This window comes from Tiliqua scincoides, chromosome 1 (assembly GCF_035046505.1).
Source record: "Tiliqua scincoides isolate rTilSci1 chromosome 1, rTilSci1.hap2, whole genome shotgun sequence".
Taxonomy (NCBI): domain Eukaryota; kingdom Metazoa; phylum Chordata; class Lepidosauria; order Squamata; family Scincidae; genus Tiliqua; species Tiliqua scincoides.
In genome coordinates, this window is record NC_089821.1 from 181499930 (window position 1) to 181644108 (window position 144179).

A 144179-nucleotide genomic window follows, 5' to 3' on the forward strand; every position below is an offset into this window, starting at 1 on the left:
TGCCTCTACCAGGATAATTTTCAACAGACCATCTTAGGCGTGTCTCCTCAGAAGTAAGTCCCATTGTGTTCAATGGGGCTTACTCCCAGGAAAGTGTGCGTAGGATTGCAACCTGAAACTAACGGAACAGCCACATTTCCCACACCCAAAGAACTCACCTTCTAAATTAAATATAACTCTTCTAGAATCTCATGTTAATGGATTGTCTTCAGTGTTGGAAGAGGATAAATGAAGTTACAATAATAGCACAAAAATCCAAAGCAAACCATATATGAATCTTAATGAATAATATACTCTGGTGTTTCTTACAGTAACCCGGACCATAGCCCTACTTTTGAGACTATTAATCTTTATTGCTTAATATTACTAGACATCATCTAAGCCTGTTTATTTAAATAGGCAACAAAAACTTAAAATGAACATCCTGTATTTTATTGGAAGAGTTTCATGGAATGTTGGAACAGACATTCTTCATAAATCTGTTAAATGCAAAGAAAATCCATGCAGAATCTTTTTATCTCCATCTCCCAAATTCAACATCTAGCCCATAGCTGCAACTTAGTCTCAAAAAACATAATTAAAAGGGAGGAATGTGAAAATTCTTGCCAATATACGAGACTGTTGAAGATGAGAATGTAATATTCCAATTCTCTGCTGAGATATTTGATAGCATTTAATGCCTCCACATGCCTCGTCCTATGTAAACTGTCTTTTATAATACAGAACATACAAAATATTTTTTTTCAGTTTGATCTTACGCACATTTATTCAGAAGTCAGCATTCAGTGGGACTAAGTGCCACTCTTGCCTGATAACAGATTGACTCATCTCTTCTATTCCCAACCTCTTCCCATCACACGCATGTACCCTAAGAGGCTCATGCTGCAATCCTATACAAACTTACCTGTGAGTAAGGGCCCAATCCTATCCAACTTTCCAGTGCTGACAGAGCCATGCCAATTGGGTGAGCACTGCACCCTGCGGTGTTGGGGCAGTCACGGAGGCCTCCTCAAGGTAAGGGAATGTTTGTTCCTTTTCCTTGGGGCTGCATCAGTGTGGGAAAGTTAGATAAGATTGGGCCCTGAGTCCCTTTGTACTTAACAGGACTTGCTTTTGAGTTGAGATGCTTAGGGTTGCATGGTCAGACACACAAGAGAGTCTTACAGTCCAGAGAAATAATGAAAACAAAATAAACACAGGGGAAGGAGAGAAAGAATGTGGGGGTAATTTCTCTGTAAAAAAACTCATAAACCTGTGTAATATTTTCACATCCAGAACCTGCTTATTTTTTTGGTTGAAGAGAGTCCCTCTGAGGAAGTTACTCAACCTCCTTCCAACAAGAGCTGGCTCAGTGGAGAACTGGCAAGTGTCCGGTGGCGTACTCTCTCTCTCCTGGTTACCAAAAGATGAAACCCTCTCCAAATCAAGGTCTTTTACAAGTTAGAATGTGCCCAGGCTGTTGGTAAGAAGCCAAGCACAACATCTACAAGTGAGAACTCGTAGGCCACCCTGGTGACGAAGCTGATATTTTTGGAAATGCACCTTTCCAAAAAGGAGCTCCTACTTGACAGCTCCATGATCAGTTTTGGCCTGTATTTCTGGGATACTTCACATCCCTACTGCGAACTCCCTACTGATGGTATGTGAGACATCTAATACACCCTTGCTCTGTTTTTTTCTTCTGATCAGTTACTTGCAATGTAAAGTCTATGATTTGAAGGGCAAATCTCTGTCATAATTCTTACATTTTCTCCTTCAGGATCAGACGTACTTACCGCGTGCCCCAGATCTTGTTAACAAACAGCTGCATGCATTTCCACTAAGATCAGCCTTGGAATATGTCCAAGTACATAATGCTGAGGTGAGCATTAGAAGATCCCTTTTCATCCTGTCTTTTGTCCCTGTAATCATCCCAGCATAGCATGATTCCTAGCGGCCAGGGCTGACCCAAGATCTCCTGACTCCAGAGGCTGCAAGCCAAATGCTGCCCACCTTAGCTCTTTACCAGAGCCAGCCTCTGCTCCTTCCATTCTCCAACATTCTAGCTTCACACTCCTCCCTTTCACAATCCCTCTCTCTCTCTGTCCTCCTCTTCCTTTGTCAATCCAGGAAGTGGAAGGAGAAGCAGTGGAGACACGTACTGTACTCCATTGGGCACCACCCACACCAATCTGCTGCCTGAGACAACAGCTTCAGTTGGGTTGATGGTGTAATGTAACCTAGATTTCTAAAGTTCAGTCACCTTTACCTGACTGGACCCTGACTGCTGAGGTCAAAAACCCCATTATCAAATAGCCTGTCAACTAGAATGTATGTTTAATTTGGAGGTAAAAATTTCGTTTCACAGAACAGAGCCCGCTTGTGGATCTGTTGTCATATAGACAAGCAGACTTACTTCTCATTCATCTACATGAGTTTTGATAGCCTGACGCTGCCTAATCATCTATAACTGGTTAGTTTTTAATCCGTGGTCCCATTGGCCAAGACAAGCTAGCCAATCACGATAGGATACATCTTTAACAAGGAGGACAGTGCCCTGCAATATTCAGATAGGAATCATATTGAAGAGGCAAAAAAAATGGGGTGTGTAGTACATGCATATGCCTGCCTATCTCCAAATTAGCTTTCCCAGCATCAAGTACGGGAGGAAGGGGAAACAGTGGAGGACTAGCAAGGTTTCTACTGCTGCCACCAACCTGTCAGCCTCTCCATTGGGCTGTGCCCTCTGGCAAGCCTACTAGGTGATAGTAGGCAGAAGCAGCAGTAGCAGGCCTCCTTCAATGTGTAGCACCGTTTTGGCTTAGAGTGGGATACCTATCAAACAAAATGGTGCCACACACTGAAGAACAACATTTGCTGCTATCCATCACGAAGCACCAGGACAGTACCTGGTGCTATCATCCAGGAAGTTTATCCAAGGCAGGGTCCAGAAGGAAGACTTCCTGGGCAACACATGGTGGCAAGAGACACCCTTCCCCTTGTTTAGGGGTCAACTGGGATGGGTACTTCGACAGTGTCTAGCCCCAGTAACAACCCTGTATAGATGCACATCCACTACAAGAAAACAACTGGCTGGTAGTCTTTAATTTTTCTTATATGTTCCTAATGTGTTCCCATTCAGAAATCATTCGCAGTGGCAAGAGAAGAACTACACACTAGTTCAGTCCATGCAAGCTAAGGATTCAGCTTTGTTGGTCCTATATTGAGTTTTGCCTTAGATTTCAAAACTCCCTTGAGAAAGATTTCTCAGTCCAAACAGACTGGGAACAGCTATAACAAATAAGGAATGCCAATACTGCTAGTTGCATTTAATCCACTTCCTAACCTGTTCAGATGTTTCAGTGCTGCTCTATAAGTCTTTTTAATTTTACAAAGCCCTGTTTTATTGCTGAGCTTTGAAAAAACATGCATAACCTGGATTATTATTATTGCTTAATCTCCTTGTATTTCTTAGGGCCCAATCCTGTCTAACTTTTCAGTGCTGATGTGGCTGTGCCAGGGTGTGCATTGCATTCTGGAGGGGGGGGAGGTGGAATGCAGCCACTGTAAGGAAAAGTTTGTTCTCTTACCTAGGGGCTCCATCAGCACTGGAAATTTGGATGGTATTGGGCCCTAAAAGGTATACATCTCCTCCAGTGATCTCATTTCAGCAACAATAGCTTGCCAGTAATGGTTTGTTTCTCATGACAGAGAGAGAGAGAGAGAGATCGATCACTTGTAGAAAATGTATGCAGAGGACACACTATGAAAATCAACTTTCCACCATTTCTAAAGTGAATTTGCCTTTACTTTGAAACCACTTTCTCTATAGAACTGCATATTTTGATGATGGCATTGCTGGCGGTTTCCTTGGGGCAACTACCAGCACAAAACTCTGAGCCAGATTAGATCTCAGGTGCCAAGCACCTGTAAGGCTAGAGGGAGCTTGGATCAAGACTCCATGACTATTTAAAAGTAAATGCTGGATTGTGATAAAGCAAACAAACCACCTGGCTTAAGTTATGATAAAGTAAAGAAACTTAAGTACTATTGTAAGCAAGAATACCTGCCAAGTCTGGGAAGCTGACAAAGGAAAGGTTTACAACCCTTGGCAATCGAGACATTTCTTGCAGAAAGTTCATACCCTTTGGAAAGGGGTGGGCAATGCCATTGACATCATCCTTCTTTGCAAAGAGTCACCCCATCCAGAGGCCTGTCACTTTAATCATCTCCTATGGAAACAGGCTTTCCTTTTGACCTCTGCATTTGCACTGATTTGCATGTGTATTCAATGCAGCATTCTAAGAGTATCAGTGGTGGACCTCCCCAGCCCCATGCACCGGGGCAAAGGTACCACGATGGCGCCTCCTCCACGGGATGCTGCCATGCTGCCATCCCCAGGCGCAAATCCCCCCCCCCCACTTACCTGGAGTGTACAGAGCCTCACACAACTCCAGGACGTGCTTCCTGCAAACAGGAAGCACAGATTCAGATCGTATCAGGAGCTTCTGCGCAGTCCTAGAGGTGTGCGAGACTCCATGACTGGAACATTTGCCCCTTTCATTTAATGGCAGGTTCACCACTAAATAGTATCTGCACAAATTAGGTGTATTCAGTACTGTATTAGGTGTATTCACCACTGCTTGTGGTGGATAGCCTACAAGAATTTGATGAGTGACTAAACAGGCCCTCACCTCTGAACCCCTTTTCACATCTTTATTACCACTTTGCATTTCAGGACAAAGCTCTAGTATTGAAGACATGAGAGCCAGTGCAGTGTAGGAAATACTGAGCTTGGACCTGGGAAATTTGGTGTCAGAGTCATCCTTACACTCAAAACCTACATGAAGCTTAGGCGGTGGCTTTGGACTGGTCACTGTTTCTTGGCCTGACCAACCTCCAAGGGTGGTTGTGAGACTAAATGAGACAAATCAATGTATGTCATCCTACGGTCCATAGAAGGGGGGCAGGATTCAAGAGCAATACCTGCAGATTAAACCTTGTTGGGTTTAAGCTCCAGTGATTCTGTGCAAGAAAAAGTCTGCAAATGTATCAACAATATGGATTCAGTTACCTGCAGATGCTGAAGAGAAGGAATTCTAGGAGGAGTACTACCTTCTTTCCTGGGGAAGAGGGAACAATTGCTGCTTAAATTTAAACACTACACCCACATGCCTCATATGGTCTTTTGAACCCTAATTAAAACGCCCTGAAAAGATTTCCTCCCTCTCCGCAAGTGAAAGGAACTTCAGTCCACTCATCACCTGCTCTTTCCTCTCCCCAGAATGGACAGCAGTCCTGCTCTGCTCCCATTTCCTTCCCCCCTTGGGGGGGGGGTTTCTTTTTCAACATGGGAGAGCATCAGGCCATCAGACTACACTCACCCTTGATCTCTTCTTTCACTCAGATCTATCAATCCCTCCCCCCAACCAATGCTGTTCCCTGCCTCTTCTGCTCTCTGCTAACCCACTCTTTGGACATTCCTGAAGTTGATAGATATGGAAGTGGGGAAAGAGAAGAGTTCCTAGGCTCTCCCCATTTCCCACCCAAATAGGAACCACAGCCTAAAGGCCTTGTCTTTCTGGGCCTAAATAGTGAGATTTCTGGGCCTAAATAGACAATGGATTCATCAAGAGATGTGGCAGAAGAGACAGGGAGAACCCACCACAGTCAAAGCAGCTGAAGAAAAACAAGGCCCCCTCTTCCTCCAACCTAACCTAAAAGACCAGTCTTTTGGATCACCTTAAGGGTCTCACAAAATTTTGGAGCCTGACAGGTGGCAGCAGCAATATCAAAAATTGGGGGGGGGGGGGAGAGTGTGGAAACTTAGATCAAAAGCCTCCTAGTGGTTTCTGATTTGTGCAAAAACTGAACAATGACATCATACTCCGGTCATCCAATGAGAGACCCAGGACTGAACCTTTTTTTTTTTTTTCGACAAATGATGCTTGTATGAAAGCTATAACAGCTACAGCAAAAGAAATATTTGTTAGAAGTATTGACTGAGCAAAAGTTCACAGCACGAGAATTCTGAAGTTTACGGGAAATCCCCACTGTTCTTCCCAGTATTGCCTTTTCATGCAAGAAAATAGAAAAGTCCCAACATGTGTTTGGACTAAAAATTATTAAATCTGAATGACTGTAATGAGAACAAAAGAAGAGCCTTAAGAACAAAAGAAGACCAAGGGTTCATTGATTCCAGTATCCCATTTCCAACAGCGACCACCAAGATGAACTGCAGAGTTCACAATCAGGGCAAGAGGGGCAACATTTGTCATCTGCATCTGGCATTCAGATGTATTCTATCTCTAAATATGGAGGTTTTATTATTCCCTCATAGCTAATTGCTGCTTGTAAGCCTATCATCTATCAATTTGTCTAATCCTTTCTTTAAGCCATCTAGGGTAGTGGCCATCACCATAGGTGATAAGATGACTAGAAGTACATCATTCAGTAACAGTGCAATTTTTAAAACAAGCCTAAATTTGAACAAATTTGAACAACTTGCAGGGTTGTTGTGAAGATACTTTAGGAGGGAGGAGAACCATGGTATTGTTGTCGGAAGAAGGGCAGGATAACAAAAAACAAGACGAATAAGAAACGTAAAGTACTTCCCTTTCCCTGTGATGAAACCAACATTTCCCCCAAAACATTTAGGTCACAGGAAGAGGAAAAGATTGAGATCTTTCATTCATGAGTCATGGACCACAGTGATACAGACACTATGGCATTCTTTGCTATGTCACTTCTGCTTTGAACAGGGACAAACGAGAAGACAGACGGCTAGTCAGCAAAGATCTTATTCTACGGAGAACTGTTCCCATGGAAACCTACCTAAAGAAACTAGAGATTGTGAGACAGTAATGCTTGGTGGATCACATCCCAAGTATGCTGGAGAGATGTTAACAATTAATCATGAATCATTCCAGAGTGCAAGCATTCTGAACCAACACAGACAGGAAAAGATACAGCAGCTGGAAGACAGATGAGATGAGGCAGACCAAAGCAAGGATGAGATTTTCTTAGTTGATGACCTTAATTCACAATGGAACCAAGTGTAGTATATAGTCATTTTAAGCAAACTAGTGCTTGCATAATTTCATCAAACAGCAAGGAAGATTTACGTGTGCTATACATTGCCTCAGGTATTAAATTACTAAGAGTTCTCTAATTACTTTTGCAAGTGACTCATTAATGAAGTGGAATGAATTCTGGGTCAGTTCTTTTGAGGAGGCTTGCTTCTCTTGAGTAGCTCACTGCAACATATCTAACTGGAAGAACACTTAGGCTGCAATCCTATACACACTTCCCTGGGAGTAAGCCCCATTAAATAAAACAGGATTTACTTCTGAGTAGATAGTAAGCCCCCACCAGTCCTTAGCATGCAGCACTGCTATGGAGCATGTGCTGCATACTATGCAAAAGGTAAATAAGGATCTTCCTTACTTAGCTCCCCTGGCCATCAGAGAGTCTCCTTGGACCTACTCCAGCAATTTAGCTATTTTATTTAGATTGTGTAAGTCCAAGGAGACCTGAGGAGCATTTCAGGGCAAGGAAAGCAGGATAGGATCTTGGCGTGTGCAGCTGCCATCACAACCCTCCCCCTCCCAACCCCCACCCTGCCCACTCTCTGCCCCTCCCATGATTCTCCCCTGAACCTACCATTGCCAACCTACCTGCTCTGACAGGGTGTCTGGAAGACAGTCCAAGACAAGTTCAACCACTGTAAACCCAGTATAGGACTGGGGTGTTATTCCATTTGAAGCCAGTGTAAAGCTGACCCAAACCATCTGAAAGCTTATAGGTTGCATCCTTGAGCATTGTTTCTGTTCAACTTCAGAGTAAATCACAGCTGTGTTTTGACACAGCATTGTTTGCATTAAAATGTGCTACAGTAGTGTGAGAGAAGCTTCCTTTTGATCCAGTCCTACACTATTCCAGTAACAATGCTAAGGAGCAATCATACAGACCAACTGACCCAGTTCCTTCCCATACTTACATCACTCTTCTTGAATGGCCAAGTGACATTTACATTCAAATAAAAATTCCATTATTGGGCCAACCTGCAGAGTTCTTACAACTTGGGGAAGTGCCTCTTGCACTCCCTGATAGCTTATGAATTGGATCCAAATCTCAGCTTCATAAATGTAATTCAAAAATCTCTAATTTTTATGTGCATATGTATTTATGTTCTCGTTTTTTGAATAAGACTTACTTGTATTTAACAGTATACAAAAAAAAAAACACTTGGTGAAAGGAAGCAGGCCAGCGGAAGAAAGTGTTTAGCAAAATTCAAATGCATGTCCCTTTTGTTGTTAGAGAGAGAGAGAGAGAGAGAGAGTCTGATTCTGTCTGTCTCTCATACTCACTCTCACACTCAGAGAGAGAGAGAGAGAGATGTATTTAGTGTGGTCCTGATCATAGGAAGTAATTGATGGGAGCTACTCTATTATCCAGACATAAGCTCTATTGGACCCCCTCACAGGCAGTCAGGCTGTATTTCCTAGTATTAAGAGACACCAGTCCATATACTTTCATATACCAGATCATATACACTCAGATGGCGATTAATCATTGCTTCATTGCCTTACAGTCCAATCCTAATAAAACTCACTCCTGCTGATGCCGCCGCACAATGGCCTCACTAGGGTTTGCACCACCCAGTGTGGGAGCACTGCATCACCCCCATGATGGACTTCCTCCCATGCAGTGGGTGGGGCAATGACCCAGATGGTGGGTATGGTGATGTACTGTTACCCAGCCCCTGCTGGTTTTTTGGCTATACCTTTTGATGTCAATGCAGTTTGTTTCAATGCATTCTGATGTGCATGAAATTACACATCAATTGATATCTAACATGATGGTATTGTTCCCACAAACCGTGATTTTTAGCAATTTTGGTCACTAGTGGTGTCACCCCCCCCCAGAGTGTCACCTTACTAACACCTTATTGTTTCATGCTGTGTCATAATAACAGCTGATTGTTTGAACAATCAATCTCACTGGTCCGTTTTGAATTAAGAAAATGTACTTTTTTGTTACATAAGACAGTTGCATTTTTGTTTTCTAGTTTTTTGGCCATAACTTTTGACAGAATTGGGGTATTTCACTCCAGTTTTTTTTTTCATTGCATTCTGCTGTAAATAATGCATTGGATGGTACATAACATGATGGTATTATTCCAACGAACCACAATTTTAGTGATTTTGGTCAGTAGCAGTGTCAATCCCCCCTTTGGGCATCACCCAGTGCAGTCTATCCCCTGTACTCCCCTAGCGACACCACTGCAGCCTCACCTACAGAGCATGTGTTGCATCCTATGGTGGACAATCACAGAGGTCTCTTCACCATAAGGGGAGTTCCATTCCTTCACCCTGGGGCAAGCCTCAGCTGCCTGAATGGGTCTCCTTGGATTTTCTCTAGCCATTTTGCACAGAACCAAGAAGAGTAAGGAGTAAGGAAGGGGAGAGGGAATGGGGATAAGACCTTAGCACATGCCAGGGCTGCCAAGACCCAACCCCCCTTCCCCCATTGTGTCTTTGGCCTGCCCCCTACCCGCCCAGACACTTCTCCATTCCTCCTCCTCCCCACCCCTCTGCCCTAGCTTACCTGTGCTCCTACAGGTAGCCGGCTGTGGTAGTTCCAAAATGGCTGCCGGCAACCTAAGCCTTTTATGACATATGGCTATTTACAACAGTGGAACTATGTTCGACTATCGTAAATCCTTAGTTAAGTTTTGGACATTACAAGCTAAACCATAAGTAATTTTTTAAAAAACCATACGTTACTAAAAACCTTGGTACAGCCACCTAAAATTGCTCCAACATTCATCCCTTCTATAAATTCCAGTGTTTCAGTAGAGGAATTTCTTCCAGCAAGACTCCAAGTTATTTTACTGCCCAATCTTATGCCACCACATACCTTTAAAACTCAGTGCTTTGTGAATAGGCCACATTGTTTTACTCCTTAGAAGGCCAACTTTAACCTGGTCTATCACTGATATGGTTGTTTCATTTTCTCATTTACTTTCTTTTCAATCCTAAATGTCAACATTTTCTTCTCTCTTTTTTCTTTCGGAATCCGTTCTTGTTCCCTGCATTTGGTTCTACGTGATGGTATGAGGCAGAAAACTCCTTCTTGCTGTTGTTGTTGAAAGTCTACAAAAACACAGTGGAGGCGTCCAAGAGCAAATGTTAATTGCTTCAAGACTCAGACTAAAGCAACTTTTTCAAAACTGCTTAGGACTATCAGATAAAATGTACCCTCAGCTTTCAAATATCCAGGCTTTGGTTACCAAATTTTCCATTTACCCTAATTAGCATCCATTGAAATCTTGAATTTGTCATCTCAAAGCAATGTTTATATGGGAATTTTTTTCTGAGGAGAAAGGCATCATTCAGACAGTGCTATCCTATCCCCCACCATTTCACACAACGTAGCCATGCTGATGGGGAGTGTGCTGCGTGCCTAGGGTGGGGGTGCAGCCAGACGGGCTGCCTGGCCATCCATGGGTCTCCTCAAACCTATGCCAGCTATTTTGCTGGTGTCCATCTGAGGGGAGGCAGGGGCTGGGAAAGCATTGTGTGCTTTGGCTGTTGATAGCCGCCCCTCAAGCCCCTGCCCTTCTAACTGCTCCAATAGTCCCATGAACTACCCATGACTTGCCCCTGTCAACACCTTACTTGCTCTCACGTGCACTGGGTCCATCCCTGGCAGGCAGGCAGAGCCTCTGACTGCACCAGTGTGTCCGACATGCACAACATTTACAGCCCTGAGGCACTTATGGCAGCAGATAATGAGATCTGATGTCATAAGTGCCCACAACTACCAGAAGGCACTCCCAAAAGCACGGACCCTAAAGCATGGTATGCAAAAAAGAGAGGGGAGAAGCATTCTAAGAGGAAGATTATGAATGCCAAGCTAGTCATCGATAGCAGGGCACCAGCCACTGTGCACTTTGGCACTTCTCATTCATTTCAATGAGACATGCACATGAGAATGAACCCATATTTCATGCTCTTTAGCTATGTACATACAATCAGAGTGATCAGTGCTCTGGGTCTTAACCTTGTATTTAATGATGTCATATATTGCTAGCTTCAACCACAAGGAAAAATAATAAGTTAGAAACAGGCTAGAAAGGGTGTGTATATTTATTTTAATCCTACTCACGCATGCACGGACCCCTAGATGAATAACAATCTCATTATTGTCACAGGCCAGGTTGTTGTTGTTGTTGTTGTTGTTGTTGAGTCAAGCATCCAATTAACAAACAAAAGACTAATCAACAAAACGAGACTTCTACATAGCCTTGATAACTATGGTAACATATCAACAGAAAATATTCTATAATATTTGAAAACAAAGTTGCAGATGTCAATATATGAACTGCAGGCCAATCTTCACTAGGACTGTGAAGCCCTTTAAGTCAATGGAACATAGGTCCACTATTGTAAATGGCTACGCAACTGTGAGCTGCAAGCACCGCCAGCAACCATTTTAGGTCCACTGCCACTAATGGTAGCAGTGCCAGCGGCCTGCTGCTGCAGCTGGCTAACTCCAGCTGCGAAGATAAATCAGCAGTGGGAGCAGGGGTGGCAAGGGGTGGGCAGAATCCGGGAGGGAACAATAGAGTTTCTGGTTGGGGAGGGGGGCTGGTGGGAGGTGAAATAGAAGGAGGGGTTGAAAACAGAAGCACCAGGATGTGCGAGATCCTACCCCTGTTCCCTACCCCCAGCTGGTGCAGATCAATTAGGGGAGCAGAGACATGCCCCAGGGTAAGGGAGGCCTCTGGACTGCCTCCTCCCCATAGGATACAGCACACACTCCATTTGAATGGCTGCAAGAGTTGGAATTGGTTTGTTATTCACTCTATAAAAACTAATAGTTACTAATAAAGTTTTGTTACGAACAGAATGTTTTCTATCCAATATTTTATGGCCACATCCCACTGGTCTCCAAAACAATGATAATGAACAGGCATAAATTTGAGCTAGATTCTATTGTTTGTTTTTGGAAGCCTGTGTTAAGTTTACCAAAAAATAACTTGGTTATTATAATAAACATTTGCTCATCAACATCTGTAATGCAACAATGCCAAGATTAACAGACCAATCCAAACATAGCACGTGGCTGGCATAGGTCCAAGGAGACCCATAGGCAAATGGGCCGCTACCAGAAGGAGGGGTTTCTTACCTCCTGCTGCCTGCCTGATCGCCCTCCCACAACCATTGGAGGCAGTGTGTGCTCCATCAGCATCGGTTCCAAGAGTGAGGGACAGGATTGGGCAGTAAGGCTATTCACAAGGTCCTCCATGCATATATTCCAAATGCACTGAGAGAAAAGTGACACCTTTACTTGCCACCAGAAGCTAAACGTCCCAGGGGAAGGGAATACAGCTAAAGGGAGGGTAGTCCTTATGGGGGAATGTGCTATCTACAATAACCATGATGTGGAGTTGTAGGTGAACCACCAGAAATGCAATTGCTCCCATGAAAATGTTCAATCACCTTTTGCATTTGCCTTTGGACCAGGTCAAGCAATACTTCTGACCTGGCCCATGTGAGATGTCTCCCCTGGAACCAAACAACCAGACAATCTGGACACAAGTAGGCTCATTAGAGTTTTATATGCAGGTATGTTGAAATCTGACAGTGTGCCAGGGGAGTAAGTCTGCTTTCCCCTCCATGCATATGGACCAGATGGGAATCATGGAGAAACCATGATTTTTGCTCTCCTACAGCATTATGTAGAGCATCTTGTTGCTCACATAGAAGAATATGCCATTTGGAAGGCTGCAAAGACTATATACTGAGATCTGAAGGCTGTATACTGAGATCTGAGAAACTCAAAAATGTCACCCTGAACCTTCCACATGTTTCCCTCATCCTTGCAACTAAAAGGAGTTGCTTCCTTTTTTCTGCCCTTGCCGTGATCATTTGACCCATATGTTTGAACACCGTTCCACCTGACGGTCATCTTCATGACAAACATGAGACAATTTAATTTCTCATTCCTTGGACCCTGCCTAGTCTAGTCTGTAACCAGAATAAAAAGGCACTGGAGGAGTGGGAGAACGTATGTCTTTTCTCTGGCAAACACATTTAGAGTTATGACTCAGAGCACTGAGGGATCCATAAAAGTAAACTTATCTTGCCAATTATATGAAAATGGACACTAATCTTCATTTTTGAAACTTCCTGCTGGAAGGAGCAGGAAGAGATTCCCCAGCAGCAACAGAAAAGCCCACTGGAATTGGAAGGTGGGAAGTTAATTCCAAAGAGAAGACTTAACAAAGCTGTGCTGTTCTAAAACTTTGCAGTGATCATGTCAGGTCATTCTCAGAAGACCATTTCCAAATAGAATACATAATGAATAAAATACTGAGCTTATTGCACTATCAATTCAAAAGTCACCTGTTTATACTTAAAGACCCCTGAATTCTCACTGGGTTGCCCACTCCCCCTTGTTAAGTTAATGTGAGGAAATAAGAACATAATGATACCTTGTATCCAGCTCAGGGTTGTTTCTGGTGTTTCTACATGCGCGCACACACCACTTTCCAGAAATGCTTAGACATACCAGTTATGTTTGATGTGACATGGTTATGCATTTCCCTATCCAGCCAAGGGGGCTGAGAGGGGTCATAGCTCACTTATAGAACACACGCTTCACATTCAAAAGACCTCAGGTTCCCCCTGCTCACATCTCCAGTTTAAAAAAGCTTCAGATTTCAGGGATGGAAAAGACTTTTGCTGAAGACTTTTGTTGGAGTGTTCTGCCAGATTCCCACTCCAAGCCTCATTTAGGGATCTTATGCCCACTCTAAGCTAATTAGCTCCCCTTTCGTTCCCCAACAATGGCCCCAGTTCTCTACAGCAGCACTGCTAGACTCCACCACCAGGGTAGCTTGCCTGTTTAAACTGCAGGGACCCAGTTCCTAAGGCAGCAGTCCTTCCCAGTATAGCAGCAGACCTCAGCTCTCTGCAGCCTGTTCGATCAATGAGAGTAGCCAAATCAGAGTCCAGAGCCAATAAGCCAAGTCACAGTCCAAGGTCAGATTCCAGGTAGTTAGTCAAATCAGTCAGAGTATCCAAGTCAAAGTCCAAAGTCAATAAGCCAAATCACAGTCCAAGGTTGGATTCCAAAGTCAGTCAGTCTCCTCTCCTACCTGCACTCCTTCTACAAACCACCAACCCTTCCTGCCTCAGGTACTCCTTATATCCCTGAGGGCCCTATTGCCTTCAAGTGGCTGCAGCTGTGCAGCACACTCTGCTGGATGCCAAGGCCTTACCCTTAAAGGGGCCACTGCTGACACCACATCTACCCCCTTGCCAGATCTTCCGCGATTCCAATACATGGAGTAAGAAAACGCTTGCTGGAGTAAGAAAAAACTTTTGTTGGAGTACCACTTACAAAGCACAAAATACTGTGCTAGATATAACACTGACTTAGGACCAAGCTGCATATTGCTTTTAGGGTCCAATCTTACTGGAGCCTTGCGCTGCTGGAATTAAGAGTCTCAGCAGAGCAAAATCTGTTACAGTGACATGAAAGCTGAGCCACTGTTGCAAGCTGCTCGGCTACTATGGTAAACAGCAAGATGTGTAGTACATGCGGCAGTGGCTCCATAAGATGGTGGCTGAGTAACAGAATATGACCCTGCCGACAGAAACACTCAAGCTTGGAATCTCAATTTACACAAGCTCTGTTCAAACATAAAGACAGAAGACAAGAGGCTGGAAGTGAGACCTTTAATTGTGTTCCAGATCATTTCCTGCAGGTCTGGACTCCTCCAGCTGCAGTGAGGAACTGGGACTGCTGAGACTTCCTGCCTCAAAGTTCCCTGTTGCCTTTCTCAATGGCTCTCCCCTCGATTATCATCAAGAATATTTATAATACCACTTTTCAACAAGCGTAGTTCACAAAGTGGTTTACATAGTGAAATATTCCATCAATAAATGGTTCCCTGATCGCAAAAGGCTCACAATCTAAAGAAACAAAAATACAGAAGAGACACCAGCAACAGCCACTGAAAAAGATGCCATGCTTTGGTGAAGAAGGACAGTTGCTCTCCCCCTTCTAAACATAAGTGGGCACCACTTTAAAAGGTGCCTCTTTGCCCATTTAGCAGGGTTAAATCCTGATTGTTCCACATGAGTTCTCCTACTCATGATATAGGCAAAAACTGTAAGCCTGATTATTGAAAAAAGAGGCAAAAAATCCTTTCAACACTATCCTTTGAATTTAGACCAAAAAAGAGAAAGTGGATCATAAAGTTTTGGGAGCAGTTGCAGACCTCCCATTATGTCTGATGGGGCAAATACCCAGGGCACGAGCCTCTAGGACCCCGCAGAAGCTTCTCTGAGGCTCCTGATGGGGTCAGAAACTGTGCTTCTGGTTTCCTGGAAGCACAATTTATAGTGTTGGGGAAATCTCAAGGAGTTTCCCTGAAGAAGGCATGGGTTGTGTGAGGCTCTGTGAGCCTCAGTGAGCGGGAGGGGGCTGATTTACACAGGTGACAGCCAATAGGGGAGCACCATTGTGGACCTTTGCCCTGGGGCACAGGGCTGGGGAGGTCCACCACTGTTTGGGAGGATGACCAGCAGAGCTCCACCCTTTCTAGGTAAAGGACAGGTGATCATCAGGAAGTCTGAGATCAAAACAGAATGAACCACTCTTAACCCACATTCTTACATATAACTCAGACCACCAAAGGGAACGGCAGAACAATTAAAAGACTTAAAAAGTTACCATCTGGAGCCTTGACTTTGGTAAATAAGATGCATCATGTTGGGAACAATGTTCCTGTTCTCAAAGAATGGAATATTTCAGCTGTTCTTTATTAACATGCCATGCATATAAAAAGACTCTTCCTGATGCATATAAATAAAAACACTTCTCCATCCCATAATGCTGTACGCATGTAGAACAAAACTTAATATGCAAGAGGTGGATTTTTTCATTTACATACACTCAAGGGATTGAACAATGAATACAATGTGTCATGATTCAGCTTATGGAGAAACAAACTCAGCTATCCTGGGGGAGGGGTGTTGGTGGCCTGGGTCCTTCCCCATGGGACCCAGCAGACCTCCACAAGAAGAGGGATTTATGTATTCTCAAAGCCACACCAGTTAAGAAGTAGAACCCACATATTTTCACATTTGTTCATGGCTATGTGTTCATTTATTCTCATGGCAGCCCCTCTCTAGGGTGCATCTGAATCACTTCAAGGGTGCAACATTTGGTTGCTTAAAAACAAGGTTGATGCACATTCTCACTTAGCCCCTCTGCTGCATAAATTGGCCAACTAGCAGCCCCTGAGTCCAAACAGATGTTTTGTTGTTTAGGCCAATGAGGTTTATTCAGTGCGTGTTTATCTTTTAAAAGGGAATTTTGAGAGTTCATTTTGACTCGGGATCCAGCCTTTTTTTGGATCTAGATCGTCTCACGTAGCTGAAGTAAAACTTGATAGTGATATGAAGAGATTCCTCCTCCCTTTGGAAATGGAAAGCAAGCCTGAAGACATGTGGGAATCACATTCATTCATTGGAAACTGTTCAGCAACTCACATTTTTCCTAAGAAATTATTGATGTGAATCAATAGTTCTGGACATTTTGATTTCCCTTCCAGCAATAATGCGAACATATCACTGGACTATCAACTTCCATTTAATACATAAATATATGTATATTTAAATTATCTAGAAATAATTTCCATTCAAAACAACAGAATCTATTTCCAGGTAAAAGATTGCTTTCAGATACTATCTCTTCTGAGAAAATCACCTGTCCAAGGGAGAGGCACTCTGTTAAATTAGTGCTCAGTATAGTGCTGTGCAGCTCAGTAGCTGAGTCATGTCCCTTTCCTTTACAGGAGGCTCTCCTATTCTAAGTGGTCAAAAGAATCAAGCAGAGGGAGCTAGATGGGGGTATAAATATGGAGCAGGCTTGCAAGAGAGCCCCAAAGATGAAGCATCCTGGTGACAAAGCATCGAAGTAAACAGGAAACAAACATGGAAGTTTAGCATCTGTGTAAGCTGAGCAGCAGAGTGAGGAGGTCAGGGTGCTAACATTCTCCCTTCTCCAAACCAAGCTTTCTACAATAAAATACAGGAATGAAATACAAAATAAAACTTGTCTTTCCAAGTAAACAACACCCCAATCCTAACTCACTTTCCACACTACAATGCAGCAGCGCTGGAACGGCCTCCATTGTATCCAGTGCAGGATAAGAAATCTCATTGGGTTAAGGAGATATTTGTCCACTTCCCCCAGGAAGCTTCTACGGGGCTACTTGGGCCTGTGTCAGCAAAATCGCTGGTGCAAGTCCAAGCATCCTCAGGTCAGGGAAGCAGGTCCAGGAAGACAGGATAGGGTGTGAGATAGCCCTGCTGATCCTACCCCCTTCCTGAGCCTGATCCACTTCCTCTCTGTCCGCTGCCCCATTAACCCCCTCCCTGCCTCCATTCCACCTCCTCTTCCTGCTCCTCTGCCACCCAGCGTGGGTCTTACCCAGCATATGTGGGTCCTGCACTGGCAGCGGTAGGCTGGCACAGGCCTTCCCGCCAGTGCCATGATTGCCAGTGCTGTCACAGCATGCTATACAGCACATTTGTGACAGTGTGTGTGTTCGTTCTGCTGGCGCTACCCCGGTTAAGATTGCAGTGTAAATTTTTAAAGACACAGGATGATTGCTTACAGGAATAATGTCTCCAAACAAATTAGGAAATATAGCAAATAAAGGTCTTAAAGGTGAAGGTTAAATGTACTTCAAAAGAAAAATATAAATGACAACATAAATGTAAGAACTAAAAATGAGGTTAATAGTTAACATTGTAAATTGGCAACCCTGAGATTAACATCTTTTAGGAATGATAAAAACAGTTAACAAATAGAAGTTAGGAAGTTAAGGTAAAATGAGAAAAAAACATTGGCAGTTTAAACTGAGCAATCCAGAAAGTTTCTATTTAGCTTAGTCAAAGTTGTTCGCGTTATCAAATACAGTTTTATTTTCTTCTCAGCGGGGGTAGGAGGGATGTCACCAATGGGGGTTCAAGAAGACTAATTGAACATGGGCCTGAGTGCCTTTCCTACTGGGCAAAACCACAATCTGAGAATACTAAAGCACAATTACTGCCAAAAATAAACTAAATTAGTCTCATTTCGCAGAACCAGTCCAGCTGTGCTAGGGAACATCAAGATAACCAGCCATTTCAAAGGTCAGAAGGCCTAGACATTAGCTTGTTGACGTCAGGTCTTCATCAGTTCATAACCGCATCCTTGGTCATCTCACAACTGGACCCTAAATGCATGCCTTAGGTGAAGTTGTACCTAAACCACATCCTGACCTTAGGTTGGAACAATGTTAATGTCTGAAGTGGATTAAAGTTCCTCTCTAAGTACAAAATGTTTCATATCTGACATAGTTCTTCTAGCTTCCATTTTAAAACCTACCCTCCATTTTGAGAAAAGCGAATAATACAACTGCATAGCATAGTTATGCCAACACCTTACTTCGGCTAAAATGACTTCTCTGAATCATTTCCATGCCCCCTAGCTGTCATCACTGATCTGGCTAGGGTCGGGCAGGCATGTGGTCATAGCTTGCAGGGAGGCAAGGAGCAGGAATATTTCAACATAGTAGAAGGAATATTTCAACTTATAGAATACTGGAATGTCAGCAAAAAGACTAGAAACCTGGCCCCTGACAACAAGTTTTCAATGTGGAGAGTACTCTTTGTATGAATAAACATTCCATCAAGTGAGCACCAGCTACACCCCGAAGTGATCCAGCCCTGGCACAGGTTTACAAATCTCATGAGGACCATGTAGGTCACACAACCAGAATCACACTACATGCATTTCTATGTTCCCCCAAGGTGGCTCTTCTACGTATTCCCAGTTGTGTTTGCCCTCTCCCCAGTGCTTTTCCAAACTCAAGGGACCCCCCTCCTGCAAAAGGGACCTCCCTTTTTCTTTTTAAAGGGATATTGGGGCTACCATTATATCATCTGCATATAGCCCAAAGACTCAGGGTAATCCCCAGCCCAGCCCCACAAGCCATTGCCATATGTCAGGTATCCTTCAATATCAATACTTTTAATAAGCCAAAACTCAGTGGCACATGCTTTGTCATTCAGGAAGCCCCAGCTGAACAGCCATGATTAGACGGGCTTTCCAAAGATGAAGCAATGCAAATAAGATGACTCCCCTTTCTGGTACATTAAAAAGGACACAAACCTGGCACATAACATTAAAATACTGGCTGTATAGGCTTGGCCTGCCCCCCCTCTCTCTGGTGTTTCCTAGGCTCATCAGTATATTAAATTAGATATACAATTAATTAACTTGGATCTTTGTTCAACTTAATTGTTTTGACCAACAAGGATTATACTAACCATCTGCCTCATTTTCCAGCCAGAGCTATCTGTCCTCTGTAATTATCCAAAGACCTTTCCTATGCTGAAAACTGTTAAATCCTATTTATATAACATATATTCCCATTAAAGTAATGCGCTTATTCATAATCAACTCCTAGTACCATGTCACATTATTTGAAAATTCTACCACCATTATGTACTTGAAAGCATTTATAACCTACTTTATCAATATTGAGTTGCATCTGTCTAGTTACTTTACAAAAATACTCCAGAATTCATTGCAGATCAATTTGGAGTTCTTCCAAAACAAAGCAAATGAACATGGGGCCTTTTGGGGGCTAATTTTACACTCTGAGAAATACCCTTCCCCCTCCATTCACACCAGCCTTCCCCATCTTCCAAAGTCCTACCTGACCATCCTCATCCCTGAAACACACACCCCCCTCCCTTTGCTAACCTTTCAAGCAACTGCAATAGCCCAAGGGAGATTACCTCTCTTATATTTCCCCAAATTTTTCATCCTGGTATGCAGATCCCCAGCATATTAGAGCAGTGATTTTCAACCTTTTTCATCTTGTGGCACACTGACAAGGTACTACAATTGTCAAGGCACACTATCAGTCTTTTGACAATTGACAAGGCACACCATGCTGTTGGTGGGGGGCACACAACCCCTAATGGCCCTGTCCCAAACTCCCGCAGCACACCTGCAGACCATTCACAGCACACCAGTGTGTCATAGCACAGTGGTTGAAAATGGCTGCACTAGAGCAACAATCAGAGATGGAGGCAAGGACGTAAGCAGATTGAGGGTACTTTTTATCATATGTAGTGGACTTGTGAAAAAGCCAAGATATACTGGAAAATGATACAAAAAATGTTTCAAGAGATATTTAATGTTGTAATACCATTCAAACCGGAAATATCCCTCTTAAATATAGTATCAGAAATTAAAGACTTACAAAAGAAATATCTGATTGTACAGATTAATACAGTGGCGAGAATATTGTATGCACAATTATGGAAATCTACAGATATTCCTAATAGAGAAAAGTTAATAGATAAGATTTATGAAATGGCGGAAATGGATGTATTAACAGAAAGAATGAAAGATAAAGATTTAGATAAAATAAGAAGATACTGGAAGCCATTGTATGATTGGATAGATGATAGTATTGGATAAACATTATAGATCGAGTAGATTAAGTACTTTAATATTATATGCGGTGACAATTTATATGGATGAGTTTGTGCTTAGTTTTAATCTATTGTATAAATTATGTTTTAAAATGCATTTTGTGACCCAATGGCCAATATCCTGTTGTGTTGTGTAACCTGCGTAACCCTATACCTAAGTTTATCCCATATTCCTGTCCCGTATCTGTAATAAATAAATAAAAATTTATTTTTTTTTAAAAAGAGATGGCGGCAAGGGACAAACCTCCTTCCTGAGTTTTTCTGCTGCTGTTTCCGTCACCACCTGACAAAATTTTTGAAAGAGCGACAGCATGCAAGCTAGAACTATACAGTGACAGAGGGTGTAGATAGATATGTATTCCCACCATTAGGAGGAGCTGTTACCTATTCAACTCCAAATTTAATGGCTTGAGGGCTGCAGTCTCCTACTTTGGTTAGACTTCTCATTACCTTCTTTTCCTTTCTTCTTGTTTTTTGTTTCCCTGCCCAAGTGGCCTTGATCAGTTGCTTCTCATGTTGTGTGTGTGTGTGTGTGTGTGTGTGTGAGAGAGAGAGAGAGAGAGAGAGAGCGGAAGGTCCCCTCAGAAACTGCCATGACAGACTGTCTCATATGGGAGGAGGCAGTCCATCAGATCATAAACTGTAAAGGGTTTTCAAAGTCAAAACCAGCACCTTGAACTACACCAGGACATAAATTAGCAGCCAGTGCAGCCACAGGACCAGCCATTTGACAGCCCTTCGAGTTATTTTCTGAGCCTGACTTGGAAGAACTTTGCTCGCAACCCTAATTTTCATCAACACTGAAACTATCCTTTCCCTGCCATTTGCAGTTGCAGCTCTAAGGCATGGGAAGAGAGCTAGCTGCTCCATAGGAGAGAGAACTTGTTGAAGACACTGTAGGAACATGCAGGATCAAAAAACTGTCATCCCATCAGAAGGTTGGAGAGTAAATAGTGATTTGGCAGTCACTTGTGTATTAAATGGCATGACACCAAGAACTACAGACATTCTTAACATGAGATATGGAGCAGGAGTGAACTTCCCATATCAGGTGATGTGGAAACATTTCTAAGACAGATCCAGCATAATTAGACCTGTTTTATTGCACTGTAATATTTCAAGAACCTGCATCTGACAAATGTTAACACAGTAAATTTTACTGGCAAGCAAGATCACAGAAATTACAAATCTACAGCGAATACTGATAGACAGCAAGTACTAAATTGGCCAACATTTTTTTTTAATCTCTTTGCCATATTTATTCCCTGCCTTTCCCCTCCTAATCAGGAAACACTTAAGGCAGCTAACAATGCCATGAAAATACCACATGGGCTTGTGGGTAATCAGAATCTCTTCAAAGCTGGCACAAAAAAAAATGGCGCTAATCCAGGAGCTTGCTGACAAATTTAATTTCCCATGGAGTACTTCAAAGGTTGTAAGAAAACAATTGCTAACAGGGGAAAAAATGTCAGCAGCCTACCTGGAACTGAGCCCCAGGGTGGCACACCTTCCAGCTACACTGCTGGGTGTGGCCTCTTAGGCATTGGTGTAGTTGTACTGGCATCCAAGACCACATACCACATCCTATTCAACTCAGAACAGCATTTCTGATGTATAGGATTGGGCTGTACAACTCATATGGTTAATGAACTAATCAGGCAACAGCCCAAGAATCTAAAAAACAAGAAAAACAGCAGAATGATCAACATAACAAGGCAGACATATAGAGTCAGTTCTTGCTATATGCTAGGATTAAGTTCCTGGAAAACCTAGTGCATACTGAAATAGCAGATACTGAATCATTGAGCCCTTGGGGAAAATGGGGTTAGGTTCCAAGGGACTCTGTTCACCATACACTTGATGACTTTTATGAACTTGAATCTTAATTTGAAGTCTGTGGGGCTGGGCAATAGAGAGGGCTCATTAACATCTCCAATATGAGATTCTTCCTCTGTGCTGGATATCCCTCGATGTGTTGCAAGTTGTGGTGGTGGTGATTTCTCGGTGCTGGCTATCCCTCAGCTTGTTGAAAGCTGAGGACCCAATAATGAGGTCTCGGAGTTCAGCAATGGGGAGGAGTTTACTTCACCTTTCCTCCTCCACCACCTGTCTATTGGTTCCTTCCCTTGGCTTCCCAGGCCCAGAGCAGTCCTCAGGTAGCCTTTCGGAGACCATCATCAGCCTCTGATCATTTCCAGGGTTGTGAAATTTCAGCTGGAGTCCCTAAGATGGTGCCCAAAATGTGTCTGACAATTCTCCATGGGCGAGTACCAATGCCTGTTTGATGTGGTGTGGTTTTTTTGTTGGCAACCTTCAGTCTCGAAAGACTATGATATCGCGCTCTGAATGGTGGTTCTGGAACAGCGTCTAGTGTGGCTGAAAAGGCCAATTTAGGAGTGACAATCCCTTCCACACCGGGAGCAAGTGCAGTCTGTCCCTGGTCTGTGTCCCTAGCTATGGGCCTTCCTTCTTTGGCTCTTTGCCTCAGACTGTTGGCCAAGTGTCTCTTCAAACTGGGAAAGGCCATGCTGCACAGCCTGCCTCCAAGCGGGCCGCTCAGAGGCCAGGGTTTCCCACTTGTTGAGGTCCACTCCTAAGGCCTTCAGATCCCTCTTGCAGATGTCCTTGTATCGCAGCTGTGGTCTACCTGTAGGGCGCTTTCCTTGCATGAGTTCTCCATAGAGGAGATCCTTTGGGATCCGGCCATCATCCATTCTTACAACATGACTGAGCCAACGCAGGCGTCTCTGTTTCAGCAGTGCATACATGCTAGGGATTTCAGCTCGTTCCAGGACTGTGTTGTTTGGAACTTTGTCCTGCCAGGTGATGCTGAGGATGCATCGGAGGCAGCGCATGTGGAAAGCGTTCAGTTTCCTCTCCTGTTGTGAGCGAAGAGTCCATGACTCGCTGCAGTACAGAAGTGTACTCAGGACGCAAGCTCTGTAGACCTGGATCTTGGTATGTTCCGTCAGCTTCTTGTTGGACCAGACTCTCTTTGTGAGTCTGGAAAACATGGTAGCTGCTTTACCGATGCGCTTGTTTCGCTCAGTATCGACAGAAAGAGTGTCGGAGATCATTGAGCCAAGGTACACAAAGTCATGGACAACCTCCAGTTCATGCGCAGAGATTGTAATGCAGGGAGGTGAGTCCACATCCTGAACCATGACCTGTGTTTTCTTCAGGCTGATTGTTTGATGTGGTACTGGCATAGTATTAGCAGATAACGAGAACAGTCACAGAGAGTGAGAGGTTGGTGGCAGTTCTGCCCCTCGGAGATAAGAGAATTCGCCTATAAAGAGAACTGATTGTCGTTCTCTGCCAGTCATAGTATTTACATTAAAAGTTTAACAACTAGGAAGTTGTCTTAAAGAGACTAACCATTGTATTTTAGCAGGGTTGTTCCATATACCAGACTTGCCTCATGCCGTATATTGCTCCAATTTTTACATCCACCTTGGTTTCAAATTTCAATTCAACACTCTTTTCTTTGTGTAAAAGCATTGCATATATTTTACAGAGAATCTTCCCCCTCCTGCCCCAGTTAATTTGGTTTCAAAACAAGTTCACTTTAACTATTTTGCTTTTTTTTTTAACACCAACTTTTGAAATCCCCTAATGCAAAGATTAAATTTGAAATGTGAGGCTAAAGTGCTCACCATTTGGAAACAATGAAATGTGTAAAACAAAGCCCACATTATGTGTTTTTAATCTCTCATGTTTTTCTGACTCCACTTATCAGATTTTCAAGTGAAGCGCTGAATCAAGTTTTTTTCCATTTGTGGCAAAGTTCCAAATTAAAAACAACAACTCTACAATAAGACAGCACTGCCATGTTTGACATTTGCTAAGAAAGGGATTCCAATTAACATCCCAATCCTAAACTTTCCCAGTGCTGGTGGTACAGCAGTGCTCAAATGGCTGCTGCTATATCCTGTGGAGTCAGAGATGCTGCTAGATGACTCCTTGGGGTAAGAGAACATTGATTCCTTTACCCTGTGTCAAGCTTGGCTGGTCCCAATGGGTCTACTAGGGTCTACTACAATGGGTCTACTAGGTCCCTTGAGCTGGCACAGAACCGAGGAGACCCTTATTAGGGTCTGAGGTCCTGGAAGGGGACAGGCTTCAGCAGCAGTCTCCGCTGCCATCCCTGCCCCCTTCCTGGGCCCAGTCTGCCTGCTGGCCCTCCCAGTTCTACCCCCCTCCCCAACTTGCCTCAACTTCCCCCAAAAGCCTCCCCACCACTCAGCATGGATACTCACTGCCTTGTGGCCCTCTTGGGTGTCCTTCTAGTGCTGAAGCCCAGTGCCGACTGGTGCTGGCCTCTCTGCTGGCACAGAGTCTCTCCTGCCAGTGGGAAAGTGCCTTATAGCACTTTTGCAACACCCAGTGTGGGCACTCAGGATTGGGCTGCCCATATAAGACTATTTTTCAAAGTTGCTGCAGTCCTGCGGTTCAATATATTTTCTCATGTTGGCTATCAATGCAAAACCACATGCTCATCCATATTAGACTCAGGGCATAATCCTATGCATGTCTACTCAGAAGTAAATCCAAATGTGTTCAATGAGGCTTACTCTCAAAAAAGTGTGGACAGATGCACCGAGTGACATCAAAGAGTTTTCATTGTTATTGAAAACAGAAGCGGTGACTGCTAAATACTCTTCAACCCAATTGCAAAAAAAAAGTCTATCAGCACCTGTAGTTCCTCCACACTGGTGGTGAGGGTGTGACTATTTCATTCAATTGGGCAATGCACTTTTATTTAAAACACACAGAAGGAGACTCAAGAAATGTGTCAGCTTCCCATTTGTTTTATATAGCTCCTTCTGGTTATAATTGTGTTAGACTGTCAACCAAATTGGTTCCCAACAGTATTAACAAGTGGATTTCTATCCAGTTGTACTATTTCTGTCAAAAGATGCTCTGCGTCTTTTGGTTCACCCACTCTTTCTATTGGGATTGGATTATTCTCCGAGCCTTCAATTATTTTTTTTTTACTGAGCATTTTTTGTGCAAGATGTATTTATGCCACTGTTATTATCCCTCCCACCATCTCTCTTGCTCACTCCAATCCATGGTAAACGAACCCATCCCAGCTCAAGTGCAGTACGTGCGCCTCTGAGAACACTCCAGCGGCTGAAGTTGGACTGGATATGTTTGAAATGAGGGATGCTTTGGTTCCTGTGGTTGAACTTGAAGACATCTTGGTGAGCCTACAAGACTGCCAGTTCCCCAAGTAGTGCTTGCCATTATGCAGATACTAAGGTTGTTGCTAGGGTCAAAGGAGACAGTACACATCATGTGCATGCAGCAGGCTTCTGGCTTTTAAAAAAAAAATAGCAGTCATACAAGCTCGCACGTGTGAATGGCAGGAGGCGGGTCTGCTTAACCCTTTTTCTTCCTACCATTTTACTGCTCAGAACTTGCTCAGCAATTTTTCTCCCCAAAAAGAAAAAAGATACTGAGGGCTACACTATGATGCAGGGGAGGGCACCAGGATGCAGATTGTGTCTGTTGTCTTGTGTGCTCCCTGCAATCCCATCTGCATTGCTTCTGGCTGTGCTGAAAGCCTCTGTGCATGCCTTGGTCAGCAAGTCATTCCATCCTGTTCTGGGGGAGGGGGAGTATGGCAGAGAGGGGCAAAAAGAAGCAGGGAGGGCAATGGGATTAAAAGCCCTGTTGCTGGCCAAGGATGAGAGTGTTTTTCCAGGAATCTGAGTCCAAGGAAGTCCTGCTCTGAGTGCCAAAAGATGCAGATCACCTGTCCAAGAGGAGGGAGACAGAGTAGCTTCTTAACCCCGTCCCTCATGCTGAGGCACTGCAGCCTAGTTCAGGAGGTAGCTGTGCACTCCTCCCTTGGCACAAAGAACTTAATACCGCTTAATAAAAACATAAGAGCCTTGATGGATCTGGCCGAGGGCCTGTCTAGTCCAGCTGTCTGTATCTCACAGTGGCCCACAAGATACCTCTGGGAGCACAAAGACAAACAAGATACCTGTGTCTTATTGCCACTACCATGCACCTGGCATTCAGCCTATCTTCAGAACCCAGAGGTTGCATACAGTCAATTGTGACTTGTAACCTGTGATGTACTTTTCCTGCATAAATCTGTCCAATCCTGTTTTAAAGGCATCTAGGTCAGATGCCATCACAGCATCCTATGGCAAGGTGTTCCACAGACTAATTACATGCTGGGTAAAGAACCATGTCATTTTGTCTGTTCTAACTCTCTTGCCAGTCAACCTTAGTGGATGTAGACTTAGTAGACTTGGTTCTGGTCTTGTGCTAGACAGACAGAAAAGAACTTCCCTCTATTCATCCTATCCATCCTATGCATACTTTTATATCTCCATCATGTCCCCTCCCCCAGGTGCCCTTCTTTTAAATCTGAAGAGTACCAAACACTGTAGCCTTTCCTCATAAGAGAAATGCCCAACCCACTAATCATTTTGGCTGCTCTCTTATGCACCTTTTCCTGTTCCACTATAACCTTTTTGAGATGTGGCACCCAGAGCTGTACACAATTCCCCAGATGTGGTCTTAGTATTGATTGATTGATTGATTGATTGATTGATTGATTGATTGATTTTATTGAGCATAATAATATTGGCCATCTCCTTAATTCCTTTTATAATGATCTTGAGAATAGAACTATTCTTTTTCACAGCGACTGCACAACCACCACACACTAGGGCAACACCTTCATTGAGCTGTTCATCACCACCCCGAGGTTACAGACAGCTCAGAATGTCCTCTAATTTCCTGACTGTTGAAGTTTCTCAAAAACTTGGCCAAGGGACTGTGGGCCCAATCCTATCCAGCTTTCCACACTTGTGCAGCCTCAATGCAACCCTGAAATAAGGGAACAAATGTGCCCTAACCTTGAGGAGGTCTCTGTGACTGCCCCCTGCCCGTATGATACAGCACACATTCCTTTGGCATTAGTGCAGGAAGGTTGGATAGGATTTAGTCCTGTGTCAATCGTCTTCTGAAACTCCAAATACTGTATATAATATCAACTGCTTCACCCACAACCATATGCCTGTGGACATTTTCAAAGAACTCTGCAAGGTTCATGAGGCAAGACTTACCCTTATGGAAGCCATGCCAATTCTCCCTCAACAAGACTTGTTCATCTATATGCTCCAAGATTTTATCCTTGATTAGTCTTTTTACCATTTTACCTGGATTAGATGTTGGGCTGACTAGCCTGTGTCCCATCTCCCTCCTTTTTTTGGCATGGCAGAGGACTATCCCCTAGTCCTCTGGTACATTGACTGTTTTAAGGGACAAGCTGCATAGTTTAATCAGAAGATCAGTAATTTCATGCTGGATTTCCTTAAGAACACTTGTTTGAATGCCAGTTGGGCCTAGTGACTTGTTAATCTTTGCCCTGGTCTCGGCAATGGTCTCAGAGACTCCCCACCCCAGATACTACAGGGAGGAATTGTGGAAAGTCAATATATAACTTTAGAGAGAAACTGTTTTTCATACACACAGCCTGCCACTCAGAATTTGGACTGAGCTGAGAGAAGGAAATGGTGAAAAAGGAGCAATAATAGGAAACGTATGAGAACTAGGTAAAGTTTAGTGGATGAACAAGAAACGCTTACATGTTTAAAAAAGAAGTATAAGAATGCTGGGCATTGATCGCTGCAATTTCAATTTCAAAGATGTTTAGTGAGACAAAATAAGCCACATTTCTGAGTGTACTAAAAAACACTTATCACAAGATGCTTCCTGTCAAGCCAACCACAAAAGAAGCTTTAAAATACTATTGGCTCTTGGATACCAGACCATAATTGTAACATTGTAAATGCCATGGATGAACAAATATAGACAGCTAGCAAGATCCACTGCATATCTTCAAGCCTGGACAATCAAATTGTGCAGTAAAATGGAACAGAAGTCAGCAACACCTTGGTAAATGCACTCACTGTAAGAAAGGCAAAGGATTCTGCATCAGCTCTCCTACTGTTCTCCCTCTCATGTATGTTGGAAAGATCTCTGCTTAAGACCATGGCATGGAAATTCAGGTTTCATTGTCCATCTGCATGTCGCAACACACAATCCTTATCTTTCTTTCAAGCAGCATATCACAACTGCAGATGAGACTGGATGTGTAGAGATCAGTGGTCATTCCCCCCCCACACACATGCAGAAAAAAAAATAGTTTGGGATAGTGATATGCAACCCTCACACCACATCAACAACCACCTGATTTTGCAAGCATACCTGTCATAGCTGAAAAAACGTCAAGGGGAGTTGCAAGTAAGAGGGTAGAGGCACTTTTTTCAAGTGGGTGCTCCTCTTTTTAGCAGGGGAGAGTAACTGGCCCACCTCACCCCAGCAGTGTCTTTTCTAGTGGCTGTCTGCTGGTGTTCTTTTTGCATCTTTTTAGATTGTGAGCCCTTTTGGGACAGGGGGCCATTAGTCATTTGATTTTTCTCTGTAAACCGCTTTGTGAACTTTAGTTGAAAACGGTATATAAATAATAAGAATAATAATAAGAATAATAATAATAAGAAGAAGAAGAAGAAGAAGAAGAAGAAGAAGAAGAAGAAGAAGAAGAAGAAGAAGAAGAAGAAGAAGAAGAAGAAGAAGAAGAAGAAGAATTTGACAGGAATTACTCATAAAAACTTCAATACTCTTTCACTGGCCTTTCCTTACCCTTTCCATTCCCCATGCCTTGCAGGCAAAAAATCCTTCCCTTACCTTTGTGAAGGGGGAGAAATCAGAGGTAAGGAGTGCTCAAAAAAGGCCTGCCCAATTTCCAGGCTTGAAATGACACTTCTACCCATGCATAGATAGTATTCATAGGTTTTTTTCTGTCCACAAGCTTCATTCTGAGCCTGATCTCATCTTGAAGCGGTCTGAAGCCAACGTGAAATGAGACTCCCTTTTTTCAAGTGGAGCAACTTTAAGAGAGACCCTAAGATAGACATGGCAAGCAATGATCCAAACCACCTTGATAAATGTGCTAGGTGCACTCATCCAACGCATCTCTGAATAAGCAGGCAAGGGAAATGTTCACAGGGTGGAGTTGTGCTTTATCCAAAACCTGTGGCATATTAATCAGCTTTCAGCCTTCCATGGCTGAAAATCTAGAAAGTCACAGGATATTAAAAATGCCTCTGGGGTGCTTATAAAGCATTTCCAGGTCTAACCATACCTAGGCAGGTCCTTAGTTATGTTATTTTAGGAAGTGATCTTACAGTTAGGTGGAAACAGATTATTAACTGTGTAAGATAAAAGTTTTTCTTTGGCTCTGTAGATAAGCGTTTCCGTTTCTTAGAAAACGTACAGCTGGGACCAGCATTCCACAGCTTAAAACCAAGTAAATTGTTTTGCAGCAGACATTTTATCAAAGAATGCAGAGCAGTGAATGAAAAAAAAAAATCCAGTCATTTCTATGGTTTCTTGGACCAGTCTGCTTTTCCTTGCAGCTTCTTGGGTGGAAGAGAGCAGTATTACTCACTGGATAGGAAAAAAAATGGTCTGCTTCTGGACTTATGACACATTTGATATGCAGAAATCAGCAGTAGATGCTTTTCATGGCATGGAACTGAACCTGCTTACCTGCTAATTGCTGCAGATTAAACTGCTGTTAAGGGTCCTTTCTCGGGGTGGATCTCAGAAGTAAGACTACTGCTGTTCCCCATAGTCTTTGTCTTATGGCAGTGTTTCTCAAGCTGTGGGTTGGGACCCACTAGGTGGGTCGTGAGCTAATTTCAGATGGGTCCCCATTCATTTCAATATTTTATTTTTACTATATTAGGCTTGATGCTATCATGGTATGGGACTGCATTTGGGAAAATGTTACAGACATGTACTCTTAACAAGCTACTATGTATATTCTTTCAAAAATAATAGTCAATGGGACTTACCCCTGGGTAAGTGTGGGTAGGATTGCAGCCAGGGATTGTTAAAAATTTTCCTGCTTGGTGATGTCACTTCTGGTCATGACATCACTTCCAGTAGATCCTGACAAACTCTCATTCTAAAAAGTGGGTCCCAGTGCTAAATGTGTGAGAACCGCTGCACAACAGCTTTAGGGCCAAATTCGATCCAATTTTCAAGCACTGACAGAGCTGTGCCAATGGGGCATGTGTTGCATCTTGCAGTGGGGGGACAATCACAGAGACCTCCTCAAGGAAAGGGAACGTTAGTTGCGGGGTGCATCAGTGCTGGAAAGTTGGATAGGATTGAGCCTGTAATCCACTTTAAATGTACTTCTATTCCCACAATGAATTCTGGGAGGACTGTAGTTTGTTAAGGATTCTGAGAACTGTTAGAGCTATCCTTAATAAACTACAGCCTCCAGAATGCAGTGGGGTAATAGAAGTGCACTGAAAATGGATTAAAGCTGCAGTGAAAACACAGCCCTAGATAGACTGAGATTGTTCGGTATGATCTGTTTTGTCATAGCCAGGGATTTCCCCTCCCCCTCAGGCCTGGGCGTGTGATGTGGGAGAGACATAGGAAGGATGAGGGAAGAACAAGAAGCACTTGGTGTATATCACATCCTCAACCCCCCTTCATACGACTACCTTATTCTGACATAATTACTTTCTATCCTTTTTCTCCTCTGCTCAAAAATGCATTCCTTGAATGTGTATGCTTATTTGAGTGGGATGAAGGGGCTTGAACCCAGTTAATCACCTGAGCTATATATAAATACTATGATCTTTAAATGGGCAATCGACAGTCTGACCACTAGTAACTGCAGGTACTGATCATGCATCACAACTAAGGCGATCAGGTGGCATGTTTACATGTTTATCAGGCATGATTTAAAAAAAACAAAACTAACTGGTGTGTTGCAGATCATCTGCAGGTGTGCCACAGGAGTTCGGGCAAATCCGCTGCCCCTCCTGACCAAGGAATTAAGTCAGATAGAGGTTGAAAGAGAAGATGTTTCAGACCTCATTGATAAATTAAAGATCAATAAGTCACCAGGCCTGGATGGCATCCACCCAAGAGTTATTAAGGAATTAAAGAATGAAGTTGCTGATCTCTTGACTAAAATATGCAACTTGTCCCTCAAAACGGCCATGGTGCCAGAAGATTGGAGGATAGCAAATGTCATACCAATCTTTAAAAAGGGAAAGAGGGGGGACCCGGGAAACTATAGGCTGGTCAGCCTAAGATCTATATTGGGTAAGATGGTGGAATGCCTCATCAAAGATAGAATATCAAACCACATAGACGAACAGGCCTTGCTGAGGGAGAGTCAGCATGGCTTCTGTAAGGGTAAGTCTTGCCTCACAAACCTTTAAGAATTCTTTGAAAAGGTCAACAGGCATGTGGATGCGGGAGAACCCGTGGACATTATATATCTGGACTTTCAGAAGGCGTTTGACATGGTCCCTCACCAAAGGCTACTGAAAAAACTCCACAGTCAGGGAATTAGAGGGCAGGTCCTCTCCTGGATTGAGACCTGGTTGAAGACCAGGAAACAGAGAGTGGGTGTCAATGGGCAATTTTCACAATGGAAAGAGGTGAAAAGCGGTGTGCCCAAGGAAAATATTTCTTTACTCAGCATGTGGTCAGTCTGTGGAACTCCTTGCCGCAGGATGTGGTGATGGCATCTGGCCTGGATACCTTTAAAAGGGAATTGGACAGGTTTCTGGAGGAAAAATCCATTATGGGTTACAAGCTATGATGTGTATGTGCAACCTCCTGATTTTAGAAATGGGCTATGTCAGAATGCCAATGCAAGGGAGGGCACCAGGATGCAGGTCTCTTGTTATCTGGCATGCTCCCTGGGGCATTTGGTGAGCCGCTGTGAGATACAGGAAGCTGGACTAGATGGGCCTATGGCCTGACCCAGTGGGGCTGTTCTTATGTTCTTATGAGGGTAATTTATTAGTTGGGCCATTGAGGGATGTGAATCCCAGGCCAGCAGTGTGGTGTGCTTTGTCAGTTGCCAAAAAATTGATGATGTGCCTTGACAATTTTAGCACCTTGTCAGTGTGCCGTGAGGTGAAAAAGGTTTAAAATTACTGATCTAGCATCTGGGTGAGGGATGTCATCAAACATTGGTATTATAGTTTATCTCTGTCGCTCTTTTTAAAAAATGATTATATGCTTTTAAATGACCATGTTATTTACCTCATATTTTTCTCTTCATACTGGTTTTGTATCTTGTAAGCCATCCTGAGTATTCTTTCTACTGGAAAGGTAAAGTAAAAATCTCACGCTATTTATACAGTTGGAATTATACCCTTGAAATGTGTTATACCAGTGAGCCTGTGAACCACTGAGGCAAAAATTGGAATCATTGTGGACCACAGTGTGGCTATGGGTGGTCTAGTATCTGACCTCTTTAGTGGTCTGTCTCTCAATTGCTCCCCCACAAACTATTCAGTAGCTGTGGCAGTCAGTTCTCCTCCCTCTTTGATGGTTTGTGGGAGATTTCATGCTCAGCAAGACACTGGAAGTGATCAAAGGTGATTTTTTTTTTTTGCCTGAGACCTCGCAGACCACTTCTCAGGGTCTTGTGAACCACCTGTAGTCCATGGACCATAGGTTGGGAACCAGTGTGCTATACAAATGCCACACCTTTAGTTTTTCTGAAGGTTGAAAAAATAACAATGTACTTCTGGATGTGGTTCAACTAGAAAGTGAAAGAAATTGTTTAGAGTAACAATACTGATTCAATCTGATGAATACTTTATTGTTGTTTATTACAAAACTCAAACTGGAATTCTGCAGTGCACTTCAGGGTAACCACCAGTCCATGCCAATGCACATTCTCCCAGCTGACCATTCATTACCATCTGAGGACAACACACCAAAAGGAAATGAAAGATGTTGGTCCAAAACATGGACAGCAGTCACAACTTAAAAGGCTTGATAGGTTCCATTTCTCACATTGCAATATGGGGGCAGGAAGGCTCATCACGACAGGAGATGGGAGTTGAGCACCGAGTTTGCGATGCAGGATGCCTGAAGGATGTGTTTCTGAAAGGAGTGGAAAATGTGAAAAATCAAATAGGGGCAGGGGAGATAAATGGGACAAACAGTTAAGACAGCTGGCTGAGTTCCCTTTGAACTTTGGTCATAAACAATGTCTGGGAATGGCCAGAGGCTTCCTCTGGCACAGATTCACTGTTCTGTGGACAGAAGCCTGAAGTTTCCAAGGCATGTTCTGCATGAATTAAAGGAAAGCCGGACAAAACAGACCTACGTATTTCAAAAGGCTAAAAGGGAACAGAATGGAAATGCCTATATTTAACTTTCAAATCGCAGACTGTGAGATCTTCCTGAAGATGCCAAATAGATTTGAAGCAAAATCAGAACTTTTCGGCAGGCAAAGTTTGAAAGGTAAAGCAGAGTTGTCCCAATGGTTTTTCACACATCTCAGTGCCTTTCATATAATTTCATTTTATTGTGACAATCCTGGAGTGGCAGCTAAAAGTTCCTCTTAATATTATTTGAAAATGCTGGCTGGGTAGGGTGGGGATATGAAGCAAGTTTTTCCATCCCCAAATTAGGATATTAGATAAAGTTCATGCCTCTGTTATGTCTAGCTACCAAGCGCAAAAACTAATCAGCAACTGCTGCTCCCACTTTTGCTGGGGGAGATAGAAAGGAATCTGCACAAATAATCTACTCTAAACAAGCCCCACTGACATAAATGGGCTTAATCCAAGAGCAGAGGGCTGGCCATACCTCTGCTATAAATTTCAGTAGGGCTTGCCAAGGAAATTTTTCTAGTCCAGGGAATGTCAGAAACTGAAGTTGAATTAGTGCTAAGTGGGAGCTTTGCTGTAATTCACAATTACAGGCCTAATTCAGATGCAGCCAAAACCCAAAATTTCTGCAGTGGGTTCTGGTGATGTCACAGGATGGCCAACCCTTCAAAACTGGGGTTGGGGAAAAATCCAGTGTCCCAATGGGCACTGGTAAAGAGGTGGTGACTAACAGTGACCTCAAAATGGCCTGAGGTTAATCTTTGCTACCTGTTCACTTGAGGAAAAAGTGAAAAAGTCCAGGGGAAAGATTGTATCCCAGAAGGCGGACTATGGGGAGGGCCCTGTGCAGAGCTGAACTTGAAGAGCATAGCAGATTGGATACAACACACAAATGGAAGACTGGAACTGCTGTTTGCACAAGAAAAGCTTCAGAAAAGAAGCCAAACCTATTATGCTTTCTATTGAACTGGCAGCAGCCAAAACCTGCTTAAAGACTAGGCTTGAGGACATTTGGTATCCACTTGTTAAGTGCCACAGACCTGCTCCTCCCCAGTGAAGTCATTTACTCTGACCTAACAGTTTGTGATCAAAGTCAATGTGTTCCTTAGCTGTGGGACAGAGATTTAAGTTCTCTCTGAGTTCAAAGGTTTGAGGACTTTAATTATTTTGAACAGCTTGGGTCAGAGCAGGGGTCCCCAAACTTTCAGCTGTCAGAGCCACATTGTTCAGTCTTGCTCTTATGAGTCAGTTATAGAAAATAAGATGTCCATTTTCTACATGGCTCTGAGTTACAGTAAGAGCAAAACACCTAAGCATGTGTTAAAGTTGTTTTCATGTACTAATTCCACATGCCTCCCACTTTCCCTTTCCGAGCAGTTTTCATTCATCCACTTCTGTTTCACTCCAGGGCTGCAAAATTTCATTCACACTTATTTGGGGCTGTGCACACTGCCTCACTGAGCCAAGCAGCTGGGGAAGCGGAGAAAGGAAGAACCCTCACTGAACAGGAAAACCAGAGCATGATCTTACAAGTCTTTCAAGTGAGGAAAGGCCACCACAATGTGTTTTAGACACATGCAAACAGAACGAAGATATCTCTCCCTCCACCCCTCGATTCTGAAGCAATGAATGTGGGGGAAAAATGGGGAGATAAAATCACCACAACTTATTTAAAGCACACACAATGAGAAAATGAAACCTGCTCTGCACTTGTTGTGTAGCTAGAAAGAAACAGAAAAGCCAGATGAAACCTGTGCAGGTCAGGAAAAAAAAATGGGGGTAACTTCAAAATAAGAACACACATTCTTAAATATTTAACACTATGATCCAGAAATTCTCATCTCTCCATCTTGCCCATATAACTCCAGCAAGTGTTTGGAAATTTAATTGAAATATGAATTTGCTTAGAATAGGTAGAATAATTAATCCATACTTGTTGGTTGCAGTTCAAGCAATGTCCTGTTAATCGTGCTAATGATTCATCACAGGTGGGGCAAAAAAGGTGCAGGATAAATCGATCACCAGAAAGGTTTTTACCCAGTGGAGCTTACAACTGAGTAGACAAACCAATTATTGCATGGTTCGCTTTCTCCTGGAATATGGAAAACAGACTGGCACTGGCCTTTCGGACAGTGCCAGCCCCACTGAAAACGGAAGAGAAGGCATAGACAGAGGAAGTATTTAGCAACTGTGTATGCCCATTCCACCCACAGATCTCCGCTGCCAAAACGCAAACCTCTTTTTTCTTGTGCTGCCACTGCCACATTCCACTTCCTGACTCCCATTCCAGCGAGGAGATGCAAAGCAAGGTCACCTCTCTATCCTGCAGTTGAGAGATGAGAGCGGACAGTCCTCTTCCTGACTCTAGATGGGTTTTTTTTGCTGTCATTGCTCCTTTGCTGCTTGTGCACTGTGTGCCATGTTGCAATCCATGTAGGCGCACAGGAGCAGGTCCACCATTGCACTTGTTTCCTTCCTGCACTTGGTTATTGCACACTGTTCCTCCTTCTCTCTGTGCACAGGTTGGAAAACAGTTCCAGGACTGGAGCAGGGTGCCAAATAAGCATCCCTTACTCCTAGCGCACTGCATCTCAAGCAGGAAATGGCCCCAGATGGTGATCTGAGTGTAAAAGAAGGCAAAAATAGGTGAAAGCAACCTTTGCTCCAAAACATTGAAGGCTTTAAAGTGCAGGTTGAGTATTCCTTATCCATTATTCTGAAATATGGAATATACCAAAATACTGAACATTTTGAACACCAACATGACTTTTTTTTTACTTTTTTGCCTAAAGAAATAAAACCACAAACTGTGTTTCATGCACAAATCTTATTTCATGCACAAAATTATTTAAAAATATTGTATGAAGTTACCTTCGGGCTATGTGTATAAGGCAGTGGTTCCCAAACTAATGGTTGCGAGCTACCAGCCAGGGAAGCACTCAGCTCTGGCCCCGTAAGGGGCAGGGGCAGGAGGATGGCAGTAATGCAGTCCCCAATATCATCCTGCTGCCTGAGAAAGAGGAAGGTTTCTGACTTACTTGAAGCCAGCACCAGCCTTTGGGGTGGGATGCCTCCACAGGGCTGCCCACACCTGGAGATGAGTAAAAATCATGATCGGAAACCAACTCCAGTTTCTGATCGCAAAACTGGCAATGGTTTCTGATCACAAATTATATTCATTTCCAGGCTTGGGAAGCCTTGCGGAGGAATCCACAGGGCTTCCTGTACCCATCCTGAGGCTGATGCTGGTTTCAGGCAAGTCAGAACCCCCCCCCCCCACACACACACACACACACACACACACTTTCTCCAGCAGCAGTGCAATCCTAGGGATTGTCTTGCTGCCATCCCCCCACCCTTGCAAAGACTTAAGTGCTTCCCTCCTCCTAAGGAGGATTTTTGGAATCATTGGTATAAGGGGTATATGACATATAAATGGATTTTGTATTTAGATTTGGGCCCTATCCCCATTACGTATATGCAAGTACAAGTGAATGTCTTTGAAGAAAGTAATTGGGTAAGAGGCACTTTTTCAAGTGGGTGCTCCTTTTTTTAGCAGGGGGAGAGTGACTGGCCCACCTCACCCCAGCACTGTCTGTTCTAGTGGCTGTCTGCTGGTATTCATTTGCATCTTTTTAGATTGTGAGCCCTTTTGGGACAGGGAGCCATTTAGTTATTTGGTTTTTCTCTGTAAACCGCTTTGTGAACTTTTAGTTGAAAAGCGGTATATAAATACTGTTAATAATAATAATAATAATGTCGCTTAGTGATGTTCCTACCAGCAACGGCCCACAAATGTGATGGCCACAGCTGGTCCCTGTCCCCCTCCCCCCAAGCCTCCAAAGCTGAGGGAAGTTGTGCTCCTGTCAACTCTGGAGGCTTTTCTGAGCCCCAAAGAGGCAGCACACATTGGCACACTGCCTCTGCAAGGCACAGAATGCCCGTTTCAGCCAAAAAGACGTGACTTCTGGTTTCTGTTCACCTAATAAGGCATTTGGAGCCCCGGGAAGCTCCTGAAGAGCATCCACATGCTGCCTCTGTGGATGTGCGCTGCCTCTGCAGGACTCAGAAAAGCCTCCAGCGGTGAGGGATGCACAGCTACCTTCAGCTTTGAATGCTTAGTTTAACGTCAAGCCTCACTTGACGACGAGGGTGACGATCTGCATCCCTGTCATTAAGCAAAGCGTGACAGTATTCCGAAATACAGAAAAATTCAAAACTAAAACACTTCTGGTCCCAAGCACTTCAGATAAGGGATGCCCAACCTGTAATAAACAGCACTTTGAACTGAGTTGAAAACGCAACCAGGAATGATCCACCGAGATATGGATAAGAGATGAAGATCCTTCCCTTTTGGAAACTGGGTGTCCTTATCCCGCCATCTCTGTCATCTAACTCTGCACAAATGTATTCCATCTCAGTAAGTTGAATTTGGCCTTTGCAGATGTTCAGAGTCCTGTGGTTCTTGGAGCACAATATGTTGCAAGTTAAGCAGGCTGCTGGGGTCAGCGGTCATACCTAAGAGGTGCTATCTTATAAGTGTCCTCAAATGTGAGAAATGCTAGTGTGCTATTCAGCTGAACTGCTGACAGAGAAGGACCTGAGGACCGAATGAAGACTCCTCTTCATCTAGCCAAACACAATTCATCTCTCTTCATGAGGTAAAACGGGAACAGAACATTTCACATCAGGAAAATGTGGCCACATTGATGCAGCTCAGATGTTAGGCATGCCCTAGCTTTTAAAAAAAAAAATTACCTGTAATGCTATGAGAGACGGACTATCACTTTTTCGTATTTATTACATGTTTCTTGCAGTAGATAGTTACACTTAAACCCTATTGGATTCTTATAAAATAATCTGGCAGGGATGTCCTCTAGCTGAATCCTGACTCACTTTCATCGTCTATAGCACTTATCAACTTGCTGTGGAGTTTGGGAGTCTTCCAAAAGATCACAGTCAAAACTAGTTTTTATCACCAGACAGAAATGGGCTTCCTACCAGTGCAAACATCCAAAGCTTGCTTGCCAGAGAACAGTCTGGAGGAAACCAACTACAATAAAGGGGCTGCTAATTCTCTACACAATTTCTCTGAAACAAACGATAACAAAAAGTCCTGGATACTGTGCCAGTGGCTAAGAAACTTGATAACAATTTTAACTCTGACAGATCCCATTAATCCCACTGGCTGAGATATGAACTGTCAGAACTTCTCATCTCAAAGGGAAAACAATAGAGGACAGTCAGGTGATTTTTCAGGGACCAGAAATAATGGTGAGAGTGCCCTTCACACATGTATCTATCATCCACTTAATGGGGAAAGACAAGTTATACAGCAGGAGATTTTTGATTCATTTTCAGCTGAAAACGAACTGAAACAGCACAGGCCAAGTTCTACCTGATACTCAGAGTGGTCAAGAAGAAGCATCTTTCTGCTTATCTGGGTGTACATTCTCCTATATACTATCATGTTGTCAAAGGGTAGCTTATCAAAAGGATTGCATGCCTACATAAGAGACAGAATGGTTGAAGATCTCAGCAATAAGTTGCTGAGCTGGAGTCTTGCCCACTTGTTAAAGTAGCATAAACATTGATAGGAAATCAAATCAGAGATAAACATGGAACAACAAGTACAGATGTGCACCACTTAACTATGGGGATACATTCTCTGATCTCCACTGTCATGTGATTAGGTCATTAAGCAAACATTCAACCCAATCTATTGCCTTTATTGTGTAAACCAGTGGTTCTTGAACTTTTCTGGCCTGCAGTTCCCCTGATTCTTGTGGCCATTGGCCACAGCTCCCCATTACAACAACTCACCTCAGTTACTCCCAAAATGGGGATGAAGGTGTTATAATTATACACTAGAAACAAAAAAACAGCTGCCAGCACTCTGAGGCTGCAATCCTTACCACACTTACCTGAGAGTAAGCCCCATCGAACAAAATAGGACTTACTTCTGAGTAGACCTGGTTAGGATTGTGCCCTGAGTTTGTTAGCAGCACACCTGGAGGGTTTTGGAAAGGAGGGGGGAGAAGTGATGAATTTGCTGGGGGAGGGAAAGACTTTTGTGTGTATCTACTAATTGCAAACTTTTCTTTGCATTAAGAGCCTCTTTGTTGTGTAAACAGACACTTTGCTGCAGGCCATGGGAGACCTGGCTACCTCATTAAGAGCTTCTTTGTTGTGCTTTGACTACCTTTGTATATGCAGTCTGTCGTTAAGTGAATGATCGTTAAATGGTGCATACCTGTATGTGGTTAGCTAAGCACCTCTGTTACCAATCTGTCCAGTCTAAACAGTCATTTAAAAAGCGATAAACGGACATGATTCTCCCAGTTGCCATTGATCCATTGTAAGGTACAGGGTGGTGGTAATCTGTACTAATTTTCTCCTTGTTACTTTTTGATTTCAATAGTCTGTGTTCCAGACTGGGCACAGAAACAAGGATCTTTTATTCCATCTGCCTGGAAGATACTGTGGTCCATTGGCCAACACTTCCTGATTGAGTATAAGGACAGTATAAGGTCCTCCCCATAGTGACCTATAGGCTTTGGAAATCCCTCCCTGGAATATTTGTGCTGTCTCATCTCTCCCAACTTTTAAACCTTCTTGTTTCAGTGCACCTGATATCATGCCCTGTTGTTTATTTTGCACATGGTATTTCCAGACGACCAATGATGCAAAAACTGTTCAGCTAAAATAAGCATATGGTGGGTGTTTTCGCTGGATGGGTGCCAGGTAGCCATGGAGAAATTCACCCTCTTCTTGCAGTGAATCTGGTAATACACTGTCTGTCTTCAGGTCTAGGGAGGATACTGTTGGGTTACAAGTGGTGCTTAGATTTACCTGTACCTCTGCTATGGGTGCCTACAACACGGTTTTAAGTGACCAGGACTGAGTGCTGGTAGCATCCAGTCCTCCCAATAGCTGGTAAGGTGGTAAATATCTGGAACAGAGAGAGCAACAGAGAGCTTTCAGTCCACAATAAATTGCTCAGACAGAGTTAATGCAGCAGCAGACCTCGAAGTGTTGTGGCAGGCAATAGTATGGTATTTGCTCACTAGAATCACCTGATTCTCAGAAAGACAAAGATTCTGGTCTGTAACGGTGTCTGCAATGCTCCCCTTTGACCAGTGCCATTGGTGGTCCAGGAAGTTGGGAATGAGTGCAAAATCTAAAGCCTTTGATGCCTGACATATGGTTGTTGGCAGATTGGAGATCAGGGCACAGAAAGAGTTGTGCAGTGCCATAACTATGTTTGGAAAAGTACTCTTGCGGGTTCTTATTGCATGTTGGGAGGACATTATCATTTCTTCCATGGTTTTCCGACCAGGCCCAGCTTAAATAACAGTCTTGACGTGAGCGATACTGATTGTTCAGTGCTACTGAATTGGTTGAAAAGAAACGCCATCTCGGATGAAATGCATGATGCGGATTGAATGGGGTGTGGAAGACAGATGAGTCTGGATAAAAGAGGCAAAAGATTTGCATTGTTGTGTAGGCCCCGTGCCAAGCTATTTCCAGAGACTTGTTTGTGTTTTTTGTGAAGCCCAAGCGGAAGCTGTAGCTCTAGTCAATCACGTTGAGCCTATGGCTTTTCTAAAGAAGTTCCAGACTGTTGTGCATTGTTATTTGCCTCACAAAAGGACCAAAAAAAAATGGCAGTGACTCACCAATGGGGAATGAAAACGTGCACTGACTTTTTAGGAATATACTGACTGACCATTAAATAGAAACAGCTGAAGCTCCAGTGTCTGGAGTCTAGAAACAGCACACTTGTATTACATGCAGAGATATTTTTGAACTTTTCACAGGGAGGAGAGAATTTATTTTTTTTTTTTGGTCATTTCCTTTTTTCCCCTTTCCTCACTCACAGATGCCCATCTGCATACCACCCACAAAGCCACAAAAATGCACAACAAATCCAGCAAGCCGTCTGCCTCTGCCCACAGCAACTTCATCGCAGTCTTCCAAAATAACTTTCTTGGCATGTAAAATCTTAGTTTATAGCAAAATAAAAGCATCGGGGAAGTGAGAACACTGTGCTGGGCCACCTTTCCCCACAAATTGTTGCGAGTGAAGCCAATTTCACATGCATATGTTATGATGAAAACCTCCACCTTTCCCCTATTTAGTGACTATTTTTCACCTGCTGTGGATCTTGCTGTCACCTCAGAGGTTTTTGTGATGCCTCAGCATCCTGACGGGGCTACTGAATCCTGCAGGTGCCATGTTTGTCTTATTGTGCGGGGTGTTTATTGATTATCTTCTTCTTTCCAAATTTATCAGTAAACAAAGAATCTGGTTTTGAGCTAGCAGCCACTTGGACCAAGAAGACTACTTGAATTCCAAGAGTGGAACTCAGGTGCACTGCCCTCCAAGGGATCCAGTCCCATAGGTGAAACCTAGTTAATACCCTGGTTAATACCCTGATTATACACTGAGTAATACTTATAAAAAGTGTATTACTAATAAGTAATTCACTGGCTTAATACTTATACAAAGTAGAGTCATGGACCCCCCCCCCCCACTTTGTGCATTTGCCCAGGTCTGACATAAGGACAATCTTCACGGGGACTTGCCCCCTGTTCACATTGCTAAGTGTGGGTACAAGGACCAGGAACCTGGACAGCATTATGAGGAAAATACACAAAGAAGTTGCATCTGGTTTTATTTGCTGTTGGTATCTTAGCATCCTTATCAACCTTTGCTGCTGCCCCCTTTTTTCTCCCTTTGTTGTATAACCTGTGCCCTTGCATCTTTTCCTCCATTCCTTTGATATTCTACAACCTCCAACCCATCTTTCTTCTCTTCACCACTCATACATTGTAACACTGAGCAACAACTACATACATGTAATGAGCAATCACAGATGAATTACAATCCAGTTATAATCCGTTTCAAACACAGTACTCTTCACATATTTGGCTGTCATCAGGACGTAAAATGCCACCAAGTGCTGAACATATGAGGAAACTCAACCACAAATTCAGTACTGAAGTCAAGCAAGAAATGTATTGATCTTTCAAGACTTAAGAATCGGAACTGCAAACGTCCCAAAACTACATCATCAAGCATAATTGTTTTTATTCAGGCACATTCTGTAAGGGAAGAAGCCGACACCAGGAAAAATAACTTGAGCAAAAACCTTTTTGAAGTCAGAATTCACACAGTCAGACTTCACACATCTAGTCAATTGCATCTGCATATTCCAGAGCTACCCTTGTCGTTAAATAAAATGATTGTATGTGCATATCTTACTGTGTAACTTCATGTACAATTAAAGTTTAAAAGTAACTAGGGAAGCTACGTAGTGCATCAATATTGCAATATTATATTTGTATTATATGATTAAACTATTGCAATGCTGTCAAAATGGTAGATGGTTAGAGTTTTCATGAACAAGTGGATCCACTTTTTGTTTCAAAATAGACGAACTACTAAATTAGATTCTCTTTCCCCACCTCCAGTGTCTGTGTTATCAGTTCTTCTGAAAAAAACTTTTAAAGGGGCCAATGGAGTGGGAGAGGGTGGAACAAAGTGACAACAGGGGAGGGGGTGAGTGGAACGGGGCTGTGACAGGAGTGGGGGAAGGGTGGATTGGGTCCACGAAGAAGGTGAGTTTGGAGGAGGAAGAGGCCACCCAATCCTAGCCTCCTTCCCAGATCTGGTCCCACAGTGAGGGTCCATGCAGACCTGCATCAGTGAATTCGCTAGTGCAAGTCCGAGTAGACCCCTCCACACTGTAGATCAGTGGTTCTCACACATCTAGCACTGGGACTCACTTTTTGGAATGAAAATCTATCAGGACCCACTGGAAATGATGTCATGACCTGAAGTGACATCATCAATCAGGAACTTTTTAAACAATCCTACAGCCCAATCCTGAGCTGCCCGGGGTGCCCAGGCTTGGCAGCACCAAGAAGGGCTTCTGCCAGATCCTGCGTCTCCTGGGCTACCACGGGAGGCACCTCGGGAGAAGGGGACTTTCATCCCCTTCTCCCAGGTAAGATAAGCAGCCCCGCAATGGGTAAAGGTAAAGGCACTCGTGTAGGGCGCGCAACCCTACACAAGTGCCTTGGATCCTGCAGACCAGAGCTCCGTGGACCCACACTCTCCCCCCGGCACAACTCCAGCCCGCCCCCCGCCCCACTTCACACCTCCCCATCATGCGTCCTTCACACCCTCTCCCCTCCCTGCCAGCCTCCCCCCTCCCCGGAATGCCTCCTCCCTTCCCCCGTCCCCACCCCGCCTACCGTGCCACAGCTCAGTGGTCCACCCCACGATAGCCCCGCGCTAGTCCAGCACCAGCCAGAAGTCGTGCTGGTTGGGCTCCTAGGCTGCAATACTACTGCACATACCCAGGAGTAAGTCCCATTTACTATCATTGTTAAAATATACATAGTAGCTTCTTAAAAGTATAGAAGTGTGACATTTCCCCAAATGCAGTCAAATACCAGGATAGCATCAAGTCTAATATATTAAAAATAAAATATTGGAATGAATGGGGACCCTCCTGAAATTGGCTCACAACCCACCTAGTGGGTCCCGACCCACAGTTTGAAAAACACTTCTGTTGAGGCTTACCCAGAGGAGACCTCCAAGACTACTTCCTCCCTGCAGGATGCAGCGGTAGCCTTTTGGGCACATTTTCATTGGTGAGGGTGGGTGGATAGGAATGGGCTCTAAGTCTATTGTATTTGAAAGAGCCAAGAACCATTTCTCTATGTAAATTGCGCACACCTACAAATGGAATGAGTAGATGAGGCCAACATGTACCATACGTCTCATTAGAGAACCAGCTTTGTCTGCATCTCCCTGGAAAGTAAAATGTTGTCACAACCCTGGCTTTCAGTGTGACCAATGGAAGCTTTTCTCCTTTTTAAAGGAGTGCATAAGGAGGTACGGAGTGAAACTGCAGTGGAGGCAAAATCCTAAAGCCCCTTCCCCCACTGTGGGTCCATTCTGTTATGCAGTCTACCCAGGGTACTATTTAAAACAAAAACAGACGCTGCTGCGCTGCATCCTGTGGGGGAGTTTCAGCTGCTGGAGGTCTCCTGGGGGTAAGGGAACATTTTTCCCATTGTCTCAGGATAAGTCCCGCAGCTGCTATATCACTGTCCATAGTGATCCATGTCAGCAAAACAGGTCTGGAAAGGGGGCTAGGAAACAGCACTGACCGGCGCCACCAATCCCACCACCTCCTGTGCCCAATCTGCCCACCAACACTCCTATCAGTGCCCTCCCCTTGCCCCATTACACCCCTCCCTGCCCTTTCCCCACCATCCTCCACACCTGAGCCAGACATACCTGTGCTGGCGGACATGGATTTGCGTGCTGGCACCAGCAGGAAAACGCCGGGCTTCCTGCCAACACAGTCACAAAGCACTTTATGGTGCTTTTGTGACAGTATGTGCCTCATTAGCCTGGGAAGGCAGCTCATCGAAGAGAAGGAAAACTCTGATCCCAAACCTCCACTGCCTTGTGGCTACAGCCAGTTATGGAAAAGGCTTCAGGAGTCAACCTCAAGGCAAAATCCGGAGCTGGAGTCCCTGAGGCAGTTCATGGCTGAACACAGTCAAGTTCTGGCAACTCCTGCGATGCCGCTGGAACCAACCGTATTGGCTTCTGCCTTTCCATTGGACCATTCCAGTGACGTGGAGAGGGGATTTGCTGCATGGGTAACAGTCTATCCTCCATATCTACCTTACCCAGGCTTCGCGCACTGGAGAGGACACTGTTCCGGAACCACTACTCAGTGGTGCACGATACCATAGTCTTCCGAGACTGAAGGATGCCAACTGTGCCAGTGGAGCATGCACTCCACTGGCCCAAGTAAGGGTTAGGACTGGGTCATTAGTGTTCCTTAGAAGGTGTACTTTCACAGGCATTACAGAATCATTCAGTGCTATGGAATCTTGAATGAAATAAGAGCCACAATTATCATGGTGTATTTATTAAACAGCATATGTCTTTCAGTGTAGGGAGAAGCCGGTTTCATGTTGTTATCAACAGATTTTCTTTTGAAAGAGGGTTTTTTCTTCTTTTTTCATTTCTTTTTTTTTTTGCTTGTGAAGCTGCAAACTAATTTGGATCTAATTGACAAGAGTGCCTGATTAAAAGCTGGAAGGAAAGTGAGCTCTCAACAGTAATTAAGCACTGCAGTATATGAAGTACAAAAAACCTTCCCCCAAAATGGGATCAGTTCTTTCATAATACAAGGGTGGCATTCCATAGACATGCAAGTTGCAAATAGTGAGATGCTTTCTGTAAAGAGAAATAGCCAAGTAAGAAAAGCTGAGTTGCTTGTTAGCATAGTTAGTTTTTCATATACCAGAATGCTGTGTGCTCATGGATTTCAGCTGCAGAAATTTCATACTTCAGAGATCCATAATGTTCCTTGAAGGTCAGAGACATTGCTGCTTCAGAATCCATACACACAAATTCATGGGAGCTGTTATTCCACACAGCTGCTATACATGTATGAATAGTGAAACCAAACCAGAATGTTGGAGCTGATCAAATGGCTCTTTCCTTGAAAATAGCACTCTTTCTCCTGGCACGTCATCTAGTCAGTACAGTAGTGGTATTTAAAATGTGTTTCACAGCCCATGATCGGACATCAACGAGGAAATAGCCCAATCCTGAAGCCAATGGCTCTGCCCAGTGCAGTGATGCCAAAACAGCTACCGCTGCATCCGGTGGCAGCGCTGATGCCGGCAAAGGCCTCTTCAGGGGAAGAGGACTGAGTAAGGGTGCAAGGGCTGCAATGGGTTTCCTCTAGTCTGCACCGGCTATTTTGCCAGTACATTTTCAGCCCGACATGCAGCATAGGATCTGGCAGAGAAAGGAGTCACTGGTCCCGCCCCAGTTTGTATCCCCGCCCTGAAACGTCTCCTCTCCCACCCAGAAACCCTGCACCACCACCCAGTAGTGCGCCTTACCACAGGAGCTCTCTGGCATTTGCCTCCCATTGCTCGGCCCAGCGCTGGTGCATCTTGCTGTCCTGGTGCCGTAAACATGTTTTACGGCACATTTACGGCACCTAGCACCAGCACTGGAGTTCAGTGCTGGGAGGGTGTAGGGATCAGCCCAAAGTGGCTCCCTTACAGTTGGATGTGTGTGTGAAGGAGACCCCTCATGCATGAGTAACAACTCAGGGCCCAATCCTATTCAACTTTCCGGCACTGGTGCAGCTGCAATGCAGCCTTGAGGTAAGGGAACAAATGTTCCCATACCTTGAGGAGACCTCTGAGACTGCCTCCCCAACACAGGATGCAGTGCATACCCTGTTGGCACAGCAGCACCGGCACTGGAAAATTGGATAGGATTGGGCCCTCAGCCATTACAACTTCTTGGGTTAAAAAAAAAAAATTTGTGATGACTTCAATATTCTATGGGAAGTAGCTTTTAGGTTAATGAGGTGGCATCTTGACAGCACAACCATGCTGTGTTTTTATTTGACTAGTCAAATAAATGTGACTATTCAAGCTATTTGAGTATAATTTAAAATAGAAACCAGTTAAATACTCTCAAGGTACTAAGGGCCCAATCCTAGTCAATTTTCCAACACTGGTGCAGCTGCAATGCAGCCCCAAGGCAAGGGAACAAATGATCTGTTACCTTATGGAGGCCTCCATAAATGCCCTCCCACCACAGGATGCAGTGCATACTCCACTGGCACAGCTACATCAGTGCTGGGAAGTTGGATAGGATTTGATATAATCTCCACCAAATTTACAGTTACATTCTAAGGGCCAAGTTACACCTTACATAAAATGCATGACATGACCTGGTGGCTCATTGGTTTCTGTCTGTGTGTTCACACGCACACATGTGTAGGCTTTCAGACTTTGTTCCCACTACAGCTGCACTCCCTATCAGCATTCCCAGGCCGTTTAAAGAAAGAAGAACTTCTGCTGAAAGTCAAAAAGCTTTAGGACTTTGCCCCAGTTGCAGTTTCACTCCCAGTCATGCCCCCTGCGCACTCTTTTGACGAGAAAAACTTTTAGGAATCTGCTTCAACGCAGAAATTTGGAGGCAATGGCAACAAGAAAACAGAAGTGACAGCAAGACGTATAAGCAGATTTTAATTGCTTTGTTGAATAAATATTTCAGACTACAGGCATGGCTTAAGCAGAAAGAAAAGGTCACCCATTTATTCCCAGTGACTGGAGGTCGTCTTCTCTTAAACCAAAAGGAAAATAATTGGACTTGATATAATGAGGTGTCTGTTTGTGCACTTCTGTTTACACCCACCAGTACATTGCCAATACCTGAGCATTGTGGGTGGACCTCCACTGGTACCAGAAACTTAGGAATTCCTATACATATTAACAAATAGAAATATAATTTCCACCCAACTGGGAAGTCAATTACAAATGCAATTTTTCAATTGCTCTTACTAGTGCAAATTCTGCTAACTATCTTAACCCAATCCTTTCCGTGGGTGGTAGTGCAAGGATGTCAACAGAAGTGGTGTTCTTCTGACAACTGCTGTGAGGCTGCCAGCACAATGGCTGGTGGCCATACACACAGTTCCGTAGAGTAGCCACTGCCCGCCGGCATTGGCGATTTGGTGGTGGAGCCAGGTGGTGGGAGGAACAGGGGTGTTTATGTGTGGGAATGGGGAGGACCTGGGGAGAGAAAGTAAAAGGGGGTGGATCTGGTGGCAACAGCACCTGCCAGATCTCATCCCCTCTTTTGCAAACCTCCCAGCCCCCTTTTCCCTCTTCGGACATACACCACCAAAATAGGTAGCATATGTTACAGGACACCCATAGGAGACCTCAGAGCTTAAGCAGAAATAAATAATTAATTGTCTCCCTTAAGTAAATTATCTTCCTTTTTTCCTTGTTTCTCCCCCAACACAATGCAATGTGCACCTGTCTTTGGCACTGGTGGTGGGGGATAGGACTGGCTGCAAGACAGTGGCACAGTTAGGCTGAGTGGCCTACACCATACCCAACACAGGTTAAGAGCAGACTGGAGGTCTCCTTGGAGTAAGGGGATATTTTCCCCTTATGCTGTGTCTATACCCAGGTTGTTCAATGGGACTACTTGGATCTGCACCAGCTAATTCACTGGTGCAAATCTGAGAAGTCTCATATAAGGTCTCCAAGTCTGGGAGGGAGCATAGGATATGGTAGAGGCCTCTGCCAGTCCTCCCCCCCTTCTGGACCTGGTCCACCCCTGTTCCACCCTCTCTGCCCAGAAACGCTCCCTCCCCATCTTTATTCCACCCTCTCCCCGCCCTTGCGCCAATTTCTGCAGCAATATGGAAAACTTGCAAGGACTACATAAAGAAAACACAAGTGAAGTACTTGTACATTCAAAAAGGGCTTCACTAATGCAAAGTATGATCGTCTGCCATTTGTGGGGATCCCATTCCACACATACACCAACAGTAAACGTACCCATTCGGCCTCTGGATGTGTTCCATGGGATTTTTTATTCCTGTACTCATGGATGTCCTTTGAAAGGTATTATCCTTTTTGTTTGCCATCTGAAAGCTTATTAGGATCCCTCTGTCATCAAGCTGCAGTGGTCATTTTATTCACCACATTTATACGGCAACAGCAGAAGTGACACCATTCACAGGTATAACAGCTGCTCTGTCCATATTTCACCCCGTTGCTCTGAAACAAGGTCATACAGATACAGCCTTTGTTCGGAGAATGTCAACAGCATAAGGTTTGTGCTTGCTGCAAGTCCACAGAGAAAGGAAACCTTGTCATGCATTCTGTGTGTAGTTCCTGCAGCTGTGTGACACCCGCGTTCCTTCTCTCAACCCCTGAGCTTAGAATAAAAGCCAGTGTTGTGCAGGATGTAGTCATTAAATGGGCTTCAAAGTTGTGGGAGGCTGACAAGCAATCCTGGCATTCTACCTTCCCCCCTTTTTTTCTCTCCAATAAACAGCAGCAGGCAATGCTAGGCAGCATTTCGGTTGCTCTTAAAGACTCACTAATTTGACATGGTCATGGCTGGAAAATCAACCTGGCATTACCACTAGTTCTTGAGGATTTCTTTTTCAGAGGTATATTTGGAATTTAAAACAAAAAAACAAAAAAAAAACCCATATTTTTAAACAGCTATTCTGTAACGGTCCCTGTCTGGATGTACAAAAAGAAACTAGAAATCAACCCCTGAAGAAATATTTGAACAGAGGTAAATATCATGTTTCTCTTCAATGTGTCCAAGAAAAGCAGTGAATACAATCAGAAGAGCTATTCACTGGGGTGAGTTTTAGAAGTGAATAGATAATCAGGGTTACACACCAAAAGTGACAACATGCAGAGCTTAATTACAGCTGAAGCATGCCAAAGCCTATCTGTGGGAATACTGTGGCCAAGCAGGGTGTGACACCTGCTAACCCTGCTGCCTCAGATGATCACCCCAAACAATCACCCCAAACAAGGTCATGATTGCTTATCTTGACTCCATATAAGCATTTTCTAATGCACACTGGTAACCAACTCCCCTAAGACCCATTTAAATAATAAAGACTAATGAACTGAAAGCATAAGAGCACTCTCAGACTTAGGAACATTATCTCAAGATCTTTCACCAAGGTGGGCATGAGTAAACAAGGCCATGGAGTCCAGCTGTTCGGGCATGTAATGTATAATATGACTGAACACTTAGGCTCAGAAAACTCTTAATATTCAGCTCCAACTCAATCTTTATATACACAGGTACAACCCAGTAAGGGGTAACAAAGTCCCCTCTGGACTGGGAGGGGAATGTAATGTGTGTGCATCTTCAAGGGTGCTAATATAAAGGCCCACCCTCTGCACGAGGTCCAACAGAATGACAGACATCTCCTAGCATCCTAAAAATTGAAGTATTTCTCTTTTCTGTCTCTTACAAAGCTATCTAGAGACAGTTTTCTGGGAAAGGGGGAAGAAAAGAATCAAAATCTGTTGGGTTTTTTGTCACAGTGTTTCACTGTTTAAGATAACAGGTCCTGGTGCAGGTTGATAAACAGAAATCTGCACAAACTTTGCCTGGAAAAGCCAGGCACCTTGATAGGAATCACATATGCTGGCATCTACTTCCTTACTTTCGAGGTACAAACAATACACATTTAACAATAAATAACTTCTGTAATATATGCACAACAGCTGACAATTGTATAAAAACATCCTGTTCGGTATTTGTCAAGTTGCCTAAAACAGACTGCAAGCGCATTGCATCCCTCTTAAGCAACACTCACACACACCATCAGATCCTAGGTATGAATTCCATAAAGTCCAATGATATTTAGTCCCAGATGGTTTGGCTTAGCATAAAGGCAGGTACCAACTGCCAAGCCTGGCCTGAGACCAAATCTTAATTCTGTTCATACTCTGATTTTTTATTTTCCCAATGTAAATCTGAAGAAAGGAAAACAACGTTTTAAGTGAGAGTGCATAGCGTTTACAAAATGTCACGTTCATTTTAACAAGTGTTCTGGAGCAAAGTGTAACCATTTCCCAAAGAAATGATGGATTCATGCACTAATGATGGATGTCAGGTTGGAGGATTAATCATTTAGAATCATCTTTTGTGTGGGAGAGAGTTGAAGCAGGCAGCATGAATTAGGCTGACCCACTTTTTCTGAGTTTGTTGGGTTTCTCATGCTGAGGAGTATCCACTCATGAAGGACACAAGACCTCCTTCCGTCATTAAAAAATGTTCAATCAAGGGATGAATTTTCTGATGTTTCTGCTCATGTTCCGTACACACACTTGCCCTTTCCTTATTAATGATGGCAATGCGATTTGACAACCTTAATGGAGTTCTAATTAGGGCTGATTTCACCTGACCCTGCAAAAACACACAGTAGTGGTGTGGATCCAGCTGACATGAATCTCAAGCTGAAGGCATGTGATGTAGCCTTCTTGAGTGGTGGCACTTCACATTACAGGTGGAGCAATCACATCCTTTAATATTTTCCTATGTTCAAAAAAAAACCAAAATGTTCCTGTGCATGGAAAGCTAGTACATCAGAGGGAAGCAATTTAGTCTAGTCTTCTTCCAACCATGTTAATTTACCATCTACTGCAAGCCATGTTTTTTTTTAATCATGGGCAAACATTCAAAAATATGACACCCCCACTTGGAGTCTGAAGTGGAACAGTCTGGAAAGAACGGCACCATAGTCTGTTTTTGCACATGCAAAATGATCCTCTCACACTGGCTGATCTTCTTTCACTGCACAGTATTTGAAAGTGTGCCAAAGTGAAAATTGTTTCCAAACCTGAAGCCCCACCCTATCTCCCCCCCATCACCAAGGCTGATACAAACACACCAAAAGGGCATGCCTGCATCCAAAGGTGGGGTGGGGCAACCTGAGGTCAAATGAGAGGTAAGAAATTTATTTTAACTTCTCCACGTAACCTCTAGCGCCACCTATGAGTTTCCTCAGACAAAGGCCACCTCTTCTGGTTGTGCATGTCCAAGGAGGGAAAGGGGGTTTTGGAAGGAGATCTGATATAGGCCGTAGATGCTGGATCCATCCCCTTTCACCTCTTCCCACCCCCTGGTTCCTCCCACAAAAGGCCCTGATCCTCCCCCTCCCTGCCCATGATCCCCCCACCTCTGACATTTTGGAGCCAAGGGCTCCAGGAATGCCACCACTGTGAGGCCGGCACCACTCATTTTCTAGCAGCATGCAATTTTGTGATGTTGTAAATCAGGCTGCATTGCCGTAATGCAAGTTCTAGCAGTGTAGCCCAGTCATAGGATTAGGCTCTCAAACATACAACAATGTTTTAATCTAACAAAGAAAGAAAGTTTGGTACAGGTGCAGCCTATTTATCCACGGATTTTTTATCTGCGAATTTGTCTCAATGAGAATGGGGTGGGGGAACCGAAAGTCATACACACCTTTGCCTCCTTTGCTCTGCACTGGCATCTTGCTCCATTTCCAGGCAGCCCAAAACACTGCAAAAAGGCTCTGCCTCGCCCAGGCAAGGAAATAGCCCTGGCGCCATGGAAGAGGTTCCCCTTTCAAAGGAACAGTAACACTCCTGGAGCCCCTGAGCTAGCCGAGGCTGAAGAGGGGAAGGGGGGACCATAAACCTCTGTAGCCAGAACACGTTCAGCAAGGTGGAGTGTGCTCGCTCTCTCATGCCTGTGCGCTTGCGCGCGCTCTCTCTCTCTCACACACACACAGGTGCAGTAGCAACAGAGGGGATTCCTTTAAAAAACCCAGTGAGTGTTTGCTGAATTCCCCCCCCCCCCATGGTGCAGGCCGTAATGCAAGTTCTAGCAGTGTAGCCCAATCATAGGATTAGGCTCTCCCCCCCATAGTGCAGGCCATCACCACACAAGCAAGCCTTCCCACCAAGCAAAGCATGAGATTTAGCCTACAATCCTCTCCACACTTTCCTGGGAGTAAGCCCCATTGACTGGAATGGGGCTTACTTCTGAGTAGAAACACATAGGGCTGGACTCTTAAAAGTTCAGTATTCCAACTGTGAAAGAAGCTGGGCAGCTGGCAATGGGGAGGGCTCAGCAGGGGGAGGCAGGAGGGGAGGGGATTGCTTTAAAAAACCCAGGGAATGTTTGCTGAATTCCCCCCCCCCCCAATGATGCAGGTTCTCCTGCTCCAGCAAGCCTTCCCAAGCAAGACTTGGGAAGCCTTGGAGAGACAGGTGAGATTGAGCAGAGAGCCGAACTACAAGTCCCAGAAAGCTCCGGGGCAGAGGAGCTTCCATGATGGTGGTGGCCAGGGAGGGCTGCAGGGGTGGCAGCGGCAAAGAGGAGGAGCAGAACCTCCAGCACTGTTGGGAGGCCGCCAACACAGAGGATGAGGCTTCCCAAACAAGCTCACCATTCCAACTGTGAAAGAAGCAGGACAGCTGGCAACAGGAGGACTGAGTACAGTGCAGAGGGGAGGAGATTGAGAACAGCTGCCTTAGTTTCCTTCCATCCAGAAGTGTCAGGCTGCAGTGTATTTGTGTAACTCTATGGAATTTAGCACAATGTGTTTTTTGTTAATCGCACTGGGTCACAGAACGGAGCTAACGCAGATAAATAGGCTCCACCTGTATTATGTTACCTTTATGTATATTGAATGTCTGACAGCCTTCATGTTTTGTTTTGTTTTTTATTTCATTTGCAATGGAATCAAGTTGCTTTTTTCTGTCTCTGTGTGTGTCAGCCACCAAGAAAAATACAGAGATAGCCGTAATTAGTGTATACATATATCTAATTAAAAAACAATATTACCTCTGAAACACATAAGCATGAATTCTTTCCATTTTTTAATATGATCAAGGAAAAGGTCTTTCTAACTTAATGCCAATGTAATTAACCCACCGTGAGTTTAAATATATCGCATTTCTCTCATAACTATGAACATATTAAATATTATATAGTATGTTTTCTTGGGAATGGAACTACATAATATATGAAACCATATTCTTTTAATTATATATGTGCATATGCGCTTACATGGATAGTTCACATATTATTATATCTTGCATTAAAATTTTGTCCATTTCTATTTTAATCATATACAAGTGTCCCCTGGTACCTGCAGGGTTTATGTGTGTCCCTCCATGGATGCCAGAAACTTTGGATAAGGGGGATCCCTACCTTCGCGGCCCTCCCCTGTGCTCCATTACTTTTGTTCATGTTGATTACATTCCCTCAAAGTGATGAGGGTTCTTGCTTGAACAAACACTATAACCTTATAGCCAAATAAGCAGGCAAGCAGGCCTTTGCTTCCTGCTTCCTCTTTGTTCTTAGTTACCCTTTTAGACTTCAGTCTGCCTGCCAGCTCATCTGGTTACAAGCTTTCTTCTTATAGTGTTTATTCAAGCAGGACACTTTATCACTTCAGGGGAATGTAATCAACATAAACAAAGGTAATGGGGTGTGGGGGCATTGGGAATTGTGGATAACTGGATCCGTGGATACTGGATCTGCAGATACCAGGGGACACCTGGACACATGTTTATGCTCCTTCTCCATCGTTCAAGGTAACCACCCCCTGCTTTATTATTAATCTACCAATTGTGACTAGCTGGCCTGCTTTATGTAGCATAGAATTTCAGGAGGCAGAAGAAGTACTTTAATGTCATAGTTTCATGATTCCCATCAATAAAATTCACAGAACTAAATAGACCTGAATAAATAGGCATGCTTGACCTGTAAGAGGTTGGCAAGAATTCCCTCTAGGCCCAATCCAAGCCCACCAGCTGCCCCCTTGGCACACTTTACACATCATGCAATTTTTTCTCTTCGTTTCCTTTGAATCTCTCCTGTAGCAGCTCTCCTGTGCCACCTCTGCCTTAGCCCTCCTCCTCGTATCTCCTGTACGTCCTCCATCATTACTTTCCAATGCTACCATGCTCCCTCCTCCTAAGCCCTGTGCATGCCACCACCCCTCCACACATCCTCTGCCCAAGCCATCATCCCACTCTTCCCTGCTACCCTTCCAAGCATACCTCCTCACTACTGCTACTATTCTTCTCTTACTCCTCCTCATTCCCTGCCATTTTAGAAGTAGAGAGGTAGAGAAGGGAGAGAGAAAGTAGGAGAGATGAGACTGCAAGGCCGGGGGATGGGGGAGGTGTACACAGGCCTCAGCATAGATTTGTTCAATGTATACTCAATGTTTAGGAGCATTAGGTAAAGTTCTGTTATGTTAAGAATTCTGGCATCAGAGTTCACTGGTAAATGAAGGATTATCACAGTAATGTTCATGTGGTGGGGCCTTTGCCAGTCTTCTGTGGAACTTCAGTCAGTTTGGGACTTGTGTCTCTTTGCTGGACTTTCCAAACCTGGCTCTCAGCCCTCCGGTGACTTTTGCCAGCAGACAGAAGAAAAATACACAAAATACTGATAAACAAACAGTTCCAATTAAGAGGCAGAGCTGTTCTCTATCTAGGAACAGACTTCCACCAGCTAGCTGAGGAAGGAGGTCATTGCTGGACTTTTACATTGCATGCTGGCCAAAGTCTGCAATATTTCTTGGATACTGTAATTTATTATGTTCCATAACTGTATGTCTCACACACACACTGTTAAATTCCCACAGTGGGGTGCAATTTCAGTTACAAATTGATTGGCTCCTGAGATATTAAAGTCGGCTAGGGCCTGTTAGTGCTTATTGTGCAATTGGTTTTTGAAAAAAGTGATAACATCCCACACTTTTCATATACATTTTATGGCTCACACGCAACAGAAAAAATTACATTTTGGTAAAGAATTCCAGAAAAGCAAAATATAATTTATCACATAAATGCAGTAGGAAATTTTGCCCATGGCAATCACACTCTTCAGTGAATGTTGAGAGGTGTTCAGCTCCAACCCCATAAAAATTCCCAGGTAGGGATATAAATGAATCCCAAATATATTATAAAATTTTCAGCACCAATAAAAGAGAGCAGGAATAGCTGAAACTATGACTAAACCCAGTCTCTGTACAAGCCAAAAATGTTCTTTTTAATTTGAAAGAGAATATCCAAAGTCTAAAACCAAGGATATAATCTCACTCATTAAATGATGTCAAAGTGCTATATTTAATTCACAAAAGGAAAAATTCAACATTATTTGGACCTGAAGGCTCGGACATGCAAGGCATCCTACGCTATGAATTCTAGGACTTCAGGAATGGTGGAGTGTATCATTCCACATTACCTGTGCCTTCTGCTGTAGTCCTATAGGCTGCATTCCCATCTCTAGGCCTCATTTCTTAGACTGCTGGAAGTTTCTAGAATCCTTTCTGTTATAACATGTGGCTTATAGGGAAACTGTAACAATCTTCTCAATGACTGGGCAGGAATGGAGAAGCATGTGTCAAACAGCTATAACTGATTAAGTAGAAGGATAACTCCATGGAGTAAACCTCAAGCAAATTGTTGCTTGCTCCACGTTGCTTGCTGACCCTCTTCCCCCACCCCATGACTAGACTGGGGAGGCGATAATGAAATTCCTAAAACAGCACTGTGTGAAATTTAGTGCTCACTAACTTGACCCAAGTCTTTATTAAGATTTCCAGCTTCTTGAACTCAGCAGCTTCTTGAACTCAGCTTCTAAAAGAAGTGACAAGAAGTCATTGACAGTCAAGTTGTCTGTACACAAGCCTTGAGGGAAAAGTCAGGCTTAATAACTACTGAACTATGAAAATAACTTCTAATGTTACCAGTGACAGGTATTACTTAACATTTTTCGGTCTAAATACACTTTTGAGCTCCTATCTATGGAACCCATATAGATCAGAAATAAGGAGGTTATACAAATGTACATCTGATCAAGTGAAAAAAAAAGTTCCCTTCTGGACTCTGCTTTGTACACAGGAGAATGTTACCTGAAGGAAAATGTCCCATACCCAGCCTCAGAGAAACATAGGCAGAGTGTTCCTGCACTTCATTCACTTGTCAAAAAAGTTATGAGTGCTGTCCACACCTGTTTGGAGGTGTGGGGAATGTACTCAAGAGCAGCCTTCCTTGTTCTCATCAACAGGTGATCTGTGTGTCAGAGTTTCAGCACCAATAATCTGTTCAGGCTGGGAGGTTCTCATGCATACCATAGCATGTATGACTTTCTGTTTTGTACTTTTGGAAAGAAGAAGTGGTTAAGTGGGAAAGTTTGATTGTTTTCCAGATGTATGAAAAGAGGTTTCAACCACATGTCAGTGAACCTCAAACTGTTAAGGTACTTCCAGAACAGAGAGAGAGGTTAAATTTTCTACCAACTCTGATCATTGAAAAAGTATGGGACATTTTACATCTCTCCCTGGAGCAGAAAGACAATCGTAAGCAACCTTTCCTGGGTGTAAGCTTCACTGAACACAATGGAGCTTACTTCTGAGTAGACTGGCATAGGATTGCACTGTAATATTCCTACACAGAGCAAGACATGGTGTGCACACATGCACAGAGATACTAAATTCATGCACTGTCTGAGCCACTTAAGAGTGTGATAAATTAAATGATGCATTTTGTTCTTTTTCTTTTAGCTGCTTTGAGAGCATGGAGAATCTCCCCTGAATCTCCCCTTCCCGCCTCCTATACACCCCTGCTGCCAACCCGCTGGAGTTGGTGTAATGAGGGCTCTGCAGCAGAGCAGAGCGGCTGCTCTGAATTACCTGGAAACGGCATGATGTTTGCGCCATCGCTGTGCCTTTTACAACAGTGTATTGGGAAATACATAGGATTGGGCTGTAATAGCTCTTCAGGATGTAGACCAAGGGGCATGAGGTTCATTCAGAAGAAACGTTCCTCTGGGCTAAACAAGAGAATCAACCATCACCACACAACAGGCATATAATGTCAGAAACTATAATGCGACAATTATGAGACAAACACAATGAAATGTGTTTGGGTATGACAACCTATAAATGGTGGCTTCAGAAAATGTTGTTATGAAGTAACCTGGTACTGATACTACTTCAAACTCCATGTCAATTCAAATCTATTTTTTTGGATCCTGACCTTTGGCTGTGCATTAGCCTATACCCAATAGACAAAAAACCACTGGCACAAATGTCTGTGCTAAAGTTTACAAACACAATAAGTAATGTTCAGCCTTACTGCTCAGTCTTAAAGCATGTAAATATGAAGCATATGACTCTGAGGGTGGGATTCATAAATTTAGGAAAAGAACATAAAAGCCAAACTATGCTTGATGGTAAATAAGTCACCATAGAGCAGAGGTAGGGATAGTTAACCCTTTACTTCAATGTTGGTTTCCTGTTAAAAATCTCCCCCAGTTCCTATTTAACCCCAAAGCAAATGGCACTTTTGGTGTTAGATGACCTTTGAGTCATCAAGACTTCTAGCGACTCAGGGATGGGTGTTAAAAGAAATCACAGGTTAGCAGGTGGCTCTAATGGCACTTGGCAGTGATATAACCATCAAGTGCCGCAGACTGGGCAGATGCTGCTGGCTGCTCAACTGGTGCTAATCTCTCTGATTGGGGAGATCTCTGATCTCTCTGATTTGGGGCTGAGCAGCTGGTACTCACCCATTAAAAAGAGCTGGGAATGGAGCAGATGTAAGAAGAGAGGAGGATGTGACAGGTCAAGAGGTGGAAACAGAGACACTGAGGGCCCAATCCTTTATTACTTTCCAGTGCCAATCCAGTCACAAAGTAAGGGAACAAACATGCCCTTACTTTGAGGAGGCCTCCATGAGTGCCCCTCCACTGTAGGATGCAGCAAACACCCAGTTGGCACAGGTGCATCACTGCTGGAAAGTTGGATAGGACTGGGGCCTAAGGAGGCAGACAGAGGAGGAGGGAATTCAGAGGTGGAAAGGGAAGACTGGAATGGAGAGGGAAAGGTTGGAATGGTGGGAAAGACTGGAATGAAACAAGGGAAAGAGGGCAGAGGATAGTGGACAAGGGGAGGAAGAAACAGAAAAGCAGGAAGGCTGGAACCTGTGGAGAAGTTCAGGGGAGAATGAGAGAAAAGAGTAGAACTGCAAGGGAAAAGAGACAGCAAGCCACCCTACCTAGGAGAGTGACTGGCACCGTAGCTGGCCAGTACAGCAGTCCCAGCAAGGACACAGCCAGGCCCTCCTGTGCCACCCTACCATTGGCTGGACTGACCCTGCCATTGCTGGTAGAGGGCTGAGATTACCAGAATTCTCACCTATCAAGAAGAAATTGGAGGCAGAGATCATCAACCAAAAAGAGACGAGCGTTCGAGCTGGAGTGGGGCAACTACCCGATCCCAGGCAAACACAGGCAGACCAGTCTTATTTATGTTCTGTTTGAGCACTTCTTCTCCGTTGCGCCCTCCTTAAGTATACACTACAAGCATCATTACCTGTGTTTTGGTACTTGTTTGAATACTGTAAGGTCCTTCCCTTATCTCCAGAAGTGGAACTCCCACTTTGGAATGAGATGGAAAATGCAGAGAACATCATGTAACCACTTGGGGGGTTGGGTCAATAGGAAAATAGCATATCTTACTAATACCTCCTACCACTGCTGTGACCCAATCTGAGTTGCCATCCTATGTGGCTGCTACTTGTATGCAAATCCAAGCCTGTAAGTACCTCTTGGCACATTTAACATCACATGCAGTTTGGCCTGAGTTCCAAGGAATAATACAGGCCTCCATAGCCTTTGACCTTCCCACATAGGTTGAAGATACAACTCCTGTTTTTGCTGCCTGCCTTGGAGCCGGTTCAAGGTTACTGCTCAGGCAGGCCCCATACAACATGTGTGCTTGCTCACTCTGCATTCACATACTGGCCCTTCATCTTGCTTTTGTGTTTCTTTTTCTAAACTACTTTAAAAATAGGGTTACCAGCATGCATAGACAGGTGGCTCAGAGTAATGATCCCTCTATGCAAAGAAAAAAATTAACTGGGAAGGAAGGGAAGAAGCCCACATCGGTAATCAAGTGGTGCCAGTTCAAACAGCAGTGTATTATCTGAGCTGACCACATACTGCATAGAAGGGAAGGAGAGTTGGCAAATACTTGGCAAGCCACAATATGTGGCTGGTGATCTCCATTTAGTTTGGTGGGTCATGAGTTGTGCATACTCTTTGCATGTATAGGTTGAATTGGCTTTACTTTCAGCCAGTGGCATCGCTAAGAGAGTGCAAGGGGTGCGGGCCGCCCCAGGTGACGCACAAGGGGGGGTGACGTGCACTGGGGGATGACGTGCTAAAATTGTGGTTTTAGGCGCAACCCTGTCATGCCATATACCATTGGATGTGGAATTTCCAGTGGAATGCAATGCAAAAGACCAGAGTGAAATAGCTCCTTTCCTTCAAAAGTTATGGCCAAAATACCGGGAGGAAAAAAATGCATGGAGCCCTATGGAAAGTGAAACCGAGCTGTATTGCGCATTTACTCATGAGTAGGCAAACTTGCCATAGCAAGGGAAAGGGCAGGCTGAGAGGAATCCAATGACACTGGAATGGTCCCTATCCAATGAATGCAGCCCCCCAAAAAACACCCAAGAAGGAGGTCCCACCCTCCCAGCTTCAAGTGTATTGAGCCCAATGGAAAGCAAAATTAAGCCACAGGGTTGCGTTTACTCACGAGTAGGCAGACGTGCCTTGGCTTGTGATCAGGCAGGCCAGGCAAAGGGGAATGTGAGGACACCAGAATGGTCCTGATCCGATGGAATTGGAGCGCAACAAATGCTCCAGAAGGCAGCCTCCCCCCTTCCCCACTAAAAAGGACAAAAAAAGAGGCATGGAATATTTTGCACTTGCAAAGCCAGGTGGGTGTATCTAGATATACTTGACATAGAAGAACTTTAAACTGGGCACTGGGGAGGGCTGAAAATCTCACTGATTCTTTTTTTTGGGGGGGGGGTGTTATTGCAGGCAGACTACAGAGAAAATTGACTTGGTGGAACAGGACTGGCTCCCTGTTATTTAATTATTCCTTTTATTTTAATTTAATTATTTATAATTATTTACTTTAATTTGCTTGATGATGTCACTTCTGGCCATGACATCACTTCCAATGGGTCCTGGACAGATTGTCATTCTAAAAAGTGGGTCCCAGTGCTAAAAGTTTGAGAACTTCTGCAATAAGGTGTTAGTAAGTTGACACGGGGTGTGTGTGTGTGACTCTATAAGTTTTCAAAATCACTAAAATCAGAGTTTAGAGGAATACCATCATGTTATATATCAATCTATGCGTAATTTCATGCAGAGTGCAATGAAACAAACCACATTGACATAACTGTGTTCTATCAAAAGGTACAGCCAAAAAAAACCAGTGGGGTCAGGGCGATGATACATCACCATGCCCACCACCTGGGGTGTTGTCCTGCCCACTGCATGGGCATGGGGTAACGCAACAATTATGTTGTACTGTGTGCATCAAGCAATGAAGTTCAAAACTTCTGCTATATGTCTTTTGGAGTTCAGTTTCAGCCTACACCCCCCCCTCCCCTGGACCATACAATTAATACATACAGTCAGTTCCAGAAATATTACATTGATTGTAATGAATAAAGCTGCTCCACCCCAATATTTCCAAACTCATCTGGAAAAGATGGAGGAAGATTTATTTTGTTGACATAGCCATTTGGCTCATAGACCACTTAAGACCTCCGGAGTCCCATCAGAGCTGAGCTCCTCAGGGATAACAGGTTAAAGCAGCTGTGTCTCAGACGATTGGACTTCCAACATTTAATATTTTATTGGGTTAGACAACTTTTTCAACCCTAACCGAAAGATGCTTCACTATGGACATACATGAACTTTCTTAGAATATTTAATTTATCAAACCAGGACAGCCAAGAATTCACAAGTGAATAACCGAATTCAATGAAATATTTCATTAAATGAATGATGCAAATATTAAAATAAGGCACATTGTTTAATACTTGACTGAATTTGGCCTAAACTGTTATTACAAATGCATGCGATTAAAAACATTTGTGTGTTTTTTATTGTTTCATCTTGTTTTTCAAATGGATTTTTCAGTCCTCGTGCAGTCAGTTAAATGATTAAGCCACTGATTTCTCACTGACCTTAAAAAGGCATAAATCTTTGTTAAGTAGGTTTTCTTTCTTTTAAGACTAAAGAATTACTCATTTCCAGAATATGGGATATTAGTTCAGTACTGACATATTATTGTAAACCCCGCCAATAATTCCTATAATAAAGTAATGAAAAGGCCAGCACTATGACAATCTCAAAGAAATCTACTTAAATCCTGCAACAACAATGTATATTTGCTTAGGTATTCAACTTCAAGCTTATCCTATTGCCAAGTCAGCATAGATAACTATATACGTATATACTGTATATATAGCTGATCACTAGAATAAAAAAAAAATGTTTGAATACAACCACTTGCCATAGTTATGGTGAAAAGGTTCTTTAGGATGGCGCTGGACATAGTTATTATGTGCAGATTGGTGTGGCATAGTTGATAAAAGACTGAGCTGCAAACCAGGCCTTCTTTAGTTCAGATTCCCATCTAAAAGTAAGTTTTCTAAGGTGCAAATGTTTTCATTTGCCTTATTTCATACAATCTCTTGTCACTGTTGCATTCATATTTCTGAGACTGTTCATATCCATTTTCAGAACTGGCACTTTCAGATTTAAGGAAAAAAAAAACATCTTCATGATCCATACCTGCAATTTAAATGTGCTGGCTACTGCAAAGCAGCCCTTAAAGCACAAAATGTGCAGAGAAGATAAGCCTGAGCTGAATGGGCTGAAAGGAGGAGAGAATGAGCAAAACCAGGAGGGGTGGGTGGACCTGGGTGGCAACAGAGGCAAGGAGGAGAGCGAATCAGGCATGGGAGGAGGTGGGATCAGCAGTGGTGGTGCAGGCCAAATCCAGACCCCTTTCCTAGGCATGGTTCACCTTCCCTGATCAATGCAGACTTGTGCCAGCAATTGAGCCGGCACAGGTCTGAGTTGACCCATAGCAGCTGCTGCAGTTTACAAATGCCCCCTTACTCCGAGACCTTCAATAGTCAAAACCCCTGTCTCCAGGATGCAGAAGAAGCCGGGCCAATATGGCTGCATCATCGTGCAGGGAGTTCAATCGGATTGGGCCAGAAGAAAGAAAAGAATCTCTTTCAGAATCTAAATATTCTTAGATTTCCTGAATAATTTGTTTCATTTCTCCCTGCCAAACAATGTAACAACTAAGAATTTCTGGTAAACCTAAAACTAGAGAACTGGAGGGAAAAGTGCAATTATTTGGGACATGCATTGCAGAGGTCAAATCTGCATATTGATCAAACTGAGATGAAATCCCTTAAGAGATTATATAAGACTTTCATCTAAAAACATGGGTCCAAAAATTACCAACATAATTCAAGTATGAATGCTGATATAAAAGTTATGGGCCAACCTGCAATACTAGAAGTAAAATCAAATTATTCTTACACAATAGTCCAATGCTAAATAATGTGTATTAAACTTACTTTGACATGACATAATTCAATGGGAAAGAAGAATGAGTATGTGGCACTAGGGGATGGGTTGGGTGAAGATGGAACAGGAGCAAGGAGGGGGAGAAACGGGGAAGGGAGGAACAGGGCGAGGAGGCTATGAGAATGGGTGGATCTGGCAGCAACAGTGCATTCCAGATCCTATCCTCCTTTTCCTCAGCCTTTGTGCCCTCTTTCTCTCCTCAGGCCTGTGGCAGTGAAATCACTGGGGTAGGTCTGAGGAGGCCCATTGCAGAGCTGGAGGCTTACAGAGGGCTAAAGGGATTTGGCCGGGTTCCTATGTTTCCTGGAACCCTCTGGAGCAGTGGCACCAAAGTGGCTACCACCGTATCCAGCAAACGCCAGGAAATTGCCAGGAGTCTCCTCGGGTGAAGGGAACTTCTGTCCCTTTCCCCTGAGGAAAGTCCTGGCCCTGGCAATGGGTCTTTCCAGATGGCCTGACATGAAGTTCAGAATCCAGCAGAGTAGGGCTCTGCCGGTCCCACTTCCCTCCTGCCCCAGTTCCTCCCCCACCACACCCTTGTTCTGCGCTTCCCCGCCCCCAGAGCCTCCACCACCACCCGGTGGTTTCACTTACCCCCACCGGTGGCAAGTCCTCCTCCTACCAGCACTGGGCCAACGCCTGACTAGCACTGACCCAGCGCTGGCCCTGCTTGGAGGGTGCCATAAAAATGCTTTATGGCACATTTACAGAACCCAGTGCCAGAGCTAGGGCTCAGCACCGGTGCCAGATAAGTATAGGATTGGGGCCTAAATCCTTTCCCTTCCAGATCCTCCTGATTCTCCCGTGGATACAGTGCACACCTTTTCAGCACAGTTGTACTAGTGGGGAGGAAGATAGGCTTGGCCTAAAATTCATACTGTCTCATGTGGTATATCATTGATGGCAGATTTCTTAAGCAAACTTTATCACCTCTAAGTGCTCATGCAATAAGTACCTCAAAAAGCTGAATTGAATATATTGTTTGGGGTTTTTTTGTTTGTTTTTTTCCACCCTGCTATACTATGCAACTATCAGTGTTATTGGGGTGAAAATACTACCCTGGGTATATTTTTTATGTGCAGAAAATAAACTGTATATGATATCTGGCTTAATTTTGTGCTATACCAAAGTGTTGGTAACAACGTCCAATAAAGGCAAAATTGTGTGCCCTTGTGGCAAAAAGGCTGCCTTGTGTGCCCGTTGGGCAAAAAGGTGGGGTATAAATTAATAATAATAATAATAATAATAATAATAATAATAATAATAATTGCAGCACCATTAACTTTCACATTCTAACAAGAGATATAGTAAAAACACTCAAGGACAGGTTGGTACTTAAGCTTCAGAAAGTCAGGAGGAAAATGGATAAGCCAAGAGATCTAAAGATATGGTGCACTACAGAAAATATCCTTTTTTTTTAATAGCTCTCAAGGGCACACAGTACAAGGTATCACATCTGAAAATTCCAATTTAACACAACAGAGGAGTCCTGTCAGATATCTTTAGAATACAACCAGCCTGAGTGTGACTTCAGAAGAAAGGTTCCATCCACCAAGACAAAAGGTTGGTCTAAAACTTTGAAAAATAAAAAGGTGATAAGCTCCTCCTTATTCCTAAAGTAGTTTTATTATTCCTAACTTCATTTTAATCTCAGTGATAGCAACATGCCCCTTGATTAACTTCCATTGGTGTAATTTTCAGACAACATGAACATTATGACAGCTTCTGGATATAGGAAAAACTGTTTTTAGAAAACAACATGCCCACTTGCCTTGGTCCTGATCTGGATCTCCCACCCCATATAGCGCTTCAGGGTTGGGGGAAAAAAGGGGAAGGGCCTTAGGAGGCATGTTTGAAATCACATCTAGTTTCATGAAGGAGACTGTATTTTTGGAGATCAAATTTATTGAAACAAATGATAATTTTCAAAAATGAAGCCATGTCTAGTTTATCCATTATCCAGTTAAGGTAAACAACTTGGGCAAAGCCATAGTGATGGCAGAGGGTTTGGGGATACATACTTTATTATGGCTAGAGTTTAGAACACTTTTATTGTTTTTTGCAAAGTTCATTTTTTCCCCAAGGATGAAAAGTGCAGAAAGTGATGGTAAGTTTTTATTCCAAGGGTGTGTTGGCATCCTTCAGTCTCGGAAGACTATGGTATCACACTCTGAATAGTGTTCTGGAACAGAGTGTCCTCTCCAGTGCATGAAGCCTAGGCAAAGTAGATATGGAGGATAGACTGTTACCCATGCAGCAAATCCCCCCTCTCCACGTCGCTGAAATGGTCCAATGGAAAGGCAGAAGCCAATACGGTTGGTTCCAGTGACGTCACAGGAGTTGCCAGAACGTGACTGTGTCCAGCCATGAACTGCCTCAAGGACTCCGGCTCCAGATTTTGCCTCGAGGTTGACTCCTGAAGCCTTTTCCATAACTGGATGTAGCCACAAGGCAGTGGAGGTTTGGGATCAGAGATTTCCTTCTCTCAGATGAGCTGCCTTCCCAGGCTAACGAGTCCCATCTACCCGGTGGCTGTTCAGTCACCTCTTACAACAAGTACAGCCAAACTGAGGGCCTATTCTTATCCCCAGCCCTCAGGGGATAAGATAAGGGATAAGATAAGATAAGATAAGATAAGATAAGATAAGATAAGATAAGATAAGGGGATAAGGATAAGATAAGGGGATAAGGATAATTCCAAGGGTGCATTTTAAAATAAATTACAGTTATAAATTATAATCACTTTAAGAGTGTACTAGGTAGGTGATATGGGTGGTATAGTGTCAAGAGATGCAGCCACAGCCATTTTACCCATGCACCCCCAGTCCAGCCCATCATCAGTGCATATTTCCCAGTTTGTTTGTTTTTCAAATTTTGTGTTTTGTTTTACAAAAATAAGAAGTGCAGAAAGTGGTACTGTGTGTTTTGATTTTGTTATCACCGAAATATCACACCTCTAATTATGGCATCTAGCCAAGTCCAAATATTCCTTCACAGGCAAGATTGAAATCTATGCTGTCCTAAAGTGAATGGCCCTGACCAAAAGGGGAAAAAAATTAAAATACTGAAGCACTAGAAAAATATAATCTTTTGAATCCTTCCATTCTAGTCAGCAATATCACCTCCCCGTTTACAGAAACCTGTCAGCATGGTCTAGTGACTATGAATGCAGACTGTGTCCTTCTCACAGGTTGGAAGTTCCAGCTGCAGTCACTAAGAAATGCTTCTTTTAAAGAGGTGGGTTTATTTATTTATTTATTTATTTATTTATTTAAAAACAAGATGCAAGTAGGAAAGTCCTAGATATTTTTTATTACACAGGAAAAAAAAATGTGTACATGTATTTCATGTCTCTGATTTATATATTTATCTATCTCCTGCCAGGAAGAAAATGTCACTGCTTTCAAAAATAGATATAACACTTGATCGTATTCAATAACAGTTCATAACAGAAACAACTTGAAATTTTTCAGGGGCTCAGGGATGCTTCTAACCCTTCAGAATTATTGGATTAACATATGGTAGTTGAGACTAAAAGGTTATGAACTGTAGCTCGGAAGGACAGATGAGTTGTATGTACTGTTTTAATATCTCTGTCAGACATGAATGTGTTTTGCTCAGGAATATATTCAGGGACATAAATGTTCAAGTAAAAAAAGGAAAAGTTCCCACTTTCTAGTTTATTTGAAACCGATAGTCATCTCGTAGCACTGAGAAAATGGAAAGTTAAAAGTAGTCAGATGTGTACCCTGGATTACAGGAAAGCTGATTTTAATGGGCTCAGAGAAAAACTAAAGGACCAATCCTAACCAGATGAAATGCCTGTGCACTGCCAGCGCACTGAAGCCCCTCCTGTGGGCACTACATAGACATCAGCACAGCACCCAAAAAGTCATGCATCGCTGTTGAACTGATCTGATTTTATAGTGAGGTATGAGTACAAAGATGCAACTCTGGATGGCATTGCCAAGGGCCCAGCAGCTGGGGCACTTCTGCTACCTGTCTTTCTGCCTTTTATTCTTAGTCAATCTCTCACACAGCACACCAGTACCTGGATGCATGAGAGTCATTCCGATGCACCCACCACCTTACACAGTAAAATGGTCGGCTATTCAATTAAACATTTGAGTTCACTTTCAGTTTCCATTGCCATTTTTCCAATTTCTAATAGTATTTTAGCAAAATAACAGCGGATGAGACCTGCAAACGCGGTTTTCATTTTTTCTTTTAAATGCTAACTTCTCTTCCCCCCCCCCCCGGCATCTCCCTTTTGCTGCTTTCTCCTGTGAAAAGAAAGGTCCTTGGCTGTGCAAAATAAGTGGACTTACCCATTCTATAGCAGAGCCAAGTCTCTTCCCAAACCCGTTACTAAGATTTATTCTCTTTATTTAAGTTAAAAGCCATCTGAAGAACTTTTTATGTTGATAAAGATATTTAAAAATTCTTCTTGGATATTTTTTCCTCCTCTCCCACCCCTATTGTTTCACATTTCTAGTCTATAAATATGAGCTTTCAACGCATTGGTGCCTTTCCATGTACCAATCTGTTCAATACATTTGGGGAAAGAATTTTGTTGAAAGGGACACTCCCTTCACCTATCTTTTTAAAAGAGGTCTCTTGCATATTTCTTCTTCTCAGTTGGCCCTCTTCTTCTACATTTCTGAGTTATTCTACTTTTAAATGAGTCATCCTCTCCACCCACTGAAACCAAAAATTGTTCTCACAATGCCAATGATTTAAGGAGTGAGAGTGCAAATCCCCAATTGCCTGCACACCCCCATCAATGAATGAGACAAAGTGCTTGGAGTAAAATCAGGCCACAATTTTATTAAATACATAATATGTGCAGCAAGTTCTAATGCCTTACATTCATAACCCCTCACCCTTTATTAGAGCTCCTAACCTGCAGGAGATACCAGTACTGTATTTGCTCTCTTTATGAGCAATCCCACACTGACTCCAAGCTGTATCTTCTCAAATGCCAATAAGAATTTCTTGATGTTAACCCCTGGAAAGGACATCAAAGAAACTGGATTACAGCGCCTCCCCAAGCTCAACAGCAGGGATGGGTAAGTCCAGCATGGCTTGTCTAAGGTCTAGTTGCGAGTCTCTGCCCCCCCCCCCCGCAACTCAACTCGAAAACAAGTTCTAGCGGGGAAGGACACTTTCCAAGTCACCCAGAGAGTTTTCACAACTTGAAAAAACTTGAGTTATGAGTTTTTCATGCACATGTCAGGTGTGGCTCCACAGTAAAAAACAGAGCTGCTGCCAGGGTGTGTGTTGGAGTCCTTTTTAAACACTCTCCTGCTGCCCCATCGCATCTGTAAACAAAGTGGGAGGGGTGGGACGAACTGCATGAGAGAGGGGTCAGAAGTGGCAAGAAGGAGGAAAGTCACATGCAGCAACTTGGAGGTTTACCAGTATGACCCAATCCTTTGCAACTCTACTCAGAAGTACAGGTGCAGCCTATTTATCCACGGATTTTTATCTCAACGAGATTTGTCTCAACATGAATGGGGTGGGGGAACCAAAAGTCACACACACCTTTGTCTCCTTTGCCCTGTGCTGTCATCTTGCTCCATTTACAGGCAGCCCAAAACACTGCAAAAAGGCTCTGCCTCGCCCAGGCAGGCAAATAATCCTGGAGCCCTGGAAGAGGTTCCCCTTGCAAAGGAACAGTAACACTCCTGGAGCCCCGAGCCAGCAAAGAGGCTGAAGAGGGGAGGAGGGACAAAAATCTCTGTAGCCAGAACACGTGCAGCAAGGTGGAGAGTGCTCTCGTTCTCACTCTCACTCTTGCTCTTGCTCTCTCTCTCGCTCACTCACTCACACAGGGGCAGATGTGGTAGCAACAGAGGGGATTGCTTTAAAAAACCCAGAGAGTGTTTGCCAAATTCCCCTCCCATTGACATGGTGCAGGCAATCACCGACACAAGCAAACCCCCCCCCCCCATGGTGCAGGCTATCACTGACACAAGCAAGTCTTCCCACCAAGCAAAGCATGAGATATAGCCTAGAATCCTCTCCACACTTTCCTAGGAGTAAGCCCCATTGACTACAATGGGGCGTACTTCTGAGCAGAAACGCATAGGGCTAAACCCTTAAAAGCTCAGCAAGACAGCTGGCAGTGGAGAGGACTGAGTACAGAGCGGAGGGGAGGGGATTGAGAACAGCTGCCTTAGTTTCCTTCCATCCGGAAGTGTCAGGCTGCAGTGTATTTGCGTAACTCTATGGAATTTAGCACAAAGTGTTTTTTGTTAAAAGCACCGAGTCATGGAACGGAACTAACGCAGATAAATAGGCTCCACCTGTAGTCACATTTGTGCAGGTTATTCAGTGAGGCTTCCTCCTCCCAAGTAACATCAGAGGCTACAGGAGCCATGGGATTTGAAAGCGTGATCACTATGAACTGCCTCCTGCTCCCTGGGCCCTCCAGTCGATTCTAAAGCAAGAACCACTTTGGGCTCCTCCTGCCCTCCCTCATTAAAAAAAAAAATCAGACCTCCCATTCTTTGTCCAATGATCATCAGTTCTTTCAGAGATATGAAAGAGAGCCCGCTCCCACCTCCCCTTCACCTCCTGCTCAATGCAAAAGCAAAACTCACAGGCATAACCCTTCCCTGCCTTCTGGCTGGAACTTCCCTGCTGCTCACCCAGTGTGAATGATGGCTCCATGAGTAAGCAAGCACACCCAGATGCAGACAGACTCAAGTCTACATGCATGGGAACCGAGTGCCAAGTCAGTGGCCTCAGACTCAAGTCAATGCCCAAGTCAATGCAATCCTATCTTGCGCTGTATCCAGCACAAGATAGGGCACCGCAGTGGCTCAGCCGAAGGTAACTCTTCCCCTTACCCCCGGGTAAGCCACTGCAGCTCCTGTGGGTCTCCTCGGACTTGTGCCACCTTGTGCCTCCTGAGATGGCACAAGTCCGAGCCCTGCCTCCTACTCCCAACCTGCCTGCCCCTGGGGTTTATTTATTATTAGATTCATCATGATCATCATCATCATCTACAACACATCAGAGCTGTACATAGATATCTATTAATGAAGAGGATCTTTTGTGGAAGAATAAATGAAGCTGTCCCATTGGCCAAACCAAAGGAAAAAAATTAAATAGTCTTTTCTTGTTTTGGATTAACTTCAACAAACCTTGTTCATGTTATTGAATGATTTCTTTTAGATTTTCATTTACAGTTTGCTTCAACAGACATTTTAAATGCTTTTCAAATGATTTATTTTAATTTTTCCTGTCTAATTTCCTTAAGGAGAAAGATTATCTTTTGTGAAAGTCCTGGAACAGAGTCCAGAAATTAATACAACTGTTTATTTTCACTTGCATGAGCTTGGAAGAAAAATGGAAGGTAACACACATAGCTACCCTTGTCATAGATTATATAAATAATGAGAAGTTTAGCCCCTGAATTCTAATTCATGTTTTTGATCTTCTTGAATACAGTACGTATTACTTTCTCGTTGATTTTGGAAGCACCCCCAATTCTATAACATTAATTTCAAATTGCTGATGGGGAATTAACATGCATGATGTGACAGAATCAGACGAGTGCAGGAAGTGTAATTGGTTTGTGGAACTCTTTGCCACAGAAAGTAGTGAAGGTTTCTTGCCTGGATGCCTTTAAGAGGGGATTGGACAAATTTCTTGAGGAAGTTCGTTACGGGTTACAAATCATAGTAGGTATGTGCAGTGCTTTTTTTGTAATAAAAAAAACGGTGCAGGAACTCACAACTTGTTAATCTTTTATTTTATTTATTTGTTTATTTATTTATTTTTAAAGAGTTTTGCAGCCTCAGCTGGCCCCCCATTTGGCATTCTCCTGCAGTCGTCTAAGGGAGAATACCATATTGGTAGTGGACCTGTTGGCACGGAATCCGCACTGTGATTATGGATAGACGCTCTCTGCAAGTACCTGGAGCTTCTTCAGTGCAACTCGGGCAAACAACTTTCCTACAACGCTAAGGAGAGAGATGCCACAGTAGTTATTGCAGTCACCTGTCACTTTTGTTCTTGTACAGCATGACGATGTTTGCATCCCTCATGTCCTGTGGTACTCCACCTTCTCTCCAGCAGAGGCAGAGGATTTCATGCAGCTCAGTGGCAATGATCTCTTTGCAGCACTTTAGGACTTCAGCAGGGATGCTGTCTTTCCCAGGTGCCTTGCCAGAGGCAAGGGAGTCCAGGGCCACGTGAAGTTCTTCTAGGGTTGGTTCACTGTCAAGCTCCTCCAACAGGCAGGCACTCAATGTTGTTCAGTGCTTCCTCAGTTACTGCATTTTCTCTGGAATATAGCTCAGAGTAGTGCTGCATGCAGCGTCCCATCTGCTGCGCCCGGTCCTGGATGACCTTGTCTGTGGCAGACTTCAGAGGAGCAGTTTTCTTCTGTGGGACCTAGGGCCAGCTTGATACCAACATACATCCCCTTGATGTTGCCTGTGTCAGCTGCTATTTGTATCTCGGAACAGAGTTGGAACCAGTAGTTGTTAGCACATCTCCTGGCAGTCTGCTGGACTTTGCTGCGAGCAGCTTGGAGGACCTGCAGGTTGCATTCACTGGGACAGGCTTTGTATGCTGCTAGAGCTCTCCTCTTTTCCTCAATGACTGGTGTCAACTCCTCAGAGTGGGCTTCAATCCAGTCTGCCGCCTTGTTGGTCTTCTTGCCAAATATGGACAAGGCGTTGTTGTAAACGGCATTCTTGAAATGTTCCCATCTGTTGGATGCATCTGCATCGGCCGGGCCTGGAAGAATTTCCTCAAGCACTCGTGCAAATTCCTCCACTTTTCTCTGATCCTGGGTCTTGCTGGTGTCAATGTGAGGTCTTCCTTCCTTTTTCGTGTGATACAGTCGCTTTGTTTGCAGTTTCACTCTGCTGCACACCAGGGAGTGGTCAGTGTCGCAGGCAGCACCCTGATAACTGCGTGCGATCTTGATGCTGGGAAGGCTGGAGCATCTGGTGAGAATCAGGTCGAGCTGGTGCCAGTGCTTTGATCTTGGGTGTCTCCAAGAGACTCTATGTTGGAGCTTCATGTTGAAGAAGGTGTTGCTGACGCAGAGACCATGATGACAGCAAAGCTCTAACAGGCATTGGCCATTTTCATTCATCCTCCCAGTGCCGAACTGGCCTAAGTAAGTGGGCCACGAACTGTGATCAGCACCAACTCTAGCATTGAAATCACTGAGGATGAACGATGGCTCTTTTTCAGGGATTTTCTTGGTAGTGGTGGCCAGGTCATAATAGAATTTGTCTTTAGCTTCTGCTGAAGATGACAGAGTCCATGCATATGCACTGATGAGAGTGACAAGTCCTGCTGATGAGTGGAGCTGCAAGGACAAAATTCTTTCACTTCCTGAAAGTGGAAGTGGGATGATGGTAGGATGGGCAGAAGGTGGGATGATGGATTTCAGCAGGGTATTTCTGACCACAAAGCCAACACCATGTTCCCTGGTCTCGTTTGGTGGTTTTCCCTGCCAGAAAAATGAGAAATTTCTCTCCTTGACAGATCCTGAATCCGGCAGCCTCGTCTCTTGAAGGGTGACAATGTCCATCTGCAGTCTGCTCAGCTCCATGTTGATGACAGCTGTTTTGCGGGTGTTGTCTATTTCTTGCAGGTCGTCAGAGAAGCCAGGTGTCATTGTCCTTAATTTCCAGGTGCCCAGCTTTAGGGCAGGAGTTTTCTGTTTTCTGTTGCCTGGTGCAGAGTTGTCGATCCACTTGTCGGTTTTCACCCTAAACCCCATGCACCCCATGAGGTTAACGGACCATGGCGAGGCAGCACCTTATTGGCCAGGGACTGCCCAGTTTAAGGTGGGCGGTAGCTGCCCAATGAGATGCAATGATCTCTCCCACTGTTGGAAGCAGCCCCTGGTGTCATGCTCTACACCAATCGAGCAAAGACTTATAACCAGTAAACTGCTGCTTCCCGTGTTGTGCCGACGCTGTATGGCGAAGTTGGAGTGTCCTTTCCAGTGCGCAAGGCCTGGGTAAAGTGGGTATGGAGGATAGACTGTTACCTATGCAGTAAATTCCCCCTCTCCACATCACTGAAATGGTCCAATAGAAAGGCAGAAGCCCATACAATTGTTTCCAGCGGCGTCACAGGAGTTGCCAGAGTGTGACTGTGTTCAGCCGCGAGCTGCCTCAAGGACTCCGGCTCCGGATTTTGCCTCAAGGTTGACTCCTGAAGCTTTTTCCATAACTGGATGTAGCCACAAGGCAGTGGAAGTTTGAGGTCAGAGTTTCCTTCTCTTAGATGAGCTGTCTTCCCAGGCTAACAAGTCCCACCTACCTGATGGCTGTTTAGTTGCCTCTTACAACAAGTACAGCCAAACTGGGGTTGTGGAGGGAGAGGACTGCAGAATTGTGGTGAGGATTGCAGAATTGTGGTGGATAGAGAAGAGATTGTGGGACATGGAAGAGGGAGGAGAGGGTTGTGGGACATGGAAGAGGGAGGGGTCAGGCTGGATTGTGTAGAGAACTGGTACAAGGCCCTGCTCAGTAACTTTCACCCTTACTGCCTGGTGATCAGAGTCTGGAGTTTTGACCTGTGTGTTGTGTTTTACAAAATGCTTGTTTGGTTAGGCAATCTCTGAGAGAAAGGTCGTTTTCAAGGCTTTGGCCTAAGAGCTGTCCAAATTCCCTGATGCATGCATTGTTAATGGATTTTATTTGAGAACAATATTGCTTTGCCATAAGAATCAGGCACTGGAGTTTAGTTTTGCCTGGAGCTAAACTGACTTTTGCATAGTTTAATCAAGGACTAGGCGCCAACTGAGTTATATTCATTTTGCAATGTTTGCAGAGGGCATATTTTATCTGACTGTTTTCTAATATGCAGCTTTTTCTTATTTACCCTACAAATTTGCATGCACAAATGTTCTTAGCCTGATCGTGTAGAGGTAGATTAGAAAGCGTAAATGTAATCCAAATCTTCCTGAACCCCTGGGCTATCGGTGTAACCTGTTATGACTAACCCACCATCACACGGAGAAACCGTTACGATTTTTAGCTTACATGGAACATGACACGCAGCACTCAGATGCTTCAGGTTGTGTGGCACACTTATCAATACAAAAAAGGAATGGAAAGCAGTGGCTATGGAGAGCAGGCCCAGCTCAAGGTTTGAGGAGGCCCTTGACAAGGTGGGCTCCCTTTGTCCTGTGTGGGTTCTATTCCCCTCTACCTTGGGTGACTACAGGCAGGTATGGCAGTGTTCTTCAGAGGTGATCTCAGGCCAGTAGCATCAGAAGCAAGAGCAGCTGTCTTCCAACATCTCCCTAGCTGTCTCTCAATACTACCTCCCACCCTAGCTGTCTTCCAACACCACCAGCAGCAGCCAAGGGACCAAAGTCAGGTGTTGAAAGTGGGGTCTCCAGAGTGCTTGGTGACCTGCGGTATGTGCTGACCCTGACTGAGAGGTTGTTTATAACAATCCAGAACTAACAGTGACTTTCAGCTTTGATCTTTAAAGACAATTTGAAAAGAAGGTAGTTGAAAATAAAGACATGTTACTACCCGATAGTGCAAATATATCTTATATAAATATGCACTATTTATTTTTAATACCACATTTTTAATACCATCCTTCCTGCAAGCCGGTCATGGTGATGTACAGGGTTTCTTACCTCCTTTTGTTCTCATAACAACTCTGTGAGCTAGGTGAAGCTGAGAGATAGCGACTGGACCAAGGTCACCGAAAAAGCTTTATGGTTGAGTGGGGATTTGAACCTGGTACTTCCAGGTCTAAACTTCCAAAACACTTCCAAAACACTATACCAATCCTGAGCTGCCTGGAGCGCAGGGCTTCCACAGCACCAAAATGGCTACCACGGGATCTGGAGCACTCCAGGCAGCCACCAGTGGCTCCTTGGGGAAAAGGGACTTTTGTCCCCTTTCCCCAGGTAAGGGAAGTAGCCCTGCAATGGGGCTACTCAATTCTGCGGCGGCTCTTCAACCAGCACAGAATCAAGGAGTCCCATGTTGGGCTCGACACAGGATTCCGGATCCAATGGAGCTGTGCTGCACCAGTCCCACCCCCTCCCACCCCGCTCCACCATGCCTTCCCCCGCTCTCCACCCGCCCCAGAACACCTCCTCCACTTTTGCCCCATCCCATCTTACCTCCCCATTGCCAAGCACTTCGCACGGATTGCTGGGCCTAGCACCGTGGTCCTAGCACCAGAGCTGGCCCAGCATAAGCTAATGCTGGGCTAGCTCTGGCACTGGGCCTGTGGTAAGGCCTCATGGCACATTTGAGACAGTGTGTGTCGGCGTTGAGCTTCAGGACTTCAGGACTGGGCCCTTAGTAGGATTACTACATCCTATATGTTCCTATACATCAGTAGTTCTCACACATTTAGTACCGGGACCCATTTTTTAGAATGAGAATCTGTCAGGACCCACCGGAAGTGGTGTCATAACTGGAAGTGACATCATCAAGCAGGAAAATTTTAACAATGCTAGCTGCAGTCCTACCCACACTTACCCAGGAATAAGTCCCATTTACTATCATTGTTAAAAGAATATACAAAGTAGTTTGCTAAAAGTACGGGTCTCTAATATTTTCCCAAATGCAGTCACATACCTTGGTAGCATCAAGTCTAATATATTAAAGATAAAATATTGAAATGAATGGGGATCCACCTGAAATTGGCTTGCGACCCACCTAGTGGGTCCCAACCCAGTTTGAGAAACACTGCTGTAGTAAGAAACACTGTAGTTGAGAAACACTGCTGTAGTAAGCCCTATTGAACACAATGAGTCTTACTTCTGAGTAGTTATGCATAAGATTATGCTGTAAGAATCTTTTTTCTTCTCCTCAAATGGAGCATGTCTCTTGGGCAGGACTCTTGTCACATCTGGCCTTGTATTTTTGTCTGTCGCTCTCATGGTACAAACCTCTGTATATTTCATGCACACACACACACACAGCCTCCCTCTTCTCATCATTATCATCATTCAGTATTTGTACAATCTCCTAAAATCTGCTAGTGAACATCACTATGGTGGCAACAGAATTTCCAGGGGTGTTGTGGGAGCATCTGTCCATATTTTTTTCTTTACTCGATTTCCTTTTCTGGCAGCTACTAGAACTGTTGCTTTCTCGGCTGTGAATGCACAGGGGCCTGACCCTATCATGCTAGAGATCACCCTGGCGTGAACGTTTGTTTTTTCTAATGTTGAATGTGTGCAATTTTGCCAGTGAACTCAAGCAACCTCTACACACACCTGTCAATGTTCTGCAGTATGATGAATAAAGGGCCAGTGGGGAGGGGGCAGGAAATGGTGCGCAATACGATTGTGAAGAACCCAGACTTGGACATTCTGAAGTGGCCTGTTTACATTGCTTCTGCTAAAAGAAATTAGCAAAGTGTTCATGGTTGATGAGTTCAGTGGTACAAAGTCAGCTGTGGGTTTGTTTGTTTTTTCTTAATTAGGTTCCAAGGAGGAAAGAGAAATGGCAGGAGGATGATGACTGAGAAGGGTTAGATGACCTGAGAAGCCAGGTTAGAGAAAGGTTGGTACTGCTTCAGTGTGGTACAAGCAACCCAGGATGTGGTGTGTTCAACAGTGTCAGATGGATTCTGGGATGTGATGTAAACTGACTGTGCTGCCTCCTCATACAATATGCAGCAGCAGATTATGCCAGAATCTGACAGTCAGAGCTACAAGAGCCATACAAAATATTTAACGCACTATTTTCCTATCATTCCACTTGCCTTCTGTTGACAGAACTTTGGCCTGCAAATATGGTCTGCCTCATACCATTGCTGAGTGTTGTGAGAGCAACTTTGGTGTGGTTGTTTCCCAGGCCTCTCCTCCAGGGATGTGTTTAGCAAGCTGTTACGTGAGGGGGATAACAGACACCCTTACTTCCCACGCCAACGGCACCCAACACTGAGAGCAAGTCGTACTGACGTAAGGAAACGGCCATAGCAGTGGCGCTTCCCATTTCTTATCACATGTGCTCAAGGACACACGTGCTAACAAATACATGCTGCAGCAGATACATATGCAGAGGAATGATCTCTGACTCTGGAAAAGAGCAAAACTTGAAGTGCCAAATAATGAATGTGGTTTATTGAAGGGGTTATTTACAATAATTGAGAGGGAGAAAGTATGTAAAAATGGCACAAATGCAACAGTAACTAGAATAGACTAAGGGCGCAATCCTGAAGCACGCTTGGGCCGGCGCAGATCCCTTACGCTGACTCGGGAGGGTCGCAGATGTGCTTAAAAGCACATTTGCACTTCCATTCAAGTGAGGCAGGCCGGCGCAGGCCCTGGGAAGGGTGAGTTTGCACCGCTTGTTCCATGCTGGCGCAGGGGTCTGGGGGAAGGTGAGGAGGAGGCAAGGAGGAGGGCAGATGGGCGGGGATCGGGAGGCAGGGCACTTAGGCTGGATCGTAGCCCCATTCCCTGGACCAGCCCCGGACTGCTCGAATTTGCACCACCAATTTAAGTGGCACGGATCCAGGTAACCCCATTGGGGCTGCTGCAGTGTTAGCCGGGGTAAGGGGAAGTCTTTTCCCTTGTCCTGAGCTGGCCTGCAGTAAGCCCCAAACTTGCCGTGGATAAAGCGCAGACCCTCAAGTTAGGATTGTGCTGTACAATCTTGCAGTGTCAGAGTGTGCACACCTAGTGAGAAGGGAGAGTGAAGCATCTGCAGGGACAATTAGCAGAAGGATGCTGACTCTTTGATCCTGCACATATGAAAAGCCTAGATTTACTCAGTAGCAGTCCCATGGTTGGCATGAGCAAAAACAGGCTCTAAGGGTGGAATCCAAACCAACTTTCCAGCATTGTCATAACTGTGCCAGTGGGGCATGTGCTGCATCCTGCAGTTAGGGGGAAGTCATGGAGGCCTCCTCAAAGTAAGGCAATGTCTGTTCCCTTACCTCGGAGTTGCACTGCATTTACCTCGGTGCTGTAAAGTTGGTTAGGAAGGCGCCCTAAGGCAAATACAAATGAGATAGTGAAGTTTTATGATGGTACCAGAGAAATTGGCAGTACCAGCCAAGGTGCAGGGACATAGTTGTGGTCTGACTGGTTATAATACTGAAAGACAAGGGCTTTAGAGCATCTCATCACATACTGCTAACTGTAACAATTATAATAACAACAACAATAACTATAACTTATCATCAACAACATCAGACAGTCATAATAATCACCACCAACAGATGGAAAAAGGGAAAAGGAGGGTATTTTACAAAGATGTACCACACATGCATGGAAAGGAAAAAATAGAGAGAGGAAGGGCTTAGAAGTCAAGGGCACAGGACTGTTTCTGCTGAGCTGAAGCTGAAAGGCTAGTTCCTTGAGGAAACAGTGTGGCCTGGAGGCTCATGGCATGGAGACCAAGGTGCCAAAGGGTTCTCAGTCAAAAAGGCATAGATCCTGAGGCAACAAGGCACCTGAACAGTAATCCCAGCAGACACTTGAGAGCCTTGCAGTAGAGTGGAGTAATTTACTGGGTGCCTGTAATGGAAATGCACAAGATGCCTGGAAGAGATAGGGTGTGGTGTCATCAATGGACCCTTTCTCTGGCCCGAAAGCATAGAGTTAACCCCAGGGCTCTAACTAGCTGTGGGCATGCTGCACAGCTGCAGCCACTAGAGCAACCAGGTGATTAAGGGATAAAAGCAGCACCTGAACAGCATTTGAGGGGTGTAGATGGAAGGCATTTGGTGTAGAGAGAACTAAACCGATGGATTAATGGACTGGCTGATGAAATACTAGACCTGCTGAGTGACCAGTGGACTAAACAATAGACAGATTGGCAAATGGACTTCTATGATTTGCTGGAACAGAGACTGCTGGAGACACTGAGGTTTGGTATGTGGCTGCCATGCCCAAGACCTGCTGAGGACCAAGGTGCTGCTATGGTGACTGGAGAAGCTGATGGCAGGAGAGGGGAAGAAGGAGGACCTCTTCGGGTTGAACAGGCGAGCTACCCTGATGGTGGGGTCCAACAGTGCTACAGTGAAGAACTACGGCCATCGTTCCAGAATGAAGGGGAGCTAATTAGCCTAAAGTGGTCATAAGTTCTCTAAATGAAACTTGGACTGGGAATCTGGCAAAGAAAGTGCCTTGTAGCTGCGTCTTAGTCCAGATGTTCAGAGAGGTGTGCAAAATAGACATGAGGCATTGTGACTGCAATTAGGCGAAGGCTGGCACTGACACTCTGGCAAGGTGAAATTTGAAGCAAGGCATCAGGTTTGCCCCCATAGGGAGACATCTGAAAATTTTCCAGGGAAGCCAAGCAAGTGTGTATAAAAGACGGAAATTGTTTTCTGCACATATAGAATTGCCGCTAAACTATAAAGTGAAATTTGCAGTGAAATTCAAGGATATTAACACTGTGGAGCACCTAGAATGTCCAAGGTAAGCCAAATGAGTTCTTATAAGACAAATGAGAATCCTTATGAGGCCCATCCTCTAGTTCACCTTTTCCCTAGAGTCTCTGCAAACTCTGGTTCTCTGCAAGTGGTCACAATGGAAGGCAGCCCTTTCGGCTTGCTGGTTTTTTTGGTGAAAAAAAGTAGGGAACACAGCAGAAAAGATGAAGTGGGGGGTGCTTGTTTGGCCACACAGTTTCTATATTTCCCCTTTTGGGATGTGAAACTGGGAAGAGAGGAAGGACAAATGTTGTTATGTGGTGGGGGTCAGTGACTATAGTGCCAGGGTTTCGTCATCACATCATAAGAAATTCCATTTAGTAATAGAAGTTTAATCTGACCGCTGGCTTTGGCCTTTTCATCCTTGGTAATAATGCATGAAGCAGAAAGAATACTAGTCGCATCTCTAAAGCTGTTCCAATAGATCGCTTCAAAAACAATCGAAGCCAAACAATCTTGGACACTAAGCTGAAACACAGCTTCAGCGGAAGTGCGTGCATTCGTTTATATACCTGGAATGGTGATGTTTCTTGCAACATGCTATGTGTCTTGAACATAACATAGCAGCAGTGCCACAGGGTGTACTCTTGATCCATGGATGCTCAGGAGCCTGTGTCTTATTAACACTGTCTAATTTTAGAAAGGTTACCAGTACAGGTCATTAACCGAAATAATAAGGGGTAGTGTGAGCATTTGCCAGAAACCGGTTAACTGATCGCATGGCCGCTTGCTTACCTGCTGCTCCCTAGCAACGCTTCCCCTTTTCCGTCACCCTACATGCTCAGTGCAGCTGCATCAAACTGCAAAAGCAATTGAATTGTAACTTTGAAGACTTTCCAGTAGTCTCCCTTGTGATGATTGCTATGTAAGAAACAATGGTTCACAAAGAAGAAGTAAACCCAAACTGTGTCTGAGAACACCACAACACTGAAGAATTAAGTCCTAGTCTTTTTGATACCCCACTTGAAAGCATTGGAAAAAAATCCTGAACACATTTGCAAGAGGCCCCCTTTTCTGGAGAGAGTGATTAGGAATTGCATTCATCTCAAATTTAAACCAGGGCAGCATTTACATGGACATCTATTGCGGGCAATCCACACAGGCAAGGTTGTTTTTCTTGCATGCATTTTTGTTTTGAAAAGTTGAATTTATTTTCATTCATTTTTATTTCATTCTGATGTTCATTTATTTGGTGCTCATTCCCTGTATTATTTCCAAATTAAAATAAACAGCTATTCTTAAATAAAACAAAAAGCTATCGGCTAGAGCAGGGAGCCCATTCGTATCCATTTCCATTCATTCTGAAATCAAATGCATATTCCTAGTGGGAAACTTGAAACCTATTTCAGGTTTATACAGGTGTGTCCACAGAATCTGTCAATGATTGAATAGTTAGTTAAATTTTATGAATTCAATAGGAATTGAGTTGAATTAATACGCAGTTCAATCCAACCTAGGGCTATGCTGCCTTTTATGGTAGCGGGAAAAGTTCTGCTGTTGTAAATGACCATTCAATGGCGCATGCAGTGAAAATAATCCATGGCAGGGCAGGGTAACCCATGGTGGGGCCAGAACAAAGCAGGGAGGGGGAGGAACAGGGGAGTTTCTGGGCAGGAATAGGGTGGCAGGAGTGGAACAGAAGTCCTTTTTATGCTGCTGCAGGCCAATGGGTTTATATAGGCTATGGGGTTTTATGTGATGGGCTGATTGTAGGATGATTTTTATTGGATGTACTTTATGGTTTTATTATTCTATAATTCTTAAATGTGTAGTTTTTATTACTGATTCACTTTGTTCTTGTTCATTGTGCTGTGATTTGTTAGCTACCTTGTGTGCCTACTGGGGAAAAGCAGATAAAAATTTCTTAAATAAATGAAAAACACAAGGGAGCGGTGTAGCTCAGTGGTAGAGTCAATTTTTTGATACAGAAGTATCCAAGTTAGGTACTTGGCATCCCCAAGAAGGGCTGTGCCAGAGTTGTGTCTGCAGAGGAGTTACGTTATACTGAGTCAGACCATTAGGCCACCTAAATCAGAATTGTCAAGATAGATTGGCAGCAGCTCTCCAATGTTGTCTCCGCCCTACCTGGAGTTGGAATCTCAGACCTTCTGTACTGCCAGTCAGTGCCAACAATACTGAGTTCAATGGACTAATGGTCTGATTCAGTATAAGATAGCTTCATATGCATATGATGTCCATGCATTATGTTTGCTGCCAAACACTTTGATGTCATATGTGAAACTGTCTTTCCTCTGTCATAAATGCCATGCCCATAATGCTGTTTGTACTGAGATTTACCCAAATGTGCAGAGTGGGACTAAGTGGTTTGTCCTATTGCAAGTACTGTACTTAGAACTTTAGGCTACCCAGCTTCTACGTTGTACAGAATGCTTTCTCAAAGAGATAGATTTTTCCATTTGTGAGCCATTTGGCAAAAATATGGCAGCAAACCTGGGAAAAGCAGATACAAAAATACACAATGCTGCCCTATTGAATAAGAAAATTCTAGAGACAGAAGGAACTGGAAGTACGGAATTAGATCCATATGCCAGCACAGCCTTGTCTGTGAAAGAACATTATCAGGTTCTCCAGACAATGGCAGTTGATTTAAAGAAATCTCATAGATTATTCCTTCAGTGACATTCTGGAGATGTGTTTAAAGGTTTGCTCCCAGCAAAACACATGTGAAACAAATGATATTCACATAATGTGCACTTTCAGGGAGGGAGGTACTTTAGATCGTTCCCACTGCAGAATGATGTTATCTTTAATGAGGCCCTTTTAACTTACACCTTTACTCACATCTTTCTTAGGATATGCAGCTACTGAAATGCTAATACACATTTTGTGTCAAAGCAAATATTCACATGTCTGTTTCACCAATGCCATTCTTGAATATGATACTGTACCTCAAATAACCTTTTACCAGTACATCACTTCAGTGTTTTATCTATCAAGAATGTGGTATTTATGAATAAAGTCCAAATCTGGCCATAGTAAATCACTTTAGGACATAAAGTGAAGAATTCTGCTTTATGCATAATGGACAACTGATCCTGAACACCTGAGATAAACTTCAACCACTAAGATTTAGTATTAGCAGCATTTCATAGGAAAAGTGATATTTCAATTGGCTATTTCCAATTGCAAATAAAACACTACAGCTGGAAAAATGTACATGTCAAGATTCACAAAATCCCCATGAAAACAAAAAAGGAAGTCTTCTTCTAACTAGAAAGTGAATGTGGAAAACACATTAGATATTGTCACAATCTGAATTGAAGCCCGATATCTTTACCATGGGATTAATGTGGAAAAACACTGACATCACGGGTAAAAAATAACATCTATAAGAGCAGTTCAACTTTTTATTTCAGTTCTTCAGAATATGGCACTTTAGATACCCCGGTTAAGCACAGAAGTGGAAAGTACACATTAGACAAGCTACCATTAAAGTTTCTGGTCAATGTTTATATAAGTTTGAATTTCACAAGTGGGATAGTTCAACCATATTTGAGACAGTAAAATAAAATCCATACTTTTTTCCAGCGCTGATCTTCACCAAGAAAGTGCTAAGATTGCTAAACAGGCTGACATTTTGATCAGGAGGCCTACATACCTGTGTTAATTGGCTCAGAACTGATCAAGGGTACACATATTCATAGAATTTTGATTGTCTTCTATTGTATGGACACCATTTTGAGACAATTACCAATCACTGGCATACAGTACTGGGTTCTTGTCCTATTTGAAAGTGAATAATTCAGAATTTCAGAAAAATCACACCAAGATACAAAATGACACCCACTTACAATAAATAGCCCTCTCCCAAATTGGCATCTATTTTAAACCTTCACACACGTATCCACAACACTGAGTATGCACTGAGTGTTGAACTTTGAGAATTGCAAACAATGTTCTCTCTGATTTTTTTTTCTCTTCACACGGTGCAGAACAGACCTGAGCAGTATATAACCACTGCAATCTTAAAATGGGCAATGGCCAGTCTGACCACTAGGCAGTAATAGCTTAATTCACCATAATTCCCTGTGTGGGAATTACTGAGGTGCCAATGGGCATCTACTGTGTTCCGCATGAAAGTTTTATTTATTTAGCCTTCAGTGGCCTTCCTGGTATTTGTTCCCTTGCCCTGGGGTAAGCCCATGCTGGCCTGGTGGGTCAACTTGGGCCTACACCAGCAATATCGCTGATGCAAAGTCTGTGTGGACCTATAAAGGCAGATCAAACCCAGGAAGGGGACTTGGATTCAGCAAACACCCGCCCCCTTCCCAGTCCCAATCTGCCCCCTTCCTGCACTCATTATCATCCTATTCTGCCTGCCCCCCACCACCCTCTCACCCCCTACATGATCTTATCTGGGGCGGCAGGCATCCAGAGTCCACTGCTATGTAGAGCCAGCCGCTTGTCACTTGCGACAGCAACCAACGCATGCATTCTGGCATGGCATTTTTTACACCAGCCAAAAAGCGTCTAGCACCACCAGAAATTTGTTCTGGTGGCGCTAGGCACTATTAGGACTGGACCCTAAGAGAGGTACTTCTGAGGAGTCACGAAGAGCATGTGGCATATTCACATGTTTATCAGACATGATAAAGAACTAGCATGCTGTTGGTTTGTTTTTTTAATGAAACATTAACAGAATTCTTTGAATAGTCCCTATGCCCATTACATTGCAGTATATACCACATTCAGTCATATATGAAAGATGCATCACTAGAAACAATTACTGATTATTTCTAGTAATGCCTGCAATGCACAGGTGCTTATGAAAAACAGGACAATGGTACAGCCCAGATCCTGAAGAACTCATATTTGAAGGAGTTCAGATAGAAACCTAGTTCTTTAAGTATGTCATGTAATACATTTTTACAAGAAAATTATTTTAGTGTCACACCCCTAACCCTGTCACATTACAGGGTTATTAAAATTAGCAACTTGAAAAAGGTTTTGTTATCAGCAATAATTGCCACTGTGACTTGGCACTGTGCTTATGTACATGTAACCTATGACATCTTATGACCATTTGCCCCCTCTATGTACATTTTTTAAAAATTTACTGTTGTGTGAATGAGTGACAGCCCAATCCTAACTAAATCCCCGTGTGGCAATACAGTGGCACCAGCGCAGGTTGTGTGGCATCCTGCAGGGGATTTTCAGCTGCTGGAGGCCCTTTTACCCCAGGATAAGCCCCAGAAACCACAGCAGGTCAACTAAGACCTGTGCCAGCAATGTCACTGGTGTAGGTCCATATAGATCCATGCAGCCAAATCCAACCTGAGAAGGGGGTCAGGATTTGATGTGCATTGCAGCTACCGAACCCGTCCCCCTCCCAGACCTGATCTGCCCACCTCAACCCCTTCTTCTCCCCATTTCTGCCCTCCCTCGCCCTTTTCTGTCCCCTGCACTAGGATTAACTGCTCTGGCCAACTTCCCTCACTCTGCCAGTGTGCGTGGGAAGGCTCCAACCTTCCTGAAGGCATGCTGGCTCCCTGCACTTCTGCAGGCACAAAATTTTTAGTGTGGGGAAAGCATGAGGGAGGGGAATGTGCCATTGGAGAATGTGTGGCAGAATGAATCACATCACATATGTGCACATATGAAGCACATCATATCCTGGGGCGTGCTGGATACAACGGTTGCCATTTTCAGCACTGCTGCAGCCTTGTGTGCCTTGTGGCAGCTCAGGATTGAGCTGTAATTTATTAAAATAAAATACATATTAAAATGAATTGGAACACACCTGAGATTGGCTCACAACCCACCTAGTGGGTCCCGACCCACAGTTTGAGAAATACTGTTCTAGATATTACTCCAGATTATTTCCAGAGTGAAATGGGCTATGTGGTTCACCTCTAACTACTCTTGAAGCCTTTTCATAAGGATTCTCCAAAAGTCTTGGAAGGAATCCCCCTGTTATATATACACATATACCTCTCTGTTCTGTAAAACTGGACCCATGTCAATAGAATAGGATATTAGCCTATCGCTTAGGTTTCCTGAGAAAATAGTGCAGGTTCCCTGTATATATTTGATCAGGGCAAGCAAAAAATTGATTGGGATCTACCGGTCGATCTCTAGGGGATTTGCAGTAAATCAGCAGAGGCGTCTCACTGCCAGTCACTGAACAGGCTTTATGGCATGTTTGCAACACCCTGTACTGGTGAAGTACATGCTCTACCAGCCCAGAAGTACAATAGAATTGGCTGTCAATTAATTTAGGGGTATATCTCCATTCCTCTAAGCTCCTGTTTGGAACCTAGCTCTGGTTGGTTCTAGCAAAAGACCAAGCAGACAGATCCTTCAAGGCTGAAGTCTGCCCACCCACTGTACTAGTTAAACAACATATGTACAATTAGTGAAGACAATGTTGTCCCTATGATTGGATTTGGAGCTAACAAAGATTTTAACATTCTGATGCCTGAGTAAAGTTTGCTCACACATGGATATGGAACGACAGAATTTCTGGATGAACAGTTTTCAAAATCTGTCTACTCCTGCACTATGTCCGTGTACACAAGTCAATCTGATATTCACCACTACATAAGGCTTTGATGGACATTTGGTATATATCTCATAAGCACACATGAACTCTTTGCATCTGTCCTTTTCTCATTGTTGTTAGACTTGCCTGTGACCAGACCTCCTGCCAAAGCTAGCCCCCAACCTACTCTCTTCATTAAATCACTTGCTGTGGCTCCGTTGTGAATCTCTGGATTTCAAATCACTTTTTCCTCTTGTTCTTGGCAAAAGCCAGTACCTTAGCTCAGTGACTATCCACACGCGCAGGGCCTTCCGCCAAAAGGCCCCTCTTACAGTTTGTTTTTCATCTGGATCAATGGCTTCTCATCCAGAGAATGTCTTTTAAAGGACTGATAACTGTTAACAGAAATTCACAAAACATGTCATGGCACAAAGCAAAGATTCATGACCCAATCATGTGTAGTCATATTTATGACAAGATCCTTGGCCGTTTTCGAGAAACACCCTTTGAAAACTGTGCCAATCACATGGTGAAGAGGATGTTTAAAGATGCAGCCACTGAAATAAAATTGATTTACATTGGGGAGCCATTTAACCCTCTAGCTAAATAGTATTTAAGCTTATCCTCTCTTAAACCACACAAAGTTTGACCTAAACATATCCATTGGTTAATCCAAATGAGCTGTATATATAGACACTCCAAAAATGGGAGAGGGGGAAGAGTACATATTTTACTGCTTTTGAACAGGCGCCTTATACAGAAGATGCTGAAGAATATATAGGAAGCAGAATTAGCCAACATGTTACCTGAAAACAGCTGCATTTGGCCGCATAGTTTGTTTCTCCAGATCCTGATTTTTGTGACTCCACCTGGGAAAATCATAGCAGATCGCTTCCATGTGTCTTCAGTTTTTCAACTGGGTAAAATTTTCTGCATTCTTAAAACATCCCATTGACTACCCCTCTCCCTAGCTCCTGACAAGTGCTACTCTCATCCTTATGCCAGTTTTCAGAGAATTATTTTAGGATGATTTGAAATGGCACATTAAAAAAATTTCTTGTCATGAATTTGATAAAGCGGGGGCAGGAGAGAGAGGATCCAGGCAAGAACCAGAGAACTCAGTGTGTCTCATCAAGTGAAAAATGTGGCTTTTTTTTTCTCAAAGACCAAGGATTGTAAAGCAGAGCCAGTACGAATTCATGTTATCCCACCCAGCTTGAGGGGCTGTTGTCAGAGGATACGCTAAATATTTGCTTGGGTTTGTTTAGTTACACAATTTTCCTTTTCAATCATTTGGAGGTGAAAAGCTGGCCACACATTCATTTCTGTCCTTCCCTGATGAAAAAAAACAGAGAACCTAATTAAGCACAGAATTAAGTACCCTCAACACTGGTGGCTTTGAAAGAATCATGGGCACTGTCCAGGTTAGGTCCAGGTATTGTATACTGGGGGCCCAATCCTATTCAACTTTCTAGCACTGATGCAACTTCAGTGCAGCTCTGAGGTAAGTGAACAAGCATTCCCCTGAGGAGGGCTCTATGACTTTCCCTCCCCCCCCCCCCCGTAGGATGCAGTGCACACCCCATTGGCACGGCTGGATCAGTGCTAGAAAGTTGGATAGGATTGGGCCCTGGGACAGCTGGGAGGAGGCTGTTTTCAGACAATCATACCAAGGGAGTGAATCATTTCTGAGGAGATTTGTACAGTCCAAATTGCTCCAACTAAGAGTCAACAATAGTAAGTTGGCTCACATGGATACTGGCAGTGAGCCTCAAACTGGAGGTATCTGAAGTGTTGAGAACCATCTCTACTGACCTGTCATTTCTTAAGAAGAAGTCTCTGTCAGCAGCAATTTACAACCAATATAGTTTGGAGTGCCTGGGGTGGGGAGGGTCTTCTGTTGTTCACCCTGTCAAAGAAGAAAAGCCCATGTCTCTACGAAAAAAGGTGGTCTGGTTTCCAAAAGAGCACCTTTTGGGATTGCCTTGCAGTGTAGTGGTTCACAATCAATCAGTTATTCTTCTTCCTCCTCCCTCTCGAAGGGGAGACTTCCTAAGATCTCTGTTCCTTTGCATCAGGCTTGTAGGACTCCTAAGGTTTGTATCCTCCTTCCAGTCATTTTAGGCTAGGAATGAGTGTTTTATGGTCTAGTTGTTCAGTTGCACCCGCTCTGTTGGACTAATCGACAGCACGTTGACTGGCTATTGTTCTTGGGGACTAAGACAAAAAGACAGTTAATCCACAAAACAACCTATCATCTTGGCCATGTGGACTTTCAGTCAAGGGACTAATTTTAAAGTCATCCCAGGGGAAACATCCCAGGTCAATAACTACTGCATCAGGATGTCTCAGCAGCCTTTTTTAGGATGTTGAGGCATCTCAGAAGCCTAGAGTGGGGGGGGGGGGTTAAGAAAGGTCCAAATCAGGCAAAAAAAAGGGGGGGAGCGAGGAACTTCACAACCCCACTGATGCTTCTTCAGATGCTGCAAAGTGTTTATATGGGCAGGACACAGTAGCACAGTTTTACTGTCATGAGAAGGTTTGACACTAGGCCAGTATTTGTTGGTTGACATGCTGGATACTTTAAAAGCAATATTCTTATCTCTTATTCGAACAGAAATCCTGTAAGCCCCAGTTCTGCTTCCTGTTGAATCCTATGAAAGAAAAGAAGGGAACACACCAATAGAAACACACAGGGAGGTACAAAATTTGACCCAGTGTGTTTCAAGTCATAAGACTCCTCCACGGGGGCAACTTTTCCAAGATACAAGTTCTCCTTCCGTGACACTGTCAGTTGTCCCTGAAGATACATCTTATGACTTGAAATGCACTCAGCTAAATATATTCCTTTCAGTGTACCTATAAAGTTTTCTCTTCCTTTGCCCTTTTGGGTTCTGTACAAGCAGACTCCCATTTTGCATTTGATTTTAACAGCATTCCTAGTGTTGTTGCTCTTGTTATTAGGGAAATAGCAGAGAATGCGTGCTTACACCACACACTTTTCCAGCAAATTAGCCATAACATTCTACCAGTTACAATGGTGCCATCATCAGACCCTACCCCTGATGTTGCTGCTCTTGGAGCATCCTGAAATCTAAACAACTCACTCCAGCATTTCAATAGATTACAGATCCAGGAGTGAATCTGCAAGGGGACAGACATACAGTTACTGGAAGCAGAACTTGCATGTAGGAAACAAAACTTTCTATAGAAAACAACTAAAGAATACCCTCACCAGAACCACGGTTTCTTGTGGGAGCAGAAATATTATCGGAATGGACAAAGACTTGCTGTTCCCCAGAAGATTATGTGTCAACTTCAGAAATCCAGGGAGGCTTGCAATATAGTGGGGCAGGGTTTTTTATTTTTTAAAAAAATAAAAGAACAACCCTCACCCTTAGAGGTTTCAACACACACAAGATAGGGAGAGAGTCCAGCGCAGTCCTAGCATACACAACTCTTTTCTGTATTCAAACCCCTTCTCCCTTTTCTGATGGGCTCTTATCCAGTAAGGGAAACTTTGGATCAGAGACCCAAGACCTTAGGATAAGAAGGGGGTGGGCACAGCCCTTAAGGGTGAACCAAGACATGGGGGGGATGCGGGGGGGGAGAATTCAGCATCAGCCAAGTCAGGCACTGGCTGAAGGCATACACCCATCAGAAACACAGTGGCTGGGCTATCCCCTGAACCTTCAATACCAGTGGCAGCGGTAGCACCCAATGTACCATCAAAGAGCAAACTGGAAAGAGCCATGAAAGGCCCAGTGCTGAGCTTCACCCCAGGATCCCCAGCAACCTGGTGCTGGCACCCTTTATATTCCAAATTTTTCTGATGCAATGAGAGGAAGGATTTTTTTTTATTGATAGGTTGGATTTTTTTTTTTTACTCAGTAAATACCTCCCCCCCCCCCACACACACACACACAAAGACACTGCATCACAGCTGTTTAGCTATCAAGATCTTTGGGAGTTTGTGGGATTAATGACTACAGTATTTGAATATTGAAACACTGTAATCCCACCCATTCCAAACTTTGCTTGTATGAAACTATTACTCGACCCTGGGAGCAAAGTACGGTCAAAGTTAGTGTGCTTGCAGCTTCACCCCTGTGTCACCCCAGTTAAAAGAGACACTTGGCCAACAGACTGAAGCAAAGAGGCAAAGAAAGAAGGCCCATAGCCAGGGAGACAGACCAGGGACAGACTGCACTTGCTCCCAGTGTGGAAGGGATTGTCACTCCCGGATTGGCCTCTTCAGCCACACTAGATGCTGTGCCAGAACCACCTTTCAGAGCGCGATATCATAGTCTTTCGAGACTGAAGGTTGCCAATACAATACAATATTTGAATATTCAAATATTCATCACATTTGAATACTTACCCTGTGGAAAACAAAAATCTCTCTGCAGATAGAAAACTAGCGCTTCCAAGACTAAGCTAGAACATTTAGCCATAATTTGTTCATATTTTTCATGCAAATAAATAATTTCATAACTATTACCCTGCACATGCCCAATCTTGTCTGATGTTGGAAGCTAAGCAGGGTCAGACCTGGTTAGTACTTGGATGGGAGACCGCCTGGGAATACTGGGTGCTGTAGGCTTATACCATAGTCTTTCGAGACTGAAGGTTGCTAACCAAATTCATGCAAATATTTTATTTTAGTGTCAAAGAACATTCAGAAATGCTAACCTGCGCCTAGTCCAAAGTAATATAGCCCTGGAGGCTATCTACCATGTGATTTGACAAATAGCTGGCAATTTACAGTCCCCACTGTCTGGGGGTAGCTCCCCAGTTTGGGCCTGGTTGTGATTAGGAGGGGGCCTGCTTGGCTGATTCTTGGCTGATGCTCAAGACAGTGAGGGCCCATGAGGATGCTTACTGGGTGACTGGGGAAACGGCAGTCACAGTGGACCCTTGCCGCTCAATGGTTGGCCAGGCGTGGGCATGAGCCCTTGGGTGGGCATGGGTCACTGATTCATTCCCCACCTGTGGAGCCACCCCTGGGTTGTGAGAACTATAAACTATCAGAACCCTGTTGGATCACATGTCTCCCCCCCCCCCGTGTCATTTTACAATTCCCAGATGTCCGTCCTCCAACAATATGTGAATTATGCAAGGAAGAAAAAGAACACCCTGCTACTTATGCCTGCTCCTTCCTGGTATACATCGCCATTGGGTGTCCAGCAAAGATAGCTATCTACGAATTGGGCAGTGGATAGATGAGAACCCTTCTTCACCACTATTATATCCACAGTGGACTTGCAGCTGTCTGCTTCCCAGTTGCCAGGCACTGTTGGAGGATAGCTGACATGTGCATTTGTGTTTCAAAGCATGACGAGAGTATGCTATCTTTATGTCTCCGTCCTCCCCCCCAAAAAAACTGGACCCTTCACTGCCACAAACTAACAATCCTTCGCAGATTGTGTTTTACTGTAATTTATCTTTTCTACAGTGTTCTCTGCTTCCCATGGCTATCAAAGCCATTCACAAGTTCCTACTTTCTGCGCCCTTATGTGGAAATAAATGCTGACTAGTGTGTTCAAACCCAAGTTTTTGGAATGATCTGCATTAGATATTTACCTCATAGATTTCCGTCAAATCTATTTTTGCCAAACCTCTGGGCCCAGAGCTTCATATCAAACCCCGAATCAGCTGCCTTCACCACAATGAAGTATTTCATCCAGTTATCCTGTTGGTTGCTGGCAGGTTGCAAACAGGGTATAGATTCAGGCCAGTGTCAGATCAAACTAAACCATAATTTGATATTTCATGAATAACATTATTTGGACCAGTTTAGAAGATTGTTTTGAAATCGAGCACAATTAGTTTTCCAAATGTGCTTGCAGACTGGATGAAGCTGATGAGAGGTATTGTTGGCTAATTTCCAGTGTAGCCCAATCACCTTTGGACGTGAGCTTAAAATAGGTTGATTGTACTGCTATTATTCAGTGTAATGTTTGTGTAAATGCAGAATCTACTTAACAAATTGTTTGTCTTGAATTCCCTGGCCACATCTAGAGACTAAGGGCCCAATCCTATTCAATTTTCCTGTGGTGGTACAACTGTACCAATGGGGCATGTGCTGCGTCCTGTGGTGGAAGAACAGTCACAAATACCTCCTCAAGATATGGGAACATTTGCTCCCTTACCTCGGGGCTGCATTGTGGCTGCCCTGGTGCTGAATAGTTGAATAGGATTGGGCCCTAAGTCACTACTGCTCTGTGCAAGTTCTAAAGTTTCTCATTTTGTTCTTTATTTTGTATGAAGCTACAGAGATGTAGTTCAAATTTCTGCACATGCAGAGCTCAATATTCTCAAGAGGCATAATTATTTTTTATGAAGAGTTTTTTCTCTCATACAGTGGTAAATCTCTCACACACATCGGAGGTACACGTTGTTCTGTAATATGTTCAGCCAAAGAGGGAGGCATAAAGAGAAATTTCAGTTTCAGTTGTGAGAGTGTGTTGTCTTTTGTGGGTGTAAACCACACGAGGATTCAGAAAGTATCAACCAAACTCCCAATTCTTAAACCAAACAGTAAAATCTCCCAAATAAGGGTTTTATGATGGAAACAGGAACCTCTTCGCCAGCAGTGGACAGCTCTTGTGGGTGTCACACAAATCTAACATTTTTTACTTCAGTTTTCAATTATTTGATTAAATTACTAATAGGGCTATTATTAGATTCCCATTAAACTCATTGCTTGCAGTGGAATACTCTGAGCAACCCCACTTTGTGACAACTTTTTCCTATAAATGACTTGCCCTGTTGAGATTTTTTTCAAAACATTGCCATTTGATATATGTGAAAGAGATAGTGCTCATGGAACAATTCTGTGCCTCAGCATAATGGTTTCCTGCTGCCAGTATAATGCTGAGAGGTGGATTTTGCAACACTGGCTTAATTTTTTTAGCCAAAGAGCTGCTTGTGGGCTAAATTGTTCAAGGGAGGTGGTGTGGCTTTGCTGAGCATTTGCAGTGTTCCATTCCTCACTGCCATAACTAGCAATTTCCACACCCAGGGCAGACACCCAATTCTTTCTTCCCACCGCTTTTGAGCCTCGATACCACACAAATTCAAAAGAACTATCTGTCTTCTGGGAGGTTATTTGCACATAATATTTAAGGAAGGTAAGTATATAACTGAAGTTACTCGTGAACTGACCTCTCAGGGTGCCCTTGGAAAAATGTGAGGCAACTCAAGACTGACCGTGCACTTCTAATTCCAAACTTCCAGTACTCACCCTACTTCTGCTACTGACTGAGACGAGGGGTGAGCATGCTTCAGGCTCTCAGAATCTGCTTTTATTTATTTTATTTTTCTTACTAAAACCCCATGGTCCGTGAAATGGAGCCCAGTGAAAATAGTGGCTGAGGAAGTGCAGGCAAAGGCAAAATGGAGGCTCATGGGGTGGATCCAATTACTGCATACCATAAGCCATGCACTGGAATATCCTGCATATACCAATCTACCTCTAACCTACGATCGGTCAAAGATCCAAACCCAACACTCTAAAATAATGGCTAGCACAAACACCTAGTCAAAGGTAATAAATTAATGCTCATAATTTACATATGAGAAACACTAGCGCTAAGAGTTGCAATTCACAGAAGTCTGTCCAAAGCAGAGAAATTTTATTTTAACCATGTTTGCTATTGCTTGCTATTGTTAAACAATTGAGAATCATCCACCCTTGCCAATCTATTATCAACACCCCAAGATCTACTAGTCGATCCCAATCTACCTTCTGTCCACAACCTATCCCTGCTCTATACTGGCTGGCATCCATAGTTTCCTTATCTCCAGAGCTAGGATTCCCAGCTCTGGAGCAAGACTCCTTCCTTGGGGAAAAGGAAAGTATGGGCACCACCCATTTGCCTGCTCAGAAGCTGAGGTCCAAGCAATCAGATGGCTGCATCCATTCAATCAGGAGCAGCAAGCCACACCTGCACATCTCTGATTCACCTTGCAGCCCCTGTTGGAAGCAAAACAGTTTATTATTACATGTGGGATGTATTATTACATCCCACATGACCTATCTGTTGCTGGACCATTCCACTTCAGAAGGCAGGTAGGGGACTGAATAACTACGTTCTTGTGTCAGGAATAATACTAAAGTTGACTTCTCTTGCTGCCTACAAGCAAACATGCAAGATGGTGCTTCATTATAGTTTGGGCAACAGGCATCTGAAAAAAAACAAACCAAACTAAACAAATTGCAAGCTATGAATAAATCTGTATTTTATATATTGTATTGTTGGTATGCGATGTAGATCAGGGACGAACAAATCTAATTGAAACAAAGCTAAATAAAAGAACAAGGTGCTATTTTCAGATGTTGAACTCAGCCAATTTATTTTTGTGTTTGAGAAATCGGCTTTTGGGGAACATGGTTACTTCTCCAACTATATACACTGCACACAATACATAAATAGCCCTTAACACCGCACCCAAAAAGATGGTGCAAAGGAAGATTTAGGAATTTGGTTACTTAGGCGGTCAGGCTTAAACCACATGCTCAAAATTAGTGCCATTGGAGTGACCTGCCCCATTTGGAATTAAATGGTTTGAGGTTTGTACCAGAGTTTGGCATTCCACCCCACCCCCTTCTTGAAATGATTCGGCATAGTCTGAAGATATGTAAACATGCAGTACAGTTAACTTTGGGTGTTTATAAGGCCTTTGTGGTCAGAAGTTAGTTTCAGTCATGAAATGTGACTATGGCTTATGGAACTTTTGCCACCTATCTGAAGATTAACAAACCATAAACAGCACAGCTTCTGACATGCTTCTTGAAGTCTATAAATGATGCTGCTATCCATCTGTAGGTTTATTAATGCTACTCCAAACAGTCTTATTTGACAATCCTCAGAAGTAGATCTGGCCAAGTGTTTTGAATTTTACTGAATGAGAAACATTGCATTTTTGGCAGTTTTATGATGCCATCAGCGGATCTACCAGAAACTTCTGGCACCAAGAAGAGGTACACAGTGTACTGGAAAATCAATCTATAGCTTGCATAGGAGATTCTGGAGGGAACATTCCATAACTCGGGTTTGAAAGAGCTTATCCACAAACTCATAAAATCCTCGTGTCACACATAAAATCTGCGCGTTGTCACCACACCCTCAGTGCAGCTCCACAAAGGCTCAATCTAATCTTTGTAGTGGCTTCACAAAAATTGTACAAATAGGCAAATCTTTATGAAGCAATTCATCATTCTAAACATTATACTGTAGTGATGATAAGGGTAGGAGCTTTCCTCTATCCTCACCCACAAGCAAGCCTGCTAGCAAGATATAAAGCAAGGGTTTACAAACCAGGGTGAAAGAGAGAGACTGATTTGGGGAGAAAAAAATCAATATGCCTGATTCCCTTTAAAACGAAAAAAAAAAAATCATTTATTTATAAGTTGATTTATAATTAGCATCTTCAGCCCTAAAAAGGGCTTCCGAATGGCTAACAAAACCTATGTAATTACAGCAATTCATATTAATACAGCAAATAATAAAACAACATAGTGCCTCAAGAACAAACCCAGACAGAAATCTTAAAGCAGCAAAATCATCAAGACAACAAGGATAATGAGGAAGAAACAATTTTTGATTCAAAACCATACAATTTTAACTGGCCACCTAAAATGCAAAGGGACTTGCTGGATCTCTCAGACAGTGAATTCTGCATGTAGTCTAAACCCTGCTATGGAAAAGTTCAATCCCCTGTCCCTATCCTCCAGCCAGGTCCAAATACGAGAGGTTCAAATGAGGACAGAGTAATTCATACTCCTATAATCTCTTAGACTACTGCATGTATTTTATCATGGCGACTCTTCCTCCCTGAGTGTGAGAAGCTGGGCAGTCCAATCCAATGATCACACTACACACAGCCCACTACTATCCATTCCAAGTGCCAAGCAGAAAACAACATAAATAGAAACGAAGGCCCCACAGCAATGTTGACTTCCATTCCAGCTACCTCCCTGCTAATCTTGCAACTACCCACCCATCATATTGCACACTAGAGGCCTTTAAAAGGGAATTGGACAAATTTCTGGAGGAAAAATCCATTACAGGTTACAAGCCATAATGGATATTTGCAAACTCCTGATTTTAGAAATGGGCTATGTCAGAATGCCAGATGCAAGGGAGGGCACCAGGATAAAGGTTATGTCTTCGGTGCTCCCTCAGGCATTTGGTGGGCCACTGTGAGATACAGGAAGTTGGACTAGATGGCCCTGTGGCCTGATCCAGCGGGATAAGAAGGGATAAATGCCCAGTGATGAGTAGAAGGGTAGCAAATCTGTCTTTTAGGTCTTAGGTTCATCATCACCATCCAGCAAGTCTTTTTTGCATCCAAGGTTGTTGCATGCATGGAACAACTGCTCTCAATCCTTATAGTTTCCTGCCATCCTCCCATAAACAGGAATTTGAAAATCTTCTGGCAGGTCAAACAGCAGCAACCTAGTAACAAAACCTTTTGCCAGGGCAGGATAGGTAAGAAAGGAGTGCTATTATTCACAACCAGCACACAGTCTCAATATAGCCAAGAAGGTAGGGAGTGTGGTGATGGGGTCCAGTGGGAACAATACTCCAGTGGCATAGCTAAGGGGGTGCATGGGAGTAGTATATAGTACATACTTCATTTCAAAACTATCTTGACAGCGGAAGTCCCGCCCCTCTTTACCAGAAACCCCGCCCACTTAGGGGTTCAAGTGACACCTCAAACAACCCCCCCACCCCCCCTGACCACTAGGTTCACTAGGTTTACAGAGAAACTGTATGAGACTGTTCTGAGTGCCAATGAGATGTTATTATGATACAGCATGGAACCAATACTTTTTATTTATTTCCTTAATTAAATTTGATTTTGTCATGCAGGGGGGGCCACATGGTCTTTTTTGACCACAGTAGCAGATAGATGCCTTAGCTATGCCACTGACTGGGGGGAGGGAGCAAAGCAAGTGGGTGGTGAGCTGCTGGGGGGAGGAAGTGGGTTCCTCCCAATTTTCACTTTTTAAAAAGCCTGGGCATGATGTCACTTCTGATTGCTACATCACTTCCAGGGCAACATTTTGAGCTTTGCATAGGGTTACACGATCATTAGCTGCGCCACTGCAGTACTCCCACATGAACTGCTATCAGAACACAACAAACAACATGTATGTATTAGTGTCTATGTGAAGGAAAGAAAACGTTTGCATTGGAGAGGACCATGGATGAGGGGGAGAGACAGTACAATAGCACATTCACAGTTGACAGTCCTCAGAGCTGCTTGGGAAGGAGCAATGTGATGGAAGAAAGTAGGCAGGGTTTGAGTTGCATTCTGGGGAGATGATAAGGCCACCACCACAAGCCATAGCCTGCTTTTGGAGGATCCTGTCAGCAAAAATAATTCTGAATAGAAAATGAATAAAACCGAAAATGGAAAGGTAGCAGAACATCTCTTGAATGTCCAAGACCAAGACCTTAAGCATGTAACCACAGGGATTACAATGCAATGGCATTGTGTGATCACATGCACTGTCAAATTGCTTCCTGGATGGCCATTTCTGGCCATTTGAAGCCTCAGGAGGGCGAATGGGACCCATCCGCTACATGAGCCTCCACTCGACAGGGGTTCAGGTGGTATGTTTGCCACCCCCAGGTGCATCACCCGGGGGCACCTGCCTTGCCATGCCTCTGGCTGTCATATTTGTTTGCTTGCTTATTGTGCAAAGTGTCACCAAGTTTCCATATGTGTGTTCTAGTTCTTTAGACATGGCAGTAGAGTGAAATAGCCCTGCGTCATACTTCATGTTCCATGATATCTGCATTCCACAGCTGATCTATTGCTTTAGATATGCCATGATTGGCTGCAGAATTGAAACCCCCCCATTCCCAAATTGGGGAGGGAGGTAGTCAGGGCTGGGCTGCTAATGAGATGCATTTTTCAATCTCTTTCTATAAATGTAATGTTTTGCACATCTGGGAAGAGATCTGCAGATCCGATCTGCCAAGCCACACAGGATTTTCTTTGTTACCGCTACACAGCAGGATCCTCTGCAGACTTCCACAAGCAGAAGACACAGCAGCAAGTCTGCTTATATGTTTTTTACATGCTATATATTATATGTTTTTCAGGATCAAGAACAGCTGTTCCCTGCATGTAACATTCCTGGATGCAGAAGAGATTTGCTGGATGGAGACGATGAGCTATCTGAACCTCAGACTTAAGGACACCATTGCACCAACAAAATGAAATGAAATGCATCACAGTTTATCCAAGAGGTTTTTCCTCTCCTTTCTTATCTACTTGAAAACAACGTTCACATCTATTTAATGAATAAGTTTGACTTGTGTAAGCTCTTACGGTTCTCATTTATTAATGCCATTTAGGCACTATTTGATGAAAGCCACAAACATTGATCTGCAGCCAAATTTTTATGGTCACGTTGCCAGATTTTTACAGATTCATGCTGTCTTTCCCTCTCTCTCTCTCTCTCTGTCTCTCTCCAAACACATAAAACACACACACACACACACACTTTAAAACATTCCCCACTTTATTGTTGACAAAATAATTTACTTTCTCCTAAAAAAAATTCCTTCCTGGGGCTTTTTTTTTTTTTAAAGGACAGATCACACCTGTCAAATTCCAGTTATTTGAGTGCACAACACAAAGCCAACTGCCAAATCTACAGTACTGAATAGTCATTTTAGAACATATGTATGAAGCTACCTTAAACAGAATCATCCCATTGGTCAATGGGGCCGCCTCTTACTTGTAGCAGGGGCTCCAAGATCCCTGGCCAGGGCTTCTATCTTAGCCTGACACTTAAATTGATTTAACCCATTTCTGCCCAGTCCACAAGTGTACACATTTGACCCTGTTGCATATATGCAACATTGGGCAGAAATGACTTAACTTGAGAAACTGAACCTGGGCCAGCTATACCCAAACCAAGGGTTGTACAACTAAGCTATAATCCCTTGTCAGGTATTTAAATAGTCAGACATGTCATTCTGGCTATACACTGAATCCCTCAGAAATATCAAGACTTCAGGTTTTAAACAACCAACAAATATTGGTTCCTTGGTGTCCAAATGCGATACATACGTACATCCAGATGCCCATCTGCCTCTGTACTGGCCATGCACATAGAATACTATATCCATTTGCAAATCTCACTTGTTGAATCAGGTCTTTTCATTTTTGCTCCAAAAGGTAGGATGTTAGGAGTCAGATTTCTACATTTATGTTGTGGCTGATTTTAGTTGTGGCTCCCCTCTGTTTTGGAGGCAGCTCTGGATTCCCTGCAATGTGTGTTTTTGCCTGGTTAGTTTCCCTCTCTGGTCCTGGTTGTGGGGGGAGGGAGGTCCCCTGGGGGCCGGGGGATAAGAAAAGGCCCTCAGTTCAACTGTACTTGTCGTAAGAGGCAACTAAACAGCCACCGGGTAGGTGGGACTCATCAGCCTAGGAAGGCAGCTCATCTAAGAGAAGGAAACTCTGATCCCAAACCTCCACTGCCTTGTGGCTACATCCAGTTATGGAAAAGGCTTCAGGAGTCAACCTCAAGGCAAAATCAGGAGCCAGAGTTCCTGAGGCAGTTCGCTGCTCTCAATGTGCTGCAGTCATGTTCTGGCAACTCCTGCGACGCCACTGGAACCAACTGTATTGGCTTCTGCCTTTCCATTGGGCCATTTCAGCTACGTGGAGAGGGGGGATTTGCTGCATGGGTAACAGCCTATCCTCCATTCCTTCTTTGCCCAGGATTCGCGCACTGGAGAGGACACTCCAACTTCGCCAAACAGCGTCGGCACAACACGGGAAGCAGCAGTTTACTGGTTATAAGTCTTCGCTCGATTGGCGTAGAGCGTGATGCCAGGGGCTGCTTCCGACGATCGGAGAGATCATTGCATCTCATTGGGCAGCAACCATCTGCCTTAAGCTGGGCAGTCCCCAGCCAGTAAGGTGTTGCCTCGCCGCTGTCCGTTAACCTCATGGGGTGCGTGGGGTTTAGGGTGAAAACCGACAAGCGGATCAACAACTCTGCACCAGGCAACAAAAAACAGAAAACTCCTGCCCTAAAGCTGGGCACCTGGAATCTTAGGACAATGACACCTGGCTTCTCTGACGACTTGCAAGAAATAGACAACGCACACAAAACCACTGTAATCGACATGGAGCTGAGCAGACTGCAGATGGACATCGTCACCCTTCAAGAGATGAGGCTGCCAGATTCCGGATCTGTCAAGGAGAGAAATTTCTCATTTTTCTGGCAGGGAAAACCACCAAACGAGACCAGGGAACATGGTGTTGGCTTTGCGTCAGAAATACCCTGCTGGAATCCATCATCCCACCTACTGCGGGAAGTGAAATAATTTTGTTCCTGCAGCTCCACTCATCAGCAGGACTTGTCACTCTCATCAGTACATATGCACCGACTCTGCCATCTCCAGCAGAAGATAAAGACAAATTCTAAGACGATCTGGCCACCACTATCAAGAGTCATTGTTCATCCTTGCCGACTTCAATGCTAGAGTTGGTGCTGATAACTATTCGTGGCCCACTTGCTTAGGTCAGTTCGGCATTAGGAAGATGAACGCAAATGGCCAACGCCTACTAGAGTTTTGCTGCCATCACGGTCTCTGTGTCAGCAACACATTCTTTAACATGAAGCCCCAACATAGAGTCTCTTGGAGACACCCACAATCAAAGCACTGGCACCAGCTCAACTTGATTCTCACCAGACGCTCCAGCCTTCCCAGCATCATGATCACAAACAGTTATCAGGGTGCTGCCTGTGACACTGACCACTCCCTGGTGTGCAGCAGAGTGAAACTGCAAACAAAGCAACTGTATCACACAAAAAAGGAAGGAAGACCTCACATTTGCACCAGCAAGACCCCGGACCAGGGAAAAGTGGAGGAATTTGCATGAGCACTTGAGGAAATTCTTCCAGGCCTGGCCGATGCAGATGCATCCAACAGATGGGAACATTTCAAAAATGCTGTTTACAACAACGCCTTGTCTGTATTCGGCAAGAAGACCAACAAGACGGCAGACTGATTTGAAGCCCACTCTGAGAGTTGACACCAGTCATTGAGGAAAAGAGGAGAGCTCTAGCAGCATACAAAGCCTGTCCCAGTGCATGCAACCTGCAGGTCCTCCAAGCTGCTCGCAGCAAAGTCCAGCAGACTGCCAGGAGATGTGCTAACAACTACTGGTTCCAACTCTGTTCCCAGATCCAGATAGCAGCTGACACAGGCAACATCAAGGGGATGTATGTTGGTATCAAGCTGGCCCTAGGTCCAACACAGAAGAAAACTGCCCCTCTGAAGTCTGCCACAGACGAGGTCATCCAGGACCGGGCGCAGCAGATGGGATGCTGCGTGCAGCACTACTCTGAGCTATATTCCGGAGAAAATGCAGTAACTGAGGAAGCACTGAACAACATTGAGTGCCTGCCTGTTGGAGGAGCTTGACAGTGAACCAACCCTAGAAGAATTTCACGTGGCCCTGGACTCCCTTGCCTCTGGCAAGGCACCTGGGAAAGACAGCATCCCTGCTGAAGTCCTAAAGTGCTGCAAAGAGATCATTGCCACTGAGCTGCATGAAATCCTCTGTCTCTGCTGGAGAGAAGGTGGAGTACCACAGGACATGAGGGATGCAAACATCGTCACACTGTACAAGAACAAAAGTGACAGGTGACTGCAATAACTACTGTGGCATCTCTCTCCTTAGCGTTGTAGGAAAGTTGTTTGCCCGAGTTGCACTGAAGAAGCTCCAGGTACTTGCAGAGAGCAGAATCGCAGTGCAGATTCCGAGCCAACAGGTCCACCACTGATATGGTATTCTCCCTTAGACAGCTGCAGGAGAAATGCAGGGAACAGTGACAGCCACTCTTTATAGCCTTCATAGATCTCACAAAGGCTTTTGACCTGGTCAGCAGGGACGGCCTCTTCAAGATTCTCCCCAAAATTGGATGTCCACCCAGGCTCCTCAGCATCATCAGGTCTTTCCACGAGGACATGAAGGGCACTGTAGTCTTTGATGGCTCCACATCAGACCCCTTTGACATCCAAAGCAGAGTGAAGCAGGGCTGTATTCTTGCGCCAACCTTGCTTAGGATTTTCTTCCCTGTCCTGCTGAAGCATGCCTTTGGAACTGCAACAGAAGGCATCTATCTCTGGACCAGATCAGACCGAAAGCTCATCAACCTCTCCAGACTGAGAGCAAAGTCCAGCTGAAATGTCTGCGTGACTTCCTCTTTGCCCACGATGCAGCTGTCACTACCCACTCTGCCAAAGATCTCCAGCAGTTCATGGATCGTTTTAGCAAGGCCTGCCAAGACTTTGGACTGACGATCAGCCTGAAGAAAACACAGGTCATGGTTCAGGATGTGGACTCACCTCCCTGCATTGCAATCTCTGCGCATGAACTGGAGGTTGTCCATGACTTTGTGTACCTTGGCTCAACGATCTCTGACACTCTTTCTCTCGATACCGAGCTAAACAAACGCATCGGTAAAGCAGCTACCACGTTTTCCAAACTCACAAAGAGAGTCTGGTCCAACAAGAAGCTGACGGAACATACCAAGATCCAGGTCTACAGAGCTTGCGTCTTGAGTACACTTCTGTACTGAAGCGAGTCATGGACTCTTCACTCACAACAGGAGAGGAAACTGAACGCTTTCCAGATGTGCTGGCTCCAACGCATTCTCGGTATCACCTGGCAGGACAAAGTTCCAAACAACACAGTCCTGGAACTATTTGGAATCCCTAGCAATGTATGCACTGCTGAAACAGAGACGACTGCGCTGGCTTGGTCATGTCGTGCGAATGGGTGATGGTCGGATCCCAAAGGATCTCCTCTGTGGAGAACTTGTGCAGGGAAAGTGCCCTACGGGTAGACCACAGCTGCACTACAAGGACATCTGCAAGAGGGATCTGAAGGCCTTAGGAATAGACCTCAACAGGTGGGAAACCCTGGCCTCTGAGCGTCCAGCTCAGAGGCAGACTGTACAGCATGGCCTTTCCCAGTTTGAAGAGACACTTGGCCAACAGTCTGAGGCAAAGAGGCAAAGAAGGAAGGCCCATAGCCAGGGAGACAGACCAGGGACAGACTGCACTTGCTCCCGGTGTGGAAGGGATTGTCACTCCCGAATCGGCCTTTTCAGCCACACTAGACGCTGTTCCAGAACCACCATTCAGAGCGCGATACCATAGTCTCCCAAGACCGAAAGATGCCAATGATTATTTTAGCCTTAGGGCTGAAGGACCGTGGGTGGGGGCAGTCACAGACATCTCCTCCAGGTAAGGGAAAGTTCATTCCCTTATCCAGGGTTAAGCCGTTAGGTCAATGGGTCACCTCAGATCCGCGCCAGCTCCTTTGTGAGGTGTGCACGGGAGAAGGAATGAGGGGGAAATGGGATGAGAGTATCAGTACAAGTTGCTGCAGCCGAAATCCATTCCATTCCACCTACCATTCTGCCCCCTCTCCTCCAAGACACTCTCCCTATTCTTTCACTCCCCACTCATAGAATATCTCTACTGCTGGCTTACCAGCTCTGGCAGGGACTGTGGGCTCCAGCAGCAAGACTGGAGAACTGTCACCTCTTGCGGCAATGCTTTTAAAATGGCTGCTGTTGGCATGCATGTTCCAACAACCATTTTATGACAGGTGAACACTACTCCAGTGCTGTAAACCCCTCCATACACCCCTCCTAGTTCAGATTGGGCCCTTAGTCTTATTTTGATTGTTTTAATTTTTTTTTGACATTGAGATGCTTAATGTGTATATTTGTGTTATGAGCTGCCTTGGGGGTGCCAAGAAGCAGGATAAAAAGGCCAAAATAGTTTTTTCTTTTTTTCCTACCATCCGGTAACTTCCACATAAAGGGTCAGCTTGTGAATGGATCCAACACTCATCCAGCAACACTCATACTGTGCTTCAGGTTTCTAGGCGCACTGTAGTTAGGATGCCAAATGGACGGTGAAGGCATTAAAGGCCAAACCATCCACAAGACCACTGTCTGCAATGAAATTAACCTTAAAATGTTTGCAAGTTCCTTCATGGTAGGAAGAAACCGAATGCATAATTCACTCTAGATGCCACATGTTGTCCAAGCTGCATTATATTTTTTGCCTTCAGTTCAATGGCATTTGCCATGGACTAGAGAGTACTCACTATTGAGAGAACATGTGTCTTTAAGAGACTCATGGCCCAATCCTAGCCTTCTCCTCTCATGCCAGTGCAGCCGTGTTGAAAAGGCACATGCTATATCCAGTGGGTGTGTGTTTGGAGCCAGAAGCTTCAGAAGAGAAAGGGGTTTTAAATCCCCTTTCCCCTGGTCCTGCCATGAGTCTCCATGGACCTGCACCAGCGATTTCACTAGCGCAAGTCTGAGGAGAGAAAGGGGCAGGGAGGTTGTGGATAAGAAGGACAGGATCCAGCGCATAGCATCGCCACCAGATACATTCCCTCCCACAGCTTCCCCAATCCCATTCCTCCAAAATGGGGGTGCAGGCTGTGCAAACAGCACTATGTGTCACTCTCAGGAGGGGTGACACCACACTGCCTGAGCCTCCTTTTGGTTATCTTCAGGCCACTCTGGGCCCAGCTACCTTGCACTCCCACCAACAATCATGTTTTCGCCACTCGCCCGCAAGATCACAAAGCAACTGGGCCCAGAGTGGGCCAAAGATCACCAAATGGAGGTGGTCTGAAGGCAGGCTTTTCACATGCAATAGTCATTTCGTCAACCCCAAACTTCTCAAGCACTGAGCTTTTCCAGATAAATGCCACACCGGGTGGCACCCATCCATCACCCCAGGATGCCTCTGCATTCCTCCCCCTTCCCACCTGGTTTTACCCTCTCCCTAGTTCAATCTACCTCCAACCCACCTGCATCCTATGTTGGCTTACCTGCTCCGGTGGGCAGCCAGTGCAATGACGACATGCACAGGAAGGTTCCAGCCTTCCCAGTTGCACTCTGGCAGTACATACTGCTTGAGCATGATTTACATGGCACTAGTGGAACACTGGTTCCACCAGTAGATCAGCCCAATAGAACTGGGCTGTCGATATTGAGCGGCGTTAATTCTAAAAACTGAGCAGCAACACCAGAGGAAACAAAACATGGAGCAGTTCTTGTAGCCTTAAGGCACTGTAATATTTAGGTCATTTTCACTGTTATTAATGTCCAGTCAAATGTTCTGGCACCAGCTTTCTGTATTCTTTTGTTCCTGGAGAAACCCAACTTTGGGTTTCATTGTCCTATAATCCAGAAGCTTCTCAGCTACTACCTTTAGTCTCAGTGGTCACCAGGGCTCATCACAAAGAGGCCTCAACTATTTTAGACACTGAAAATATCAGACACAAAGAAATAGAAAAAATAACATCATTTTTATTTACAAAAAATCCAAATATTGGATGCTGTAAACAAAATTCACAATCTGTTCCCTCTAGCATTGAAGCAAACGCTTTTGTTGGTTCAAAGTGTCTGTTTTCCACCCGCCCTTCATTTCAGCCTCCAACAGAATCTAGAGTTCAAAAGAGCAGCCCAGTGGGCAGTTTGCTACAACCGGATGTCTTGCTGAAAACAACAGTTATGTAGAATTCTGAAGGGGAGCAAATCAGCATCACTTCCCACAGACTGCAAGAGTTTGCAGTGCTGTGTCCAAAAGGCCTTGATGTCTGGAGGCCTTTTGGATAGTTAACTAGTTGCAGTAATAGCGTGCTAACAAAACAAACAGCAAAAGCTATACAGGGATGTTCCTCCTTGTAGTGGAAATCAGAAAATCATAATGCCCCCCCCCCCCCAAAAAAAAAAAAAAACCTAGGAAGAAAACAAAACAAAAAAGTAAGTGCTGAATATGTCATTAGATAGATATATTTCTCTCCCTCCCGTCCTTTTCCTTTACATATTTTCCTTTCCATGAACAATTTAAAGCTTTCTCTTCGCTGATAAGAGCCTTCAATATAACACAACTCGCATATAAAGCATTTTACAACAGGCATTTCTAAGCTGTGCATGAAACTTTGTACAATACATAGCAGCAAATAAGTCTTAAAGCATTTAAATAAAAATTATGAAAACAAGAATCCCGGTGGCATTTTGCTTTGTCTCCTAGTTTTGTTTGCTTTCTTTCAATTTTTTTTATTTTTTATTTTTGCATAATGCAGATTAAATGTACAGTACAACTCCATTTATCTGAATGGCCTGAGGCGGGCAACAAAAGGTTTGAATAAATGAGAGTGATATTTACATAAGTGTAACAAAGGTATGTGATCACCTGGGGCCACACAGCAGACATGGACAACAGAGTTTCAGAATAACCAACATGAAAATACTGCAGATTTGACCAGAACAAGTTCAGTTCCTCACATGATTCATAATTAAATGCAAGAGACACACAAACCATTTAATTGTAATTGGGCCAACATCTCAAATTAGGTAAACATTGCAAAAGAAGACTTGTTTCTAATAACACATTTTAAACTCTGAATGAATAGAGAAACAGAAGCCTTAAGAGTATGAAGAAATTTCTTCTGGTGAAAGTATTAGTTTATTAAAATTGGAGGGGTGTAGGGGTGCATTGCTGGGCTCTATGGGCTCTATGAAAAGCTAGGTGAATTAACCACAGAAGCCAAGTTGTTTTGAAAAGGTGTTATTATTTTAGTTTTGGCTTGGAGTCATGGCTTCACCCCATCACTAACACCAAACACCTATTCACAAACAACCAGCCAGTTACTACAAAGCTCTATGAGTCTCGCCACTTGGAGATGCATACCAGTTAAAGACGACCATTAAAACCTTGTAGGGGAGGAAAAGTAATTTCTATTTATCAGAATGCTCAAAATGATTGCAGCCCTACAGCAAGCATGTTAAAGTAATCATTTGTTGCTGGCCATAAAACATGACAACATTTGAACTACAAGGAAGAAAAAACTGTAAACCCCAGCCTATCAGTCAATCATAACCTTTAAAACACACACACACACATACACACAAAGAATGGAAAAGACTGCTCCAGAGGAAAATATATCCTGTACTATCACCATTTTGTGGTTGAGGCACTGCCAGAGATCCCCAAACCCTTCTCAATAGTGGATGACTCATTTATTTGCAGCTAAATTACTGTGGTTAAAAGGGGGGGGGAACATGCCACATTACCAGCTGATCCTATTTCCCCAACCTTCTAGTCCACTTCCGTCAGAAAGCCCTCTGAACAACTACAAGCTAAGCTCTGGTTTTGACAAAGGCCATCTCACTTCTTGATTTGCTGCTGATAGCAATGAGCCAATGGAAACAAACACTGTGTTTTCCTAACAACTGACTGAACATTCCTGTCAAGAGCAGTCTGCAGCAAAGGAGCGTCAGGAGGGAAGCACAAGTGACAACTGGGGTCTTCTAAGCCAGGACCGTGATTGGGAGGGAAATTCATGTCAAGTTTCCGGCAGAATTCACCAGGGAGAGGACTAAGAAAACAAACTGGGCTCCAGCTCAGCTGGCCTTCAGATGTACAAGGATGGCATAAAAAGAAAATGCTTCAATAATTTAAAATGGGAAAATACATTGCCCGTCGCTCTGTGGGGACAAAGGGACATAATTTTGCCCAGTGAGCAATTTACTAATTCCTCCACTTTAAATATTTTATGCTGTTTTTAACATGGAGCAGTACATGTGGCGCTGCACAATTTCAGACTACAGCAGTGGGTGGCACCATTCAATTCCCCCTGTCAGAAGAGTACTTGACTTCCTTTCTTTACATTAAGAAAACAGCCTGGAAGCCACTATCCAAAAGAAAGTTTTAGTGCATTTAAGCCTCTTGCCACTTCATGGGCTGAAATATGTTTCACTCTGTGTTCAGTTGTGGCTGAGGAGTTTGGTGAAATTTTGATTGCATTCAAAGACCAGTGGCTGTGGAAGCTAAGCTCTGGGTGGTGAACACTGGAGTGGTGCAGGGAACCATCTCAGTAAGATGATTTCCCAGCTCTCCACTGGCCTCTTGAGAGAATAGGAGCTGAGCAATTGTTATTTGTCCTAATGGGAAAATGATTTTTTAAAGGTACAGTACTAAACTGGAAAATGCAGTGTGACAACTAGGTCAAAGGTGTTTAACAGTTACATAAAAATATATATAATATATATAATATAAATTTTAAACATCCACGCAACACTCTTCATAAGGGTTCATTTCACATTTGCCAACATCTAGTGGTCCTGGAACGCATAGTGCATTCTGCTCTTTTTTAAAAATATTAATAGTGACTTCTCAAATAGGGACTCTTGGCTCTTTCTGAGCCAAATTCCAATGGATGTCTTTATGTCCTCAGGGTATGCAATCATGGAATTAGTGAGTGAAGTGACAAAACCGTATTACAGTACAAAACATGACTGAAAAGATCAGCTGGTGAAATGTTGTCCAGATATGCAACTGAGATGGCTCTCAGGTCACCCAGCAAATCTCGCAGGGGCTGCTCTTGCAACCCAACACATCATTCATACCCCACAATCTTTATGACTGCTTACTTTCTCCAGGTTGTCTGGTACAAAGTGCCCACAGTATTGTAACATCCTGTTGCAGGCTGGAAAACACACTGAATTTTATTTAAAACATTCCTTAAAATTGCTACATTTTTCTAGACCATATTTAAAATACTGTGTGCGTGTAGATGTGCGTGTGTATAAGACGTGTTACATACGCACACACATGCACATGCACGCACACGCACTCACACAATATATGCACACGTACACACGTGTACCTATGATAACATCACACTGACAATATAAACTTTATGTTTGCCAGGAAAAAAAAATAGGCATTTCTTCCACCACTTATTCACAAGCTTATTTTTAGTTTCTTGTGTCCCTGATAAAAACAAAATGCAAGATTAAACCACAAAACTATATTTCTCTCACTTCAAATTTTCTGAAGGCATCAGGCACTTTTGTTTAGTATTTGTGTGTACAAATATAGCAATATATTTCTTTCCTTTTTTTAAAATCTGTGTCCTCTCCTTTGCTCAAATAACTTAACTGTGAAGTCTTTGGTCCTGAAGCATAGGTTGCTTGCTGCAGCTGGTTTTCTTGCATTTCCACATTTAAAAAAAAAAAAAAAAAAGATGTGAAGCCTGCACACAGCTGGAAATAACGGGATCTGTCATCATCCTTCCCCCCATCCTCATTTTTCTTTTTAAAATAACTGTACTAATCTACAGTTGTTCATTTGGAGCAAGCTGTTTTTCTTAAAGCATTCTATTCAAGCAAGCTATACATTCTATGGGATCATTCCACCAATAGCACTTGATGCATGCTGGAAAGGCAGTTCTTCCAATATACATCTTATTCCAATGTGTATATCTGTGTTATGCCTCAAACTTTAAATTCCTGAACGCATATCTAGCTTTTTTTTTAACCCCCTTATTCTCCTGCGTTGTTTTTGTTTGTTTTTGCAGATCCCACTTAAAAAATAAAGGATTCTCAACTTCCACTTTGCCATAGCTATGGGAGCAGGCATTGCCAACCCATATTGTCATCAAGCATTCCTCCCTGGTTTCATCCAAGGGGAATTCTTTGCTTTTCATGACAGGCCTGTTGTGCTCTAGGGTGGAATCCAATAAGTTTTGGGTTCTTTTCTAAATCACGCTCCATTGCATGAAGTAGAAGAACCATCAGCTTTCTGTAAGCTTAAAAGCTAGAGCAGACCACCATTGCACAAAAGCCACCCCACTTTAAAAGGAGAGCGCCACCCTCCCCCTTTAATTGCTTGATAGAAAACAGGTTCCCCACCAAGTCTATTGAAACTGTTGTTAATTACAGGGCAACCAAGTCGAGTAAGTGTGTTGCTGACATGGAAACACTGGCTGAACTTGAGCAATATAGTAATTGCTGAAGTTAGCATCTGCTACATAGGGGGCTGGCTGGTAGTAACAAGTGACGTTGGCCACATTGGGGATGATATTTTGCTCAGCTAGGACCCGGATGGCCAGCATGGTGATCAGGTTCAAAGTCTGCCTTCTCTCGTGTCCCATCAGGCACACTGTGCTCTCATTCACCACACCATGAAGGGTCATGAGATAATCATACTTGCGGTCCTCGAGCCCCACAAAGTGGTTTTGCAAGTACGACTCCAACTTCCGTTGCTGTTCTCCAATGTCCGAGAAGTCAATGAAAAATCTCGAGCACATGTATCTCTGAAGGGACTTGATCTCGGATTCAGAGGCAGCCCGAAAGCCCCTCACAAGGAGATTGCAGTACTTGAGAAGACCACCTCCCCTGATTTCTTCTGGGTTTCTGGTAGCAATTATCTTGTTGCAAAGATGATCAAAGGCTTCTTGGAAATCCCCATAGACACTCTCCCCAATGATTGTTGGGTGAAAGGTTTCAGTCATTGGGTTCTCTGAACACTCGTAAAAAAGAAGGAGAGAGTCTAGCTTGATCTGGAAGGAATCAACGCTGAACTCAAACTGCCTCCTCAGAGAGTCCATAAATTTCAGCTCCACGTTTTTGCCACTGTTGTTGGATAAGGAGATAAGACTCCATCTGTCTGAATCATTGCACACTTTCACCATTTTCTGCACATAGGCTTCCTGCAATGTGAAGCACATTAAAAAAACAAGAAGAAGAAGCCGATAAGGAAAGGAATAAAAAACGCTTCCCCTTTGGAGCCTTCATTTGCTTCCAGCTCCACCCTGCCCCAGCTTGCAGCACAGTAATTTCCAGAGCCCAGGCATAAGAAAGAGACACTGTGGACATATTTAGCATGTGGCTTTGCAGACATGCAGTTGCGAAGGGCTGAAGGGAGAGGGAGTGTGCATGGCATGGCACTGCACAAAGGACGTATTCTGTAGGATTTCATTAAGGCTTTTCTTCAAAAGGCATTAAACTGACATGTGCACATCATATATACTTATGTACACACAGGGAATACTGAGGAAGAGACTCTTAGAAAATCACAATTAAAATGTGATATAAAGGCAAGGCCATCAATCATCATCATCCTCATCCAGATTCTGATTTTGATCTCTTTCAAATCACTACAACTTTTCCCATTAGAAGACTGCACTGAAAATTAAAATAATAATAATAATTTTCTGGAATTTTTTTTTTTAATCTTAGACATCGTAAATGTTCACTTCTCAAGACTGAGACAACAGTTCCTGAGAATTAACAATGCAGTTAAACCAAAGGTCTTGGCTGGAATCCCAATGAAGTCAAACTGACAAAACAGCCCAATCCACAACCCCACAGCACTGCTTGATTTAAGGCAGATTGGCCCCACTAACATGAATGAAGTCATTTGCTTCAGTGCTGTCAGTGGGTCACACAATTGACAGCTGTGATGAAATCTGGGTAAAAGAAGGAACTAACTACTGGGCTCTCGAAATAGTAGATAACCAGACTGGAGAATAGACCTTCCAGAGCATTTAAATAGAAGGATCATCAGTCCAGCCTTTGGATTGGAAAGGCAGGGAAGCTAAGGAGCACCGTTTCCCTCTAGCGGTCCCAGACCCCTCCACAAGCCAGTTATGTACCCAAGTCTGTGTGAGGATGGCTCGACTGAAAAATCAGTGGCACTAACATCGGCTTAAATCCAAACATTTTGGGTCTGTCTGAGCCATTGATCAAGCTGTGGTTAAAGTAGCATGGGTTTTTTCCCTCTTTGCAGATAAAGTAAGTATATTTATTTATTTTGTTAGCTTAGTTGATAGCTAACTTCATCATTTAAAAACAATATGCATTTTTAAACTTGAATAAACTTGAAATCACCACTTGATTTTAGTTTATTCACAGTTGAAGGGGGGAAAAGACTTTCCTCTGTGTTTGTGCTTGTGTGTGTGAGAGAGTGAGAGAGAGAGAGAGAGAGAGAGAGAGAGAGAAACTACCAGCCCAATCCTATGCCTGTCTACTCTGAAGTATGCTTCCTCATAGTCAATGGGGCTACTGCCAGGTAAGTATGGATAGGACAGTCTGTCCATTCGATGCCACAGGGGGCATCTATCCATCCAGTCTGCCTTGCAGCCCCAAGGTAACTTATTGAGGGGCTGGGCTGCATCGCCTCCTGGGCCCCCTCCCCGCCACCGCTCAGAGCAAGGGAGGAGTCCCCTTTCGGGACTTTACCTTCAGGGTCAGCGGGGTGATCTTCTCCTTGTTAACCCCTTCGGGCAAGAAGTCCAAGAGGCAGTCGAGGACGACGTCTTTGACGGTCTGGAACTCGGCTTCGCCCTTGAGGTCGGCGCAGAAGATGAGGTCCAAGTCCTTGTACCCCAGGCCGCTGTCCTGGTGCAAGACGTGGCTGGCGGCCGAGCCGTTCAGGCGCACGTCCCGCACTGCGATGCGCTTCTCCTCCAGGCGGCTCCGCACCACCTTCACGATCTGGCGCGGCTGCATCTCCAGAGTGGGGAAATTGCCCCGGCCGTGGATGGGGATGGTCTCGCTGAGGATGCGATCCAAGCGCTGCACTTGCTCCCAGCTGAGCACGTTGCAGCGGCCGCTCTCGCAGCAGCCCGGGCAGAGCTCGGGGATGGAGGTGCTGGTGGTGGGGGAGTCTCGTGGGCTGCTGCTGCTGCTGCCCGGGGCGTTCTCCTCGTCTGCCATGGTCCGGCGCGGGGGGGGGGGCAACTCAAGAAGAGGATCCAGCTACCACAACCACGACTAGAGCAGAGCCCAGCAGTTTCCTCCTCTTGGTATCTTCTTCTTCTTCCACACCTGGGGGGGGGGGGGAGAAACCAGCAAAAGCGATCAGCGCAAGATCCTCCAACCTCTTCCCCTGCAAGGAATTCCACTGGAGAGGCAGCATTTGAAGCACTGCAGGCCACCTGCTCCCCACACCCCCTTCGATCACCCCAGTGTGATGAGCCCAGCCCAGGGGGATCCTGAAAGTCAAGCCGCCAAGTCCCCTACTTTACTTGGGGTTGGACAGATTGCAGCCGCCCCCCACTTTCCCGATCCCTCCAGCAGCATACACACCCGGTCTTGCTCTCTCGATCACCTGCAGGATGTGATCTCCGCGCGAGGGACGGACGGAGGGGAAGGCAGGGAAAGAAGGATGGGGAGGGCTGAGGAGCGCGGGCAGACACTACACCTACGCACAGCTGGAGGAGCTGCCTGGCGTCGCGGGCACGGCTCCCTCGGATGTACTTATGTAGTCATGTCCCGTTGTCCGCGCGTGCCTCCTCCGCCCCGCTTGCGGGGATCACACTCCTGCCCAGGCTCCCTCGCTGCCAGTCCCGCCCGCCCTCCTCCACCGGGCTGTCTCCAGAGCCTTTGCTAGTTCTGCTGGGGAAATGTCCTCAGTAGTTTTTTATATGGGCTTTCTGGCTCTTCCGGGGCTCCGAGTCGCCCTCCGCTCCCCACGCCCCTCTCATCTGCATGGGGAGGCTTCTCCCTCCCCCAGCTCGGCACGCCCCTTCATTTGCATCCACAGCTGGCTTCTGTGCCTTGCCTCCGCAGCAGCTTCTCGAGAGCCACTTCCTCGTTCCTTCCCCCCCCCCGGGCCCCCCAGAAGATCTCCTTCCCCTGGAGGAGAAAGCTGCACGAGCTGGATGCTGCTGGGACTTCCTAGAAGGATCTGGAGATGTCCGACCCCGAGGTTCTCTCTTCCCCCTTCCACCCCGCGCCTGTTTCTTCCTTCCAGCAGCTCTCGGCCGGCGAGCAGGATCCCCGGCGCAGCCCAGAGAGAAGCTGTCATCCTATCCACACTTTTCTGGGAGTAAGCCCCATTGACTATAATGGGGCTTACTTCTGAGCAGACGTGTAAGATTGGGTTCTCAGGCTGCCATCCTCTCCACTTTCCTGGGAGTAAACCTCATTGACTAGACTGGGGCTTACTTCTGAATAGACCCGCATCGGCTTGTGCTCAGAAAGAGGTCTGCAATGTGGTCAAAGCAAGCGAACCAGGAACCATCCGTGCGAGGTCAGGAAAGGGGGAGGAGGGAGTTATGTCAGCAGATGGAACATTCTCTGGCTCCGGCTGCTGAGTGAGTGCTTTGCAATTGTGCCGAGCCGGGAGGGAGGGTGGGGATGGGGGGAGAGGGTGGCATATTTCCAACAGGGACAGACTCAGTGGCTGAGTTTGGGACAGTGTGCAACTCATCAAGGGAGAGGCTTTGCTGTCTGGGAGGGAGAGAGAACGGCTACCAGGCCCATTTTCAAAACTAGAGAGCCCTGCGGTTCTGTTTCTTTTTCCTCTTTTTTTGCGTGCAGTTGTGTACTGCTCCACACTAGCCTTTAAGGCTGCAATCCTATCCACGCTTCCTGGGACTAAGCTCCATTGACTCTAATGGGACTTCTGAGTTGACAGGCACAGGCTTGGGCTTCGAGGCTACCATCCTATCCACCCTTTCCTAGGAATAAGCTCCATTGACTCTAATGGGAATTACTTCTGAGTAGACAGGCGTAGGTTCAGGCTCTGAGGTCTTTCAACTGGTAGTCCCGAGAAAAGTAGTAGGAGGGCTACACCGTGTGATGAAAAGGGAACATTCTACGCCCAAGTGGCATAACTCTCACTGATGCTCATGGAACAAGATTTCAAGATTAAAAATAAAAAGAATCACAAGAATCCGCACACAGTGTACTTACTGCTTATTGTGCCTGCAGGGGGTATGAAACAGCCAACTACACCTAGACCAGTGAAGCAGAAATGCCTCCTCTATTTGATTTTTTTGAAACTACTTATATAACACGGGAAAGTGGCCAATATCCATCCAGGCGGGTTCCTCTTCTTTTAAAGAGAATTCTGAGGAACAATGCAATCCTCAAAGTGTTTAATCTGGAGCAAGTCCCACTGTGTTCAAGGGGACTTACTCTCAGAAAAGCATTCACAGGATCACAGCCTTAGAGAGACCTGATCAAGATATTTACGTTGGCATCTTTGACACATATATGCATCCCCTTTCCGCTTGTGGGGGACTTAGGGCCCAATCCTATCCAACTTGCCAGTGCCAGTGCAGCCTGCACAGCAGCTCCAAGGGAACGAACATTCCCTTACCTGGAGGAGGCCTCTATGACTGCCCCCTACTACAGGATGCCGCGCATGCCCTGTTGGCATGGGCTGCACCAGTGCAGGGAAATTGGATAGGATTTGGCACTTGGCCTGCAATCCTAACAACACTTACCTGGGAGTAAGACCCATTGACTATAATGAGACTTACTTCAGTAGACGGGAATTGGATTGGGCTCTCACAAGCTCAGCCTAAAGCTTAGTAGGATACAGGTACTGATGCTGCTACTCCAAAACTCAGCTTCAAATGTCCTCAGCAGTGTCTAAGAGGAGTTGATTTCCAAGGCAAGGGGTTTAAGGCCCAAATCCTATCCAACTTTCCAGCACTGATGCAGTCATGCCCATTGGGTGCTCACTGCATTCTGTGATGGGACAGGGCAGTCATGGAGGTCTCTTCAAAGTACAGGAACATTTGTTCTCTTACCTTGGGGCTGCATTGTGGCTGCATCAGCACTGGAAAATGGGATAGGACTGGGCCCTTAGGCTACAATCCTATCCACACTTTCCTGGAAGTAAGTTCCATTAACTATAATGGATTTCTGCATAAGTAAGCATAGGGTTAGGCTCTGAGGTGGCAATCCTATCTGCACTTTTCTGTGAGTTAGCCCCATCGAACAGAATGGGATTTACTTCTGAGTAGGCATGCATAGGATTGCACTGTCAGATGGGTGAAGAGATGCTGGGGGAGGGCAGGATTCTGGATGCAAAAATGTCAATTAGGTGCACTTGCCATCCTGGAGGTATAAACTAGTGGTTTGGAAGTGGGCATAAAAAATGCCCCCAGGAACTGGCTAGGAATGGGGCAGATGGAGATTTCAACTCGTTTCCTACCAGAGACAGAATGTAACAGTAGAGAAGGGGCCATCTTTGGACTGTGTGGCCTTCCACCCACCTGACAAGTAGTTCTGTATCCATTATGTTTGCCCAAGTTGAAAAAGAAAAAAAAAAAGTATCACTTTCAAATTTTCTTTTTGTATTAATTATCTGGAACCTCCACCGAACGTCTGCGAGGTAACAAACCCTCACATTAGTATGGCTGGAGTAGTATACAATCAAGACAGACCATGGTCAAGAAATCCGGCCTAGAAGGAACTGCGCACATGCGCACGGGGAGGGCCGGCGGAACAGCCCTCCAGGGAAGACGATGACGGCGAGCGCGGCATTTGCACAAGGCGGAGAGCAGCAGGCAAACACGATCGCCTCCTTGAGCGTATCGAATTCTCCTCCTCCGCAACTGCCCTTCCTGCTATTGCCAGCCCTTTTCCCGCTCAGAAGGAAAATAAGGCTGTGAAACAAGCTCCCCGTTCTGCTTTCCACCCTGACGCAGCTGCCTGAGACTCCAATCCTAGCCACACTTACCTGGGAGTAAACCCCACAGACTCTAATGGGACTTACTTCTGAGTAGACATGCATAGGCTTGGGCTCTCAGGCTGCCATCCTGTGCACACTTACCTGGGAGTAAGTCCCATTGCCTATAATGGGGCTTACTTCTGAGTAGACAATGCCTAGGAGTGGGCTCTGGGGACACTCACTCCCCCCTCCCGAGGTATCAGTTCTTCCGCGCGTAACTGCCCAATGACCCGCCACGGCTGAAGCACTCAGGGAGAGAGAGCCCGGTTCGGCCAGAGGTTCCACCCGTGGAAATGCAACTCGCCTTTACGTAGCGGGGAGGCAGGCATGCTGGGGAGAGCGGGGTGGGCGACGGGTGAGTGGGTGGGGAGGCGGCTGCTGCTGTCACGTCCCCCCGCGGGAAGATGGAGAGACAGGGGGGGGAGCCCTGCACGCAGCAGCAGCTGGAAGAGCCGGGCAGAGAATGTCACAAGTACTGACGTTCCAGCAACAGCTGCAGGGCGATTCCAGGCGGCTGTGATGCGCGAAGGGCTTCGCCAATCACCGCGGGCTCGGCCGTGACGCTTTCTTTCCCTCCCTTCAGGCCCCCGGGGCGGAGAGCCAATTGGAGCGCTGCTCGCCCGAGCCCGTGCCAGCTGCCTGTGAATGAGCTGTGTGCGCAAAGGCGCGAGGAGGAGGGGGGCGCGGGGAGTCAGCACGCCCACGCACCCGGAGCTGCCTGTGCTGCTCCTGCGGCCGAGAGGCTCGCGGGGCTGCAGCGCGGGGGCGAGACAGAGAGAGACCTTCGCTTTGCACGAGCGGGAGCCTGCTGCTTGGGCGCGCTTGGTGGGGCCCGAAGGAGGCACAGCCTGGAGCCGCAGCGGGGAGAGCGCGTGCGTCACCCCCTGCTGCTCGCTCGGGGTGGGAGGAGCGGGCTTCGGGTCTGCCCCGGTGCGCGTGCATTCATTCACCCGGCTGCTGGCTGGGACGCGGACACCAGGCCCTGCCTCCGAGGAGAGCGCGGCAGTCAGGGAGCCACCACTGGGGGGAAGGCAGGGCTGGATTTCAGGCCCCTTCCCGTCACGCTTCGGCATCGCCAGCTGCTGCTGCCTCTTTCAGCTGCGAAGGGGCGCTTGAAAGCCTTTCCCTGCCACGTGCTCTCCCCTGCCTTTCGATCGAGCCCTTTGGGACAGGGACCCCTTGGCGAACTTCCAGCTCAGAGTCTCAGTCCCATTGAGTTCAATGGAGCTTACTCCCAGGAAAGTGTGCATAGGAGTGCACCCTCCTGCCCTTGACAACTCCCTTCATTCGTTGACTTGGGCTGCGATCCTGCGCACACTTTCCTGAGGGTAAACCCCATGGAAGACAAGAGGGCTTACTTTTGAGTAGCCAAGCATAGGGTTGTGTTCTTGTTGCCTTGCTTTCGAGCGGCGGAGATCTTAGTCTGAATCAGAGCTAAGCTCGTTCTTTTAGAGCCCAATCCTATGCGTGTCAACTCAGAAGTAAGTCCCATTACAGTTACTCCCAGGTAAGTGTGGATAAGATTGTAGCCTCACTCTGCCGGGGTGGGGAAGGAGCAGAGCAGATCCTACCTGGGAACAGACCCGTCCCTCCAGATGCAAGCTTCTCCTTGTTTTAGAATCCCACACCCTTTCCCCAGGGCAGGAGAGCATCAAAGACACTGGATATCTCCCCTCCCCATTATCAAACTCTCAGCCTGGAAAAAAGAGCAGTAATCAGATCTGTCATAGACCAAGCTGGGCATAGTCCACCCTTCCCCACCCATCTCATCTTCTTGTCCACCCCCTGATGAAGATGAGGGGGGGGGGTTCTGTGTTCCCTCCCCCCTCTGAAATGCCTACCCTACCCCACCCCAGGAATAGTGCAGGAACACCGATTTGCAATTATTTGGAGATGCTGCAGACTTATTGCTTTCTCTTTGTCCCCATCCCCTACCCTGCCCAGTTTCTCTCTAGCATGGGAAGGAAAGGTGGTTCCTGTATTATGCAGTGACTGTATTATGCAGGCCCTGCTGAGCGCCTATGGAGAAGTTCCAGGGAGCACAGAGTACTTCCCTTGGCTTTGTGCCCACCTGGGATGCTCTCTCTGGGGGTTTGTCACCATCAGGTGCCTGTTGTGTGGCAATGACATCCCGTTGGATAAAAAGCAAGGAGCACCCCTTTCTTATGGGGTCCTGATGGCTTTGCAGTGGGCTTTGCAGCTGACACAGTCACACATGAAGGCAAGTTGCCGAATAACCAAGGAATAATTTGTGGTGGCTGCCTCCAGCTTGTCTTTGAACTGACTGTGCTCTTTTGGCAGGAGGGAAAGGGAATACCAACACCGCTGAACCACCCTTTTGAAGCTCGTGGGACTGCACCACTGTCAATGACCCCCCTCATTGCTCAAGACATGGGCCTCTGGTGAAGGAGAGGGGTTATCCTTTAGCAGCATTCCGACTGCCAAAGAAAATTGGAAAATAACACTGGATCTGCACAGGATTTTGATATAAAGGCCTTGCACAGCCTTGGACTGTGCTATGATAGATTGATGAGTGTATCCTCATGGTATTTAGATGCAAATTAATTACACCACACTTCCATGTAAATCATGGAACTAGTACTTTATAAACCCCACCATAGCACCAAAATACAGCCATATGGTCCTATGCTGGACCCTCAGAGCCAGTCCTCCCATGAGGTTTGGCATGAGTGGAGGCCCATCTGTGCCTGCCCAGTTCACTTCTGCTCCTCCTCCCTCCTTGTATTGCAAAAGGGGGTGCTGTCGAAGAGGAACTATGGACAAAAGGAGAGTTTGGACACACTCTAGCTCATCACACTCCACACTTCCACTCTGTCCCCCTTCTAGTTTTCCAGTTCAGGGAGTCGAAAGAGCAGAGAGTGGCACAACAACAAGAAAGGGGTGCAGCATTTGGCCTGCTGCAACAGGTGCTGGGAGGTCTTGGGCTGGCCTGATGGATCCTCATTATTTTTGCATGGTCCCCCTCTCAATTCAGCAACAAATTACAGCTTGCATCTATGTACTTACATGTCAGGCTCAAATGATGGCACCATTGCTGTGGTGCAGAAACATACTATAAATCTGTGCAATGGATCCAATGGTTTTTACATTGCAACTCTCTCCATCACGAGGGCCATTTATTGATTTATTTTGCTATGCGAACTATTCTTTGAAAAAGGCAGAGAAAAAAAGAAAGTCTGAAGTATTTGGAGCTTTTTGGTTTGCATATGCAAAAAAGATGACTACAGCTCACCCTACTGGACCATGCCACCGTGGTGAGGAGGAGCCCGCATAAGGTGAGAGTGGAGGAGCTCCACTAATGTCAGTAAGGGCCAAATCCTATCCAACTTTCCAGCACCAGTGTGGCTGCAGTGCAGCCCTGAGGTAAGGGAAGACACGTTCCCTTATCTTGAGGAGGCCTCTGGGACTGCCTCCTCACCACAGGATGTAGCACACACCCCATTGGCACAGCTGCACTGTGAAAACGATAGGATTGGGCCCTCAGTAGGGTAGGTGGAACAGGAGTGGGAGTAGATGAGTGGGGAGGGGCAGGGCACATCAGAGGGAGGAGGTGCTGGCACCGGCAACTTGTGTTGGAGCTATCCCCTCAAGAATGAGTTGACACCCCCCTTTGTCTGCTCAGATTTGTGCCAGCTGAAAAGATCTGGCACAGGTCTGAGGAGACCCATTGGCATTCACAGGGTTTATGTAGGTGTAAGGGAAAAAATTTTCCAAATTGCCCCCCCACCCCCTCATGCAGTGTAGCCTTCTTTGGTGTGGATGTATACTATGGCAGGGAAAGGAATAAGATTGGTTGTTAGGTTGCAATCTTATACAAATTTACCAGGAAGCCCCTTTAAGAACTTCCCCTTCTCTCATGGCTTTTCAGTGAAGGCTCAGAACATTACTTACTCAGAAGTCCCATTCTAGTCAATGAGCTTACTCCCAGGTAAGCGCGTATAGGACTGCAGTCTAAGTTAATTTTTAAAAAGTTGAGACCAATTCATGGAAAATAGGCCTGGCAACAGCTATTAATCACGGGAGCTAATGGATCCCCCATGCTCAAAGGCAGCATAATAATTCAGAATAGCAAATGTTTGGTGCACTTCAGTGACCCAACACACTGAATCAGAAATTAACACTATAATATTGTCACACCAAAATGTCATGCAAATCTGTCTCAAACTGCAAAGAGGGTGTGTCATGAATATTGTATATTACATCACTGAAAAAATAGAACCACATTTTTCATGCAAAGTTACATACCGGATACCACAATATGACTATATAGTGTGAAAGAGATTGCATGAGGGCCATGACCGAGATGACGGGTTTGCTGTGCTGCGAGGTCATAAGGTGCTGGATCAATTATTATTTTGCCATTAATAGGTTCAGATTTTAACTGGGTTTAGAGACAATGGATTTTACCATTCTGTTTGCGAAAGACGAAGGAAGCAAGCAGAGGAAGATCCATGTCTTTAATCCAGCTTTCTGTCCCATTGTAGCAACAGACTAGACCAAGGGTGTCCAAACTTTTTGCCAGGAGGGCCACAACATCTCTCTGACACTGTGTGTGTGTGGGGGGGGGGGATTTACATTTCAAATTTCAATAAATTTACATAAATGAATACGTTAGAGACGGAACTTATATGAATGAATGAATTTTACTGAGCTTTTTTGTAATACACATGAGATCCAGAAAAGGGGGGTTGTTAAAATAATTCCTGACACACATAACACACCTCTTCCTAGGGAAAAGTACAGAACAAACCTGAGAAGAGTCAGAGTGGGCTCCTTCCCCCCCCCCCTGCAGGAGCATGTTTTTACTCTCACCCTCCCCCCCTCCAATCCTGGCAACAAGCAGCAGCAAAGGACCGCAATCAGTCAGGAAGCTGGTGGGCACCTGCCCTCTCAGGACAGGAGTTTATTTCTCCTTATTCACACAGCTGATTCCCTATCAATATAAGGTTTGTGCCTTAAATTGACAGTTTGTGATAAAGTGGGGCCAGAAACAACTGAAATTATTGTTAAGTGCAGCCTGTGAGCACAGATATGAACTGTGATTAGACTATTCTTTTGTGGTCTGTCTAAACAGTCATATCTTGGATCTGGACTTCTGCACCACAACAATGTGCCAGGACCTCTGAGAAGGAGGTGCAGGGGCTACATCAAAAAGGAGGCCCAAGAGCCAAAAAAAGGGGGACCAGAGAGCCAAATTTACATTTGAAGGGAGAAGGGAAGGAGTCCAAAAGAAAGTTTGTACCCACTGATAAAATTCTTCTCAGTGGCTCTGTGATGTGCAGCATGAGACATTTTTATAGTGCATTTTGTGATCACAGATTTATGAACTGTGTTTATATGACTGAGTGTGCAATCCTAACTTGTGCTGGAACAAGCAGGCTGAGGTGCTTGTGCTGTATCCAGCAAAGGTATATGCCAGCTGGAGTGCAACTTGGAGTAAAGGGATCTTTTCCTCCATACTCCAGGTTGTGTCCCAGCCACCTCTATGGGGCTACTCGGATCTGTGCCAGTGATTTTACGGGTGCAAATCCAAGCAGCCTGTATAACACTAGTTGAGCCACTGCTGGGGTTAGGATCTGGTCTGTGCTGTCACAGCTGGTTCCATCCCTCTCCTGGCCTGATCTGGAGCCCAGTCTGCCCTTCTCCCGCTCAAAAATGCCACGTCTCCACCTCCGCTCTGCCCTCCCACCACCTCTCCTACGCCTGTGCTGGCCTGCACAGGCCAGCACAAACTCATGGCATCCAGGGCTGGACCGGGCCATGTTGGGCTGGCACAGCCTTCCATGCCAGGCTACCTGACTGGTGGTGCAAATGTGTTTTACAGCGTGTTTGCAACACCTGGAAGGCAGCACAAAGGGATCTGAAATGTCAGCACTGTGCTATGAAAAAAGGTTTTCAGACTGGGACAGTGCCATGCAGTACTAAATCCATGACTGAAACAGGGAGTGTAAATGGGGGCTCAAGTGGGGGAAAAGACAAAACAGATACCTACCTACTCAACTCTTATACCCGTATCTTATAAGAATAGATACGGGTGAAGCAGATATTTTGTAGGAAGAAACAGCTGCTGATAGGAAGAATAAGTTTATCTTTCAAAATGAATTAAAGCTATACATATGGAGTACAATTCTACATGACTATGAAACTTAGATGGATGATAAGCTGAATGGAAGGAAGGAAATTGGAGATGTTTGAATAATTGGTGTTGGAGGAAAACTTAGAAGTGAGTTAAGCAGAAGGGAAAACTAATGAACACTGAAGGAGGATGGTAATTTAAGTGAAATATGAATAGGGGACCCAGTATATTAGGACACTTTCTAAGAAATGGGGGACAAGTTCAATATACATACATACATACATACATACATAAGACCTTTATTGGCATAGATAATAGAAATACGAAACATCAACCAAACATTAAACATTCAGAACACACGCACAGTAAAATAAAGCACTCGTAATCATCCAATACCCCCTCCCCCCATTCACCATAATATAACGGAAGACCCAGAATTCCGTCCTGCCAGAATCCCAGAAACAAAGTTGGCAACCTTGTCAAGAGAGACAGTTTCCTCTATGGAAAGAAGAGTTTGTAATTTAAATGAATCCTCCCAGCCCTATTCAGAAAGAAGTGGCATTCCCTACTCAGAAAGAAGATTCCTGTGACAGGAATTGTGTGGAGACATTACATCATATATTTTTTTACTGCCCACTCCATGATACCCTTCGTAAGTTCTATCTGGCTCCACTGCTGAACAAAGTTCAATATATGATTGAGGGGAAATTGGAAGGAGAAAAGCAAATGGAAAAGGAGGGAAAGTGTGGAGATGTGTGAACATAAGAACATAAGAACAGCCCCACTGGATCAGGCCATAGGCCCATCTAGTCCAGCTTCCTGTATCTCACAGCGGCCCACCAAATGCCCCAGGGAGCACACTAGATAACAAGAGACCACATCATGGCTTGTACCCCATAATGGATTTTTCCTCCAGAAACTCATCCAATCCCCTTTTAAAGGCGTCTAGGCTAGACACCAGCACCACATCCTGTGGCAAGGAATTCCACAGACCGACCACGCGCTGAGTAAAGAAATATTTTCTTTTGTCTGTCCTAACCCGCCCAACACTCAATTTTAGTGGATGTCCCCTGATTCTGGTATTATGTGAGAGTGTAAAGAGCATCTCCCTATCCACTCTGTCCATCCCCTGCATAATTTTGTATGTCTCAATCATGTCCCCCCTCAAGCGTCTCTTTTCTAGGCTGAAGAGGCCCAAACGCCGTAGCCTTTCCTCATAAGGAAGGTGCCCCAGCCCCGTGTGCATTCAAAAAGGCTTGCAGAAAAGAGTAAATAGTTGCTAAAGACAATCCACACCTTAATTATAGTTCTCAAACTTTATAGCACTTTTCAGAATGACAATCTGTTGGGACCCACCGGAAGTGATGTCATGGCCAGAAGTGACATCATCAAGCAGGAAATTTTTAACACCCCCCATATGAACAAATCAAATTCAGTAAGTAAATTAAAGGTTCATCATAAGTAAAAATTTATTTAAAGTTTGGAAGAACGTTCCTAACCCTTCCAAGCAGTTGCTGATCACTTTAAAAAAAAATTCCCCAAACATCCCAAAGGCTGCAATCCTATCCAGTTACCCGGGAGTAAGCTCCATTGATTATCATTGTTAAAAGTATATACATAGTACCATGTTACAAGTACAGATCTGTAACATTTCCCCAAATGCAGTCACATGCCATGGGAGCATCAAGTCTAATATATTAAAAATAAAATACAGATTGAAAGGGATGGGGACCCACCCAGTGGGTCCCGACCCAAAGTTTGAGAAGCACTTCCTTAACACATTGCTATTTCTTTCAGTCTATAACGGTACAATCCTATACTGGCCCTATACTGCTCTGGGCCAGGGTATCTTAGAGATCGCCTACTTCTGCACAATCCGGCTTGTCCTCTTAGGTAATCAGAGAAGGCCTTTTTACAAGTGCCGCTGCCTAAGGAGGTACGTGGGGCAGCAGCAAGAAATAGGGCCTTCTCAGTAGTGGCACCAACGTTATAGAACTCCCTTCCCCTTGACTTGAGAATGGCTCCCTCTCTTGAGACTTTTCGGTGAGGCCTGAAGACCCTTCTGTTTAAACAAACCTTCTGAGTTCATGGCCTTTTTAACATCTTTTTTTACATCTTTTAGTATTTTCTACAGGCCTGATTCCTCTATGATCTGCTGCTTTATGCTCTTTTTATCTGACTACTGTTTTATGTTATCTGTTAATGTGTTTTTAATACACTGCTCAAAACAATAAAGGGAACACTTAAACAACACATCCGAGATCTGAATGAATGAAACATTCCTATTAAATACTTTGTTCCTGACATAGTTGAATGCGCTGACAACAAAATCACACAACAATCATCAATGGAAATCACATTTATCAACCCATGGAGGTCTGGGTTTGGTGTCATACTCAAAATTGAAGTGGAAAAACACACTACAGGCTGATCCAACTTCGTTGTAATGTCCATAAAGCAAGTCAAAATGAGGCTCAGTAGTGTGTGTGGCCTCCACGTGCCTGTATGACCTCCCTACAACACCTGGGCATGCTCCTGATGAGGTGGCGGATAGTCTCCTGAGGGATCGCCTCCCAGACCTGGACTAAAGCATCCGCCAACTCCTGGACAGTCTGTGGTGCAACATGGCACTGATGGATGGAGCGAGACATGATGTCCCAGATGTGCTCAATTGGATTCAGGTCTGGGGAACGGGCAGGCCAGTCCGTAGCATCAATGCCTTCATCTTGCAGGAACTGCTGACACACTCCAGCCACATGAGGTCTAGCATTGTCCTGCTTTAGGAGGAACCCAGGGCCAACCGCGCCAGCATATGGTCTCACAAGGGGTCTGAGGATCTCATCTAGGTACCTAATGGCAGTCAGGCTATCTCTGGCGAGCACATGGAGGGCTGTGCGGCCCCCCAAAGAAATGCCATCCCACACCATTACTGACCCACTGCCAAACCGGTCATGCTGGAGGATGTTGCAGGCAGCAGAACGTTCTCCCTGCCGTCTCCAGACTCTGTCACGTCTGTCACGTCTGTCACATAGTGTGAACCTGCTTTCATCTGTGAAGAGCACAGGGTGCCAGTGGTGAGGTTGCCAATTTTGGTGTTCTCTGGCAAATGCCAAACGTCCTGCACGGTGTCGGGCTGTCAGCACAACCCCCACCTGTGGACATCGGGCCCTCATACCACCCTCATGGAGTCTGTTTCTGACCGTTTGAGCAGACACGTGCACATTTGTGGCCTGCTGGAGGTCATTTTGCAGGGCTCTGGCAGTGCTCCTCCTGTTCCTCCTGACACAAAGGCAGAGGTAGCGGTCCTGATCCTGGGTTGTTGCCCTCCTATGGCCTCCTCCACGTCTCCTGGTGTACTGGCCTGTCTCCTGGTAGTGCCTCTGTGCTCTGGACACTACACTGACAGACACAGCAAACCTTCTTGCCACAGCTCACATTGATGTGCCATCCTGGATGAGCTGCACTACCTGAGCCACTTGGGTGGGTTGCAGACTCCACCTCATGCTGCCACTAGAGTGACAGCACCGCCAGCATTCAAAGGTCACCCAAACATCAGCCAGAAAGCATAGGGACTGCAAAGTGGTCTGTGGTCACCACCTGCAGAACCACTCCTTTATTGGGGGTGTCTTGTTACTTGCCTATGATTTCCACCTGTTGTCTACTCCGTTTGTGCAACAGCATGTGAACTTGATTGTCAATCTTCTTAGGTGGACAGTTTGATTTCACAGAAGTGTGATTGACTTGGAGTGATATTGTGTTGTTTAAGTGTTCCCTTTATTGTTTTGAGCAGTGTATGTTCTTATCTGTTTGTTAAATTATGTTTTTAATCTGTTTTAACATGTAAGCTGCCCTGGGTCCCTTTAGGGAGAAGGGCGGAGTATAAATAAAGTTGTTTTTTATTATTATTATTACAACCCTAGGCAGTTCTGCTCAGAAACCTGCCCACTAAGTTCTGTAGGGTCTACTTCCTGGTAAGTGTGTGATGGATTGCAGCCCAAGTGATCCCCCCCCCCAAGAGTAACTGACACTGGACAACTCACTGGTTCTTTATACTGAGGAGCAGCCCCTGTTGTTGTGAGCAACTATGGCTGCAATCACACTTTCCTGAGAGTAAGCCCCATTGAACAAAATAGGATTTACTTCTGAGTAGACCTGGTTAGGATTGTGCTCTAAGTGGCTCTATGAACCAGCTGCACGTCAAGGGCACAAATCACCTTTGCTTCATTAAAAGGGGGGAGACAGGTGATTGTTGTATTTGAAATAATTTTGAGGTAGAAGAACTATAATAAATGCTTTGAGGAAACATTAATTTCTCTGTGGGAATGAAACTTTACACCTAGTGCAGACCACTGCCCTGCCCCCCAGAATTGATACACCTGCCTTCAATTCTCTATCTGGGATTAACACTGAACTTGCACCATTTTGCAGGATTCAGCCATGCTGTTGCAAGTTCTGTGGATGAGTTCTGGAATTCATTAAACTCAGATATGAGGGGATGGATGCTGTCAAACAAGCAGGTCTGTCTAGGCAAGTCCTCTCATCAAAATTTAGTCTCTTGGTAGTTCCCATTCAGCCAGGGTGACCAGATACAATGGAGGATAGAATGTCTATACTTTTAACCATTCTATAGAAATTTTGGCAGGTGTAGCTCAACATAGGAGGGTTTAAAAAGCTGCACATGCCAAAATTCCCTCTTCTGTGCAGTGGGTAAAGATATAGGCATTCTATTGTATCTGGTCACCTTGCCCCTCACAATTTATGAAGCTTACTGAACTACATATGATCCTTGGCAAGTCATACCAAACCCGATAGCAGGGCTATTACACCAATAGTTCCACCATCTGCCACAGAGGTGCTAAGGCTAAAGCCTAGTATTTTAAGACCATCTTACTCTTCCCTTTGAGATACCCTACAGTAGCAGTGTTTCTCAGACTGTGAAACTAGGTGGATCATGAGCCAATTTCAGGTGGACCCCCATCTATTTCAATATTTTATTTTTATATGTTAGACTTGATGCACATGGTATGTGACTGCATTTGGGGAAATGTTACACATCTGTATTTTTATAGGCTACTATGTATATACTTTTAACAATAATAGTAAATGGGATTTATCCCTGGGTAAGTGCGGGTAGTATTGCAGCCTAGAATTGTTAAAAAATTTCTTGCTTGATGGTGCTACTTCTGGTCATGACATCATTTCTAATAGGTCCTGACAGATTCAAAAAGTGGGTCCCAGTGCTAAAAGTTTGAGAACCACTGCTCTACACAGTTCCTCATCCCCTTTCCCATGTTCAAACTTGAGTTTACCCCAGCCATTTTCAACCACCGTGCCATGGCACACTGGTGTGCTGTGGATGGTCCACAGGTGTGCCTTGAGAGTTTGGGGGGAGGGTCATTTGTTAGTAGGGCTACTGGGGGATGTGAGCCACTATTGTCAATGGGTGTGCCTTGACAATTTTAGTCCCTTGTCAGTGTGGCATGAGATGAAAAAGATTGAAAATGGCTGGTTGACACTGTGGATGAGTTTGTCCTGTATTTTATAGCTGCTTTTTTTGTTTGTTTGTTTCATGTTTTTGGAGAGATTTAATGCATTTTGTGTCGGTTTTACATGTTGGCTGTAAACCATCTAGAATTGTTTTGGAAATGGAGAAGATCATGTAATGACAATAATAATGGACTAAGCATGTTTGAAGGAAGCCAGCCCCAATGAGCTCCAAGCAAATGCAGCACTAACAGCAACAGCTGGGGAAAAAAATCTGCCCAACTCAGGATTGGGGAGGGGGAAGTATCCAGATCTCTGTCTATTAGGAATGGCGATCACAGAGATAGCAAAAGGAGAGTGACATAGAGCCCAATCCTATGCCTGTCTACTCAGAAGTAAGTCCCATTAAAGTCAGTGGAGCTTATTCCCAGGAAAGTGTGGCTAGGCCGGCAGCCAACGCCTAAGGTGCCTTCTATTCTCTCCCTAGCAACATCGCTTGAAATCTCGGGTGAGAACCCTGAATGACTTTGCAGGGGAAGTGCACAGTTCAGCTGCAGGCAAAGGACAGGCTCCAGCTGTGGAATGCCTTCAGGCCTCCTCCCTGATGCGCTTCTGGGCAAGTTCTGTCTCTTCAGGATCATCCCTCATGGAGGGTGGACGCGGAGGCCACTTCCAAAGAGGTAAGGATGACGGCGGGGGAGGCCGTATTGGAGGGAGGGGAGGCGGGCTGTGTTTTGAGGCACTGGAGCAGGGGTGTCCAAAGTTTTTGTCAGGAGGGCCACATCAGCTCTCTGACACTGTGTCAGGGGCCAGGGAAAAAAAGAATCCATTTACATTTAAAATTTGAATAAATTTACATAAGTTTACATAAACGAATATATTAAATATGAACTTATATGAATGAATGAAGGTCTTGCAATAGCTCAAGGCCTATAAAAGGCCTTGCACAAAGCAAGCCTGGCCTTTCTTTTGCTGCCGCTACTGCATCACACACATGAAACAGCAAGCAGTGGATGGAGGTAGCTCTCATCCCACAGCTCACGCGAGAGGTCAAACACTCACCCTCACACTGAGAGCAGTTGTGTAGGGCCAATGCAGGTTCCAACAAATCTCCAGAGGGCCAGAGGCTCATTGGAGACTGGGGGGTCCCTGAGAGCCACATTGAGAGGCCTCGAGGGCTGCAAGTGGCCCCAGGGCCAGGGTTTGGGCACCCCTGTACTGGAGCATCATCTCCTAGGAGTGGAGCAAAAGGAAAGCCGGAGAGGTCTGTGCAGTGCAAAGGAGGCTGGATTCTGTTCCAAGAAGAAAAGGCTTTCTTAAGTCATTTCTGCCCCAACGTTGAGTATACGTAACAGGGATGCAAATGTGTACACCTGTGGGTTGGGCAGAACTGGGTTAAGGGTCCATCACTCCCATTGAAGCCCACCTCAGGCTTTGTACTTTTATTATATATTTCTACCCTGGCCAGCAGAATTTTTTTTCTTTAAACCAGGTGCCTTGCAAGGCCCTAAAACAGCGATTTTCAACCTTTTTCATCTGTCAGCACACTGACAAGGCACTAAAATGGTCAAGGCACACCATCAGGTTTTTGACAATCAACAAGGCACACCATGCTGCCAGTGGGGGGGGGGTCTCACATCCCCCATTGGCCCTACTAATAAGTGACCTTCTCCCAAATTCCTGTGGCACACCTATGGACCACTCACAGCACAGTGGTGGAAAATGGCTGTCCTAAAATCAAACAAACGAACAAACAATAATAATAATAACAACAACTCATATAACAACGGTATTTATATACCGCCTTATATACCGTATAACAACGGTATTTATATACCGCCTTTCTGGTCATCGGATTACTCCTCTGACTTTATTCAAGGAGGTTTACATAGGCAGGCGTTTCTAAATGCCTCAAGGGGATTTTTACAATCATAGAGGTTCTCTCTTTCAAGAACCAGCAACTTTTCAGAATGGATCTTCCTGCTTTGGTCTCACTTCTGGCCTCCAGTTCTCCCACGCAGGCTGACAAACAGCTCCATCTCTCACATGGAGGGCAGCCAAGACGCTTCTTGCTCACACCAAGAGCAGGTGGCACCCCTTAGCTCAGCTTGTCAGCTGCTTCAAGGTCTCGCCATTCTCAGCCGTTCAGGGAGCTTCGGTGTCCTGAACTAGTGACCTTCTGATGTTATCTTCGGGCTAATGGAGGCCCTACCCTCTAGACCAGACCTCCTGCCCAGTTAAAGCAGCAGCAGCAACAAAACTGTATGCAGTGCTGTACTGTGTGGAAAACTGCATGCTGGGTTAGATGGGCCTTTGGCCTGATCTAGTAAGACTTTTCTTATGTTCTTAACACACATTTAAAATGACTTGGGAAGTAAAAATGGTCTTCACCCAGCATTGAAATGTATTAAAGTAGATGTGAAACTATGACACTCTTAACTCAAAGTGGTTGCTATTTAAGAACTTACATTTGAAAGCCGCATTTCCTAGAAGGTGATTTCCTAACCACACTGCATTCTTTACTACTACTGTAGTCACTTTCCTGGTATTGATGCCAATAGGAGTGGGGCAGGGCCAGCCCATCCGTGAGCAGATTGGTAGGGGGTGCTATCTCTGCCTCCCTACTTGCCTCCACTACTTTGCCTCTTCCTTCCACTCCTTGGGAGAAGAGGAAATGTGGAGGGGAGGCAAGTGCTGAACCAGAACATTGGAGAGCAAGAGGAGCAGAGGCTGGCACATTTGGCATGCCACTTCAGGCATCAGAAGGTCTTGAGCCATCGCAGCTGGGGTGTCATGCTGTGTCAGAAATCAGTGTAAGCAAGCGCAAGGAATGACTTGAGTTAAGCTTCATTAGGGTCTAGTTTGAATCTGTTTTTGAATGTAGTGCAACCTATAGAGAGTCATAGCAAGTGACTACAGGTTCCTCTGGACCTGTGCAGAACGCAGTTCCTTCACTGCTGAGTAACCACAACTCATCAAAGGGCTGTAGGGGCCAAAACTGCAATTTTTGACTAAGCTTCAGTCCAAACCCTTTTCATTTTAGAACCCAAGCTCTAAAGCCAAGATGATGCAACTAGCACAGTTGATCCTTTTTCTAGTTATAGAGCTGTGAGATAAACAGAAAAGAATATGCTTTAATGTTTCTGAAGGAAGGAGTCCAGAGAAGCAAAAATCCATGGTGGAATTTAGGCATTTGGGTTGCTCTTCTACCACATTACACAGGGAGCCACAACTTATTCCATGTTGTAGTGGCAGAGAGGTCAGGCCTTCCTCCTTACACTTTTTAAATAATCTGCTTGGAACTTTAAGGAAAAAAGTGTTTTTGGTCAGCGAAAAGCTGGTGCTGCTTCCCACATCTGGCTGTACTTTAGTCAAATTACTTAATACAGTTAAAAGCTTGGCTGGAGCTCTAAGGGCTGCTTCAGATGTTACTTGTCCCAATATAGAGATTTATGCTCCTATCAGAAATTGTGCAATGTATATTGTGCAAATGGCTACAGAAAAGTGACTGGCTCTGGGTATCTTTCTACATGCCTCTTGATCCATGACTGTGACATAACTGCATGGTATAGCTTAAGTCCCTCCCTCTACCTATTCATGTCATTTCAACTATTCCTCTGCTTTTTCTCCACTATTATCCACTATTTTTTTCTCTTCTAATTCTGTGTGTTTCTCCTTTCCTGCATCTCTTAGAGTTTTAAGGCCTTTTTCCAGCTATTGCATCTCTGCCACTGACTGCAAGGGGATGGAGATTTTGGTTGGTTTAATAGACCAGTAAGAGAAAGCAGCATTATCCCTATAGAAATGGACCTTTGCCTGACCGAAAGAAACATTAGAAAGGAAGCTGCACTATTGCAGAGTACTGCGGAGCCAGCACATTCTGACATGGAATCCACCACAGTGCTTTATAGAACTGTCTGGCATCAAGAGTTTAGCTCTTAAATCAAGCACTATAAATCAAGGAATATTGGCTCTTAAATCATCATGTGTAAAATGCTTGCACACATCTGCACTGATACTTGCACCCATATGGCAGCACATATTCAAATGAATAAAGAAGTATAAGAAATCTGCATAGTAGCATGAACAGGGCAGTGTTTCTCAAACTGTGGGTCAGGACCCACCAGGTGGGTCGCAAGCCAATTTCTGGTGGTTCCCCATTCATTTCAGTTTGTATTTTATTTAATATATTAGACCTGACGCTACCAAGTGTGATTGCATTTGGGGAAATGTTACAGATTTGTACTTTTAACAGGCTATTATGTATATGCTTCTAACAATGATAGTCAATGGGGTTTACTCCCTGGTACATATGGATAGGATTGCAGCCTTCGGGATGTTTGGGGGAATTTTTTTTAAAAAAGATCAGCAACTGCTTGGGCAGGTTAGGAGAGTTCTTCAAAATTTTGAATACATTTTTACTTATGGTAAAACTTTACTTACTGAATTTGATTTGATTTTGTCATATGTGGGATCCTAAAAATTTTCTGCTTGATGGTGTCACTTCTGGCCATGACATCATTTCCAGGTTAATGGCATCACTTTCAGTGGATCCTGACAGATTGTCATTCTTAAAAGTGGGTCCCAGTGTAAAAAATTTGAGAACCACTGGAGATGATGGGGGCAGACAAATATCCTGATATTTCTGGTGTTTGGTATTTGGTGTTTGGTATTTTTCAGTTGATGGAAATAGGGGGAGGGGACAGGCCATAGTTCTGGCGTATAGAAGATCATGCTCCATTTCTCCAGGTGTTTTCCTTTCATAGTGCAATTGTTCTCCTGGCTGCTGAACCTTGTGCTTTCCAAGCTCTTGCAGGCAGATGTACTAAAACCAGCTTCTCAAGTTTGCTATCTGGGTTTTTGCCAGAAGTCATCTCCACACTCCACTCCTCGCACAGACATGCCAGCAGCTTCTCAGTCTCCCATCCAGACAATTGATCCTGCTTAGCTTTTTCAGGCAAGGTGCCTCCAAACCACACCCCCTGTCCCATAGGCTCAGGATGAACTATTTGTTTGAAGCATGGGACTTATGAACATTCATACTCAATCATTTAGAACCTGGCAAAAAATCATGTTTTAAAAATTAGATTAGTCTTACATGCCAACACACTATTTTTTTGAAATGCTTGAAATCTGTTTTGTGCCCAGCATACAGATTTTAGAAAAAAAATCCAGTGTACTATAATACCTGCACACAGCTTGCTTCTCTACAGTTCTAGCTACAACACATAAGAGACAGCTTAGTGGGAATCAAAGAAACTATTTCTGTCTGTCTTAAGTTGCCAACCACAGTTCTCAGGGGGGGAACCAAGTCTTTGACTCTGTGGTAAGGAAGTACTTGCAGCCCAGCCCAACCCTGCCCTTTAAAGCACAAAATAGACTAGAGAGCCAACATATGGCCTTTGTATTTCCCTTCTCTGTGTATACTTATGCAAATTTGCCTGGTCTTTACAAAATTGCAATTTCAACTTCCAAAAGTATTTATGGATTCTTTTTCCACATAGGGATCAGCTCTTAAGAAACTTGGAGGAGTTATTTCACCATAGTTAGAAGCGAAGGCAACTGAATTGTCCAACATTTCTTAACACAGTTCTCAATATTTGGATAGCATGTAGGTATTTTGCAAGTTTCACCCGCTTCACAACAAAGAAGGCATGGGAAGTACAGTTCTCCTTTCACAAAATGGGACCTGATCGTGAGAGTCAAGAGAAGTGACTAAACACAATGCTTTCGAGGAAATATCAACAACCCCATTACCCACAGAAAGGTGTTGGTAATACAAAACCAACAATGCAACCCTATACATTTCTAATCAGAAGTAAGTGCCATTTTGTTTATTGAACAGGATTAGCTCCTTGGGCATTTAAAAATACATATAGTGTGCTGATTGTGTTTCCTTGTGCTTTAGTGTTTTGTTTTTCCTTCAGTTGCTTCTTATGTTACTAAGCACCTACTGATGCTTATACACTCGTAAACTAAAGTTCCACAAATACCTGCTGGGAAAAACCTGTAAGTTTGCTCATGCTAGTAGATTAGTTAACAGGTAGCAAATAGATAGGTAGAATAAACTTCAGATAATCCTGTAGCTTTGGTGGTGCCAAATTATTGAAGATGCTGGTCTGTCAGGAGTCCCATGGAGGAAGTAGAGGCCTGTGCCAGGCTGAGGCAGCGTCAAAGTCTCTTGGGTGGTTGCTGCATCTTGGAGCAATGACCAAGCCCCGGCCACCTAGATGTGACCTCTGCTTTGATGCACTGCTTGGAGTACAGCAGCTGGGTCGTGCACCTGCAGCTGGGCCACTGCTGATGCTGCACATATCCATCACCTCCACAGCCTCTGGGTGGCAAAGAACCCCGGGCAAGACATGGGCAAGGAGGCCAGAGTGTGGAGCAGGCAGGCACCATGCAGTGTGCTTATCGGGATGCCTTGTAAGTTAGGGAAATGAAAGGGAGCTGAGTTAAGCCCTTGCCATTTTGATGTTGAACTATCAGGAATGCCGTACAAATGGATACTGGACTACTGAAGTTTTACAGTATTTATGGTAAAAATATCTTGTGGGACTTCACAATTTTGTTGGAATATTTACCCATTACTGAACTCAGTCCACTCCTTTTAGACTAATGCTCTGTGCAAAAGGAAAGCTCTTTATGGGGAGTAAGTTTTGCAAAATGTAACAAAATGTATCATCTGCATAAGTGCCTGGCTATGAAATTTGCAAACCTGCATTCCAATCTTGTATATTATTCCGAGTGAGCTGAAATCGTCAAGCATCAAAATTAGTAACTTAAACTGGGATAATTATATTTCCCAAATCATGGAAACATTTGCATAAGTCAAACAGGTCACCTTGATAATGCTTATGTGAGGTTTCTGGCGTCACGACTGAGATTAATTCAGTTCATGAACGTATTTTGAATTGTTACAATATGGAATACATATTTAATTAAAAGATTTGTCAAGTTTTTAAACCTTATGCGGTAGGCCAGCAATCCCCAAACTTACCGCTGCTGCGACGCCCCACCCTGCCACTGGTGCAGAGCTTGGCACCTGGAACTAGTCAGTGGTGACATGTGACACAATGACATCACCGCCACCGACTTCTGAGTTCGAGACGACAGCACAACTATGGCAAGAGGTTCTGGGATTTTTGTGCAACGAACACTTCACGTACACACACGCACGCACACACACAGCTCTGCTCGTAGAACCTCTTACCACCATTTTCAGTGTTGCATCAGGTGCTTGCTGTCCAGTGGCAAGTATCCCATGATGCCCCCATCCATTTGTCACATCACCACTGGGAATTACTCAAATAACTAATCTAATGAAATTTTATTGACAATATGTGTGTGTGGATTCCATATATATATATATATATATATATATATATATATATATATATATATATATATATATATATATAAAAGAACTGTAACCTTATTTATTTCAGACAAAACCCCAGATTACTGTGCAAAATGTCTTGGACAAAATGAGTAACGGTGGTGTGCAGAGCTAAACTGAAGAAGGGCAGAAGCCAGCTTTTACAGAAGAAACTGAGTAATCTGGTTTTGGTCCTGGGTACACAAAGAAACCCTTTTATGACCAAATAAGTTTTTTTTTTCTTAATGTGCTAAAGTTAAGTTGAGATGATTATTTCAGTGGTAATAAACTGGTTTTGCGAGTACTGCAGTAAGAATCCCAGTTATGACTAATCATATCCTGGTTCAGATTAATCTCGAATCCTTTCCATCACACAGCTAATTGTGATCCAATTCTGGAGATGTGTCATTGTTTTGTTTCAACATGGTTCAGCTTCTGCAGACCTCAAAGAAATCTGATTTTATATTCAATTGTTGTACTATACATAGTGTTATGCATTATTTTTTTAACCTGGTGTTAGATCTGGACAGTATGCCTGCAAAAGATAAATGTTGCAGTCCTGTGTACAGTTAGGCTTCTGTCCGTTGACTGTAGTGGGATTTGGGCAGCTAAACCTCATGCTTGACTGCATCTTCAGTCACTACTATCTATGGCACATTGTCCCACTACAACCCTAAATTCATTGGCTTGGATCCAAAGAACCCCAAGTGGGTGGGAAATGGCTGCCTGAGGTGTTACACAAAGGCTTTTGCAACATGATATGCAAGAATTTGCACAATATTACAGTATGTGGATTCTGTACTGGTTCTCATGCATTTATGTGCTCAAGTACTTGTGCAAGTGGAAGTGTGCCTTTGGATTGAAAATGGACAACCATTTAAACAGTTTAAACCAATGGTTCCCAAATTTACTGGGATCATGATGCCCTTCTTTCACAGTGGCTTCTTCTTCCTGGCTTTCTCTGATGCCACCATCTTGGATTGCACAACATATCATGTGATCCAAAATGGTGGTGCCTGGGAGAGCTGGAAAGAAGAGGCTTTCGGGGGCATCCTATGGTGTCTGAGGGTGCTGTGGTGCACAATTTGGGAACTACTGGTTTACACTATTGTTAACACAACCACTTTCTCATGCAGTGGTTTAACAAAATGTGAAAATAGTCCCTTCCATGAGCAGTTGGGTTTGTGGGTGTGGGTTCTGTCACACATGACATGGGCAAGGATCCAGGATTCCTAATTGCTTGTATCCTTACCCAAAAGGTAAGCAGGGACCACACACCCCACTGACTCTCAACTATGAATCCTACTCACAGAAAACAAAGACCAGTTGTGACTAGGCAACAACTGGCACACCATAATCATTTCTATGGGGAAGTGACTTTCCCTCCAACCTTAATCTCAGATGTCAATAAGAAATGCATGTAAAATTCCTTTCAACCACTATCTACTGATGGATAAAGCTTTGTCCGTAGTGTGATAGATATATATGTAGCAGAAGTTACAGGATGGTAGGTGGGCAGGCAAGAAAGCACTGACCAACATGCAGGCCAAAGCCTGAATTTATATGTCGGGCACAGGCCAAAACAGAAAGGTTCCCACTCCAGTCACTTGGCTCTAACCCAAAAGCAAGATAATCCTGGTTGCTTCACCAGGCATACTGAATGCCAATTCGGAGTCCCCAAAAGATAGCACTTGCAATCTAGGGAACTGTGCTGATAACTGCTGGAATACTGAAATTAAGATATTGACTTCATGCAGACTGTTGCTGAATAAGCACATATTTCCTTCATAGAGACACTGCAGTTGCTCTTGTCCAAAACTCATGGTAATTGGACCCTTTTTAAGAGAGTGTTGTCAGGGTTTGGCCAGGTGGGGCACTGGCTGAGGGTTCACCTGGTTAGACCAGCCCTTGAACTCTCAGTACTGATGATAGAGCTAGAGTCCAATGTGCCCTCACAGGGCAGAGGGCTTCAGGGCACCCCAACAACCTGGTGCCAGCACTGGGCACAATCCTACCCCTGAAATCCAGCCATGCTGAACACAGTAGGACTTTCTTCAAAGAGGCATGCGTACGACTGGGCTTCATGTGTTTAGCCCACTCTCTGCTTACTGATGGGTACTAAGAATGCTAACTTTGTTTTTCACACACTGTACTCGAGACTTGTTTTGAAACTGGTTTCAGACACACAGTTGTGCCTCTGTCTCTTGCATGAATCTGCCCTTGATATTTTCCTAGTTTGATGTCTGTTAATGCCGAAAACACTTCCTTGTGTGACGCCAGAAAAATGGTCACACTTTATTCTGCTAAAGCCCAGTGTCATTTGCTTTCAAACAAAAGAGTTATTCAAAACAAATATTCATTGCTGAAATGGAAATCTGTGAGATGGGAAAGTAGAAAAACAAACAAGAAAACTCGTAGCTTAGAATCATCCAGTACCGCAATAATTCCTTAGCGCTTTTCCTGACCACAACATTTTTTGGCTGTGGGCTTACTTGTGGATGGGAGTAGGTCATGTTCAATAATAGCAATTCCCAATTTTGAAATTGATGAATCAGTGTTGTAATCTAAGTCATCCTGGACCACTGGTGACATCTCTTGTTATCCTACCTCATCAATTTCACCTGAGCTCTGGATGTGTCCTGCTCCTCCCAGCTCTTCTTCATGTTCATTTAAAAAAGGCAAGGTGGCCTGACTTATCCTCCAAGCAGAGGGTGGTGGACTCATGCTCCAGCATGGGGTTAAGGCCTGGGTCTTTTGACCTGCCTGGTGTCCCAGAGAATCAGATTTGGACTCTGAGCTTGGAGCATGACACAGTCATGTCATATGCAGTGGCCAGATCATAATACAAGAGCCTAATATGTTTATGGTAATTGAACTTCATAGCTGCTTAGTTAGCAATTGAGTAGAAAACTGGCTTCACTGTTTATACCTCCACAAGGGAAAAAAAGTTGGGGGCTTCTTCATTCTTTTTAATGAAAGGTGACCATTCAGGAAGAGACCTGGGGCTACCTCTGCAAGAGATAAAGCTCTACTGTCTTCCCTTTTGGCTCCAGCTCTGCCTCTAGAAAGAGTCCCTCTCAACCCATTTTGTCAATCACCCACAGTCTTGACCTTACCTGCAGGAAGAAGATTCTGGAATTGCATCAAAAAACTGCAAATTGTTACTTATTACAACCAGACACCTCAATGTCTTGTACTGTCACTCAGGTTTTAAACTGCTCCTCTAGAGCAGTGGTTCCCAATATTTTGTCACTTGCATACCCCTTAGCAGCCCATTTCTATAAATTGTATCCCTCATATTAGCTCTGCAAGGCATGCTAATGCAGACCTGCCTTTTTCTGCCATTATTCAATTCTTTTTCAAGTACCCCTAAAGGTCCTGGCAAGTACCCCTGAGAGTACACATACCCCAGGTTGGGAACCACTGCTCTAGAGAGCAAACAGTCTGAGAATGGCTGCAATTTAAATAGTTTGTAATCCAGAGCTTTTCCCTTGAGTTCCAAATCAGCTTTTTTTCCCCTTTTCAGATACAGTCAGTCTTCTTCAATAAATTCCAGTTGGTAAAATATTCACGTTATATTTTATTGCACTTAATTGCTACAAGAAATTGCATTTTGGTTGCCTCTGAGTAACATGTGCCCAGTAAATGTTGTTATGTTGCATATGGTTCTAGCATCTCTGTCAATTATATCATCCAGGTTAAATAAAGCAGTACAATAATAATTTTAAAAACCAGCTCACCCCTGTAGGCAAACAGGGCTTGTTATTTTGGTTAATTGTCATTTATGGATTTGCATCATTTGCTACCTTCAGTATCTTTATATTGGCCTTGAAGAACCATTATCTACGGCAGCTTCTGTAGACCGCCCAGATGATCTCTGCTAAAAGCACTGGTGCAGCAAATACCCCCTAAAATGCTACATTTCCTTAAGGCAGAAAAATTAGGCCATTATTTGATAGTAAAAACAAAATTAAAACAATAGGACAAATCAGCTGGAAAAGATTTCACTGTTTCAAGTCTAATAAATGTTAATCTCCAAGTGATTGGCTTTAAGAGGCCATGGCCCTGTTCCAAAAGGGTGCATGTGCCAAAGATCAGTGTTCCGTTGCCTCCTGACTTTGTGGCACTGCTTCCCCTGAATCTTTAAATCTGCTCATCCCATTAGAGCAAGTATGAGATTATTGCTGGTTTGTAAACTGAAAAGCAGCCATCGGTGAGCAGAAGAGAGTTTAAACTAGGCAAATGAAGGTCTTGGATCTAGTGCAGCAGTTCTCAAACTCCTTACTTTGGCGACCCATTCGTGGGTCCGGGGGGGGGGCTGCTGTGGCCAGCAAGTTGCAGGATAAAATGGTGTACAAACTGCTCCATTGGCTGCAACATGCTGTGGTTCTCAAACTCTGTGTCGTGACCCACTGGTGGGCCACAACCCAATTTTTGAACCAGGAAGCTGCAAGGCAGTCAGTGTTGCGACATGGCCAATGAAGCAGGTTATGCACTGGAACAACCTGAAAGTGACTTCTGGGTTGCATGCCATTTTACCCTGAAGCTTCCTGACCTCAGCAAGCCCATGACCCACCAAAAATCAGGTTGTGACCCACCGTTTGACACACACCGAGCTAGTATTATTTCAATGCTGAAGAGAAAATGTATGGTACAAATGCAATTGAGATAAGAAAAAAAAATATGTCCTATATACAAGAATAGTTATTTCTACACCTGGGCAGGTTTCCAGTTCTATACAGCATTGACACACCCAGAACCAGGGAGCCTATCAGCTTTAAGAGGACTGCTACTGAAATTCAAACCTCTCACTACCTAGAAACTGTTGTGCTTTTGTCACAGAACTAATGAGAACAGTGCCAATTCTGCCTTCACTAAGCTTCTGGCCAAACTGATCCCTGGGTATTTATCAACGATCTTTAAAGCATACCTCATTATTTCATTAAAAAAAGAGAACATAATTATTTATGTTTATAATTGTTTTAATCCTTGTCAATATATGGCATGCTCTTTGATGTCTATTTTGTTCTCTGGTCCTGGTTTTGTTTTAAAGCAGGTGACCTTATCTCCTCATCTAACTTACACTACGAGGGTGGTTTGTCAGGGGTCCCTGTCTGCATCCTGCTTTAAAAGGGTGCATCCAACTCCCGCAATGGTCAACTCTCATTTCTCTATTGCTTGTTGATGGCAGACAACAGAGATGCTCAAGTGGTATATTCCATACAATTGGGAGCAATTGTGGTGTGAGTGTTGTCCCCAGAAGCTATGGGAGCAGTGTTTGAATGGTCCAGCATATCTACGCTAGATCCAGAGCTGAATTAGTTAAAGATAGTCTAAAGATAAAGTTCTTGCTCTGAGCCCCTAGCTGGATTTGCTACAATAGTGAAATAGGCCAGTGTGGCGTTCTGGTAGGCTTACTCCAGGGTCTCAAAGGGAAGGTGATCTCTTCCAGTCAACATTAGGATAGAAAACGTCCTGGAATGACCCTACTCAGGATATGGCCTCACCTCGTCTCTTGATCAGAAAACAACATTTTGTAGCATCAATACAAAGTTTTGCCTTGTCTACTCCATTATCACTATAGAAAGATATAATCAGTCTGGAAGCGACTTATTAATGGGACTTGAATGCTTTGGTCCCACTGTATTAAATGTAGCATAGATCTAGTTTTCTCCAGATCTCAGAACCCTGGCTCGCCCCATGAATCGGACAGGCAACTGGTGCAAGAAGTTCCAGGTGTTTTTAACATTATGGAACTGAAGAAACACAGAACTTTGTGATGGCTTCTAGTCTAAGAGAAAATGAATGCATGGGAAGCAGATCTATCAATGGCTACCTAACCACAACAGCCAACACCAGCACCGCTGTATTCAGCGCCAGCTGATCCCTGACTGTCAGATATAGATGTAGGGTATCATCTTCCTCATCCTGGCCGCCTTTTCTGTTTCTCTGCAGCATCTGCCATTTGCTACCAGAAGCCAGAATACTAAGCTAGCAGGATGAGTGATATGAAACAGCATGGTGGCTTATGATGAACTTGTCAAGAGCTCAAAAAAAACCCTTTCTTTGGCATATTGGCATTATCACTGCATTAAAAAAAAATTTATTATATAACTATATTGTTGAGGATTTCCAACCACAACAAGAAGAAACTTCCTGTCCCCAAAGTGCGCAAATAAAACATCAAGGGAAAACATTGAGATGTAGCAAGAACATAAATATTTGTAATAATTATAATAAAGGAACACCGTGAAATGCTAGGTATGTCAGTCTAGCATGTGAAAGTATCTTATTTTCTTTTTAAAGGGTTTGTAAGTTGTACATTCACAACTGACTTTAATAGGGAAAATAATGCGTACACTTGCAGTGTGTAGGAATGTGTCATCTGAAGGGTGGCGAAAGACATTTCAGTGCTCTGTGTGCAGATAGATTTCTACAGTTTCAATGTGAACTCTTAAAAGCTCCATTCTGAAAGTCTGAGTAGGAATAATGAAGATCTGCCTGTGAAAATTGCTTCTACATTCCTTCCCCTCCACTCCCTGCAGATATAAAAAACTGTGGATAAGAGGGAACCCTGCTTCCGCAGCCCCACTCATCCCCACAGCCCCATTACCTTTGTGTATGTTGTTTACATTCCCCCAAAGTGATAACATGTCTTGCTTATAGCAAGACGAGTAGGTAGGCAGCCTACCTGCTTACAGGTCTGGGCAGGGATGGTAAAGGAGGATGCTGCCAGAGCCTATCTCCCCTTCCATGCCTGAAAGCCCTACACAGGTCTTCTCGAATTGGTACAGATATTGAGCTGGTTCAGATCCAAGTAGGGGCTGCCAGGGCTCAACATGTTGTTCCCTTACCTCAAGGAAACCTCTTCCAGTTCCCTTCAGCTGCCTCTCTGCCCTTCAGCCCTCTCTGACCTTCAGCTGCCTTTCTGGCGCCCTCCCGGGATACAGAGGCAGCCATTTTGTTGCCACTGTACCACGGCACAGGCAGCCCCGTTAGAACTGGGTTGTCCGTCACTCTGCTACACCAGCTTTCAGGCCACCTGCCTGAAGTGTGAAAGAAATGGCGAGACCAAGCAAGCATTCAGTTTGCCAATATTTCTGTTTGTCTTACAAACTTTGAAGGTAGGAGAAAGTCAGGGTGGCTAAGGAATCCACTGTGACTTCTCTTTTTACACCACATTTGTCTTCTCCCTGTAAAAGGAGTGACAACGCTTCTTGTCAGTATGACAAGTGAAGTCACATTTCACAAACACAACCCTGGTGTTGGAGGGAGAGAGAGGGTGTGTGTGTTTTTTCAGCCTCGTACACGGAAGAAGCTGTATGCATTGGGGAATATTGTGACATGTCTTTTTGTTAACAGGACCAGAACAGTTCTTTAAAAGTGTGTGTAGAAGAGTTAGCAGACAAGAAGGCTGCCATAATCCAGCAGTCCCACTGATATTGAGATGTGCTGCCCTGCTTGAGGCTCTGGTTTCACACGAGAGAATTCACTTCATTTCGTTTCCATTTGCAACCATATCATGGTGCATGCTAGATTTTTGCAATGGCCCTCACTACTAATATGCCCAGCAACAGTGCCATTAATTGTAAGAACAGTGAGATGCATTGTAACTGTAAAGCCACCTGGCTATTGGCATATTTATGACAGCGTATTAAGAAAGGCCCAGGTGGATCAGATGTCACTCGGTGCGTCTCTCGTCTCCAGCCAATGCTCTATGGATCTGAAGGGGAGTGGGGGTTGTCATTCGTGGCAGTAATCAGCTGCCAAGTCTCTATAAAAACTTCCCTTTAATGGAGATAAGATAATGCAGGCTAACAGTTCTTTAGCTAAATAGGATTAATTAGCAGGAAGCTGACTGATTAGTTTACTGCTGACCTGTAAAACCGAGTAAGAACAAGGTCATTCGAAATAATGGCGCTATTTAAAGTTTAGGTCAGAGTCCCGTAATAGAAAACGTCATTGAAAGATCAACTGATATCATAATGTTAAAGGGTAAGAAAAGATCTCATACTACACAAAGATTTCAGTCTTTAAAATAGCATTTTCTTAGGCAGACCCAGGAGTGCATTCCAAAACAAACAACTGCAGCATCTAAATGTTCAAACATCAGTGGACACAATGCTTTCCCATTTATTGCAGCCAAGTTATTCTATCCTTTCCCCAAACTTTGTTATATAAATGTACCTCAGGTGACCTTGAGTTCTGCGGTACAACAGGCTTAAGAGAACTGGGCCTCCATTGTCTCATCAGTGCAGAATTAGGAGATGTCGTTAGCCCTCAATGTACATGGCGCTTTATAGAATTGCACAAGCAAAAAAGAG

At 44.4% G+C, this 144179-nt stretch overlaps 1 protein-coding gene across 4 annotated transcripts; it reads right to left on the reverse strand.

Annotated features, from left to right (window-relative positions):
• Positions 1-33282: 33282 nt before the first annotated feature.
• On the reverse strand, positions 33283-114366 carry TENT5A (terminal nucleotidyltransferase 5A). Of its 4 annotated transcripts, none has more exons than XR_010793589.1 (4): positions 113515-113951; positions 112666-113253; positions 107713-111134; positions 33283-33527 (listed from the first exon to the last, which is right to left on the reverse strand). XR_010793589.1 is itself a non-coding variant. In XM_066612470.1 (3 exons), the coding sequence occupies exons 2-3, from the start codon at positions 113140-113142 to the stop codon at positions 110355-110357; spliced, it is 1257 nt and encodes a 418-aa protein (XP_066468567.1). In that variant the 5' UTR covers positions 113143-113253; positions 114287-114366; the 3' UTR covers positions 106351-110354. The 4 variants fall into 4 exon arrangements, 2 of the variants coding, with proteins under 2 accessions (XP_066468567.1, XP_066468566.1); XR_010793591.1 differs by lacking the exon at positions 33283-33527 and adding an exon at positions 36235-36380; XM_066612470.1 differs by lacking the exons at positions 33283-33527; positions 113515-113951 and adding an exon at positions 114287-114366 and having other exon boundaries at positions 106351-111134.
• Between the last annotated feature and the right edge of the window lie 29813 nt (positions 114367-144179).

Bases quoted from the DNA above. Each gene is read 5' to 3' on its own strand.
- TENT5A (XM_066612470.1), bottom strand. From the start codon at position 113,142: ATGGCAGACGAGGAGAACGCCCCGGGCAGCAGCAGCAGCAGCCCACGA. The intron at 111,135-112,665 runs GTAAAGTCCCGA...TTCACATTGCAG, and splicing joins TCACCCCGCTGACCCTGAAG to GAAGCCTATGTGCAGAAAAT.